Source organism: Lathamus discolor, chromosome 2 (assembly GCF_037157495.1).
Source record: "Lathamus discolor isolate bLatDis1 chromosome 2, bLatDis1.hap1, whole genome shotgun sequence".
NCBI lineage: Eukaryota > Metazoa > Chordata > Aves > Psittaciformes > Psittacidae > Lathamus > Lathamus discolor.
In genome coordinates this window covers 50,826,521-50,945,042 of record NC_088885.1, presented here as the reverse complement: position 1 = coordinate 50,945,042, position 118,522 = coordinate 50,826,521, and the positions used below count along the sequence as shown (strand labels likewise).

At 38.5% G+C, this 118,522-nt stretch overlaps 1 protein-coding gene across 1 annotated transcript; it reads left to right on the top strand.

The window, feature by feature from the left end:
* The first annotated feature begins 39,094 nt into the window (after nt 1–39,094).
* UBE3C (ubiquitin protein ligase E3C) lies at nt 39,095–116,296 on the top strand. Its single transcript, XM_065666802.1, has 23 exons — nt 39,095–39,326; nt 49,212–49,265; nt 52,046–52,120; nt 52,793–52,939; nt 53,683–53,798; nt 55,335–55,492; nt 57,527–57,680; nt 58,457–58,665; nt 59,236–59,390; nt 60,701–60,888; nt 69,090–69,176; nt 69,870–70,027; nt 70,643–70,875; nt 75,840–75,944; nt 77,056–77,143; nt 80,519–80,616; nt 83,549–83,681; nt 86,773–87,020; nt 99,707–99,919; nt 105,500–105,688; nt 105,778–105,844; nt 106,813–106,943; nt 111,892–116,296. The coding sequence occupies exons 1-23, from the start codon at nt 39,261–39,263 to the stop codon at nt 112,060–112,062; spliced, it is 3,243 nt and encodes a 1,080-aa protein (XP_065522874.1). The 5' UTR covers nt 39,095–39,260; the 3' UTR covers nt 112,063–116,296.
* The last annotated feature ends 2,226 nt before the right edge of the window (nt 116,297–118,522 follow it).

Below are 118,522 nucleotides of genomic sequence, written 5' to 3'. Positions count from 1 at the left end.
AAGGAGCCCGGGAGGAGCCCGGGCGTCACACAGGCGGCTGGGTGCCCATCCTGTCCTCGCTGTGTGCCCGGAGGCGACCGCCTCTGCACGTCCCTCCCAGGCAAAGGGCACTAATGTCACTCCCGGGGAGAGGGGAGCGCCAAAAACCTTTCCCTAACGCAAACCCCCGAATATGGGGGGGAAAAGCTGGCCCCGCATTAGGAGGCCGGGAGGCTTTATTGTTATTATTCTGTGTTCGGGTTTTCTGTTCGTTGTTTGGTGGGTTTTTTTTCCCCTCAAGCCGTCTTCCAAAGTTTTGCCTGGCTCCTGTTGGACTTTCTTTTCCCATAACATCGAGCCGAATAATCTAAATGCATTTCAACCACTGCTGCCATCCCCGCATCGGGCGCGGGTTGTTAACCGGAATAACGAAAGCTCGACGGTTTTTGCTTATCCGCAAGAAAACAACAAAAAGCCCACCCAGTGTGCGCTGCCCCTTTAAGCCCCGGCCGACAGCCTCTCAGTCCACCCCCCTTCAATTTAATTTCATTAAAACAGAGCATGAATATTTCTATTAAACCTAAAATGAAATATGAAGCCATTTAGACTCTGCCTGCACCAATCACCCAGATTTATGACTTTTATTCATCACATCAAGAGCTGGGAAAAATGAATTTTCTTCACCCAGGAAGGAAATAAAAACCCTGCCTTGGTCATTTCCAGAAAGCTGTTAATTTGCCCATGTGGTAATTACTTTCACAATTAACTAAAATACAAATCAACCTGACAAATTGGGTTAGTTTATATATTAATTAGCCAGTTTAAATTTATTCATTATGAAAAGACAATTTAAGAGGACCCCGGGTGTCTGTTTTATCGCAATAAATTATTGTTAGGAAATGGGGGCTAATAAAATATCAACCATATTTGAGGGCACCGCGCCGATGGGGAGCTGCCGCTCCGGGGCTTCCGCGGCCGCGGGCCGGAGCGCGGCTTTCCGCGGGGGTCGAGGAGGAAATAGCCTCCCGAAGGAGGAGGAGAAAGAGGAGAAGGGCTAGGGCTGGGGCCGGGGCCGCGCCCCCGCCTCCAGCTGCGCTGATTTAACACTCCGTCGATAGGATCATTCGATGCCTTTTAGCTTGTGATCTTTATAAATGTCCCGCTATTAAATTAGAAAATGATTCTCTCCTCGTTTAATTGTATTCTTTCGTTTCTTATTTCCAATTAATTAGTCCTATCGACGTTGCAATATTTTAAATGACTGGAGTCCGTTTACAGTTTAAAATATATGGGTCAGCGCATGCAATTTTAGACTAAGCAGAACTATATAATGTGGGTTTTAACTACTCTTCTCTCATACGTCTTAAACATCTGGCTAAATGCATCACTTGGAAACACCGCGGGTATTTTTACGCGCCCGGGACCGGCCGCACCTCTGCCGCTCCGCGGGAACGCGGTCGCGGTGCCTGCGCACAGCGCGCATTTCTGAAAATCGCTTGCGCCGCTGCTTGAGCCGCGCTGGAAAGAAACGGAGCTTCAGGGACAGAGGCGGCGGGTTCGGGGACAAGCTGCGGAATGTTTCTCCCAGCACAGCCGCGGGTGCTGAGAGGCCATTTCGGGGTCCCCCCACAACCCCTCCCCTGCTCACCACCTCCCCCCATCCCTTCCCCAGGCAGACGGCATTGCCGGAGAATGGGGCGAGGGGCTGTGCAGGGGACCCCCTGCTGCCTGTCCGGGGCAGGAGCCTCTGCTGGGGACTAAAGTGGGGATAATGGGGTATTAAATGTATATTAAATACATAAAATGGGGTATAAAATTGACCAGCCCCTCCTGACTGGGGTTGTCTGTGGGGCTCCCCCAAAGCACTGCTGGGGATGGAGGGGGACATGTGTATCCTTCCTGTACCAGAAGCAAATGGGGTCCCGATCTCCTTCGCGTTCTCTGAACCCCTCTCCCCCATAGGAAAGACCCTGAGAGCTGCACAGGGTGAGCAGCATGGGTCAGCTCACTTAACTCCTCTCCAGGGTCACCCTGATCCAGTGTAGCCCCCTTTCTTGGGGGACCCACAGACTTTGCAGTCCCTCCTTCTCCATGAGCTGGACTGGCTCTGTCTGTCTCAGTGCTGTGAGTCATGGGGGGACCTCCCCAGCCACGGAGGTGGGCACCTGAACAGGCAAAATCTGGGGGAGCAGACCCCCAGGAGCAGGTTGGCAGAAGCACCAGGGGGACAGGCAAGGCTGGCTGGGCTGTGACAGTGTGGGGCTGTGGGACACATGCTCTGCTCCCTGCTCCCCCTTCTCCTGGTGGTCCCCCTTAGATGGACACAAACACCACGATCTTCTGGTTCTTTACCTCTCAGCTGGTGCCTTCTCGCTGGTCCAGCCCATCTCATCCTACTCTCCAGTGTGCGAGGGCTCGGGGGCCCCTGCAGGGGCTATGTGCCTTGGATACTGTGTCTATAAACAGGGATCTGGGACATCTCTCACCGTGATGGGCTTTCTGGGGAGCTCGTTGCTGGCTTGTGCTGAACACCCGGGATGGAGAAGTCACCTCCCACCCATGCCTGGGGTTAATGCTGAATCTCTCCCTGATAGCTGTGAGCTTGGCCAGAGAAAGGCTGGGCGCAGACTCATCCCTGTAGCAGGCAGAGTTGTGCTTTGCTACCTAACAACTCACCTTGTGTCACTGGTCCCTCCAAACAGGAGTGCCCCAGGGACCTGGAGGCTTCCTTGAGCTTCAGAGGTTCAGGTGGCCCCAGCCTCAGGCTCCAGCCCTGCCTCCATGGGACCCCCTCTCCAACCAGGCAAGGCATCTTGCAATTGATTTTAGAGGAATTATCTGGAGAAAGAGCCGATCCATGTGGATGGAGAGTGGGACACCTGCCACCTTTCCAGGAGACATGTGAAGACTCCCCTCACCTTCATGCTGCTCAGCTCTGGGATTGTTTGGGCCTCCAGTGTGCACATCAGAGGAACAACATAAATGTCAGGAAGGATAAAAGATGAATCATAAGGGCAGATTAATAATGTGACAAATACTATTGTTTCCTGGCCTGGGCTCCAAAGGTCCCCCCATTCACGGCGGGCTCAGAAAAAGCACCTAATGTGGTAAAACCCAAACGTGAACTGCTCCCGCAATTAATTGTATCAAGTGTCATTGTAGTAACATTAATCACGGCAGGTTCCTCCTGCGATTTAGGAGATTGTAATATGTGATTCCATAAGACTCTCATTGTGATTTAGCATTGATTAATGTCCATTCATAAAATGATATAAAACTTACTTCTCTTCCATTGTAGAGCCCCAAACCGCATTCCAGCCAATATTTCAAAACCTTGTTAATGCAACTGCTAATTTCAGCGGGTGATGGTGATGGTTATGGTGTACATGGGCTCATGCGGAGGGGTCTGCAGCAGGGGCAGGAAGAGGTGAGAGAAATTATTTCTATAGCAGAAGATTGCTGTCCAGTTTAAATTATTTCAGGTGTCACGGGGTTATTCTGCTGCGACTTCAGATTCGCACCAGAGCACTGAATCGGGACTTTGAAATGCCCGACTCTAAATGCTTAAAGAAGCAACTCGTTTTGGTGATAAACCACACAGGATTCGTACCTGTGGCTTTTTCATTCCTGCGTGGCGTTTGGCCGCCTTTCACTCCCAGTGAACTGCAGGTATGCATAGGTACGGTTTGCTTTCACCGTATGTTCTGGAGGCAGGAGGCTGTGCTTGGCACAGGGCCTAGTACAAAAGAGCTCATGCTCCATGTTTCTTTTTTCTTCATTCTTCTCTTAAAAGCACATACCAGGGATTGCGATGCGCATGCATCGTGTCGTGTGACCCAGGAGCCACGCTCTGGCAAAAACCAGGGCGAATTGGTGAAGCGGGGAGGAGACTGTGCGGCAAGCAGAATGTTTAGAGAATTGCAAAACATAAAGGCTGCAAGTTGACATCTGAGTAAAAACCAGTGTATAATAGCAAGTTCAACATCTGGTGCTTTAGCATGGTGTAATTCAGCCAGAGATAATAGATAATAGAGAGTTCACAGGATCACCTGATGGGAAATATATTGATAATACAATTTTTCTTTGCAAAATGCATGCAATAATTGCAGTTTTGGTTTAATAATAAATTTAACTTTGAAGAATCGTTTGATTCAAACCTCTGCTTTTTCTATAATGGCATTCAGAATTATTAATATCTGTCTAGCCAGCTAAAGAGGTTTTTAAGAGAGTAGGCTGGGTGTTCTGCAATTAGAGTAGCCATCTGCCCTTTATCAAAACTCCATTAACCTTTACATTAAAATGCATTTAAAATGCAGACACACTGAAAATATCAAACACAAATAAAATAGATAAATCTTAAGTGCGTTCTTTGCTTTACTGGCTTACTTGTGCAGAATGTGGCAACTTGTTGTGGCACCTATAATTTTCTGGGGACAGATAACACTTTGTATCATCAATTTTCCCATGGTAAGGATAGGAAATAATTACAGGAAGGTGATGGAATTAATAACATCTCTGATGAAAATTTCCAGAACATGATCTTGATTATGGAAGGTTAGAAAATCGTTTGAAGTTCATATTATTACCTTCAGGATAAAATGCTCAGTTTTAAGAGCAGAACTAATCTGCTGTGCTCATGCAGCTCTGGTGTTGACAGTGGAGATACTTACATGGTAGAATGGTTTATGCAAATAAAATGATTGAAAATTTCCTGAAAATAGTCAGATATATCATCAGTATAAAACTCAACACACTTCCTGTAGATGCTGCTGCATTGTTCCCTTGAGCCCTGTACTGCGGTATCTCTCTAAGGAGTGAGACTGATACTGTAATTTCCCTGCCTGAGTTATTGCTACTACTGGCAGAGCTGTTGACTTTGTCTGTAAATAAATATGCCTCAAATACCCCTTCTCAGACCTGTTTTTACTTGCTTCTAATTTCACCACATTTGATCAATGGGGGCTGAAATGCCTAAGCTAAAATAATCTGCCTGCTTTTCATTTTTTTAAGTCAGCAAAAATGGCTCAGCCATTTCCATGACCCAGGTTAAGAAATAATGTCATTGTTCCACCGGGCTTCAAGTCTTTCCAGTGAGGGTGTTTGCATACCCGCTGAGCCGTGATTTATGGCCACAGCTGGTATGGATCAGGTCCCCCCTGGCACGGGGCACACCTCCTGTCATCGATCCCACACACCCAGCCTTTGGCCAAATCATAAAACTTTCAAAAGCAGCTCCTCCGTGAGCTATGCTGCCTGCTCATCTGCATTTCCCAGTGACTGCCTCTGCTCCGGAGAGAACCCTGGTCAGGATCTGAGCAGGATTTCCCTCCTTGTCACTGCTTTTTCTGTCTCCCATAGGCTGCAGCGGGAGGGACTGGAGGAGCGAGGTGTCAGACCCAAGCGCAGCACGGGAAATGGGCTGAGGAAGGAGCCGGTGGCAGCACGGACCTGGGTGAGTGATGCTCACCGAGCCCTGTGGGTACCGCACCTGCAGGAAGGGCTCGCAGGGGGAGTTCAGAGCTGGACATGATGGAGGCAGCTGATCCAGAGCCAGAGATGGAAGGCTGGGAGAAGAGAAAGGGTGGTGGGAGGCGAGGAGGGACGGGGAGGATGAGGCAAGGGGTCCTGGTCTGAGGTGCAGGGGAGGGGTAGTGGGAAGCGAGAGGCAGCTCTGAAGAGTGCCGTGCGAAGAAGACGTCAGCATCGAGAGGGAGAGGTCAGGGTGGTCAATACCTGCGTGATCGGCTGCTGCTGCACTCAGCAGTTGTGCACAGGGAGACTTCTGACAGCCCTGGGATTAAGTACTCTCATTTTCATTGCAGAATTGCCTTTGTAAAAATTTTACATGGCAAAGAATTTCAACCCAAACAGCAAGAAAACGCTTTCACTTGAGTTGACTTGGGTGTATTTGCAAAGCCATAGTGCCTCAGAAAGTTGTACAACATGTTGCAATTAATTTTTATCCAGAACAAACCCGAATGTGAAAATCGTGGCATCTCCCAGGAACCGCAAATCCTGCTTGCTTTGAGGCTCTGGTCTCAGTGATCCCTGTCTATCACACAGTACAATGTAAGTTCAGATCCTAGTAAAGCGCTGCTGATAAGGAAACAGTTTGGGCAATTAAATATTTCCATGGACCATCATGCTATTTTCTTAATGGCATTTTCAGTAGCGGAATCCACATCTCCCTAGATTGAAGGATCATCTTGGAAAAAAAGAGCTTAGGGTTTTTTTTTTTCACAGATTTGTAGTTTTCTTAGCTGGGTTTATATATGGTCCTTATATTGACCGCACTTTTTGATTAATATTGTGTATAACAATCTAACATTCCTTAATGCATCCATTGAATTAATTATGCAGAAACATTTGGCCACCTGGATGTACTATTGATGAAATTACATTTTATTGACAAAACGACAATTTAATACTGAGCTTTCCCAAAGCTCTCTGCTGAATAGGTTGCTTCAGCAATTAGAACAGAGGGTGTGGGCAACTCAGAATGTCCTTTTGTTTTCCCCCAGATTTCTCAGCTGGCTATGAGTATGTCAGGTTTGCTGCTGGCAGTTTATGCTGCTCTGCTTTGGGTGTTCTGTGAATGGCCAATATACAGAGGAGTGGTTTCCTCCGTAGCTTCTGCCAAGCTGAGAGCAATGAAGTTTGCTAAAATACACCTGTGGGTAATGGCCCAAACATCTCCTTTTGGCAGGAGTCCTGCTGCGGCTTTGGGCAGTTCAAATCATTTTGGTAAATGAGTGGAACTGTGGTCAAGTGGAACTGTGGTCAAGTGGATCTGTGGCCAGGCGATGTATATATGGCTGTTTAGGGGAAAAAAGAGTTACCTCCATTAGTACATCTTGCAAAGGGCCTGGATTTGCTGCCCTACCCATACGTTGGCTAGAAGAGTGTTCAAAACGTTCTTTTCTCATCACAGTGTGGACAGTATGATCTTGCTGTGTGGTCTTAAATATGCTTTTGTTTAGCTTTTGCTGTGTTTTTTAACTTCAGACTTTAAAAGTCGAGCAGACTTCAAGATGATAGATTTGGGGTGGGATTTTCAAAAGCTTACAAGTGAGTTTGGAACAGGCGTCCTATGAAACTGCTGGGGTCTTCAATCATTCGGGCACTTTTGAGAAGAATCTTACCCTTTATCAGGAGCTTAGTTCCTCTTTCTTAAAAATTGGAGTGTAGAGGCGGTCCTGATGATGGAGAATAATATTGACTTTCTGTAGCTGATAGCAGAGACGTTGAGTGGGCTGGGAGTTTTCCAACCAGATGTTTCTTCCTTGGAAAATGCTGATTTATTGAAACTGAAACTTTTCATGGGAACATATCAGTACTGATTAAATTTTGTTGAGAGAGATTGCTAAGGCCTGAGCCAGAATTTCTGTCTGTAACAAAAAAAATGAGACCCTTGAATAGGGAATGGCCAACAGGTCAGGGCAGCCATCTGGAGCCTGTCTGGGTCAGGTAGAGGAGCGGATGGGCTGCGGGTCTCCCACATAACTGACATAGCCCTTGGGCTATTGCTTACTGTAATGATCATCTACTGTTTTTTCACAAAACAAACTTAAAATCTCTCCAATTTATTCTTATATGGAATGGGAAGTTTATTTCTTGCCTAAGTTGTTGTGAGAATTAAACAATTGCTTGCAAAGATCTCTGAAAAACCGATCTACCAGATTACTGGTATCGCGGCTATTACTCATTTAGAGAGGAAGTCGCATTGCAGGGTATGATCAAGAGAAACCCTTTGAAGAGGATGTCTGGATGTCAAGTCCAAAGACTGAATCCTCTGGAAGCAAATTACTGGTAACTGCATTATGGTGAGTTATCATCAGTAAATGTTATTAGCTGGAGGATTTGTTCCCATGTCAGGATGATGTTAATACAATATTAGTGATGCAGGTCTTTGGTGTCAACATGAGAATATCAAATGCAAGTGGAGGAAAATTGTATTGGATTGTGGAGATGATGGCAAATCAATGACACAGAAAATCTATGGAGAGCAGTTCACACTGACACAAGAAAGCAGTGTCTGCATAAATCAGTGCAGACCAATGGACACGGAAAGGAAATTTCCATGCAAGATTAAGTGAACATTGTTATCATGTCAGGACTATGTGAAATAAGTGCTGCAAAATGAGGATGATACTGTGATACCGACATTTAGAGCAACTAATGTCAACAGAAATTACTCTCATTAAAAAAAACCCAATAGGCTTCTCCATTACAAGTCAGCAGCAGAAGCAGCTACGCAGCTCCACCAGGCCTGGGAGCTTCCACAGTGGATTAAGCCTTGCAGTGCTTGGGGCTGAGCAAACACACACCTACACAATCTCTCCTGATCCAGAAAGTGTCTGTAAAAAAGACACAGCAGCGCAAGAGGAGACAAAAGGAGGACACAGTCAGCATGGGGCAGCAGCCTCTGCTTTGCTGTATTTACCTGTATGCAAAAGAGAGAGGTGAAGAATGAGGCGAGTGATGCCCTGGGAACTGTATGAGGACATGGAGCAGAAGGGGAGGGTGGCTGGAGAACTGCAGCGGGAGTTGGCAAGATGATACTGATGGGAAGGAAAAGTTCATGGTGAAGTCGCCAACACCTTTTCTAACTAGCTCCTTGTTTAAGAAGATAACTAACATGTCCGAGGCAGATGAACTGGTATGTCCCGTGGTCCTGTCTCCTTGCAGTGTGAAGATTATGGAATGTTCTTGCCTGTGCCCTGACCTGCCAATCTGTCCAACAACGCACATGCAGTACAGCTGAGTAGCACTACCAGATGTCCATTTAGTCTAGCCTTAAGCCTAGAAGTGCATCACAATATGTATAACTGAATGGCAAAACCCACCTGACATGGTTTAGTGGTGGCCTTGGTAGTCCTGAGGTAACAGTTGGACTTGATGGTCTTGAAGGTCTTTTCCAACCTAGTTGATTTTATGATTCTACGATTCTACCTCATGTAGAGTATCTATGTATGTAACTATCTATGAGGCAGCTTGCACACGGCACGGGTACCGTGGGCACCTCACCTGAGAACAGGGGAGGCATAAATCCTGTTCCGAATGCTGCTGTTCCCAAAACACCTCCTGAACATCGCAGGCTCGCAGCCCAGCCCAGGCACGGTCCCTTCTCCCAGCATGCAGCCTGTATGCTCGTGTATCTTGTACTTGGCGAGTTCTCTGCTGTGCGTGCGAGGCGGTTCTGCGTTTTCTACATTTATCGTGCATTTATTCAGTTAAGGCACGGTGAGTTGGGTCTGAGAGAAGTCAGTGGAATTTTGCCACCAGTCTGATGGAGAATAGGACCAGGCCTTGTGTCTGCAGAGCAGTGTGAGTGTCCTAATGTCTTTAAAGTGTTCAGAAAATTACTCAAGTCAGACACATTTTTCAGTTCAGCCCATTAGCCTTTCACATGTGTTTGTGTGGAGCACAGCGCCCAGGCAGACTGGCGGCTTGTAAATGTTAAATCAGCATAAACATCACAGCCTCCATGAACACTGGTAGTGTGGCAACTTACAGCATGATTAACATAATGCGGGGAAAGAAAATATTGACATCTTATAAATCGGTATCTCCATAATGCTGCATGAAAAGTGACATCTGCAATACTAATGGACACCTAATTGATGTTATTACAATACTTACAGCTCACTGGGAAGCTAGCAAGAGAGCTTGTAAAAGAGATAAGATTAAAAGAGATAGCAGTTGTAGTAATTTCAGCCACATTTCTGGCAGCAAACTCCAGCACAGCACTTGCTTTAACTCCTGCTTACAGACACTGTTGGCATTTATTGCTTTGTACGTTCAGGGGTTGCTCCTGCGAGGATGCTGGGTGCTGGGCAGGAAAGAGGAGCAGCGGGAACCGAGCAGGAAAAGTCAGATTTTGGAATGAATCAGAGGGGTTTTGTCACCCGGTTTCACACAGTGCAACATCAGTGGCTGCTGCTCAAATGCGTCTTGACAAAATGGGGGGAGATGGAGAGGAGCTCAATGACAGCATGCACCTGCGGCAGTGACACAGGGAGGTGCTCAAGGGGAAAAAGGCAGAGCCCCTTCCTGGCGTGGGCTGTGACTGCTGTGAGGTCCACGTGTTGCTGTGGCGTGTTTTCTAGTTCTATTTCATACCTGGCTTTCCAGGCCTTGCCACTAAACTGGCAAATTTGCTTTAATTACAGTTATGACAAATAGTTACCAGCTTAGCCTCATGCTGATCAGGCATCTCCGAGATGTGTTTGTTTAACAGGCCCCTGCGATTTGTAGTGACACTGATTTCTCTCTGGGATATATAAACTTGCTTTTTTCCCCCTGCTATTGAAAGGACAAAATTATCTCCTGGAAGCACAGCAATTACATTGGCTCTATTCCAAAGAAAGTCCTGCTCCTCCAGCCTCTGGCAATCTGGGGCACTGGCTGAAATACTAACCTTGCTGGAAAGCTCTGGCCCCTTTTGACAAGGCTTCTTGCTTCATGCTTTTCTCTCTGTACATACCAACCCACGTGGCACTGTCAAACACGACTCTGTCAGGGTGTTGCATGTGAATACAAGTAATGCACAGTATTGCTGGAATTGTGTCATGTCATTAACGGCAAATCCTCAAGCAAAGCTGCCATGAGTGCACCAGGAATGGTTAAGATTTCACGACTGGTGCATAATTGCAAGATACCAATATGCCTATGGACACCCTGGTCCCTCATCGCTTGCTTGTCTCCAGCTCCAGTGGTGTTGATTTTGCTTCCACCACATTTGAGCAATTGGTTTTAGTGGCTAGAACATAATTTGTGTGTTGAATAACCTAAACTCTTTAATTTAAGACTGCTTGCCCCCAGAGAGATTTAGACAACTTTCCAAAATGATGACAAAGAGTGAGTGCGTTACCTTGAATCGCAGTCTAGTTCCAGAACAATCAACTCTCAGTTGTTTAAGAAGACTGTGTACATTAAAGTGGCTGTAAATCAGCATAATGAAAACAACAGCACATGCAGAAATTCATTATGCTGGGGTGTTATTTTTTTATTTGGTGCATTTATGCTTTATGAGTGTTTTGCAGCATAAAATTCAGCTGATGGATTAGAAATTACAAACCGCTGCCACTTCTTTCACAGCAAACAGAATGCATTTCAATAAATAAATAAATGAAATAAACACCTAAATGCTTTATTATAATAAAGTTACTTGAGGCCAAGAGTTCAATAAGGAGAATTTATAAACATATCATTTGAAATCTTGGAAGGATTTCAACATAATTTGCTTGTGGTATGCTAAGTGAGGTGAAAACCATCTACAAGTCTCTCTGGAGTAATAAATACATGGAAGTGTCTATTTATATTTGCTATGAATTTACTGTAGAACAAAAATGCTCTAGACTATCCAAATCAAATATGCATGACTTTTGGGCAAGAAGGGAATTTTTTATGCACTTTATTCTTAAAGAAGATCAAATTTATTTCTCTGCAAAACACAAGCCCTCTTCTCTCTAAACTCCCTTGGCTTAAATGCTACCATTCAGGTAAGGACTACGAGTACTGTTGAGGCTTTGAAGAATCAGGCTCAAGGGTCCCAGCTTACAGCAACATTTTTGAATATGATTTCATCTAAGTTGACAGTGTAAATAAATTATAATGATTGAGACTTCATTTTGTGTCCATTTGTAAATGAACATAGATTTTTCAATTTATCTAAGTAATTAACCTTTATCAGAACTGCTGGCTGTAATGCAATGACAATTTCATACACAAATAGACACTGCTGATTATCTGGGGTGTTTGGGGCTTGCTAACCAAGTCTGCTTGTGAGCAAATTCTCTGTTGTGCAGGTGGGTATGGATGGAGAGTCACCTACTACAAAATGCCCCATCCTGTTGTCAGCAGCTGCCTCGGTGGGGCAGTGAGATACGGGGTTGCTGAAGGGAACAACTCTGCTAGAGCAGGACAGTTTTTCACTTAGTGGCAATGCTGATATTTTCACCTTTGCTGCAGTTCACCACTGGAATTAAATCGACCTATTTAACCAACACAGGACTTTGAAACCCTGAACAAGGAGCAGAAAAAAAGGATGGCCAATGAAAGGTTCTGGTGAAGTTTCATGCAGGGCAGGTATTAGATGTTATAGACGACCGGTCCGACCCCAGTAGAAATCCTGCCTCTTTTCTAAATAGCTGGTTTAGGCTCTTTTTCTAGGGCTACACTGTTCACCACAAACAAATTTCCTCACTTAGTTGGGACTGAGAGCCCTTGTAGCCAATGTATCTCCAGTCTCTTGTATGTTATCTCTTTCTGTTGCACTCACAAGAAAAAAAGGATCAAGAAAGGGAGGAATTACTAAACCCATCCCTTTTCTTAATCCCACAGTCAGAGCTATTGTAGCTTTTTGTAGCTGATCTCCAGGAAGTGGATTTGTTTGCAGACATCCAGTATGGAAGCAAGGCAAGCCCCATTTTCCATTATAGTTTTGAAGGGACCTGAAGGCTTAGCCAGGAGCTAAGAAATCTTGCCTTTAAAACTTCATTAATTTGTTGCCTCTGCAGCCTTTCAGCTTGTACAAAACCATCTGTTCTGACAAAAAGAAAACAAAGAAAAAAAAAGCAGTTTAAAAATGTTTGAGTATCTCCAGTCTTTAGACCGCCAGAACCCTCCAGTACCAAAACAGAACCGTAGGGGGAACACAACTAGAGAGCATCAAATATATGTATTTTGGGAATTTTCACTTTCAGCAAAGGAAACCAAAGTTCTTAAGAATCAACTTCCTACTCCAGGTAGACAGTAAAGCCGGAATTTAAAGTAGTGGTGGACAGAATCAAAGTGTGGTCAATGGTTGGGTTATATCACAGAGGTCAGTCTTCCTGCATGAGCAGCCTACAGAGCATGAAAGGATAGACTCAGAAGCAGTAGGGGCTTGAAGTCTAATGCAGCAAAATCATTTATAGTAGATTAGGCTAGCAAAAGATCAATCAGAGATTACGTAGGTATTTCTGATCACACTCTGGGCCTGGATCAAGGGCTTCCCAAGGTCTCTGACAACCCTATTTTCTAAGATCTGACAGCAGGCTGAACTGCTGAAAACCTGCTATGTAATATAATTGATGTTAAAAAGTGCTATGAGTTATTCTGGCCAATCTAAGAGAGAGAAAATGTCCCTTCTGTCCTCCTGGCATACAAATCATAAGATGGATAATAAAATACAGATCGTGACAGAATTGCTTTCCCCTCTGTTTTGGAAATGAATGACTTTAAAACATTGGCAATCTCTTCTTGCCTGGGTGTTGAACTCCCAAACCCATGTTTTAGCATGCTAGGTTCTTTCCATTGTGAGAGGGAAGGCAAGCATTTGGGTTTGGGTTTTGGCAAGCAGGGCAAAAAATCATCAAACCCTGAAACTATTAAATTCTTGAGAAAGAAAGCAACAGAGTCAGCAAAAAGTTGCAGTGAAAAGGAGCCTCTCCTAATGACGAGAAGCCGTGGCAGAAGGCGCATCACTGAACTTACTCTGGGACCACATGGATCAAGATGGTGATTGCCAACCCCTTAGAAAGGCAGAAGCTGAAGAAGGTCTGATGTCCCAGCGGACCTTGACTTGGAAAAGAAAAAGAAGGAAATAGTTGGCAATGACTGAAAGTACATATGAAAGAAAATATTACAAGACCTCTGAAATCAAATCTCTGGAGAAGGATGTTTCCACACACTTACTTACCAAGTCTAGAGATGCAGTGGAAAAGATCCAATTCAGTCTGATTAACAATTGCTGCTGTGGGTGAGGAAGGGGAACTGGGGTCCATCTCTCTGGGCCCCTGACTTGAACAACCTAAGGAATACTTTTTTCCTTTTTTCTTTTTTTTTTTTTTAATTCTTTTCTGGAAGAAGGGTTTTTATTCTTTACACGTTTAGAAAATACTTCCCCAATACCGACATTTTTATAGCCACCTCCGTATCTTGTACCCTCCAACAAGGAAATGACATGCAAACAAACAAAAATCTGCTGGTTTTCTGAACGGAAAGTAGTTTTGGAGCATAGATGTAGGTTAAATCAATGCTGTGGAAGTCTGAAAAAACAGTCAGGGTTAGAAACAGCATCCTGGGATGGCTTAGGTTTGTTTGATCCTGTCCCAGGTCCAAATCAGAGCTCCTCAACAACCCTATGCCTGGCCATGGTTACAAATCCCTCCTGAATCTGCTCAGTGAAAAAGCTGTGGTTTCCTGGTGTACTTCAGGCAGCATGAGGTTATGCTACTGCTGAAGGAGTGGTCCCTCATGCTCAGCCAGGGGTTCCTGCTATGTGTCAGCTGTACCAATCACCCAATTGCAATCCATGTTGTTGATTTGTCTGCAGACTATTTTTGGGTTTAGAGTAAGTTTTTAATCTCATAGATGGATTAACCCAGCATACTGGCGCTTGCATGTTTATAGTCTACTACTCTGTCCTTCTTTACATCTTCTACTCATGTGGCTCCCATGCTGACTATCTGGAAGATACCTGTAGATAACTTAGCTCCTGTTGTGAGATGCTAAATGACCAAGTCTTGGGTATGAAGGATTCCTCATGCCCCCTACAAAGCTGCAGAGAAACCAGTGCTTGAAGATCTTATCTTTATATAAAGAGGACCTATCCAGGATGGCTGCCAGTGGTGGTGTAGAAGAGCCTGGTGTTCAGGTCTGTATAGGACATCTCACAGGAGCTCAGGCAGACTTCTGAGTCATACATGAAAACAGAGAAACTCCTTTCACGACTGTCCCCAGTTAAGAAACAAAACTAAAAGCCATCACAGGAGCCCTGAAGGCGCTTGGACACACCAGCAGATTGGAACCATCATGCAGATTTCCAGAAGCTGTTTTATTCGGGTTTGTCCTTGTCTCTTAATGTGCAGGGACAGGACAGTGTATGGTTTTGTGTCTGTGGAGCAAGTGTGTTTTCTGCCCTTGTTCTGAGCCACCACACGACAGCCAACTTTTGCCAGTGGGAGGCCTCCTCTTCTTTCTTTACCAAGAATAGCCTTTACTGTGAATCATCACATTTCCTGTGCTCAAAGTTTTTGCCCTGCCAATCAATCAGCCATGTGGCACGGGTCAGAGAGAGTAAATACTCTGTGAAAAGTAACATCATAATTTACCACTTCTGAATGATCTTGCGAAAGAACAAACAAAGAAATGTTAAATTTGTTCAGCAGGGAACTGCCTTCAAGTTCGTATTTCCCTTCCGCAGCAATACCCTCTGTAAGCACGGTGGATGTCACCTGTGACTGGGTCTGTAACTGGCAAATCTCACGACTGCTCCATGTCTCACTTTCCCCATCTGTGGATTGACAGTAGCTACTCCGATTAACGAAACATTCTTGTGTTTCGATGGGTTTGGATAGGATGGCATGAACTTAACATGCCTGATGGTCCTGATGTTACCTCAGGTAACGCTGTAATTGCTTTATTTTAAAAGGTAATTGCAGTTATTTATTAGCAGCAGTTACCTCTGATATAAGGCATCAGAGAGCCTAAGTGTGTGCTGGGGCAGGAGGAGTAGGAAAGAGTGGTGTCTGAGGCTGTGTGCAGTGATTGTTCCCCACATCCGCAGGTCTGGGTCCCTGGAATGCGTGTTCTTGTCTCAAGAGCCTTCCCAAAACAAGATGGGGGTGAATGTGCCAGGGATGGGCAATGTTTAATGCAGTGTCAGAAAGTCCTCACATGGGCGTGAATGGAAGGGAGCAGGCTGTACTCACATGAGTGGAAAGCCCTGAGTCTTCCCCACAGACTTTGTCAATATACCAAGTCTGGTAGCTGTCAGCACTTGCTTGTGTAAGAGACCTGTGCTCCCTTTCCCCTTGGTGTATGTGAGTCCTGAAATCAGTTTTGTTGGTCCTCTCTCTGGCCAGAAATTCCAACCAGGAGTGAAGAAGCATTTTCTTCTGAACCAATGTGTTTCTGCCGAACATTTTGTTAACTGAGAAGGACCGTATTGAAATGTTTCTGTTCAGCTTTGGTGCAACCTGACGCCAAACTCTCAGCACACACAATGGGATGTAAATAGCCCCAAACCAGAAGGTTGCAAACTGATGCAGTTCCAATCAGTATAATCAAGACTTCCATATGTTTCCCTTATATATCAGTTAAACTAGATACAGTTAAATCCAGTTAGCCAAGTATAGCTTAATTAGAGTCAGTAAGGGAAAGCAGTAACAAAACCTGTGCAAAAGGCAAGGGTTGTGCTTTTGTTCTGTGCACACTGCCTGGAGTAAAGCAGCCCTTTAGGTGTTAGAAATTAATATAAAGTGAAGACATATGGATTCATTCTCCTCCCAACTATTGTCAAGCAACCTGGGAGCAATTTCACTGTAATCAGTTGTTATGGTCTAAAGGTCAAAAGCCCAGGATTTTTGTAAAACTTGCGCTGACAAAGAAATCCATCTTTGTTTCTGGCTGCTTTGGGTTAGCTGGGTTGTCTCTGTGGCGCCTCCTCTGGTATCAGCGAATGGGTTTCTCACTAGATATTTTCTCCATAAATTTCAGAATATCCTTGCTGTTTTATGTTTCTAATGTGAGCTGAATGTTTGGTAGCTGGAACAGGGACAAGTGCATGTCTTTGCTACGGAAGAATGGCAAACGATTGCAATGGGAACATAAAATAGGATACCTTGTGATTAAGGAAGTACCCATGCTGAATGCTGGGAAATATCATATATGACTCTCACTGCGTTTTAATGGAAATCAGTCAGTCAAAACTGGTGACATGTGCATGTGATCAGTGACTTCCACATCCCTGATGCAGTTGAGTTCATTATCTTTCTCTGGTAAAGAAAACGGGGGCAACCATTGGACTTGGGAGCGTATCTGTGGATCCTAAAAGTTATGGAAGAGGAGAGAGGGATATTCCAAGCAGGTGGCAGGACAGTGTGTAATTGTGGCCACCTCTGCTTCTGAAGAGAAGTGATCCAAATCCTCCTGCATGAAGGACTTGATTTAAAGCCCACAGAGGTGGAGTAGGAATGTTTCTGTGCACTTCACCGGACTTGGCCCAGAGCTCAAAGCAGGCAGAATGGTCCCCTTCCTTGGACTCCGTTTCTGAACTGCCCATACATGGGAACTTCATGGCACAGAACTAAAATAGGCCTTTCTAAACGTCACCTGACCCTCTTGCTTACTCCCTGGAGACAGGCCGGGTGCTTATTATGGGCATTCCTACACAGTAGACTTCTGCTGGCTTAGGTGAGCAGGTGGGAGATACAGAGGAGTATCCTTAATGAACATACCCTATTGTGGGTACCAGCCCTTGCTTCCCATTGTGTCACCTGGAGATCCATTTACCTATTGTTATAGCTGTCTATGTACAAGGATATCGTCTCTGTGCTGCTTCTCCTGTCATGGTAAAGTGCTCATAGGGTCTCTGGAAAAGCTGCTTGGCCTTCAATAGCCAATATTGAGGTGAATGTTTGCACTGGTCAAACCTCATTCTTGTTTGTTCAAAACTGATCCCAGGGCTCCCTGTAGGGGAGAATCTAAGCTTGCTTAGTACCTAAGCCTTGGCTTGGCTGCTTGGCTAGGAGGAGTAAAAAATGCTACAGACTAATTGGCCAGCATATATCCCAAGCTTGATTCTTTCTGAATTCAATAAATATGGCTAAGGCCCAAGCCCAGGTGAACTGACAGCCAGCAAGGTGAGTAGAAATACCTTTTAATGCTCTCAGACCTGTTTTTTGCTCCAGAATACAGACATAGCTGTACTCCTGGGGACATGGTTCTGTGAAGTCTGGTTCAGTCCTGACACAAAATGAAACCAATGTGTTATTTTGCCCTCACCCAGTGTGATTTAGAGAAGTTAGGTGAACCTTGTTTCAACCTTGTTCTTGGGTTCTAAGTGGTCGTTTCATTTAGGACATTTGACTAAAAGCCCTTTTCATGGAACCAGCTTCTGCAGGAAAGATGCCAGCAATTAATGAAAGATGATAAAATAATAAAAGAAGTAATACATTAACTATACTATCCTTGCACATTTGGGCAGTCCTTTTCATTATATCCTCTTTATGGACATCCTCCAGCAGCAATTGAAGAGCTTCTTTATTGCTGTTCTGTGACTGTTTTGGTTTCCAGACATTAACAAGTTACTTAAATGCAAAAGCCCACTTTCACTCTTCAATTTCCTACTGGTAGATTTGATGCAAATAACAAAAAGATTTTTATATGTTGCATTTATACAGTATCTCTGTGTGTATAAATACTCATATCAAAAGGACTTTAGACCTTTGACTTTCTTCTTTTTCTTTCTCCTTCCTGAATCGTGCACAGATGCAAATATACCTTATGGTTACTAGCGTATACTCTTCTGGTTGAGTAGCACAGTACTACGTAGGCATAGTAGCCACATCATTTTGATCTGGATGATCTACACACTGAAGCCAGAGTGAGTCCACCAGCCCCCAGCAGAGCGATTTCTAAGCACCTTGGAAGCAATAACCTCTATTCCTCCTGGACTAGGTGTGGATCACACTGGAAGTTCGGGACAGATTACTCTCATGCAAATTTCAGGGCTGTGTAACTCCTTTGGTGCTAGCTCTTCTAGCACCAGCACAAAGACCAGTCTGAAGGCACCATGCAAAGCTTGACTCTGCTTTTGTGCAAATCAGAAATAGCTCTCCAGGCGATTCTGACTGCTGGCAACAAAACAGGGCGTTGGGTGGGAATGGCTATATTTGGAGCCTAGATTTGATATGCAGGTTGGATTATTTTGAGACAAGAAATGTAGGAATGGGCAAGCCCAATGAGAAAGCTAAAGGGGAATTGCCTGTTTTGTTGCTGGGCCACAAAGATGATCAGAGGACTAGAGCACCTTGCCTATGAAGACAGGCTGAAAGAATTGGGGTTGTTCATCCTGGAGAAGGCTCCAGGAAGACGTCATAGCAGCCTTCCAAAACCTAAAGGGGCCTAGAAGAAATCTGGAGAGGGACTTTTTACAAGGCTATGTAGGAACAGAACAAGGGGGAATGGCTTTAAACTGAAAGAGAGGAGATTTAGATTAGACATTAGGAAGAAGCTCTTCCTTGTGAGGGTGCTGAGGCGCTGGCACAGGTTATCCCAAGAAGCTGTGTCTACCCCATCTCTGGCAGTGTTCAAGGCCAGGTTGGATGGGGCTTGGAACAACCTGGTCTAGTGGAAGGTGTCTCTGCCCATGGCAAGGGGGTGGAACTATACAAGCTTTAAGGTCTCTTCCAATCTAAAACATTCTATGCTTCTGTGATTCATTCATTCCACTCTGCCAAACACCTTCAGACAACTCATTAAGAAAGGCAACAGCAGAACTAAGACTGAGAGGAGGTGATTCCTAGGCTGTCTGTGTACCGCAGCCCAGGATGCTTGCTTAAGAGTATTTTTATGTGTTGCACAGATAGCAAACGCTGTATCTTACTTTTGATTCTGAAATAATCCTGTGGGTACAGAGGTTGATGAAAACAACCAAAGTTCTCAATGTTATTTTTATTTTGCTTTTACTTTTCCAGCTGCTTTTCTTCTGAAATAGCTGTTGTTCTAGCTCCACACATATATATATACACAACTATATTTAAATCCTCAACTATTAAACAGTAGTTTGCCAGCCTGGAATAAGAACGTCAATTAATTGTCAATTCTTTATATTGAGTAATTGATTAATTGGTGCAATGTTAATCTGTAAATCAGCAGCAGTAAGTTCTATTATTTTAAATCTTGACCTAGAAGTACTAAAACACTTCTAATTGCCACTGTTGCTGCTGTAAAATGACTGATTAAACTGCATTCATATCGTAATCTTTGTTGCTCCTAAAATGTCTAATTGACAGTCACATCAGTGACTCTGTGCCAAGAAAGGAAAGGAGTTTTTCCTTTTCTTTGTCTCAGGAATGCCTTGAATGTGAAAACCTGATGTTTTTTTGCTAGCAGTACTGGATACTGGCCTATAATTTTAATTATTGTTGCAATGCTATTTAGTGTCTTTGTTGAGTCCCAGTGTGGGACTCCACAACAGATATCAGTTCCAAAGCATCAGCATTACTGACAAGTTTTTATCAGGCATCAAAGCAAATGGGAGTTGTAAGAAGAGGAGACATTTAATTTTATACTTTATGTAATCATTTTCTAGCAATTCAACATCACAAAGATCCTGGAAGTCAGCCTGACCCTTGTACGCATTCCTAGGGAAAGGGATATAGCCAAAATCCCACCATTATGTTAAACCATAAATACTGGGGGCCACGGGCACCTATGATTAATGAGGAACAGCTTAGTGGTCCCAGGACTGGGATGTCTGTGTCCAGGTTTCCTTTGTCCTCATGTCTTCTTTAGGCTGAACGTAGCTCAGCCTGACCCAGCAAACCCAACTCCCTTGTACTATCATCATGTACAAACAGCTTTGCAAAGCAGTACTTTAACCATGTGAAAAGCAGAGTTTGTGACAAAGAAGCAAAGCAGACCATCAGGATCCAACCCTGACTTCTTTGAAGTCAGGAGAATGGGGGATGTTTTCTGGCAGACAAAATACAGCTCACCCTTCCTGTGTGAGTTATCCAAACTGCTGAGAAACTTGAGTGGCAGCTTCGTGTCGTAAAAACCTAAAAAAAAAAAAAAGAAGTAAAAATAATAAAAGACCCAAATCCTGCTGGATTAAGCTGGGGCCAAACTTCTAAACTTTTGGGAACTAAGTCAGTATAAAAAATCAGCTAAAAAAGTCACAATGCTTTCCATCCCCGACCCTTGGATTCTGTTCTGGTTTATTCATTATCAGCCCAAGTTCTGTAGCTGCAACTTTATTATCATTCTCATTCCACAAGTAGTTTGCAGATGAAAAAATGCTGAAACTGTACCAGATGTGATCTAAAACTAAGAACGAAATAAATCCAGACCACCGTGACACTGTAACCATGATTTTAGATATTGTAAGACTTTTCCTGCATTATTGCATCTGACAGTGTTATAATGTAAGTGGCTCTATTGTCTTAAATTAAGAACCTGCAAAGCTGAAAACCTGTGTTATAGCACAAGATTGGTTAAGGGAATCCAAAACATTTAGAGAACCATCAGAAGGATCAGAAACCAGCACGAGCAACATCATTCCTTTTGTCTCCTTATATTTCATGATCCCAAGGATAACACTGGGAGAAATCGAGTTCTGTAGGATGTTGGAGAGAGGTACTGACAAGGCAGAAGGAAATAAAGAGTGGAAGGCCATGGCTCTTAGCACAGGTTTCTCTCAGTAAATACAGGGCAAATGCCTATGGGTGCAGATCAGCCATATGTGTTTTGAAATGTATGTGCTGTCACCTCGAGGAGTGAAAGTACAGGTGATGGGGACAGACATGTCCCTGGAAGGACAGGAGGCTTCTCATCCCACGGACATCTGAGGGGCTGTAAGGACAGAACACCTCCTCCCCATGCTTGGATGTGGGTACAGGTATGGACTGGAAAACAAGTGCATTGGTGCAGTGTCAATCTGCTCCTGTGGGTCAGCACCAATGTAGGAGAGGGCTATGGGTGAATACTGGTACCGTACCACCTGTTTTCCATGTTTTTGAATCAATGAGAAATACACGTAACACTTCAAAAAAGTAGTTTAGGCTTTGGGGTTGGTTTGTTGGTTGTGGTTGTTTTTTGAGGAAAGGGTTTTGTGGCATTTTTCATGTATCATTCCTCACTTTTGAGGGGAATTTCCTAGCTATAATATTAGCAAATGGTGGGCAGCAACTTGAATGAATGGAACAATGAGCTTAAGAGGAAATAGGGCTGTGAAGCCAGCCAATTTAATCTTCTCCATGTAAAATCTTGTGGGTAAGGAGGAGGAAACTCCAGCTGATGTCCATCTTTCATCAGCCATTTCTGTCATTTGAAGTTTCCTCTATGAGGATTAGAAAGTATAGAAGTATGGAATATTAATCATAACCGATTTGGTTATTAAACTGACCTCTATAATGTCTTTGGGCTTTTTTCTGCTTTCAGAACACCCAATTGCTCCATCTTGTGCTTTAAAAGCAACATGAAAATTAAGAATAGGTTGTGTCTTTCATTATAAATAGGCCTTTATAAAGAACGCTGAAGTTTGTTTTGCTTCTTAAATAAAAGAATTCTTCTTCTACTTTAGTATTGCCTTAAAATTAGTAGAGATTTTGTATCTTGGTCATTTCTGGTTTTCCCAGATGGTGGTGGGTAACTTTGAAGGTGTGTGCTATGATTTCCCTGATCACAGGTGTCAGGGTGGGAGTATTCTATCTCCAAAACAGCTGATGTCTTATATCAAACATTAGCGACTGAAATGAAACAACTGTTAAAACCAAAACCATCCAGAACTCCTGTAGAAGCCATCTGACTCCGCATCTCCACAGCTGTCAGTGGCTTGTCTCTCGTGGTGTCCTGACTCATCAGCTCCAAGGCACCACAGGTTTCTGGTCCAGCCAGGAGCTGGCTGAAGAAAAAGAAGCCTAAAGCAAGAAACAAACACATGTCCTAAACAAATTTCTCGTGAAGCCCAGGCTGCATACATGCAACAGATTCAGGCCTTCCTTGAATGTCATGAAGAAGCAAAATAGGATACAAGCCCAGTTAAGAAAAAAATAGTTTTTTCTTAAGAATTACTTTCTTAGATTACTTTCTTAACAAGATAAGTAATCTTTGTCTTATAAAGGGGTCATACCCAGGCTGTTTCATCCCATTTCCTGCTTTTTTTCCCTCTGTGTGTGCACGGTAATACATGTTAACTGTAATGACTACATCCACAGAATGGTTTGTACAATAGTCTGAGATCACACACATGTAAAATAGCTTAACTGAGAGAGGCCACAACGGGACTGTGTAAAACTTATGGCACCAGCCTCCCAGTACCATGCAGTAAGTGATGGTTCATGGGAATGTGTGGGATTGCTGTGGGGCTGCTGGTGGATTTTCTTGGGTTTAGGTAGATGTGGTACATTTCTTATGGTGCTCTGGCCTTCAAACCTGTGGCTGAGCATCTTCACTATGGCCCCAGAGCTCCTGTATCAGCCTGACCTATTGAATCAGCAATGATGAGTTCTCATCAGTGTGGGAGAAAGACATCAAACTGGGTCTTGCTGAAAGATCTCTTGCAAGACCTTGCATGGCTTAAAAATGATAAAACCCATAAATAGTTGAGTGCTACTGATTGCTAGCTTACTATGATCCTTGGTTGATTTGTACTGCAAGCTTTTCTCTAGAGCCACAGGAGCTCTAACTTTGAAAGTCAGGATGGCCACAGAGCCACTTGCCCCAGGAGCTAGCAAAATGGCAGGGAGGCAGAAAAAGGGCAAGTTTGGGGCTCAGACTGTAGTGATGGGGCTTTAGTGAGGGGCTTCATCAGCCAAGAGACTCTCACATTGCAGGAGATGAGTTTATAGCTCAGTGAAATGCTGAATCACTCAACTGGCAAAGCTGAAGTTACTCTTCTGATAAAATATGTTATCTCTGCTGTTCTCTGCGACTTGTCCTAGAGAAATACAGTGCACAGCTTATTCTTCATCAAAAGTAATTAATGTAAAATCAATTGTATGACGCAAAAAAACTTTATGACAAACTGATTTTGAAAGTAATTTACAACAGATACATTTTGGGAAGAGTATTTTATGGCAGGCTCTGGAATGTAAAACTGTGGTGACTCTATTAAAGCCAACATTTACACGTTAGTAAACCTTAAAATAGTCCATGTCCTAGTTTTTAGAATAATCTACAAATGGGCCATTTTTCAACTTAGAGACTTCAGAAACTATTTAGACAGTTCCAAAGGAGAATTTTATGTGCCAATAGAATTTTCTAAAGGAACTGCTTTAAAAATGGTTAGAACATAATGTAATGGTTTTATCTAACATTTTCAACTAATGGTTTGGTTTCCTATGACTAAGAGTTTGGGACAGAGACATCTTATTATTCATATATTAGAAAATAATTGCACTCCTATTTTAAATGCGTGTGTCTGTGCAAACCTAAATGCTTGGCTGCCTTTTGAGTATTTGTCATGAAATCCATAAATCCTCCAAATTTTAAGTCCATTTGTGATCAGATTCATTTGTCACATTAGACAATGTTTCTTCTAAAATTATCATTAGCAGAACATTAAATGACAACATCCACATGATGATCTGCAGACTGCAGAAGCAAGGCACAAAAAGATATTACTGAATCAACTTTCAATCTTTGCCCAAATTTATAAGATTTTTAAACTGCCAAAATTTAAAAATAGTATACTGCTATTGCCACGAACATAATTAAAAAGAAAAAGGACCACTAAATCCAAGGAATAACAGATGCTGCATTAGCAGGTTCATATGGCTGCAATGTATCTTCTACCTTTGTTTTGCTGCAGTCTAGTAGGCAGATTTCACAGCAGTAAATCTCTGTAATGTTCTATTTTTTTACCTTAACCCCACTTTTCATATGAAGGCCTCAGTAGAGGGTAAATACGACTAATCCCTCATATTACTATTACCAATAAAAAGAAAACCAATGAAACCCCAAAAGAATGATGTGGATTTTCTTGCACTGTATAAGTTCTTCAACAAATGCATTTGTAAATTTTCAGAAAACTTACCTAGAAAACTTACAAAAATACCTAGAATCCAGATATAAGGCAGGAATTCCTGCTAATAAGGCTAGATTCCTGCTATAAGGGCATATCTCAATGCAACCTTCAATGGAGAAACATTTTGGTGTTTTCATATTAAACACCTCCGAACTGCCTCCAAAACTGTATTTGTTATCTTCTCTTAGAAATTAATTGCACCAGAAGAATAACATGAAAAATCTTGGATTTTTTTTTTTCCAGCACATTATGACTACTAACTATAAAGGAATGGTGCAAAATTTGAATAGCTAAATGAGCTCATCTAGTTTGAATGCTCAAATATTACGCATGAACATTCCAGTCATTCTAGTTCTTATGGATGATGGAAAATTGCACCGTTTGCCAACTATAGTCTGGTACTTAGGGTGAGTCAATGTCCATAACTTCTATGAATTAGTTTAGTCTTAGTGGTGTCATCGCTACAGAGGTAGTGCAATTTATATTCCCTTAGGTTTCTTTTTTTGAGCTAGCTTCACTTAAATTGAATTACATTGTGAGCTGACTTTCAAATTGTGTCTGAATTGTTTATTCATTTGCCTGACAAAGCTGAGTTTATAATTCACGCCACTGCTAAAAACTGACCTGCTTGGCAACTTCATTGTGTGTGGACTTGACCATGACTAGAAATTACACTTCAGCGATGACAACAGCTAACTTTGCTGTAAGTACCATCCATATGTTTATTTTCTTTTAATACCAAAAGTACTTGTCATTGGTTGCCTGAACACCAATAATCAGAGCATTTTTAAAGGATCGTGGATTAACAATAAGAAGTAAAATGTTGACAAAGAGAATCGATGTGGGATTCGATAACTTTGGAATATTTGAACATGAACAACCACATAACCTCACCGCAAAACTACTGACAGCATTTTCTGCATTAAACTTCTACGCTACAGTAAACCTTTACAGCCCATTTACAGGAAAGGGACACAGAGAGACCCACACCAAATTCTGCTGTTCTCTGCTACTGCCCTCCTACCTGATCTTGGGCAAGCCATGCAGTCTCTGCCTTACCTCTTAAGGGTAATAAATACTTTTAGCTTTCCCTCACTCTTGTGTCTATTATACCCAAACTCAAAAGTAATGGCTACTTTTAACCTTTTTACTATTACTAAAAATTCCAGTTTCAGGAAGTTTCTAGGTGATCTACCATGATCAAATTAGCTCAAATTCTTTATATTTCCCCTCTTGTTTTTCTGTATTTATTGTTTTCATATTGCAGCATTTGATCACGTGCACCGTAGCAGGGCTGGTTGGTGACCATTTCCTGATCATCTTCTTCATTTGGCTACAGTGATCCTTTCATCATATTTCATTATCAAATGCAAGGTTAAGCACATTATATAGACATTTTAGGCATGAGACTTGGAAGGTTAATGCAAGTACAGCAATAACTGCTCTTTGAATATAATTATACTTTCTCAGCTATATATTTTTTTTCTAAATATCAGGGTTATGCTATGGAAAATGTTACTTTCCATGAGATCTTGTTATTGGATTTCTTGAGTTTAATGCTCTTAAAACCAAAATACAATCTACAAAAGATGTCACGTCTTGGGAAACTGTTACCAGAGATACTTTATTTAGTAAATTAGTGATCAGCGGTGACATATTGATAACATAATTGAGTGAAGCATAAGACTGCTCTGCAAAACTGTCCTAGCAACAACAGTCTGAAACTAAGTGAACAGTTTTTCTTGAGTTCAAAAGTTAAATGTATCTGTAAAATTTGATTCCCTTTGCAGTCTTGCATACTAGAGAGACAGTGAACAGTGCAGGGCCAACAAATATATATCAAAGACATATGCATATACTTTTTGCATCACACGGTGTTTTGTTTGCTCATGTGGCTCCTGAAGACAGGAGCTTTACCTGGGGAATATATCAGCTTGGTGCAGAGTCAGGAAGAAAGATCAAACTTCACCATTATCGTTTCTAAAAACAACTTCATTACAACCAACAACAAACTCATATTAAAGACCTTGTTGTTCTGTCTCTCCATCAGGTAAATATATATCTGAAGTTCATCTGTGGCATACTACCTGGTAACTCCAAATGATGTTAAACATGCCACATCATTGTCATTTAAAAATAATTAAAGTGAAGGCACAGGATTTAGTTAGCTGCAAAATAAATAACAATAAACTTCCTAAAATCCTTTAGTGTAGTCACCTGAAAATTATTAACATCAGTTGCAAGCAATAAGGAGGTCGGAGGAATAAGCCAGTCTCCTTTTGAAACAAATTAATGACCTTATAGCCACTTAAAGTTAGCTTTAAAATATACTACTTCCAGGAAGCCTTCCAAAGATAGAAACAAATCCTATTTAAAAAGCTTCATATGAACAAGTGAAAATAGCAAAAGCATTACAGTAATTGATGGTATTTAACCTGTATATTGAGACAAGGGGGACACAAAATTACAAAATGGAATATATAAACCTTTAGAATCAGTTTTAAGTTATGTTAAGTTTGATGGCTTTGTAAGAGTAGCAATGGAAAATTACAGAGGTGCAGGATACATAGAGAAAAAAATAGAGTACAACTAGAGAACACACTGAGAATTCTCTCACAAGGTAAATCGTTATAGTTGACATAGTTTTAAGAAAAACAGTGCAGAAAAACAGGACATAGGGATAAGGAGTATCTGGGAATGGCAGGTGTCCAGGATGGGCTACAGCTAAACTAACTGATAAGTAGGAGGATAGGAGTCTCTGGTGCTAACGAACCAATTAAACTGGTATAAACATCTACTGTGCGTGCTCCAAAGGCTGCCAGAAGTGATGAAGATTGTTGGAAGAAGTAAACGACCCTCAGAGACCACCACCACAATTCTGTACGCATGCGGGGAGCTTTCTGGAAAATGACGTAATCAATACGTAGCCTCATGAATATGTATGTATGCCCAGTGGCTATAAAAGGACAGCGTGTGTGGCAACTAGGGAGACACACGTTAGGAGGAGCTATCCCCCTGTGTCTCCCGGCGCCGCAATAAAGAATACCTGCTTATCAGCTTGAAAACTTTGTTGGCAAGTTTGTTCCTGGAGTTTTCTCCAAATCAATATCTTTTACTCTTCTCTCTTTTTCACTTTTCCTCATATTCGCAGCACTTTGGATGGTGAAGAAAAAAATCAATGTGAAGTTGTCTGGCATTATCTAGGTGCTTTGCAACGTTACATTTTCCCTAAAATGACTACAATCCCTGTTTAGTGAAGAAAAATTTCCATCAAGCAGAAACTGACTAAGCTGAAGGGTCACCAGAGATGTTCTCTAGCCACCTGTCCAGCCTTGGGCCTGTCCTGTACAATATTTCTGTCACTGACTGTGACACATACATGGGGAATCTGCCAATAGTAAAAAGCTGAGAGGCACTATCAATGCTGAAGTGAATCTGAACATCCATCAGAAAGAAAGTAGTGAATAACTGAAAGTACTGGAATCCAAACCAAACCCAATTTCATCACGCAAAAGTGTCCTGCCTTAGGGGAACTATCAGAGGAACTTCTGCTGTGTATTGAACTCAACTGAAAATGTCTGACGAAAAGGAAGATCAGGATGTACCAGTGAATACCAGGACTATTAGGAGACAACTAAGTTATGCACAGATGGGAAAAGTAAATGGAAATGATGCATTTGCAGAAGTACTTCAAAGAGTGAAAGTTTCACTATGACAGAGGAGACCTGCTCTGCAACACAGCACCCAGCTCTAGTCAGCTGTGTCGAGAGAAAGTGTGAGGAAGGGCTAATAGGAAGGTGAAGGGAGTAGGGAGTTGATCTGACAAGAAGACACAGTTGGTGCAGCTCCTGGAGGTGGCCTGAAGAAGCATAGCTTTGACCACCTGCTGAACTGATCTTGCTCACTAAACCAGCAGAAAATTGCTGGCTTATTTTTCTGCCAGTTTAATCAGCTAAATTGAAAGGTCACACACGAGCCAGAACCGGTTGCACAGGAAACATACTCAAGGCTAGGAGAGAGAGGAAGAGGAGGAGAAGAAAATCAGGGATCATCCCTTTCAGTGGCAAGAGGCCAATAGATTGACTCATCTTGTTACTGGCAACCTCACCTAACCCAGCAGAGCAAGGCTTGCTCCACCTAGCAAAACTCGATGGGGCAGAAAGAAGATTTTGGCTGTCAACACTCAATCAGATAAGCCAGAGGCCAATGCTGTTGCAAGAACAAATGGATAGAAACTGGCCATGAACAGAGTTGAGCTAGATATTAGAAGTGTTTTAGGTTCCGCATCAGCCAAACTCTGTAACAGCTTATAACGGGATTAGTCAGGAAAATGGGAAAGACATAAACACCAAGGGACAACCAGTAAACACTCAAGTAAAAAACTTTAAAAAGTGTTACTTTTTTACCCCAAAAGCATTTAGAGGCATGCAGCAACAGGATTCTGCTTTTGGAGCACGTTACAGAGCCCACCAAGAATAAGTGGACTCAAACAGGGATCGGCCAAATTCCTGAAGGGGAAAACCACCAGTTTCTACTTCAGCCGAGTGTTCCTAGGATGGAGTTCCAGAAATTTATGCAAAGTATTCTATGTATGGAGCCTGTGGTAGCAGGAGACTGAAGCACATGACACGGGATGCCTTTCAAGTCCTACATCCAAAGTATATGGATCACTGCAGAGGCAAATCAATCAAATTCCATGTCCTGTACTCCACAGGAGACCAAACCAGTGTTCTTATCTGGCCAAAATATTTATTTGCTTAAGACTAGGGTACCGACTAGCAAAAAGCAAGCAATTCTTATAGGCAAGTTTCCATTTCTCAGTTAAAAGTATTTTGTTTAGATTCTCCACCATCAATCACTGTTATTGATTTCAATTGCTATACGGATTAAGTGGTAAGCACAGAAAATGGAACTGATGAAAGTTAGTACATAACTCATACAAAACACAGTTTAGAAGTTATTTCCATTGACTCACATAATTTATTTTTTAAATTATAGGTTTGTGCTCTGGAGATGCATAATACAGAAAATTTAGCAAATGGTCATACCTGTGTTGGAGAGTTTCATAAAATATTTTATTGCCAATCCTAAATATTAAAAAAATGTGAATCAGACCCTACTAATCATTATACATCCTTAAAGAAAAATACACTTTTTTAAAGGATTCAAGAAAATTCTGACTGCATTAAAGTCAATGACAAGCCTTTTGTGAAGTCAATGATGAAATCCATATGGGATTTATTTTAATTGCCTTTTGTTTTTTATGAGCCTTCAGGACTCACCTACTTGCCATTTCCAGTCTCTGTAGCCAGAAAATTAATTTTCCTCTTTAACTGACTGCTGGATTTTTTCTATAGACTAATAACTCCAGAAGCTAAGGCAATAGGAGAAGGACAAGTTAACATAAGGTTTGTGCTGTAACTATGTCAGCTGCAGGACAAGTATTTCTTTTAAACACATCCTGCAGGAACGGCAAAGTATTTCACAGGGAGATGGGATGAATTTGGCCTCAGGATGAAGGGCTGGGAGTGTGGTCCCTGCAGCTCTGAGAAGGTGAAAGTACCAAGCTGGGAGGGAGAGCGGGATGCAGATCCCACTAAGCTGATCTTGCCACTGTACCTCAGGGTACAGATGGCTTGGGTCAATGCTGTCTACTTCTGGGACTGTGCACACCCTCCCTTGTTGCTGCTGCTTTTTATGCCCTATGTCCTCCTGCAGAGGCAGGAGCTGCCGTTCTCCACATGGCACAGGCAAGTGTGTCCTGAGAGCCGAGCTGCTGTCCTGCCCTTGACAGCTATTGACTTCCTCTGTGCTTGGTCTCAACCCAGCTTGCTGGGCTGCATGTGGAATGGAGGGAAGCAGAAGTCTACCCTTGGGAAATATTAAATTATCAGGACACTTGTGTTCAGATAAAGCTTGATACTTCAAACAATGCCAGTGGACTTGATGTTATTTTATAGACGATGAATTTATCTTCTGCTGATGTTAGCTGACTTTATCTTTTAAACTTGAATAACTGTTCATTGCTGGTTAAACCTCCTGGGAGCTGCTTCACACAGTGATAGCGGAACAGTGAAGATCTTTCTTAAGGCTGGAAAAAAAGAATGGAAATAGCTGGAAATATCTGCTTGGAAGATAAGAACTCAGCCTAAGGAGGGCTAAAAAAAAAAAAAAAGAATGGCAGGAGGGGGCCAAGAGGAACAGAAGTGTTTTAAACTAAAAATAAACCTCAGCTCTCCAACTTAAATATATAAAGCTGTCTATTAAAAAATAGTACCAGCTTACATCTCTACAGTGCCAAATAATTAATGACTTTTAATAACCCTAATAAATTTGGATTTCATCAAAACCTTGTTGCGTATCATTGACTGTTTCAAGCAAGGACTATAAGCTCTTAAGGGAGACTAGCACCTGTATTATGCTGACATCTTTCCCAGGTTCATCAATTATAATTAAAGAGTAATAAGAATGCCAGGATGGACTTCTCAGGCACTTTCATGCAGGAGCCCCAGCATTTAAAATTAAATCCATTAATTGTAACTACTGTACGTTTGTGATCTCTCAGATACCGTACAAACTAATTCATTGCTTTTTGCAGTCATGCCAGTCTTTGTTAATTAAGGTTTGTGATTTATTTAATTTGAACAGGGATGTATCAGAGTGCCCCAAACTGGACAGATAAAAGGTCACTAGTTCATACTGTTCAAGACAATTTGGAATCTGATAATGAAAAATGTGTCTAGGCGCCTGACAAAAACTGATAAGAAAAATGGGCTCTAATTGTTTAAAGGAAAGCTCCATATTTTGTTCAACCCAGCCATCTGAAAGTTCATATGTTAAGAAGCTCTTCTCACTCTGAAGTGGCTTTGAAATACGTTTGAAGATAAAAGGCTTTTTAAAAATTATTGTTGGCATTGCTTAGGAGAGGAGGGAGCCACACTGCTGCCATCATTTGGGAAACTTTGTTTCTTTTTTCTCTTTCCATATATAGCAGCCAGCATCACAGTCTCTGAGTGAGATTCAAATATTAATGAATACATTCCTCCAAAAATAGAGGTAGGAGTATCTCTGATTTACAAATGTGAAAGAGAGGCAAGGAGTATGGGATTGATATGACTAAGTCATCACGGCTTAGAAAGGACTTCTCTTTGTCATCAGAAAGATCTCAGCAACTGAGCAGTAACACTGCTCATGGACTGGTACGTGTCATTTTAAAGTCAATATTGATGAGTCACAACACTGACGTCAAAGGGAATCCAGAGCAACCAGGTCATATGTAAATCACCACATTATAGCCATTAGTTAGGTGAACTGAATTACAGAATCAGAGAAGAGTTGAGGTTGGAAGGAACCTGTGGACTTAGACAAAACCCTCTGCACAAAATCAGGCAATAGCTTGCTCCACACCGTGTGCAGTGTACATTTGAATGTCCCCAAGTATGGAGGTTTTACAAGGTTCCATCCAGTGTTTGACCATCATCACCATGAATATTTCCTTCCTAATATCTAGTTAAAAATAACATAAAAATCCCTCATTGCAACTTGTGTCCACTGCCTCTTGGTTGCATCTTGTGTCCATTGCCTCAAGTGGAGCGTGGTTCCACCTTCTCTCTACACTTTCATTAGAAAAACTGCAGTAAGGTCTTCCCTACAGCTTTTCATCTCAAGGCTGGACAAACCTAATTCTTTCAATTCCTCATGATATCATACAGTCCAGCCCCTCATTCATCATCTTGTTGGTCCTCTGATGGATGTGCTCCAGTATTTCAGCGTCTTTCCTGCCCTGAAGAGCCAAAAATTGCATGCAACTCTGCAGATGCAGTCTCATAAGTGCTAAACAAAGCTAAGTCACTTAATCAAGCTGCTGGCTACTCTCTAGTTAATAAAGCCTGCTACCTGGTTGGCTTACTTTGCTGCAAGGGTACACTGCTGACCCATGGTCAACTTTCGCCTAGGAGAACCCCATGTTCTTCTCTGCAAAAATGCAAAAATGCCTTTTAGCTAGCTTACTTGATCGTGATCACAAGGTTAGCGAAGTGGTAGGCATTTAAAATACATCTCCTGAATTCAAATTTACTGGCAAAGATCGAAAGATAATTTCTGTTTTTACCAAAGTAAAACGGGAATTATTCAACAGTCTCTGGCACTTGTCTGAACATCCTTCTGTGACATTAATAATAATCCCAAACAATTCTATTGCTGATTTGTCATTTAGGTCTTAATGTCCGTTTAGAAGTCTCTGAGCATCGTTGCTTCTTCTGTATGGATGAAGGTTAGATTTCTTCTTTTTATTGTGGGGTTTGTCTTCAGCCACATGGAGGGTGAACTCACCTTAGCTGATTTCAGCCATGCATATGGCAAGTGCCTAATCCCCTAATGAATTTTCAGACAATAAACACATCCAGTAAACACATTCAGTGAGCTGAACCCATTCATAAGAGAGGAGCTTAGAAGAGAAAGGACATGCGTATGTGTGTTGACAGGTCTAGATGAGAGGTTAGACTTCATGTCTAATATTCAGGCAGCTAAATTATTACGCCAATTTTGGTTATAAAGAAATGTAAGAGTAGGTAGTAGTAAAATTCAGGAACTTTATTCTAATGCAGTATAACTGCTTTCCCCCTACTGAATTCTGTGTAACCATGTTGATTTTTATCAAGGGTTAAGCTAAATTAATGGATCTGAGCCATTCAAAATTTAAGATTATACAAGAGCCTACACAGCTCATTTAGGACTAAACTAATATACCTATGCAGAAAATTAATCTGAATAACTTGAATGATGCACAGATGTAAATCAGAACAATCTTCTAGGATTCCATGGTGTACCTGCAGTAAATTCTCCAGAGTAATTTTAAATATCAGTATACTATTATTTCCTCTAAGCTATCTGAATTGATTTCTGTTGTGTGTAGGTCTTCTTTTTGACTCCTTGCTTTGTCTAAATTCTTTTCCACAAGATCATTATTTGTGCCACTTAAATAATTTCTATATTACCACTTCCACTTCCATATACTCATATGCCAACTCATATACATATAAGTGTGAATGTTCATGTGTGTGTTTTTTCTTGATCACAAGGAAGTTCAGGTGGCCTAAACCAAAGAAATAATCTGATCTGGGCTTCCTCAAATCACATAGAAGATTTTACTTCAATAAGGCTCTTGTTTACATGGGCACCGAGGGAAGGTGAAAATGCTCCAATTTAAATAGGAAATGAAGTGGAACATGTTTTAACATCAGCTGGATGTGTACTGGCTCATAGCACATAGGTTTCTGCCTGCATAAAATCAGCATGTCGGAATTTGCTTGGAATGGCAATTTTTACAATGCTTATATATAGTGATATTGAAGGTGAGCCAGAGATAACAAGGTAAATATGAAGTTATATTTGTGCTCACTTGAGAGCAATTATTCTTTGCAATTGGGCTTTCAAAGAGATCTAAGGATCCTGAATGCTCCATTCCTATTAAAATAAATTGATATTTAAGTCTTTAGGCAGACCTGGAAAAAAGTCTATTATTTTTTAGCTGAACATCTTTGTAGCACTAGTATTGGAATTAAATCTGTTTATAATTTTTAACCCCAGAAAACAAACTAGGATTTATGGTTCACTAACACTTGCCAAGTAACATAATAATGTTTCACAATTATAGCTATAAAATGAAAATAAGGCCTTACCCCACACTCCTCCAAAGACTGGATGACTAAAATAAATGATCTTGATCAATCAGAAGCTGTGAATGAAATGTAGGAATCTCCGGAGGTAAAGTTTGCTATGTAGATCTTACAAAGGAGCTGAGACCATAGAGTAATAACTTTTTTATCTTAGAAATGATAAATATAAGGTTCCTTAGCCTCTTCAGCGCAACATTTCTGTAGAGGAGTAAGTTGTTAATATTAAGAAAGGTACAACTTGTTCGCCTGTTTTACAGCCTTGAGAGCATGGACTGCACACAGCCTACAGATATTCACAGATTTCTAATTGAACCACCTAAAATCTGATTGAATCAAGCCAATGAAACATGGAACAATCACCCCAGACTGGAATCCAAATGCACCACTGTAGTTTGCTGATCTGATTAGCTCTGTAGTACAGGATGGAGCCTGTCCATTTTTCAAAGCTGGGCCAAAGCCTTGAACAGTTGTTTGTAGATCAGGCTTTAGGTCTCAATAGTTCCTACAATTACTGCTGAATCTGGCCTTGGCTCACGAATAAACTCGTTGTATTGAAAAGATTTACTACCCTAACTATATCTGTATCTCAATTTAATGAAAATGTTAAGGATAATTTGATGGTCTCTTGCCAGTGTAATTTTAAATAAAATGTCTTCATTCCTTGGCAGAGTCTGTTGGCACTCTGGTTTAACTAAAGGAAGTGCTTAAGCGAAGTGCTTTTTACATTACAGTCTTGCCAGTATCTTCTCTGACAGAACAGATTAAATTTTCAGTGTTTTACCCAGAGTAAATAAATTTAACAAAAAATAAATCACCTCCCACTGTAAGTCCATATGATAGCAAACCTTACTGAAGCATTACTAGAAATCACATATTGGCCTATCACAGCATTTGGACTAATCTCAAGCCTCATCTCCTGTAAATTAAAGTATTTCTAACTTATTTACTGTTCATTTATTATGCACTTCTGTAAAAATGTTTCTGCATCTTGGGAAGTAATGTAGCACATAATAAGATGTTGCCAGTGCATCTTAGATTTTCATCTGAGTTCAGCAAGTCAGCATAAAAGTTTAGGACACTTTATTATAATTGCATAGGGAATGGAAAGTAATGGTAAGATGGTGACAATTTGGCCATCATTCCTTACAGAACTGAGCAATTGCCAAATATACTCTTGACTGCTTACCCTGTCTAAATCAGGAATATAAGCACAGAATGGGGGCACAAGGACAATACGTCAGAAGTTAAATTGTTTGGGGATTAGTTTGAGAATAAAAAAGACTGTAGATACAAAATGGTGCTCATTCAAAGGGTAAACCAGCAAGTATAATATTTATTTTCTTTTGAAAATTTAAATGCCATTGATTTAGTACATAGGAAGAGCGTGTACAAAAACTGTAAGATCTCCTTGACAGAGGCGGACTGTGCTGCTACTTACATTATGGCACCAGTAGCTCCATAATTTTAAAAGTTCTTAGGTTACCTCAGTAATGTTATCCTTACCACCCAGCACAATATAAATGTGAGATCTTCATCACTGTTGGGAAAGAATTATTTTCTCTTATTATTGCTGCCCAATAAATCTTCATTCCTGGTTTTCTTCTGCTCAATACCAGGGTGCCGACAAGCTACATTTAGATGGATCTGCACCAAGTCACTTGTAGTGAAAAAGGAAAATTAGGAGTTTACTTAGTTATGTACCACAATTCTTTTCCTGTCCTTTGGTACTAAGATGCAGGCCCAGGAGACAATCTATTGACAAGTTTCTCTGTAATGTGGATTGACTCACACTTCACCCATGTTTCTGACAGATGTGACTGTGTTGCTGTTTTAATTTCAATGGTGTGCATTTACAAGAAAATGAAGGTATGTGCACACTCTTGAAAAACTCGATTGTGGATAGTGAAGGAAATGTTCAGTAGTGACATCTTTTTAAAAGACTGCATCTGATGAACAGCTAGACTTCTGCACTCCAGCTGTACCTAGAAGCGAAGTATACATATGCCTGTGGTGGGAAAAAGGAACAATCAAAAGGCAGAGAACTGTGATGAGGAGAATGCAAAAAATTTTGTGGAATGTGCAATAAGATGATGAGAAAAATGGGAAACTGTGCATGGAGCTAACCCATTTCAGCAGGTAAGGCTGGTGGGTGTTAACATGCATATAAGATCAATATTCATAGATCCTTGAGTATATGTTTGTCAGGGCCATGAATGCACTGACAGGACTTAATCACCTTGAACAGCTTCACCTGGGACCCCCACTTGAGCACTGCTCATTGGTTCACCTGAACTCAGGCATACCTGTCTCCAGCCTTACCTCCTGGATGGACTTGGGACCTCCATTATGGCAGTGTCATCTGCTCATGGCTGGACTCTCTGGACTCATTCCTTCACCCTGCCTGGGGCTGTTGGTGGACCCTCTAACTGCTGCTCTGCCCACTGTGTCTGGATCCTGTGGGATTACATCTTGACCCGGGAGGGTATGGACTACATGGGGGTTACACTCAGCACAGCATCCATTCCTCTTCCTTCCTGGATCAGCCCTGATCTTGCTGCTTCCTGAGACTATTAAACCAGTTCCCACTCTGTCCTTTTAACTGACACTGAGTTTCCCAAATTTTGTATTTTTTTTTTGCCACTGTGATGATTAATACATATGTTTTGTGCTAAAAATATAAAAATAAAACACATTTACAGTTCTTTTATGCTTACATAAATTCGCTGTACCCAAGATACAAACACACAGTTTATTCTGTTATGTAAGTTTTCATTTAATACTACTACACCTAGAGTGGCCTCTAGGGGCACATGGAAATCACGAAGACTTCTGAGGCGAAAGAGCCACCAGTTGGGCCCCTATCACTTCCCAACGACTTCATAAGGTAACAGCCAGATAAGACAGAATATCTACGTCCTTTTGACACTGGAGCTGGAACCAGTCAAACGTGTATCGGTCCAAAACCTGCTTCACAGAAACTCTGCTCTCTGCAAGTTTCATGTTTCTTTGGCTTCTTATGTGAGGAGGGATTGTACCCAATTGGCTTTGCTACTGATAAAAATTTGGCACAAACTCATGACCTGACAGGTTGCTTCTGTCCTAGTGAAAATCAATTCATTAACTGCTAGGGAGACTTAGACTAGTGCTTTCCTGTATGAGACAAAGTTTATCAAGGCTTAGGTCCATTTGAAAAAAACACTGTTGTGTTTGGGAGAAACCTTGTTGTCACTCCCATGTAAAACAGTGTGATATTACATCAGCAATGCAACGTGTTGAAACTACAAACAAACATTTGACATGCCATTTCACAATGCTCTAAACCTCAACTGCATTTGTAAACAGTATTTATAGGAGGCCAGGTTTGCTTATACAGAAACTATGCTATCTTGGGAAATGCAAGGCTTGCCAAGCACTTGTTCCCTTATGAAAAGTCTGCAACCTTAAAATTTAGACCCTTCTGAGAGTCTAAAAATCTCAGGAAATATTTAATTTGTCCCTCAGCTTGGCAATAGTTAAATGGCATTGTGCTCTCCGTATGAACAACTGTGAAGCATATACATCCTCTCCTGACATGGATCCTTGCCATTTGTTTGTTGTGATATGCCGATGTGAGAATTCACAAGTTAGGGCTCAATTAAATTTCTACTGAAGGAAATGAAAGCTGGATTCGTGCACCTATATATAGTTAGCACTTCTTATCTGAAGACTGAATAACTGCTTTTTGTTATTGCTGTTGTCCATATCGCCTCTGCATCTGGAAGGATGCAATCACAGCACTGAAAAAAGGTCAACAGGCTATGAATATAAAATAGTGGAGAGTCAGGTGTAGTTTCACCATTCAGGTCTGTTGCTTTGATGTTACAGCCTTCTCCCCTCTCCATTTTTCATTGACAGTTGAGGCCCTGATCCCGGGCAAGAGGCCACTTGCATCAGGAACTTTTTCAAGAGGATTTTTATACCTGCGTAGTAAGCCCAAGGGCCTGTACTTGGGTGTTCAGTGTTTGGTCTTCGCACTGGTCATGAAGTCTGCAATGGGGTAATGTCTATCATACACTTATCTGACAAGGGCGAATGTATATATTTTTAAATATATAATGTATATATGAATGAAATGTGTGTTATTGCAGCCCACTGCCACCGAGGCAGGCAGCCCTGTGCCAGGGCCAAACAGAACCCTCAGCTCAGACCCTTTCCTCCCTGCAGCCGGGCTGTGGCAGCAGCGGTACAAGGGTTCCGAATCCGCCTCCAAATGCTCCTGCATACAATCATCTAGGTTGGCAAAGACCTTTAAGATTGTCAAGTCCAACCATTACCCCAGGACTGCCAAGACCACCACTGAAGCGTACCTCCACAAAGCTCGTATTTAAAATGGCAACAAGCTTCGGACGACACCACCGCAGCTGGGACACACCGGGCGCTGCTCAGGGATGTGCTGGAGCTGGCTGCAGCGGGCCGGGGGACACAAGGCAGTCGTTAGGCCCGGGCAGTGTGGAGGGCCCGGCGGGGCTGGCAGGCCGCGACGCGCGGCCGTTGACCTCAGGCCGCCCCAGGACCGAGGCGCTTCCTCGCAGAGGCCGAGGAGCGGCGCGCGCGGGAGGCGCGGCCCCGGCAGTTGCGGGCGGTGCTCGCGCCGCCGCGCCCGGCCCTCGGGAGCGCGCCCGGTAGGCTGCGGGTGGCGGCCATCTTCTCTGCACAGCCGGCTGCTCCCCCAGTGCAAGTGAAGCAGCACCGCCAGCCCCCTCCTCCGCTCCCTCCCTCTGCCTCCTCCTCCCTCCCACTATACTCAGCCGTCGCCGCCGGTCAGAAAGGGGGTGACCGGGAAAGCGAAGGCCGCGGCGAGGGGGTAGAGAGGGGAAGCCGGGTCGCCGTGAGGCGAGCAGCCCCACGGGGGCGGGCGGTGGGGGCGGCGCGGGGCTCGCCTCGCCTCGCCTCGCCGGCGGGCGGGCCGCGGGGTGCCAGCCGGGGGGGGGGTTCGTGCCGCCCCGGGGCCGGCCGCTCTGCTGTCCCTGCCAGCGGGCCCGCGCCCCCTCGGCTGGGTCAGCTCGGGGGGCCGGACCCCGCTCTAGATGGGATAAGCTGTAAACATGTTTAGCTTTGAAGGGGATTTCAAAACAAGGCCCAAGGTGTCTCTCGGAGGAGCGAGTAGGAAGGTAAGAATCGGTGCCTGTCTCCGTGTTTGTGTCTGTGTCGGTTTCCCTCGTCCCAAGCCCGCCTTGCCGTCATGTATTTATCGTTATTTTTACCTTTGGGCCTTCAAAAATGGGAGCAGCTATGACTAAGGTTTAATAGAGGGGGGAAGATATCTTCTCCTCCTGATGATACGTTTATCGCTGATCGCCCTGGCTCTGTGTTGTTATTTTTTTCAATTTTTATATACATATATATATATATATGTATATATATTTAATCAGGCCACACACATCCCAATCTTACAGTGTAGTAAGAACTGTGGGAAGCGAGGAAATGTCTCCTTCGCTCGTCCTCCCTGCGAGCAATCTGGTTTGTTGTGGCTGGTGGCACCTCCTGAGCCCTTCGTCTCTAGGGCTCCCGGGGTGAAGGAGGGAAGGACTTGGACACCTCCAGTCATTTATCTCAAGAGGGGAAGTCCTGCGAGGATCCGCCTCGCTGGAGGGATGGCGGGGAACAGCCTTACACAACTCGGGATCAAAGCAAATTGTTGGGGGAGGCTTCATCCACGTGAGTGAGGGTGGCCGGCCGGGTCACAGGTTTAGCTTTTCTCTGTCAAGTTTACGTTCAGTCAATTGGTCGTGTGCAGAGTGAGCAGCAGTTAATTGTGTGCTGTACCCAGACTATTGAATCTCCTTGTATTTATCGATAGAAGAGAAACGGAATGGTCTATTTAGATCTTGCTGATTGGACGGGGTAGTCAGATGTTTAATCTATGCACTGAAGGGCGTAGAACTACTGAAGATCAAGGGTAAGGACAGTGTTTGTAGACGTGGCCTGATTTATAAGGGTCACTATTTCACTGCATAAAATACTGATTCCCCATGTTGTCACTGGATGTGATTGCATGGGAAACTAATAAGTATTTTCATTGGTATTTTAAAATCTTAATGGAGTAAAAATAACTCTGAAATTTCTGTTACTGTACACTGTAAGCAACTTGGGTTCTGTAAAACTTTTGCGGTTTGGCAGAACAGTTAGGAAACAAGCTAAAATACTGCACCTTGTGATACTAAAATCACAGCAAAGTTTGCATTTTAGTGTGTTATCTTACGTAATTTATTAAAGACAATGTGTAATAGAACTGCATTTAAATTGTGCAGCTTTTCATCTGAATAATTTTCTGTTTATCTCTAGGACATTTCTGTGCATTAGGCTACATACCAGGGGCATTACATGAGGCAAAAATACCATAAATATTCCCCAGCTGAAATTGGCAGGACAGGCCCTTGTCCTCAGCTGAACACTTCATGTACTTTGCAACTTTTTACACTGACTTGCAAATAGCGTTTTGTACAAAACTTGTTTCCTTCTACAGAAGTAAACAACTGTTGTCATCTTGTTTTACCCCTACTGATCTCTAAATGAATATTGAATAGAATTTTATCTTTTTTAATTATATTGGGCAAATTTATTAGTGTTATACAGGTATAAATAGTCAAGGGCAGAAATTACAAGCTAAAGGAAGTGAAAACTGAAATTGATGTATGACCTTCACTGTGCCCAATCCAGAGGTTGTGTTTCATGATTGGGTTGGTACTGACTAGCCCACAGATTTCATGATCTTACACTGGTACACTGAAGTGCTTGTGCTGCATCAGTGCACATTCAATTTGTTGCACCTTTGGTTATATGTTCATTATAGAATGCCATTGAAATAGCAGCTTGTTTCCAAAAACTATGTACAGTAGTAATGAAAGAATTTATATAAACAATACTAAGAATTACTTATAAAAATGCAGTTTACGTGAACTTTATGTAAACATACTACAGCAGAGATTGGTGTGCCAAGTGTTTCTATGGGGTCCGTGAGTTTCTCATTATTTCACGTCACAGGCTTCTTGTGATCACATATCTCATGCCTATAGGCTTCGGTTTTACAGAAGGCTGAATTTTAAAATGTTTCAGCTTTTTGTGCACACGAAAAAAAATACTTCTCTGATAAACCCCCTTGTCCTCCCAAATGTGTGTAATTTTAGAAAGATGCAGCATATAGTTGCATTTCTCTATCTCTGTGATGCTCTGTTAGTTAGCTGGATGCTTAGCACTGCCTATTTTAATTTTTTTGGGGGGACTAAAGCGCAACTGATAAATACTTGTAGAATCTATATGCAGGCTGCTTAATGCTAAGAATTACTCTACCCAGTCTGGGGAAGTTGTCCAAATGCTGTTGCACCTGTGTAGCCATATTAGTGAAACTTTTCCAGTACAAAAGCAGGGACTCCAGTGCTAAAGATGCCATCAGAGTCTTCTTGATGTGGATGCAACCACACCAAAGTAAATGATAGCAAATCTGACTATTAAAAGCATGTTTTTGCTAATATAACTGCAGCTGCAGCCAGTAACTGGTGTTGGTCATGAGTCACACATGTCGATACCCTGTCTGACATGGCCGTTTGTGTCTGTAGTATTTTCCTAGGCCTCAGGAGAGGCTGACCTCAGCAAGTGCTATGGGTATAGGCACAATGATAGAAATATAGCTGGGGACATATGGCGTTGTGGCAGTTAGAAAGGTACTGAATCTAGTGTGCTTTCTCAGCACTAGCTTTTATGACAACTTTGAATAATAAAAGCAGAGAGCTTCTGGTTTGTTTTAACACTGTTTGCGTCTTATGTTCACGTGTGTTACGGTGGTCTGAACTGCAGATACTGTAAAGAGGCACTTCAATCCATGACACCTTTTTGCGGAAAAAGTAGTCATTAAGTATCGCTTATTTTTGTTAAAATCCCAGATTGCAGAATTAAAGTTCTCAAAATGACCATCACAGTGACTGATCCTTTCAGAATTTATTGTACTATTTTAATATTGCATTGTACCTGAATGTTAAAATAGAGACAGTATTGTCAGTGTTTGGAATGTTTCCTCCATATGAACTTTCCAAAATCTGCTGATTCATTTGGACTGTTTGCATTAGTTGTCTGTGTGTTTGAGGTGTAGATACTGTGTTTTGTTTATTTATTTATAATTTTTTATTTTTTGTGGTTGCTTCTTGTCACCTTTAAAACATGAGTCCATGCTTTATAAGGCTATTCAAAAGACATTTTCATATTTAGTTTTAATTGCAACTGGCAAAACATTTTTTTTACTTCTGAAGTAAAATAGCCTTCAAAAATGAGTGCTGTTATTGGAGTTCAGTATCTGAACATCTTGAATTAGTCATGGATTTGTTGTATAGGACAGGAACTGTTGCCTAAAAGGCTGCAGCTGCAAAATTTCTGTGGTGTGTCAGGCAGGAGAGCAGAGTTATTTTGGGGGAACAGTTCACATGGAGCTAACCCAGCTTAACTCTGCAGTGAACAGAAGCAGATGGTCCTTCACCTGGGTGGTTCCCATTCCATCCGTTGTATCCCCTGTAGTGAGCATACTTCTTGAAGGTGGCATGTCACCATGCCTTCTGGTGGCAGCTGGCAGGTTTCACTAACTTTATCATGAAGTTGGATTCTTGGTGGGATAGTGCAGAATCTGTTTAACCATGTCAACTTCATTTGGTACAGTGAGGCCTAGCATTCCTTCATTATTTTTATTAGTGTTAAGAAAAATATGAGGTATCAGTCCTGTAGTACATCCATGCAGGGGATTCCCATGCCTGTGCTGAGATGTACAAGGGGCTCTGCAGGTCCACATGGTTTGTTTAGGTTATGAAATGTATTAATGATGTTTTGTAAGCCTTTAACCAGGAAAAATGGTTAAAAGAATATTATTAAGTCAAATGTACAATATCACTTGAGATATCTAAACTGTGCTTTTATAAATCCCAGGAGTATTTAAAATAGAGTATTCTTAGAGAATTTGTGATACAGATGAGTTAGTACTGTCATGACAGCGAAAGTGAAACTAACTTAACTGAATTTCTCCTTAGTTTTTGGTTGTTTTTTTTTTTTTTTTTTTGGTGGAAGATACGGAAAATTTCTAATGAAGAAATAGTTATGACTCCATCTCTATTTTAAAAAGTCTCTAATGTCTTTTAACGTGGACATTTTTAATAATCAAATATATTCAATTTACAAAGTTTGCATTTTATTTTAGTAGTTACTGATACACTTTCTTAATAATATAACATTAAGCATTAGATTCCTTATATTCTCCCCCTGCCCTGCTCTCAACTCTAGAAGTGTCTCGTTTGGTCTTTGTTGCCTGTGTTCTATGTGTTAAGTAACTTCACAAGGAATAAAAAATAATGATATAAAAGCAATAGGCTCTAAGATTGCTAGTGCATAAAGAGATCTGCACAGGCTGGGATTGTTTATAGTGATAGATGTCTGTAGGATTTAAGCAGTGATGGGCCAGATTCAAAAAATAGTTGTTTCTCTCTTACTGATTGAGGAAAGTTGTTACTAACTTCAGGAAGAAAGAATTACTCTTTTATTCTATCTTACTTGAACCTATAGCCGGTCACCATTGGAAAGGAAATATTGCTAGGGATTTATAGCACAGGTTTTCTAGATTATAGTTACAAATCTACAATTTATTTTTGAATGGTGGGAAAGAATTGCACTGCTTTGCTCTGTAAGACCTTTGCCGTATAAGGCAAATGGTGTAGATCCTTAGCAAGTACATACCTCGTTCTGAGTCAGAACGGTGTCCAGACACTGAAATGTCAAAGCTTAAGTCTTGAAATATTCTTTGAACTTCGTATCTGTGGTGTAGAGACCATGAGGTTGTAAAATAACGATGGTATGTCAGTAGGAAACTAAGTTAATGCGTGCTAGAGTCTTTTGGACTTTTTCCACTCTCAGTGACATTTAAAATTCTCCCCATTTCAAAGGAAGCTATGAATGATGGAGTTACAGTTAGCTGGCAGCAGTGATTACACTATTATTTTGTGATGTGTGATTTTCTCAAATTCAGAACAAAAAATTTTGCTTTTATAGGTATGGCTTTTCCCTGCTTGATTTTGAGAAAATGAGAAGTCAGTGAACTACAATGGTGCATACAATATACATATTAAAAATCATAGTAGAGACAAACAGAGTGAAACTAAACCAACTTGTTTGCATTTCATCTGGCCTCTAGAGCCTTCAGTCAAGTCCTGGTTCCACTGTGCATGGCTTTGTAGCTCCTGTGATTAAAGTGGTTTCAGATACTCCCTATATCCTACAGTAAAATTTGAGCTAACATGCTGAGATGTTTTCTAGCAGGCACTGTGACATTGATTTTAGTGAGGCCAAGGCTTTCCCTGGCCAAGTGCGTCTTCCTGGGCATGTTTTAAGTACTTTAAAATACCTTCTGGAAGAAGAATATAAACTCAATTGTGATGTAAATTATCAGTGATATGAAGACTTGCAAACTGTTTTAAAGCAGAGCTTTTCAAGCTGCTGCACATGTTTTACTCAGGCTGGCTGAGCTGTGTATCCACTGGAATTTAAATTGTTGAGGTCCAGTTCAAGACATTGTTCTTAAAATGCTGATTTCTTTTAATATTCAGAAAAGAAAAAAGTGGTGTTTATCATGCCTAAAAGAATGCTGGGAACTAGGGAGCACTGTTGAGAACCACTTTGGAGAGGGTGTCTCCCATTGTCCACCTTTATTCTTTAGAAGTAAATGCTACAAAATCTTCCTTTTACTTGTTGAACTTACATTAAAAGGAATATAATTATTTTAATTGCTTAGGTCACTTCATTTGCTTTGGTAGTTGTTTCTGATTTTTATGTGGTTCAAACTAAATTCAGATGAAAAGTCATGTTCCTCATTTTAAAGTAAAGAAGAAAGATGCAAGTTCTTGGGTTTTATAGATGAAAACCATACAAGATTTTATGCTTGTCCCCCAAAATTAAAAGATTAAGTGCTTATTTGTTTTTCTGTGAAAATTTCCCGAAAGTCATGCCTTGTACTTTGCATGTTCTATTGTAATGATAAATAGAATAGCATTCCCAACTGCAGAAAAAAATAAACCTTTGTGTTTTTTTGAAAGAGTCAAAAAATATTAGAAGTATTTGAAAAAAGATAATTATTTATACTTTTTTTTTCTTGAACCTGACTTTTAGTCCAGGAGGGCTGAAAATGTTTTCTCGATCTTGATGCAAAAGGTTAAAATGTGAGAAGACTCACCATTTGTGTATGTATATATAATATATATAATTTGTTATTCAGTCTTTGCCTAGGATATATAAAGGCTAGGAGTTGTGTTGCTCTTGCAACAGAAGAGTGGATTTCAGCAAAATGAGAGCAAGAAAGCAGCTTTAATTGATTTATCTTTTTCTTATGTATTGGAGTTTTTTGAGCTTTGACATTGTTACACTGTGAGATGCAGCTGTTCTCATCAACTGGTCTGTTACAGCAGCGATGTGACTTCGAACTTTGCTGTAGTGAATCATGTGGTACATAGCAGTTTTAGCCTGATGCATGAATTAACATTTCAGATATTACTTAATGTTTCTTTGATGGTAGTCACAAGCTTTCCTTTCTATATACTGTCCTCCATCTGCTTCCTTGTTTTCACCTCTTTCGCCCTTCTGTCTTATTATTTGAGTCACCATCCGTAATGTCTCATTGTGTTTTGTTGTCACATACTGTTTCTTTGCTGTCTTGTTTCTTTGTGTCATGGCTCACATATTTGGTGAAGAAAACTTCTCAAATTGGGCTTTTCATGGTTGTGTGGCTTGCGTGCTAGACCTTGAGGTTGGTTATCTTTGCCAATATCTTCTGTTGGAGGAAGGAGCCGACAGGAAAAGGCCTGCTAGTATTATACTAAACATAGCACGAAACACGCAGATAGCGCATTCCCTGTTCTGCATTTAGGAGGTCGAGCTTCTGAAGAAAGAAGACTGTATTATAGATAGAAGTGTCAGGAATTTGGCTCAGTAAATGGTTTTTCACTCCTTTGAGTTAGGATTGAAGGAATCAAGTTGGTGCTTCATTCCACTTAAAATGTCTGCCTGGCTACCTTGATAAGTAGGCTTGATACCTGACGTCTGCGTGTTTCGCAGGTGAAGAGAGAAGACAGCATGACTGTTGCGCAAGCGAGGCAAGGCTGATGTGAGTAGGAATGAGATAGATGTGATCTTCAGGACTTACTCTCAGATGCTCTCATACTGTGAGTAGCTCTGTCTGTAGGTAGGCAGGAAGGGGTGGTTGGAATAGCAGCTGTAGCTGTCAGCAGTCATGTGACCATACAGATAGGAGTTGTCAAATGTACATGTATAATGCTGTTGACATTCACAACCAGCCAAAGAGCAACAGCTACTGAGTTGAGCTTTTTGTCATTGTGCTGTTTATTAAGAGGCAAGGCTGGGAGGATTTCAGAGATGACACTGCAGTTAGCTGTCTTTAAGAAATAATTTTGTTAGGGTGCTTTGTAGGGGAAGGAAGGTTATTTCATAGCTCTTTTTATCTCTTTCCCACAGCAGGTTTGTTTTATGTTGCATATCTGCTGTTACTTTCTAATTTCTGAAGAGACTGTGTATTTTCACTGGGTTGAGTAACTCTGAAGGAGATACATTTTTCTTGCATCTAATTTATATATATTTGTTAGCCATAGTCTTTATTCCATTCCTTTGTGTTTCTGGTCTGTCTGTGTCTTGTGAACAAGAATAGTAGTATTTGACTGATCATGTTTTTTTAAGGGTGGGATATACTTACCTGAATATTTTATTCTTTGTCTTAAGACAGTTCCTCTATCGTATGTAATTTATACTTTAAATAGTTGGTTTTTCTTTACAGATACTCAAAGCAAGTATGTGACATAGACTAAAAAAAATTAAATGTTAAGTTTTTAAAAGTTTAAAAATTTTAAGTTTTAAAAGTTTAAGATTGGTTTAAAGTGTGCTTGCTTCGAAGAGGCCCAATTTCTGATCAATGGAAAGCCGGTGATACACTGACTGAGGATATGCTGCCCTCTTGTAATATCCCTTCCTCTCCAAATACTTAAAATTACTTGTTTCTGGTAAGCCTTCTGGCTGCTTATTTTCCTTTATCTACTAAGCCCTTGCATTTAATGTTTACATTTTTTGCACCATTCTCCATGCATATGTAGTAATTTGTCTTCCCTTTTACATACATTATTTTGCTTTTTCTTTCAATGTACTCTGAAGTGTAATGACAAATTCAGCAGCTTTGCTTCTAAGCAGAAAAGCTGTCTGCATGGTGCTAGCTGCACAATGAAAATCTCCAAGCACATTGAAGAGGTGTCATTCTGATCACTTCTAAATAGGAACCTCTTGTTAGCTTCTTTAATGCATTGGGTATCAGTTGTTGAAAGAGAAGTGACGTACTGAAATTTCAAGCTGTCTGTTGGTTATTTCTTAATGTAGTGCATTATTTTGACTTTTTGTGTGTGAGGTCAGAACCTCTTGCCCCATGTTACCAAGCAGACCTGGAGCTGTTCCTGGGGTGGAGATACACAGTCTTATGTATGGATTTCATAATGTTTTGTTTATGCTGTGGGAACCCTCCTCTCTTTAGAGGGCAGTAGCTGTAGTTAGTGGTGTCTTTGGCCATAAATACTGTCTTTAGAGGGAAAGATGGTTAACCTTCTTGTGGGATTTTTCTTTATGCTTGCTGCAGTAAATGACCTAAATTGCAAACCAAACTTTAAATTCCTTTCTTGCATCTATGTTTTTGTGGGTGTTTTTTTTTTTTTATTCTCCATTGGTGGTCTGCATTAAATTATTTTCTATCCTAAAGAAACCAGCAGAATCATTGCCTTGCTTTTTCTATCATAAAAAAACCCCTCAAAAGCAGAAGAGTTCTGGCTCATGTTTTTGTATTGTCATATAGACTTCGAAAATATTCCAGCACAGTTGTTTTAGATGTGGTTAAATATTTTATAAACATTTGTTTGCTAGCTTCAAATCTATTTTTATGTATTCAGATAAATTTTCAGCTTGAGTGTGATTTGTTTTTTCTTCTTGAGAATAAAAAAGGCGTATGGAGAAAAAGGAAGTAGTCATTTGTATCAGAGACAAAAAAAGAATAGTTTCCTTAAGCCTATTGTCTATTTTAGACTCGATTTGGAAAGGTGCCAGGGTACTTTCAGCTCTTATTGTCTGGAATAGGAGCTGAATACTGTGCATGAGAAAGGAATAATTTTCTATATTTCCTTGGAAAACCATCCAGTAAGAGGTTCCTGCAAATAAAACTTTGTTTATATTTTGTAATCTATGTGTACTGATCTAAGATTGTGTTTTTAAAACTGATGCACAGGTTTTCTATTGTAATGGTGGTCTTTAGAGGTCTCTTGAATATTTTAGTATTCCATCCTTTTTCTCTGTTGGAAAGGTCACTGTCCTGAGAGTTGGTTTGTAGCCTTAGTTTGGGTGAAGAGTTCAAAATTTTAAAAGAAAGAGTTCCTACCATTTGTGTTATACAAGTCTGTTTTGACATCTTTTCCAGAAAAGCTTTGAGGAAAAAGGTAAGTAAATGCAAGAACGCATTAAGCTGTTAGACAGAAACATGGGATTTTTGGACCAGTGTGTGGTACCTTTGAATGTGTCGCAACTTGCTGTATGCACCTGGGCCAATGACTTAGATACACTCCAAGCACGCAAAACACTCAGTAAACATTTGGTACTACCTGGTAGGATTTGGATTTTATTATATTTGAGCTCCCCTATTTGTGCATGGATGATGTTTGCCTACAGTATTGGGATGCTGCGAACACAAACCTGGAAAGGGATCAGTACAGTTTGCTGCACTTTGTCTTTTTCCTTTTTACATAGCTTCCCTCTGTCACTGCTTTTGAGAGGGCTGTGTTACATGTACTTGTAAGTGTGGAAAGCAGTTAACACTTTTCTCCAGTGTTGTATGTATTGAGAACAATCCTCAAAGTAAAGTCTAGATTAAATATAATGAACACATCTGAATTATGTTGGAATGTAAATGCAATAGTACCTTTATTTGTGTCTTACAGGAAGAAAAGGCTTCTCTCCTGCATCGTACTCAGGAAGAAAGGAGAAAACGAGAGGTAAAGTAGGCTGTAAGCGCTTGTGTGCACACTAGATTTTTCTTTGATGTAGTAACATTTGCAGTCCAAAGTACTTCTGCTGCAGTCGTATTTGGTTCTGGAATGTTTTGCTTCAGTTTGCAAGCCCAAAATAGTCTTCCAATATACTAGAATTGACAAACTGACTGCTTTTAAGGTGCTTTCCAGAAGGTAGTTTTATCTCAAAAGAAGGTAGTTAAGCATACGCTGGATGCAAAGGGAATTCTCCCTTTTATTTTGGTGCTCATTTGATCTAGTCTTTGTTGGGGAAAAGGTACTTCGCTAGTAAATTACATTTTTGCCTTGTCCATGTTCTGGATGGTCTCGGCAAACTGTCTTCTGCTCCTGGTTCTGCTGTGGTTTCTTGGATGACCTTCAGTAATACACTTCCTCAGTGTGTGCCTCAGTTCGGTGAAGGTAAAATCGCAACAGTGATGTTTGAATGCATCCAAAAGTACTTTGAAATCACCTGATAATTGAGGAGCAAAGAGAAGTTGATGCGTGAGGAAGGATACCTGAATACTGGTTTGTGATGGAACTTACTGCTGTGGGTAATTCAGTCTGGAATAATGCAAAGAAGGAATAGGCACTGGGAGGAAAACTCCCCAGTTTCAAAACTTGAATATATATGCAATATGAAACCAAAATTGAGTAGTATAGAATTTAAGTAAATATGTTTATTTTGTAGGGTTTTTTTCCCCTCTGAAAAAAAATACTGGTCTTCAAAATTATTTAAAAAGTGTAACCATGTAGGCTTCATGCTAATCAGAAAAACAGCTGCGTGGCCCTTAAAGGTGTGCTTGACCAATGCATGGTTAAATACAGGTTCTGCAGTGGCTTCTCTGTTTCTTAGGACAGTTCCTGCTTTTTGTTCTTTCCAGCCTGGCTCTATTATGGACCAAGTTTAAGAATGAAGCATTTAACCAGTTCAGAACGATGTTATGAATCAGATCTATGATCGTTGTGTACTTACCGACATACCAACAGACTTTTTTGCACTTCATAAACTTTTTTGCCACATATCACCATGCATTGCCATTCAGTTGCTCAATTCTGTCTGCTGCAAAGCTGGTGCAGAGTCATATACTTGAATCTGTGTGTGTACAGACACACAACAGTTTTGTATGGCATACGTTAGTTTCTCACAAAATGAATGACTCTTGAGAATAAAAACAGCTATGGCATTTTAGAACAATGCCTGTAGCAGAATCTTAGCAGTGACCTCAGACTTAAAACCTTTGCAATTACGGGTCACTAATTGACAGTTGTGTATTTTAAGAGAAAACCTGTACCTAGAGAAAAGGAAAACATACCTACTTTTTATTCAAGCATTATGATTATGAAGAGACAGTGCCTCTCTGTAATTGAAGCTCTCTCCTGCTTGCCCCCATACTTTACACTTTTATTGCTAGATACTTTGAAGAGAAAAACATTCTTTGGTCTATCAACATTTTTATGTTGGTCCATGCTTTAGTGGTAATTAGAATCTTTCAAGTGTATGCTTATACAGATAAATTGCTTTAGGAACCAGGGTTTCCAAGAAAAATAAAATAGGTATTGGATAGCAATTTCATCTGGTGTTTCTCTGGTCAGTTCAGGTTAAGTTCTTAAGTTGAATGTGTCTTTCTGGGCCAATAAATTAGAAATCAAGGTTTTGCCAGTTTGAAAGTCCATACGAAATGTATTTTAACAAATGCATTTCCCAAATGTATTTTAACAAAACTTATAAAAATATTTTGATGTTTTATTTTACTTGGTGGCCCTCAGAATTACGAGCCTATTATAGTTTGAGGATTGATTAGGTTAAAATTTCTCTTACCAAAGCAGGCCTCTCTGTTTTTGACTCTCGATCTTTGTAGTTTCTTTGTAGCTCTAGGTTCACAAGCAACTATTTAATTTACTTTCTTCTTTCATCCCATAACAAACTATATGGACTTTTATTAGAAATGTAATTACAGCAGCTGCTTCCCTTAGATATTAATTGTGATGGATATGCTGGAGTGTTGTCAGGGGACTTACTGAAATGCTCTTTCCATAGTACCTTAAACAAGCTGGCTTTCAGTTCCTCAGAAAGGGATGATTTTAACTCCTCTTTCTAGCTGCTGAGGACAACATCATAAAATGACTCGCTTTATATTTCTGGTTTGAAGAAGAGACCAAGAATTTTTATTCATTTCCGTATTGTGGAATTTTGTGTATCCTGGGCTTAAAGCATTAAACCTAATTTTCCTTTTCACAGTACTATTATCAGCAGATAAGTGATTTTTTTTTTTTTTTTGGGTGTTGCTGGTTTGTTTCGTGTCGCCTCCCCCCCCATATTTAAACTGCACCAGCTTCATAATACTGATATTTATATGTGTATATTTATATATATGCTTACTATACAAGTAAGCAGGTCTTCAATATTAGCTGATGCATGCATGAAAGAAGAATGTTGACCCTTAGTTTTGTGAATTCTTCAACATTTTAGTATTAAGACTTTGTCTAATAAAATACAAACATGTTTATTTTGTAGTATTATGTACTAAAAATTCTTTTTCAATATCTTAATGGTAAATTTACATTTATAACCAAAAGTTTTCTCCCTGATTTATGTGTGTTGGATGCAAACCTTAAAAGTCATTACCTTACTAATGATTAGTGCTTAATTTTCATTAAAGAATCCTTTTGAATACAAATGTATTTGATAAAATTGTAGAAATTGAAATCAGCTCAACAATGTTGAACAATGTTGATTTCAGTTTTCTTGCTTTGCTTCACAGGAAGAAAGGCGAAGGCTGAAAAATGCAATAATTATTCAGTCATTTGTAAGAGGGTACAGAGACAGAAAACATCAGGTAAGTACTTATTTAGAAACATAGTATAATTTTGCTGAAAGTGGCACTTCCTAGTAATAACTCCATTCAAGAGTCTTCACCTTTTTGATTACTGTGTGTGCCAACAAACCGGAAATTCTTTTTTCCCTCTTGACATTATTTGAGCTTTAGTGTTTTAGTAGTTGGGCATTGATTCCACAAAGCATGGATGTCACAGTGGACTTCAGTGGGGTTATGCAATATTTTTTTGAGCTGACAAAGCAAATGAAAGCAGTTGGGTATTAGCAGCTTTCACACACCAGTGGAGCTTTTGCCCAAAAATGTGGCTAAGGTGGTAGTTTTGAGTGAAAAATACATCTTTCTAAGTTGCTGTTGGGTGGATTGTTCTAATAGAGTTGTATCTGCTTAAATTTGCTAGTATTTGTTGAGTAAACTAGGTGAAAATGATTGATGTGATATTCTTTACTTGAAAGACAACAAATTTGTTGCAATGTATGTTTTCTGAACTACAGGAAGCAGTTACGGCTTTATGATACTGTGTGTATGTTTTGATCTCTTAACAAGTATGTGTTGTATCTGTTTTACTATTTTGCAACCTGTTTGGATGGGAACCTGAAATGAAGTTTCTAAATTTGCATCTGTATTTTAAATAATAACCATTACTGATATATCGATGCATGCCTTATTTTTAAGTACTCTATCCAAAGAAGTGAATTTGATCGCTGTGCTAATTTGGCCCAATCCGGAGGAACCTTTTCCACAGCAAACGGAGCTAATTTGACTCTCTTAGTTCGTCAGTTACTCTTTTTCTATAGACAGAATGAGGATTCTAAGCGTTTGGTGAGTACTGTTACATACTTTGATCTGTAGTACTTTTATTTCATGCACTTTTAAAGTAGTCTTTCAGTTAAAAGATTTTGAATGGATGCAAAAATGGCTTTGACCACTTCAGTAAATTAATTTAAGAATTCTGGGTTTTGCTGGCCTGCACTCTGCTGCTTTTCATTTAGACAGAATAACTTAAAATTAGATTTTCTATGTGCTTGTGCACAAACACAAAATCTGTGAAATGAAGCCTTGAAAAATCCTGTATTATTCACAGTAGTTTATTAAAAAGAATATAATTCTATTAGAATTTAATTTGTAAGTAATATTTTCCACTTAGACCTCTGGTCGTTCTTAAGGTGTTTGTGTTATGTTTATTTCCGTACTGGTCGGTAATGCTGGCATATGAATTGCAAAGTAACTGCAAATTTCACAAATTATGATTCATAGTGTATGTTAATAATGGGCATTGAAGAATTATGGCTATTTAAAACCAAAAAATGAACAGATAAATTTGTTCAGGGGTAAAGTAATTTTGGAAGTGTAATTCAGTTTTAACTTTGAAAGTTTAGTACAAGCAGTTGAGTACTTTATGTTGTGTAACAATTGTGTTTTCTCAGCTGAAAAAGGATGTCTTAGTTTGTGTTTTGTAAATCCTCCAAAGGCATCCAAAATGGGATTGAAATACTATGTCTGTGTTGAAATAAATATTATAACTTGTTGTTATAAACAGTAAACTTATGCATATCTTCTTCCAGGTATGGATGTGTCAGAATTTAATTAAGCAAAGTTCTCAGTTTGTTAAGCAATTGGATGGTCCAGACAGACTTACTTGCTTATTCCAAATAAAAAGACTGTTGGGGCTATGTTGCAGGTAATTTTTTCTCTATGTGCTACTGTCAGAAAAGTGTTCAGAAATTATGTCGGGCACTTGCTTCTTTCTTTCTGCAGCAGGTAATTAAATGTGAATTTATTTTATGGAGAGGACTGTTTACGTTAAATTCATGTATAGGCCGTGGTATAGAATACTTTCCTAGGTAAGAGCAGTGGAATGTTCTTAAGCTCCATTGACTTTCCAAGGATATGCTTTGGATATATTTTGTTTTAAAATCAGTGTTAATTAAGATGCCTTTCCTCATGCTTCATTTTAAAACATGTTAAGCAGTTACATTTTTGGTTTGGCAGTACATTCATTGTTTGTAGTGGGAGGATCATGGGAAGGTAGTCTATCAAGGTGACTTGAATATCTGGCAGCTAAAGCCTAGTTTTATAAAACAATATATTTGCTCATATCAGTCACACATCACCACAGCTGTGGGGGCACTGGATTGAATTGTACATTTTTACTGCATTTGAAATTGTGGTTTTATAAATGTAGCTCTCTCCTTTTCTGACTGGGTGATGTGGGAAAACAAAAGGCGTGGAAGAGGTGTCCCTGCCTATACACATAAGGCAATGGAAGAAGCAGCTCTTCTTAACTTTATGTTGCCAGCATGATGATGGGTATCTGTAATTGTTTTCTGAGCTACTTTAATCTTAAGTAAAAGCCCAGAAAGTGAGCAGTGGGACACATAGCCAAAGAAATGTTTCCCTGAGATAAGTTCATGATTCATGAGAAGCTGTAGCTTTTGATACTGTGGGGAAAAAAGATGACTGTGTAATATTGTAGCAAAAGATGGTAGTTTGATAGCAGCTACATCTGCAAAGTAAAGGTTTTGTCAGAGTATCTTTGTTTCGTGAAATGTTTAGCTATGGTGTCAAAATTTTTGCTGACAGGTCCCATCTTTCTGAATGGCTAAGAAGAAAGCATTTTGTTAGGGCAACTGTGCCTGTAAAGATCTCATACTAACAAATACTTTTAATTCTAAACAACCTCTTAATTTTCACCATTTTTGTGGTTACTGGTAGTTGTTTCATAAGCAGCTTTCTAAAAGGATGGGAATGGTTGGGTTTCTAATATTTCAGTCTGTAATCAAAGACATACTGTTTTAGTTATGCATACAGTGTTCCCCAGTGTTTGTTCCCAGCCCATATTGCTCTGGGGCTTTCACGGCTTCATTTTTAAAATGGGTAGTAATACATATTGGAAAAACATGTTATTCTTTGCTTCTCTTCCAGTTTGTGCAATAGACCTCCAAACTTTCAAGTCACTGACAGTAAGAATTTAGTAGGATATAAAGATAAGACTGCCATATTCATAGAAATGCTAAAATCAGGAATTACCATTACAAAAGGTGCCAACAAAAAGCTGTAGCTAAACTACTTGGGAACACTTGAAAACCTAATAGAATTAAGTTACTTTAAGGAGAATGTGAAAGGTTTTATTTATATTTTTTTTTAATCACTGTACATATGCCTGTGGTGAAATAAGGCAAATATCTTGTTAAATAATTTTTTATTTCATTTATAGGCTATTGCAAAATTGCAATGATGACAGTCTGAATGTTGCACTTCCTATGAGAATGCTTGAGGTATTTTCATCTGAGAATACATATTTGCCTGTTTTACAAGATGTCAGCTACGTGACGTCATTAATTGAACAAATTTTGCACTACATGATTCAAAAAGGTGAGTAGTTGGGGGATACTTAAAAATTAAACAAAATACGTAGTATCTGAAAACCATGTTGTTTAATAATGTTTTTGACTTTACTACAGACACACCGAGTTCAGTCCTGCATATGCTAACAGACCTGTGTGTCAGATGGATGTTTTGCTTGTAATCAGAAGACTGCTTGAAGAATTGCTGTTTGATTTCTTAGGGGATTCTGTTTATAAATTGAATATTTTACTAAGTTACTTATACAGACTTGTACCACAGATTTTGATACTAGGTGGATATCACCTAAGAAAAGTTTTATCACAGGAGCTGTTTACACACACTCTTGCCCACAGCAGATCTAGGCTTTAGTTGTGTAACAGTTGGACATTATGTTGCAGTATTGTTATCTGTATCTACTAACATTCGTTATTATGGTAAATTGGCATTACCTTTTCACCCTCCTAACACTAGAGACACCTTAGCAAAGAGATGGTGACTTAGCTTTTATTTCCCTCGTACCATCATCAGTAAAACTGTTTGCTAGACTGCAATTACTTACACCTGTGCAAACATACTGGGGGTTAATGAATTGTGTAGTTATCACCAAAATTATGTATTGTGTTGAAGAAACTCTATTACTCTGAGAACGTGTGAAAAAAATAATTTGGCTTTCTGATACCGCAGATTGAGTTTGCAAAACCTGGGGACAAAACATTATGAAATAAATGATCCAGCTTCATTGGTATAAAACACAAAAAGAACACCTTCCAATTTGTTAGATAATTGATTGAATAATTCTATGTAAGTTTTGAAGTACATTTAGTAGATTAGGCTATCTTTACCCTGTTACTAAGGATTAGGTTTTAACTACTACATGTTGAAGTCACTATGAGGGAAAAGAATTGTTATAGTGCATTTATTTTCCTTGCCTATGCCTAGTGAAAACTACTGAAGTATTTGTGTTTCTTATTGCTTATTACTATATTATATCTTCCATAATGCTTATATTTCTTCTTTGAGTATAATATTTAGTCCTCACAGCCGATATATGAAAGTATCAGTCTGTTAGGTCATTAATTTTAGTGAGAAAATACAGCTTTCTGATCACTTAGAATGTAAACAAAAATAAACGGTTGTATGCAGCTACAGATATTTTGTCTCCCAATTTATGATGGTTAATTTGTAAAGAATCTGTAGTCAGCTTTTATTAGTATATGGTTTTGCCTATGATTTGTCTTCCGTGTGTGTATCTTGTCAGTATTGCTAAGTTGTTCCTTTGTGGTGACTTCCACTTGTTGCATTGTATGTGAAGTTAGGTAATCCCTGACAAAGGGTCTTAGACTGGACCTCTCGGTGATGTGATGCTACTCACATATTTACGGTAGTTCATGTAGTTGTGGAACTTGTGTTTTAAGAGTTCATTTAGCAAGAGGAAGTTGATTTAAGAATAAAATCACATGACTCCATTTGTACTTTAGTGAAACAAAAATAGATTGCCTTCTACACACATCTTTATGGCTTGGGTGGTAATGCGTTTTATTATTGTCTGAAAGATCCTTGATTTGGAAACAGTAATTATGCTCCTCAGCTTGCTAAAGCAAGTTCTTTATAGAATTGGAGTGTTCTGCCAGCTGGGCTCTTACCTGTATGATACAGTCATGTTTTGGAGAAGAGGGAAACCCCATCATTTCTGAAAGGGTGGAAGGACAGGTGTGAAAAACATGACTAGAATCACTTGGAGGAGAACATCTTTTTCATAGTTCACTGTTTAAAAATATCAAATTACTCCATCAGCAGGAGTGCTTGGGCTGTGGAAACAAAATTGAGTCTGAATGGAGTTACCTTTCTATGGTTTTATAAAGTGATGCTTCCAAAGAGGTTGCTGGTATATCCTGTTACTTATGTGAGTGTGACCTAGGCTATTGTAAAAAGTCTTTCTAAGTAAAACTTCATGCAGTGAATTATAAAATTCATTCAGTTAATGTTGAGTATATAAGTTGCTTTATACAAAAAGGGAGAAGAATAATACTGCATCTAAAAAGTTATGTTTCTTGTTTGCAGGCTACTACAAGTCGCTTTATTTGTTAATTAACAATAAGCTTCCCTCGAGTATTGAGTATTCTGATGTTTCTCGAGTCCCTATTGCAAAAATACTTCTGGAGAATGTTCTGAAGCCATTGCACTTTACATATAACTCCTGTCCAGAAGGTGCAAGGTAAATAAAGATACTAGTAGGTACTTGTATACTCATTTATAGTTGCTCTTCTGGAGTGTCTAGCTGTTCTTTTGGTACAGTTTGTTGATTTATTTGCAATAGTAATGACTTTTTGGCAATGCTGTACATCAGTGGAACAATGTAGCTTCAGGTGCGTTTAAGATAAAGGCAATAAAATGATGAAGACTACAATAAACAGCATAGAGAACAGCAGGTATTGCAATATGCAGGGACATAAGAGTGCAAAAACTTAGATGAGAGCAGAGGTGCAGCTATGGGCAGATGAATTTTAGAGTTAAAAAGAACTTTGTGACAGAGGAGCTGAGGTTTATGGAGAAGTAGAGAAGTCATAGTTTACAAGCAGAAAGAACCAGGTATGTGGACAGATGGAACAAAAATCAACCTGACAGTATCACATGTAATAGCGTTTTGTGTTAAAGTAGTATTTTTTGGGAAAAAAAGGATAATTGTGTTTTTTTTAGTATAGTTTTTATTTCAAGATTATAAACAACAAACTTCAGAATAATTATCTGTGAGTTCATAAGAAGTTTAAAGGTTAAAATTACTTACAGGATCATCAGGAAAATGATGTAGTAGAAGTTAATTTTTGAGAAATCTGAGAAAGTTAGTTTATCGGCACAGGATTAATGGAGCACATCTTTATAGTCATCTTGATGGATGTGTTCAAACTTGCAAATTGATCTCCGGTTCTGTGGATATAATTGTGGGAAATTGTGTCTCTGTTTTCTATAAAGACAACTTTTCTTCCATTTCAGGCAGCAGATTTTTGCAGCCTTCACAGAGGAGTTTCTGGCAGCACCTTTTACAGATCAGATATTCCATTTCATCATTCCAGCGCTTGCTGATGTGCAGACTATTTTCCCTTATGAACTCTTTCTGAATGCACTATTATTAGCAGAAAGGAGAAGTGATGAAGCCCCGTGGCTTTTTTACTTTGTATTAACAGTTGGAGAAACATACTTGGGTAAGAAAGTTGAATAGCAAATTCATTGTTTCTTCATATTTCATAAAATCACAGAATGGTTTGGGTTGGAAAGGACCTTAAAGATTATCCAGTTCCAGCTTCCAGCCTCCCTGCTATGGGCAGGGACACCTTCCACTAGACCAGGTTGCTCCAAGCCTTGTCCAACCTGGCCTTGAGCACTGCCAGGGGTGGGGCAGCCACAGTGTCTCTGGGCAACCTGTGCCTGTGTCTTATCACCCTCATAGTAGAGAATTTCTTCATAATACCTAATCTAAATCTCCTCTCTGTCAGTACAAAAACATTCCCTCCATTCCTAGTACTGCATGCCCTTTAAATACATGTTATGTATTTCCACAGTTGAGTTTATTGCCCAACCAAAAGGACAGTTTGGGGATAAAAGCGTTGGAGAGATCTGTTTTATTAGCTAGTCTTACACTTTTTGGTAAAAAATACACATAAATTTGGTAAGATTTGGCATAATGTGTTTTGATCAGGTATTTCTGGTAAAATGTGCTTTATAGTGCAGTGTGATCTGGCTAACAATCTTCTGTTTCAATGTATGTGCTACAGGATCCCTTTCAGAAGAAGGACTTCTTGTGTATTTGAGGGTACTCCAAACTTACCTCTCTCAGCTGCCTGTGTCTGCTGCTGGTACAAATTGTCAAGATGCAAACAGTGACTCTGAAGATGAGGATGAAGAGATCAATAAAATGACAGCTGCACCAGTAAGCAATATGTAATTTCTTTGAATGAATTTGTATTACAGAAGTAGCAAATATAAGCAAAACATGATCACCATAAGGCCAGTATTTTTCTAACTATGTGTAGAAGGGAACATACTTCTAAAAAGATAGATGGCCACTCAGTGTAAGCAAATGGAACTAGTTGCTTACATTAAAAACAAAACCTTTACTGTAATAAGAAATCTTAAAGTACTGATACTTTGTCTGAAGAAGCACAGAGCTTTTATTTAACAAAAAGAGTTTAAACTTCTCTTTAAATTTGTATTTTACAGAAAACATATTTACAAAAGTACATATTTTACAAAATGTGTTCTTTAAGTCTGCGATAATGCTAAGATGTTGTGAAGTATACATGTGTTTTCATTTTTTTTCTCATGGAAATATTACAAGTTCAGCTTGTCTTCACCCAATAGAATTAGCTCTCTATTTAAATATATCTAACTACCTTGAAGGCTCTCAAATGGGGAACACCTACTTTCTATAGTAATGTGTAGAGAGTGTATTATAAACAGAATCTTTCACTGTAAGCTTCCACCAGTTAATCTGTAATAACTTTAACCTCCTAACACCTGGATCAAGGCTTGAACAGTCGGAGAGTCTCAGAGATTATTTTGCCTTCCCACACTGAGCTATGAAATCTGGATTTTTATGTCTTTCAGGCATTCTAAGATTTCTGGTATTTTCTTGGTGAAGTGTTGAAAGCAAAAGGCTATCAGCTTTTCTGAGAGATGCTGTTCTTATAATGCCTACTTACATTTAATTTTAAATGCTGCCTTTTACCTGTACACTTTTAGGTGCAGTGTGTTACTGTTACCACAAAATCTTTACAAAGATAGTGTGAATAAAATACTTTATATGCCAGATACGCACATACCATATGTGATGTAAATGTAGGCAGATTCTGCTTGTGGCTTAGAGATATTGGTGGTGTTTAAGACGTGACTAGATACACTTCCCATGCTACCCCAACATGTATAAGCCACTCTGAAGTTTTTTGTTGTTTGTTAACTGATGGTTATGAATGCGAAAATACTGTTTGTAAAGTAACTTACAGTAGACATCTGTTCCTGGATTTCATGTCCCCTGATGTCATGGGGGAAGAGATGACTTAAGGTGGCTCTTGGGTCTGATAATTTTAAGAATGGTACTGGGATATACATGTGTTTATGTTTTAATTATTGTGCAAGAAAACTATTTTCTAGCAAAATTCTGAAGTATTTTAATTTTTTTAAAAGGGGGATACTTGCTCATTAAAAAGACTTAAAGCAAATTTTGCTTTAATATGTTTGCAGGGTGATGGGAGAATATCAGTTCAGTACATAACTGAGGAGTGTCTAAAGAAATTGGATACAAAGCAGCAGACAAATACTCTACTGAATATGGTTTGGAGAGATTCAGCTAGTGAAGAGGTCTTTACCCTGATGGCATCAATCTGCCACACGCTAATGGTACAACACCGAATGATGGTGCCAAAAGTCAGGCAAGTATAAATAATGATGTTGAACTGTAGTACATCTAAAATTGGTTTTATTAGATAGATTTGTTTGAAATACCCTGTGATGTTATTCTGGTTTTTTGTTTTATCATCAGCGGAAATAAATAATTTCAAATGTAAATAATAATTCCAGGCAAGCAAAAAAGTGGATTCTTTCTGTTTCTTATTTTATTTCTTGTTCCTAGTGCCCTCTCTGGAGTAATCACTAAATCCAGAAATGTAAGCTCTTGGTTTGTTTAGTGAGCTGCAAATAGGTTAGTTGAGGACTATGGAACAGGTAGTGATCAGTGTGGTCAGAAAATCACGCACAAACCGGGATTGCAAAGATTGTTGAAAGGAGTTTATCCATCCTTGTGCTCAGAGGCAGCATTAAGTGTCGTAGCAGAAGTTTGTGTAGCTTGTGTTTAAAACTTTCAGTGATATGGATTCCACAGTCTCTCTAGCTAGCTGAGCACCGAAACCAGTGTGTTTTCTACCCTCTGTAATATATGGAAAAAGTCTCTCTTGCTACAAAAGAAAATGATTCCTAACTGTTGAAAATCACTGTTACTGTTTGGAAAGGGCTTTGACACCTGAGATGGAGATGAGACTTGTTAATTTGTACAGCATTCTTTTACAAAGACTGCAAACCACAAATGTTACTAACAATGGAAGAGGATTTTTGACCTTTTTATTATCAGACTAAGACCCATAAGTATTAACACTGTTCTGGTGCAAGTAGTTTTGAGTGAGTATGTAGTTGCTGGTAATAAAGTAAGTATTTAGGGAATGCTGTAAACATAATTCAAACTGCATTGTAAACAGTGATACAGAAAACTAATTAGGTGCTATCTTAGCCCAATGGTGTTTATAGCTGCTAAAGGAAGTAGGATGTCAGTGAAACTGTGATTGTTCGATTAGGGTAATTAGTTCTTTGTAGACTAATTGCATTAGAGCAGGATGTGAGACCTGAAGATCATAGCAGCAGTTGAATTAGAATGCCTGCTTTATCGTGGCAAGTAGTACATTGCCTTGGATAGTAATTACTGAGTTTAAACGCATCACTGCTTTGACTTAAGGTTTGCTGGTGAACTGTGTAGAAAAGGGTGCTTAATAAATAAAGAAGTCACACAGAACTTTAATTGTAAGAGCATGACATCTGTTTCCTCTAAGAAGCTATGTTGGGTCTTTGCAGTTATTTGTGGTAACAGGGTAGTTACACATTGGATAAATTCAGGAGTTATGAAAGCTCTACTTAACATCTTAGAACAGATAGTAATTTACTAATTTCAAATTTTGAATACTCTCAAAATAGTTAAATGTATAAATTTTAGAAATAAGCAGTAGAGATACTAACATTTGTGTCAGTAATACCAATGAAATTACTTTTGTGGTCAAAATGAAGTTAATTCATGTATTTGGTAAGTTAAAGTAGATATTTAATTATTAGTTCTGGCTTCCAAGTCAATTGTAAGTGCCGGGTTTGCCAGGCATCATCATGTCAGGAGGTGTGAATCTTGTCTTGACTTTTCTCAAGTCTCTTAGGCCATTTGAGACTTGGCCTTAGTTACCAAGCAGCTATTCTAAACATAATTTTTGAGTGTTTTTCAAGGGACATTTGATGTGTGTTTTACAGGTACTAGATATTGTGCCATTTCAAAAGGCAAAAGATTTTTTCATCATTAATTTCCACTTTTTTAATTGCTTGATGATTTTTTTTATTGCCCAAATACTTTGTCAAATTTAATGATAGTCTTTTGAAAGATGATTTACTTATTTTTGCAACTAACTTTTAAATTACTTTCTATTCAGAATAAAGTGTACCTATTAAATTAAACTGTGTAGAAATAGTTAAACAGAAATAATGTATCTAATGTATTTTAAGAGCTCAGAAATGCTCTTATATTTTCTGTGTGGAAACATACCGGGTCATATGGTTTAAAAGTTAGAAAAGCTTGTTAGCTGTTTGTTAGACTTTGCTTATTTCACAGAATCACAGGGTAGTTTGGATTAGAAAGGACTTTTAAAGTTCACCTAGTTCCAGCCCCCCCTACCAAGGGCACCTTCCACTAGACCAGGTTGCTCAAAGCCCCGTCCAGCCTGGCCTTGAGTAGTTCTAGGGATGGGGCAGCCACAGTTTCCCCATCCCTGCAGTATTTAACTTGAAGTATCCCATAAATATTTAACAGCATTTAAAACTAATAGAAAAAAATTATAATTAAAAACATAAAAGTTGCAAATCTGCAAAGTGAAATGCTGAATAAAGAAAGTAGTAACTGAAGATAACTTTTCAGTAACTGCAAAGAAAATGAAGGTAAAGTTAACACAGGCTTCGGAAGGAAGGAAACAACAAATATCTCTGTATTAGTTTTAGTTCTGAGGCTTTTTTGCTTCTTGGGGAAAAAAAGATGAGAAACTCATAGTACAGACATGTCAGTCTGCTAAAGCTGAATGTTTTTTCTTCTTGTGGTTTCTCAGTACATCTTTGATTGGACAATGGTGATACCGCATGGTGTTAGGAACGTTGGTGTTGCTTCGTTAGCTCAGTTTCTTGGATTTTGCAACAGAGACTTAAGAAAGGACAGAACAGGATACCCAGAAGTACTCTGTAGTTTTGAACATAGTTCCTTTCTGAATTCTCTGCAGAGGGTGGTGGGTTCCAGAGGTAGATTACTGTTTTGGAAAGATGCAGTCAAGCCCAATTAGGGAAAAAAGCCGGAAGACTTGAAAAACTGTTCTAGCATTTAGTAAGCCAGATGAGAGGTGTAGAATAAAATCCTAGTTGTAATGAAGTCACTGGGAATTGTGCTTGTTTTCAGAGGGGCAGGGCTTTCATTTTTTCTCTGTAAAGTTGATACATATTATTGAGTACAGTTATTAAAAAAAGGAGAAAAAAATAAGTCTTGAAGCATAGTTATCATAAGGAGATTTGAAAGACTTTAGTAAGAATCATTGAATAGTTAGGGTTGGAAAGGACCTTAAGATCATCAAGTTCTAACCCCCCTGCCATGGAGCAGGGACACCTCACACTAAACCATGTCGCCCAAGGCTCTGTCCAACCTGGCCTTGAACACCACCAGGGATGGAGCATTCACAGCTTCCTTGGGCAACCCATTCCAGTGCCTCACCACCCCCACAGTAAAGAACTTCTTCCTCATATCCAGTCTAAACTTCCCCTGTTTAAGTTTTAACCCATTACCCCTTCTCCTGTCACTACGGTGCCTAATGAAGAGTCCCTCCCCAGCATCCTTGTAGGCCCCCTTCAGATACTGGAAGGCTTCTATGAGGTCTCCACGCAGCCTTTTCCAGGCTGAACAGCCCCAACTTTCTCAGCCTATCTTCATACAGGAGGTGCTCCAGTCCCCTGATCATCCTCGTGGCCCTCCTCTGGACTTGTTCCAGCAGTTCCATGTCCTTTTTATGTTGAGGACACCAGAACTGCACCCAGTCTCCAAGTGAGGTCTCATGAGAGCAGGGTAGAGGGGCTTCTTCGACCTGCTGGTCATGCTCCTCTTAATGCAGCTCAGGATACGGTTGGCTTTCTGGGCTGTGAGCACACACTGAAGCTGGCTCATGTTCAGTTTTCTCATCGACCAGCACCCCCAAGTCCTTCTCCGCAGGGCTGCTCTGAATCTCTTCTCTGCCCAACCTGTAGCTGTGCCTAGAATTGCTCTGACCCAGGTGTACAGTTCATCAAAACTGTACTTTAAATAAGTAAATTTAGTTCTGCAAAATATTTAGGTACGTAATTTAATACCACAGAGTCCAGGTCATCACTGTGGCTTACTCTTAGTGGTGGGAACTGTGTTTGTACTACATCTTCAGTAGCTGTCAGCTGTCTGATCAGTGCCACAGAGTAGTCTCTAATCTGGGTTTAACCATTTCATAACGACCAAGCATTACTGCTGTTGAATTAACATAACATCTCTAATCTTAACCTGTGGTTGAGAATTACTTGGAAATTGACATTCTGGTGTAATAGGAGCAGCCTGTCTTCATACGTGTGCTGAAGATACTCAGGCTTTACGTGAGGCTGTCCAAGTAATTCTTTAGGGAATGTTCTTAAACTGCTGTGCTTATCTCAAAACCAGAATCATTGAATATGAAGTTTTTACTCTTTTTCTTTCTGTTCTCTGCCCAATACAAAGTGAGGCAAAAAGCATAAAGTAGCCTAGAGAGTGGTATAGTTCATTTAGTGATGGCTTTGCCTGCTGTCTCATACCTGTGACACCTTGCAATTCTGAAGTGTCAGAATGCACTGCCCCGACAGCAGTGACCTTTCACAGACTGTATGAGCTCCTCACATTCTAGTGTATTCTCTTCATTAACTTAAATGGTCTCAGTGGGAAACAGGGCCCAATTTATGACCTAGACTGAAAAATCTTGCCTTTAACTAATTAACTTGTAGTGGTGCCTCAGCTAAATTAAGCTTAATGGGTCATTTAATCTGTCCCATTGCGCAGGAGGAATTTGACACTTTTTTAAAACCAGAGGTGCCCAAAATACTGTTCTGGCAAGTAGACATAAATCATGTGGCCTTTGTGGACAATTAGATACCTACAGAGAGAATCAAGGTTATAAATAAATGATTGTTACGTGCTTACTTTGGGGAGCAGATAATTTAATTTGGTATGATTAAAATAAATGCGTAACAGAAGTCATTGGAGTAAATTTAACTCTCTCATAGCCTGTTGCTGAGACAGTGTGCCTATTTACACTTGAAAAGAGCGTATCCTTTTTGGTAGCAGAAAAAAGGTTCCTCTGCCAAACTACAGTGTTAGATCTGAAGATTGAACTTTACAGAAAATCTATTAATGAATCCATTATATAAAACCGTTTATAATGATCTCAAAAGAGTTGGTGGTATGCTGTGAGATTTTCAGGAAAATTCAGAACCACTACATGGGAGGCGTAAAACCCCAGGACTTAAATTTTAGCAGCTGGTTTTGTTTTTATAGTAGTGCAGATACAGAAAATGAAACTCTCAAGTTAGATTATAATAGTTTGCATGAAAAGAGATAATGTCTAATCTTTTTGATTTCTGGTATTCGAGTGTGTGTATTTTCTGTCTTCTTTAAAGGAAGAAGTGATCAAGATTATGTGGATATTCAAGCTTTACATTGACTAATCTCAACACTTCCTGAATTGATAATGCTTTGTCTTCAGGGTGTATAAGCTATCGCTGTAATGCATAATCTGTGATGTGTAGTGGGATAGTTTATATCAGTATCCTGGTAATGTAGTTTATCTGCCAAAGAAAAGGACCAATTGAGGTAGATTTTGACCTATTTTAATTCTCAAAGGTTTTATTCTTTTTTAATTCAACTTTTTGATTTTAGTTTTTCAGTGTGAAGCCAGAAATTTTGAAACTTTTTAGTACAGGCAATTTCTTGAACTTTTGCAGGGATGCGACTTTTCAAGGCCATCCTTGCACTGTGGTGGTGTTTGTTGTGGTTTTTTTTTCTTGGGGGGGTGTGTGTGTTCTTTTTTGGTTACAGTTAATGTCTTCTACTTTGAAAGCCACTGTCTGCACTTGAGTAGGAGGGTAGCAGGTTGTTTCTGTTGTCACTCCTTTTGCAATGAATTGTATTTCATGTACATCTAGTGATGTAAACTTTTGAAATACATGGCCTAATTCTCCTTTCTGTGTGTAGTTTGTAGTTTCATGTTTATTTTCTGGTAACAGTATGGAAAGTCTTAGAATTCATGTATTCATCTGCTTCATATTTCATAGGTATTTCATAGGTATTTCATATTGACAAAATAGGTTGTATGATAACATCCTCTACCAAATTTGCATTTTTGTATTTAACCAGATTTTTAAGGAAGGGAAATGTGAGAGTTGAATACATTCAGCATTTCTGGAATCAGGCCATGAAATATAGCAGTTGCTACAGTTGAATGCCTGAATCACGGATATGGAATAAAAATGGCTAAAACTTAGACAAAGGTTATTATTATAAGCTTTTAAAGTTCGTCTTTTTTTCCCCTTCATTATTGCTGAATATTGCTAGAAAGAAAAAATGAATTACATTATGATAGGTTCAGTGTCCATAATGTTTGTTCATTGCCACTAAAACTATTACATAATTTCCAGGGATGATTGTAAAATTAACAAGTTTTTACTTGGAAGTCCTATGAGACCTAACGGCACTGTGCCAAATTACTTTTAATTTCAAATATGAGGCTGAAAAGTGAAGGTCACTGAGGAAATTTCTCATTTCAGAAACCGAGACATCAGAGCTATCATTCAGATAGTTAAGCATTAAAATAGAAATTCTTCTTCTAAATTAGCTAGATACAGTAAGCCCTTCCTACAGGATAATGCGTCATTTCCACCCAAATGACAAAATAATATGACTTCAGAAGGAAGTAAAATTCTCATGAATTGAATTCAGGTTGGATGTTTTCAGAAATTCCACATATTCAAGGGAGAACTTAATTTTACAGTAAAACTTACCTTAAAACTCACATTAGCTGCAGTTGCATCAAATTTGACTTGAACTTAGTGATGATCACCAATATACAACTGCTCTGGAGTATGAAGCTTCCAACTCTTTTTAAAAGTACCTATCTATGTATTTAAAATCTATGTATTGAAATAAGAGAGGTGATATTTCAACAAAGACCAAGAGATTGCTTGTATTTCATTTCACCTTTTTCTGTATGCCCCCACTCTATTTCCAAAACTCCCCATACCTGTGAAACTCTGTCCTCCCTGTGCAGTGAAGAGTTCTGCCCTTCTTCATTGTACCTTATCCTCGAACAGTTCCTTGTCTGTGTGACTGGCTTTTGATGAATGCATGAGGTTTTAGAGCCTGAAGAAGAAATAGCTGTATGGGTGCTGGAGAGAGGCTGTGCTTCAGTGAAGGCAGTAGAAAGAGCCTGCAAGGCTTCAGCGAGGAAGGGAGGGCGTAGAGGCATATGGCACTATGCAGTATTTGTCAGTGGGCCTGTAGGTTTTCTTGTGTTTTCTGTGTGTTAGTGTCTTTAAATGAATTGCTGCTTAAACCATTCTCAAATGTTTCTACCTGTTTACTCATATTTTACTTTTTTCCTTAATGAAATGTGCACTTTCTTTCCTTTTGCCATCTGACACATTTTAATTCATCAATGTGGTCTGTAATTAATACTGTTTTTTCAGGCAGCAGTTAGTCTGCTCTCCACGTTCCATTTCCCAGCTTCCTCCTGCTTGTACACATGGTCACCGGGGAAGTTTGATACTATGAGGCTATTGATCTCTGAGAGGAGAAGTGGGACCTGAGTATCTGTTTTACCTTATTCATTCTAATAGTAGTTATGAGACCTAGGAAAGTAGCATTTAGGATAACTAACTGAATACAGCTCTTCAGAACCTGAAAAATGACACTTGAGTCAGTCAAATCCTGTTTGTTTTCCTAGAAGACGTTAATTGTTTCAAATTACGTTTGTCATATCTGTTGCTTTGTGCAGTGGGCAAAATAAGCTAGGGGAGAACTTTTAATTCCAGGATGCTCTTTATTTCTCATTTCTATAAAAAGTTTATCATGTCTGAAATAATACAGTTAAAGTTAGTCCTGTATATAACTGACTTGTGAGCATACACATTTATTTTTACAGCTAATAACTAATTTTCTGTGTACAGATGGATTAGTTTATGTGTAGTACTAGTAGTGTGGTAACTGTCCTGACAGGCACTGTTCCACTGATGATATTATATTTGTGTCTGCCAGGCAGAATATACCAGTAAAATTGCCACATAGTTTTAAATCAATATTTGCTTCTAGCATAAATGAACTTAGAGGTATTTTATCTGCTTTTCACAAAAATTACTGTATTTGTTAATGTCAGAAGAACCACAGAAATGACCTATTAACTAATTGGTGGGATTTTATAGATTAGAATTTAAAAAAGAATCCCAGATAAAAAACTTTGAATATTATTTTTATTAATGAGTATTTAATTCTCTGGAGTATTGTGAACATGGGTTTATATCATGTTTGTTGCTGAGTTAAGGAAAGCTCTGTATTTTAGGTATAAGGATTTATATGCTTGGTTTATTTAAGCTTTTGGGGTTTTCACCAGATTTGAGTAGGGTAAGAGCCTCCATCTTGAAAAAATAAATTATTTGTATTTGAGAAATATTTGACAGATAAGTTCTTACAGAAACATTGCGTTTTGTGAATAGTCTTTTGGAAGACACGATTTATTTGAATTTCTGTTTGCAGGCTTCTTTATAGTTTAGCCTTTAATGCCAGATTCCTGAGGCATCTTTGGTATTTGATATCTTCAATGACTACACGAATGATTACAGGGTATGTATTATACCATTTCTGAAACTGAGTCTTTGTTAAAGCAGAGTATATCTAGTGAGAAGAGAATGAGACAATTAGTGGTATTACAGTGCTTGTGGAAGGTGATTAAAACCAAAACTGTAATGGTTACTTAGCTCCTGTAGTTGCATGAAACAGCAAAATCTTGGAATTTAGATATCTGCAAGTAATTATAGGTAAATAAATAGAATCTTAATTTAAAATAAGGTAGATGTTTTGCAGGTTTTGGAATGCTTAGTAGGATCAGTCTAACACAGAAGCTATAAGTACTTCATCCTAAATGTGTGAGATTTATCTCATGTACTTTGACTAATGCAGAAATTAATGTCTGGATTCCCAGGAACTTAGGCACTGGACCTCCAGATTTGTTTTGTGCTGACATGCAGATTAGTTACTCTTTTTGCTTTGTGTTTCTGTTCTAAACCAGAAAGTCTGTGCATTCAGTAATACTTAATGCCAAAGTTTATGTATCATCAAGACACTGAGATGCTATAGTGACAAGAACTTAAAAAGAGTGACCTTATTTTGCAAGAATGGGAGATAGTTATTTAACTGAGAGCCCTGTCCTTATTTTTCTGTAGTAACTACTACTGAATATTTGTAAGAGAATGCTGAATACTATAAAAAGAGTATATAATTTACCATCTCTTTAATTTTGCATTTTTATATTTTAAGGTCTATGGTGCCACTTCTTCAAGTGATTTCAAGAGGCTCTCCAATGTCTTTAGAAGACTCTAGTCGAATTATCCCTCTCTTCTACCTTTTTAGTTCTTTGTTTAGTCATTCACTTATTTCTGTTCATGATAATGAATTCTTTGGTGATCCAATAGAAGGTGAGTTTCAAGCATACTAAATAGAAGTACTTTGCAAAATGTTTTTGTGTAAGGCCACAAAGTTCCCTGGGCAACAGTTTGCTGACATCTGTGGGGAAGCTCTTCTGGGCTCACTTGCTGATGGTCCCCTGAGCACTCAGCTGTCAGCGGGCTCTTTCATAGTGATTGCATTTAGAAAAAAAATGGTCTGCACCTTGGGAACCCTCGCTTTACATGGTCTGATATGGACGTTCTTAATCATGGTAATTTTTAATGAGTTAGTGAAGAGATTGAGCTACTTCTGGGCTGAACCTGTAGTCTAATGTGAGAATTTAATATAGCAGGAATCACAAAAGTGAATAAGAGAATATTATGATTAAAATAATTGTGACTGCAAAAAATTACAGGATCTGATTGGCTTTATGAATATATATACTCTCTTTTTGGGTGGTGTTTTGTTGGTCTACCTTTAGATTTTATGTGTGAATAATTAAAGTTCCAATGAAATAAGCAGGGTTTTGATGTTTTGGTGTTTTGTGGGGTGTTTTTGGTGGTGGGTTTTGTTTTTGTTCTTTTTAATACCAAAATGATTAAGAAAAAGTTCTTTAAGGAAACTTAAGCTTGCACTTTATGCAGTTGCAGGTCAAAGACAATCATCAATGATGCCTTTTACACTAGAAGAGCTTGTAATATTATCACGCTGCCTTCGAGATGCGTGTTTAGGAATCATAAAGTTGGCTTACCCAGAAACAAAACCAGAGGTTCGTGAGGAATATATTGCAGCATTTAGAAGTGTTGGAGTAACAAAAAATACAGAAATGCAGCAATGTATACAGACGGAACAAAAAAGGTGGATTCAGTTATTCAAGGTAAATGGTGTCAATTTTCAGAACATATTTCAAAAAAATTTTCGGGCATCTGCTGAAGATAGAAGATTAGGTTAATTTTTTTCCCCCTTTAATTATACTTTTAAGACAGTTGTTACAAGGAATATGGATTTGGGAAAGTGTGTTTTTGGTGTGTATGCCAAACTGAGTAAGTTCTGATAATTGAAACTTTTTTTTTTTTTCTTCTGAGAACTCTTAATTTCCTTTTCTTGCTTATCCTGTTCGAAAAAAAAGTTACCGCATAGGATATAGGTTTTAACTTGGACTCCCATTCAGCAAGGTCCATAAGCATTTCATGGTAACTGTATGTAGGTGTGAAACTCTTAACTGAACCATAAAATTATTCGAGTACTTTTGTATTCAGCGGTTTGACTAAACTGGTACCACGCTGTAGTGGTTTTTTGGTGTTTTGGGCTTACTGGAATACTAGTGGGATGGTGAATCTGGCTTAGCAAATGTAAACTTAATGTATGTTCTTTCTGGATATCTACCAATGTATTTTCTGCCAGTTTTATCCATGGCCTCCTACTGAAGACGAGTTAAGAGGAGCTGCAAATGTTGGCAGGAAAAGACGTAATATAACTGTTGCCGAAAAAAAGGAGTGCTTGACTTGTCATGAAAATTCTGCAGCAAACACATCTAGTCAGCTAAAATTGCTCATTAAAGAAGTGGGAGCAGAAGAAATGCATTTTCCAAATTGAATGCTAGATTTACAGTCTGTTTAATACTGGCGACCTCTCGCACACTAATGTTCAGTTCGAGTCATCAGCTGTCCCTTCAGGTCTTTTATCACCGCTTTTGTCAAGCTATCTATTTAATTGAAAGAAGTTAATTGAATGAAAATGATCAACTAAGCTTGTATTAATATTGCTAATGGAACTTTCTTCTTGGCCATGTTTGGAGAAAGATGTCATGCTAGACTTTAGGAAAGGCCCATTAAGGCTTGCACTTAACCTGATGGGCTAATTAAGGAATGCTTATTCATTCTACAAGTCTAAGATAGCCTCTATCCAGCCTATTCTGTCTGATTTTACAACACATTTCACTTATGAGCATAAGCATTAATAGCAGTGAGAGTAACTGATAATGTTTTGATTGCATTGAATACAGTCCTAATGCACCACTGAATTCGTAATTTGCACGGATTGATCTAATATATGTTTGCAGAATTTAATTTAATTACTTGTCTTTAAGTTGCCAAATAAACTTTTGATTTAAAGGTTACATGTGAAAACTCCAGTATGTCTATTTTTCTAAGAAGGACAGCATGCTAGGGGTGTTATTATTTATGCAGTTTATATCACGCCACGTTCTGTTTCTTCTCTTTGGTTTGTCATATTTAATCAATCATTTTATAAGCTGATTATGTTTTAGATGAATTTGATTTATTTTGGTGTCATTCAGAAAGCTGTAAAATCCTGAGTTTCTTTGTCCCACTTTATCAGCCAGAAATTAAACTTGTAGTGGATCTGTCTAAATTTGTTACTATTTCCTGGAGCCAGGGTTGTCTTCCATTAGGTGAGTTACAAATGTAAATCTTAAGGATATCTTCTTGAAGGCTCTGATTCTATTAAAAAAAAAAAAACTAGTTAATAACAAAGCTTCCCTCATTTACTACTCATTTACTCCTTCAGAAGTGTATTGTTACAGATAAAAATTCAGCACAGCTAGTTCATCTTACAAGAAGGCTGCTGTACATAGCACTTGAGTCTTTTCTGAGGGCAGCTTCAAAATAGCTTCTTGTCAGTAGCAGGCAACAGTATCTTCTTCCAAATCATTAAAACAAAGCTGAAGTGGTTCATCATCTGTCAAATAGGAGAGAGAAACCTAAAGAAAAACCTAGGCAAGCAGCCTGCAGAGAAAAATGCCTGTTCCTTCCCTATCCCCTGTGCCTTTAATTTCATGGTTTTCCTTTATTTTCTTTCCATTTCTCACACTTGCTTTGCATCTTTTCCATGCGACTTGTATCTGATGAAATGCATTCCTCTGTGTGTGTATATGTATATATATATATATGCAAATAGAGGCATTATTTCTGCAAGATAATGGTAAATCTGAAAACAGTGAGACTGCTGTCAGTGATGTCAGTATTTGCTAAGAGATTGGAGGTCTTTGGTAAGATACACATCTTTATTTAGCAGAATCCCTCTTTTTTGGTACATTATTGAATAGTGTAGTCACTATTACAGATTCAATAGAAGGATTTAAGTTATGGGTAAATGAATATGGATGTTGTCAAATAAAGTAATTATTTCACTATCCTGAATTAATCCTATGAAATTAAGTTGCTAATTTTGCTGAATTTTAGTTATGAATGTATCTTGCACTTGGCACTTTATTGGAAAGAAATCTCCATTTTAATACTATTTATTGAGTGGGTCTTTTGTTTCAGTAAAATATATACCAAAAATTTTAGTCATGAGTTCAGATTGCTGATGTTCTTGGGGTCCATGCATTATGTAGAAGGAACTCCATTCCCACCTAATTTGATTCAGCTTCATTAAAGGGTTCTTCAACTGCTTGTAAAATATTTTATTAGCATGGTCCTCATGTGGATAACTTTTTCAGACTTTTTTTTTTCCTCCTTTTTACATCTTGCTCTTGCATATAGTGGTAATGGGACCAGAGAGCTTCAGTGACCCATCTGACCTGCACTGAATTTTATAAGGGCAAGGTGATGAAAATTCCTGTGTAATCAGACAGTTCCCTTATTAGCATTCTTTGTTCTGTCTTTATTCAAGAGGTTACTATACAAACGGTATCTTGAAAGGTCTTTTGTGTAGTATCTAGATACAGAATCCTTTAGAAGGCCCATTAAGCTCTCTGTTACTCTTGACACCTGCCCATTAAGATTGTCTTTTAGCAAGATTACTTCAGAAAAGCTTGGTGTATGTTTTTTTCTATTCATTTTTCAAGGGCTGTAGTTCTAAGTTGCGAAACAGATGGCTGCTCATTGTAGCAGTGATAATGTCTTTTTAGCCTGGTAATTTAATATTCTATTGATTCCACTTAATTATGTTTTATGTAGTGTTGCTTGAGATGGAGTAGTTAGCTCTATAGCTTTTTTTTCCTCTCTTCCCCCCCCCTTATTTTTCTGAATTGAAGGAAACTGCCAAGAAAAATATTAAAGTTGCAAAGACACCCTTGTGACTGTGCTGGCCATTATCCTCAGCCTCCCAGTTTTGTTATGAAGATGTGCATAAACTAATTACCTATACAGTTTTTTCATTTTCTGACAGTATGGTTATGATAATGACAGAATTCCCTTTCATCATTTGAATTCCGTGTGCAAAGAAAAGAATTCGGCATAGTGGTTTGTGCTGATGTGCTTGTGGTTGGGCGAAGTATGGGTGTACACATCATCACCCATGATGGTTCAGCTGATAAACAGCAATTTGTTAAACCAGTTTCTAGGTGGTTTTCGGGTAGATGCTTATACCTTCTGCTGGGAAAGAGCTTACTAACTTTAAACACTAAAGGGCTTTTATCTAACACATTTTAGTTGCAAATAACATTACAAATAAAGTAGTATATATGTGCATATTAAATGAAAATCACTACTAGTGCCGCCCCCTCCCCATATTTTTAGGACTGTAGATGCTTTTTGTCCTTGTGGTGATAACTACAAGAATATTTGGCAGGCAACCTTTTTCTGGAAATGGTCATTTTGTGATCTGCTTTCAGGCATGTTTGGGCTAGGCTCTTCTCAGGAGTGGTTTTATATGCTGGATGCTTTAGCAATCTTACGATGGGGTTTACTGTGTGTTGTAAACATCTGAGCTAGTCACAGTGGGATCTGTTTTAATAGAGACAAGAACTTTGAAGGTGTAGTTAATTTGGTAAATTGTTAGCTACTTCTGGATTTCATGATTTTTTTTCTCTATCTACTTTTGAAAAAGCTAACAAGATATTAATTGAAAAGGAGCCTGTAGTGTCCTTTCAAATGTAGTCCTTTACCCTTAAAAATACTAGCATGTGTTATAATCACCTCTGTGTCTTTTTGATACAGATGTTTCTTCTAAGTCACCTTTAGCTGAAAGTGGTTTAGTTTGTTAATGCAGGAACCAGAATAAGTCAATCTTTCATGTACTTTAGGTATATAGCTTCTGCTTTTATGTTTTGCTGTCAATTTAATGCTTCTGCCCTCTTCTGTGCTTTGTGAAGTTGATTTTGGCTTTTGTACATTTTGGCCATTGTGTACATCACACTGTCTTTTGCTGGGTAGTTAATTTTATTGTCTATAGGCAGACATACCCATTGTTTTTCAGTTGATCCCTAAATTTGCCTAGTGTGGTGTGATATACATGACCTTTGTCTTGAGATGGCAGGCAAAAGTGCCGTTCTTCTGTGGAGCATTTTCCTTGAAAAATCATGTACAGAGATGTAAGAATTTTCTTCCTTGTGGAAAGAGAAAACCTACAAGTCAGCCAGATTGTTCCGAATCTCAGTTTTGAAATGAGAGGTAGTAAGGAATAGCTATGTAGCTCTCTCTTCTAAAAGCATACATCTATTCATATGCTTAATTTCTGAAAAACTGTATAAAAACCCCCAAACCAAACAAAATCTTGTGTAAAAGACCATTGTATGAACTGTGTGATTAGGTGTTAATTTCTTTAAGTAAGTAATTTGATGCTGGTAGTGATTTGTTGAGGCTTCCCTGAACTGGCATTCAGCTTTTTAGTTGTGCAGTGTAGCCCTAAGGTTACTTATTCTTTGGTAGGTCTTAGGTTTTGGACTTTGATAAGCTGGGGTTTTTTATGACTTGAAAGTGAACCACAATTACTTACTCACATTCTAAGGTATTTAAGAGCAAGTTTTTATAGGCTAAAAATAAGTAATGATTTCATACATTAAAGTATGAAATCTTTTTAGTTTTTGCTTGTGGATTATACAGTTTCATTCTCAGTGCTGAATGTATATTGAATGTATGTGTTTCTGACACCTAGGTCATCACAAACCTAGTGAAAATGTTGAAATCTAGAGATACAAGGAGAAATTTCTGCCCACCAAATCACTGGCTCTCGGAACAAGAAAACATTAAAGCAGATAAGGTGAGAGTAATGTTCTTTTTCCACATAGCTTTACAGGTGCGATTGTTCCAGTGGTAAAGTATTTGATTCTTGACAGTATCAGTGATGTTTTATAGATTTAGTGTGGTTTAAGATCTGGAGTAATGCTGCTTATCTCTAATGTAAAACACTTGCATCTGTTAAGAAACTTTTCTCTTAAACTGTGTTTCCAATCCATGAAGTAGAATGCACTCTGCAATGCAGCAGTGTAAGTCATCTGCATTTGTAACAGCAGAGAATTGAAAATCTGGTAGCATTTTGTTGCATTTTATTTCCTAGTTATCTAAAGTACTTCTTATAACAAAAATGCTGAATAATAGAATTGCTCTATAAGGGGGGAAAATACCCTCAAAAATCTCTTCCAACCCAAAAGAAAATTCAGTAGCATTTTCTGTACTTATCTCACATAGAAATTATTTTTTTTTTCCCTAAGAGCTTTTGAAAAAAATTACGTTGTGCTTAAAATGTCTGTGTATGTCTGTGTGTGCAAAAGAAAATAATAGGAATGTGGAAGTACATCTGTTGTCATTGACAACTTGGGTCTTAAGAAACTAGTTACACTTCAACTAGGCTACTTTGTACTGTTGGATTTCTTAACTAGGTTTTGCATGGAATAATTAACACTTAACTCTTGTGTTTATTTTTGGTGATCGCATATTTGCTTGCTTTTTGTTCAGGATTTCCATCTCTGCATGACAGGTCTTCATGAGTCTTATGAAATAGTGCCTAGGCAGCTTAGTGAAAGTAGTAGTGGTCTTAAACTGTGATGCTAACCAGTACAAAGTAAACAAAATTTGACACCTCAAAAATCAAACTCCTCTCTTTAGTATCTTAAATACCAGAATTTAATGTAACATTATATGGTATTTTTAAATGATAACTGGACTTTATATTACATTGTTGTTAATTCTGCAGCTCAGCTTTAAGCCTCAAATATAAGAAAGAGTGACTAGAAATGAAGATGTGTAGGCATACAGACACATTCCTGGATGAGACAACTTTGTGTATTTATAGAATTTATTATAAAACGTTTATAGTAAAGTGTAATATGTAATTAGATAATGCTTAATTATAAAATACTGTTGTCTGGTAGGTTACGCAGCTGTATGTGCCATCTGCCAGACATGTCTGGAGAGTCAGAAGAATGGGAAGAATAGGACCGTTGCAGTCTACTTTGGATGGTAAGATATGGTCTATGCAATTTTTGCTTTGCTAAGTCAAAATAACATACTGCCTTTTATAAAGCTTGGTTAAGTATTTTGTATAAAAGTCTTAATGATAGCCAAAAGCAAGGCAGTCTTTCATAGTTCTGTTTCAGATATTAAAAAAAAAAGTATATTTATATACACATGTATATGATTGTCTTTTAGAATATTCAGGTATTGGGTATAAGTTTTCCCCAAGCTTCTGCTTGCATTGATGAGGGGAAATAATGAGATGAACAAATTGTACGATAAAAACATACATTTTAACATGTATAAAAGGCAGTTGCATAAGATGCAAAATTAATAAAGTTGGAGAAGATGTAAAGCATTGAGGTTTTGCTTATACTGTATACTACGAAGAGATTTATTATATATTAACCTATAACAAACAAGCTGTAGGTACCATGATAAGTATTAATTACTGTTTATGAATACTGTCTCTAATTAGATAAGTCAGAAACTTAACCCCTTGAACTACTCAAAGTATCAGGACTTTATGGAACTTCCAAAGAAAAAATGAGAGAATGGGACCAACTTAGCAATCAGGGTAAATTTCTATTAGTTCAGTCATTTCATTGTGCTTTCTCATGTAGCCAGTATGTTTCTTTCAGCTTTTCATACCTTTGTAGCTTCACTAGTCTAGCATTTTACCTTGCTATGCTCAGGTAAAATAATCATTAAATCACTAATACTTGTGAGATTTAATAATGAATTAGAAATGGGGCCTTTAAGCAGCAAAATGATTCATCTGAGAGAGTCCCTACTCTCTTTCAAGATGATGTAATCTGTTTGAGTATTGTAGCCAGGTACAGTAGATCATTGAGAGACCAGAGTCTTTGGATGCTGCTAGAGAATTGTACAGAATTAAGGGCTTTCTCCAAGGTTGAAATCAAAGGACTTCTTATAATGATTTAGGAAAAAAAAAAGGTATGGTGGTCTAAATTTACCTTTATCACCTTATCAATCTAGTTGCCAGATACAACTAATTGTTCCAGTGTAAGTACTTCTCAGACTTTTGAATCAAATATTTTTTCAGTTTGGTTCCTCTCTTTAGAACTCACCTATTCTAAGTGATTGGTAATACAAAATCTTAAAAGCAAGTGTTTATCCAAAATTGCCAGGCTTCAACAGGCCTGTATCCTGTCTTACAGGCTCTACATCAGTGATCCCTGTAATTTCCAGATTCTCCCCCATGCTACTCGTTCTTCCCCTCGTATGTACAGTAACTTGAGCTCTCTCCCTTGTCTTCCTTCCCATAAGAGCACCAGTTCCCTCCATTTCATGATTTGTCTTGACTGGAGCAGTTGGTGGGTAAGGAATTAAAGTGCTGTTGTTGGTGGAGAGCAGCTACATGCCCTCATTTTGCTGGCTGGCTGTCAGACAAGCTGACACACTGAACAGAGCAGATAGCTGAGTTCTCCTTGCTGCTTCTGTAATCAGGTCACTATAAAGGAATTTCTCTGTCTAGCTGAAAATGTTAACAAAATTTAGGTTTTTTGATCCTCTTATTCTCTGTCAAAGTTAAAATTCAGCTGGTTAGCTCAAAAGGTGTGTTGGTGAGGAGGGGTGACACTTTGTTCATGTAAGCCTCATTTTCGTACGAAATCAGGCTAAAAAAAGTACAGTTGACATGAACGTGTGAAAACAAGCAGGCAACAATATGCACATGACTCATTTAATCCCTCTTGACTCCATATGGGTTAAAGCCAATTAGCATGAAAGTACTGCTGAATCACATATGGTCATGTTTATTTGTGCTTTTTCATTTACTTAAATGGCAGACTTGTGAGTTCTAAATGCCCTCTGTATTGATGACTCCATCCCATATTTCTCTTTAAAGAAAGAAGCTGTGATGGAGAAATGCAGATAAAATTGACTAATTGACTGGAATAATTGAACTGTCGAAGTCATGTAGTAGTTTACCTTTTCTGTACATGCACTTTTTATTTAAAATGCTTTTAACTGTTAGCTTAATAGGCTGCATACATCGGCTTTAATTAAAAATGTTTACTAAGCAAACTAAGGGTAATCACAGATAAGCATTCTATCAGAAATTCCAAAGGCTTGCAGTGTTGAAACCTGACCTGCATGAATATACATCAAGTATACTGATGTTTTGGGTCACGTCATCTTAAATTGGTGCTTAAAATATCCCTCCTTAAAGTGCTTTGACGAGTAAAGGGAAAAAAGAACATTGAAGTGTTGTCCAGTTGCAGCAGTGTAGCAAGATGCTGGGCACCGTAGGTAGGAAGGAACCAAAAGAAAAAACTGTTTTCATAAATTTCCAGGCTGGGTAATAATATGAAGCATTTACTTCGGTTTTGTAACATGGGCTATGACTACTCTAGCCTCTGGAGTCTTTTTTTTTTTTTTCATAAGGTGACTATTAAACATGAAACAACTAAGGAGTTCTGGGTTTTGTTTCCTCTGTAGACTGAATCTGGGTGGATCTTCATTGACAGTGTCTAGTCAGTGGACAATTCCATTTTCTTTTTGCTGCAGTTAATTTACAGTGAGATATGTGCTCAGTAACTGAGTTTCTTCCCATGAAGTTAGACCAGGATTGTGGTAACTGTGCATCCCCCAAAGATGAATTGTTTCCTAAAAACATCTTCTGTGGTTAGAAGAAGGTTCAAAGGAACTGCATGTTAGCTTGGGATGCGCATGTGATTGAGTCTCTCTGTTGCTGGTGCTGCTTCAGGTCTTCTGTAATCTTTTTTTTTTTTTTTTTTTCCTAAGCACATTACACAGTTTCTTGATGTTCTTCTTACTATTTCTGCAGGGGCTGGGATTTATTGTGAGCCACTGTGACCTTGCTGTTGAAAGAGAAAACTCATTGAAATGTTATCTTTGCGTTGGTTTCATTAGATTTGGTTTAATCCTTTAGGCTTTATGCCTAAAATGATCTGATTGAAAGTAGATGTTGTATTTGAAAGCACAATACCTTTAAACTGTTTTGGGCATTGGGATGGGGATATTGTGTATTCCTGCAACGAAAATTCTAACTGCTTACAACTTCTTAATTGTCTTCTATCATGTATTTTTTTTAATTTAAAGATTGAACTGTCAGTAACAAGAAAATAACATTTTCTCTGAATAAAATAAAAAATACAGGAGTACTTGTTTTTATATACATTTTGTTTTCCATGTGTTTTCACTACTTATGGTTCAATTTGCTTATACAAACTAGTGTTTAAAGAAAGGTAAGGCTGTGTGTGACTGTCCAGTAAACAAACAATTTTAACATACATATATTTTTATGCAAAGTAAATTGAGCCACTTGATACAAAATAAACTGTTTTAAACAAATGTTCTTTCCAAAACTTTTAAAATTATTGTTTCTATTTTAAGTGGGGTTGGAACCAGCACCTCTTTCTGTATCTGAAGAACGACAACTTGCAATTCTGACAGAGCTGCCTTTTGTAGTTCCGTTTGAAGAAAGAGTAAAGGTACCTAATTTCTAATTTAATATGCACTTGTTTTTTTAGTTTTATGCTTTCAATAAGTGTAAAAAAAAAAAAAAAAAAAGGCACTCAGCTAAGTAGAAACTCACCCTAGTTAAGTTTACACTTAGCTAGGTGCTTTTCCCTACAGAAGGACATGATAGGCCATGCTGTTTTTCTTCAGTACTCATATGGCAGTTGAACATTTGAAGTTAGTTACTTTTCTTTTACTAGTCATATTACCCTTTATAATAACTGCATTAAAATTAAAAACACATATTCCGAGATACATGAGAGCAGTCGTATGTTCGTAATAAACTGCAGTCCTGATTCAGTGATTGATCTACATGATTGCACCCTCTTGTGGTAAGCAGAGCACTAACTAGTTCTGTATCTGTAATAAACAGATTACAAGGTCAAGACTGGACACCTTTTTTGCGGTGGGTTGATTTACTTAGGATGAGATGATGGATGTCCATTTTGGGAAAATAACACCTAGAAATTAAATTTCTACATTAATAGCTGACTAGCTGAACTTGAGTATGTGATTTAAAACTTGCAGGATTCTTGTTGGATTTGCTTTTCGATGTTGTCTAGATTTCAAAGATGTAATTGTTCTATTACCTATTTTGGTTTGCTTTTTTAAAGCTCTTAATTTGTTACGCACTTTTTTTTTTTTTTCCTGAAGTGCTTTTCTGAACTGTTCAACAGTATCAATTACTGTAAAACTGCTTGCTGACTGTCTTGGAAACGCTAAGGTGCAAGGCACCCTCAAGGAAATAAAGAATAGTTAGTTCCATAGGGAAAGTAAATCAGTATTTGCCAAAAAAGAGTGACAGATTTGATAGAAAAGGAGTTCTTTTCCAGGCTTATGAAACAGTTTTTCCCACAAAACATCTTAATACCGCGTGGGCAACTTTGCAGCAGGATAATAGCCAAATAGCTGAAAGTGACCTCAAGCAGGGATCTCTTACGTCATGATTTAGCTGCCGTTTACAACCTCTGGGCTTCCTAAAGCTATGTTGAGATTTATATATGTTAAGTTTCTGGAATTCGTAAAACCTTGTTTGATTTACAAACCTTGGGCAGGAATGCCTCACTCCAGACTGTGTTGTCCAAGACTGTCCAGCCTGGCCTTGGACACTGCCAGGGATAGAGCCACTTCTTTGGGCAGCCTGTTCCAGGTTCTTACCACCCTTACAGTAAAGAGCTTCTTCCTTATATCTGTCCTGAACATCCCCTGTTTAAGTTTGAACCCCTTACCCATTGTCCTATAACTACAGTCCCTGATGAAGAGTTCCTCTCTGGCATCCTTACAGTACTCTTCAGATACTGGAAGGCTGCTATGAGGTCTCCATGCAGCCTTCTCTTCACCAGGCTGAACAGCCCCAACTTTCTCAGGCTGTCTTTTTATGGAAGGTGCTCCAGCCCCCATATCATCCTCATGGTCCTTCTCTGGACTTGCTCCAAGAGTTCCATGTCCCTCTTATGTTGAGGACACCAGAACTGCACACAGTATTCCAAGTGAAGTCTCACAAGAGCAGAATAGAGGGGCAGGATCACCTCCTTTTACGTGCTGGTCAGGCTTCTTTTGATGTAACCCAGAATATGGTTGGTTTTGTGGGCTGCAAATGCACACTGGAGCCAGCTCATGTTAAGTTTCTCATCAGCCAACACCCCCAAGTCCTTCTCTGCAGGGCTGCTCTGAATCTCTTCTCTGCCCAACCTGTAGGTCTGCCTGGGATTGCCCCAACCTTGCCCTTGGCTTGGTTGAAGTTCATAAGGTTGGCATTGTCCCACCTCTCGAGCATGTCAGGGTCCCTCTGGATGGCATTCCTTCCCTCCAGTGTATCAGTTGAACCACACAGCTTGGTGTCACTGGCAAACTTGCTGAGGGTGCATTCAATCATACTGTCCATGTTGCTGACAAAGATGTTGAATGGGATCAGTCCCAACACTGACTCCTGAGGGTCACCACTCATTACCAGTGTCCAATTGGACATTCAGTCGTTGACCGACTGCAACTATGAGCAGCCATCCAGCCAGTTCTTTATCCACCGGGTGTCGTTGTCTGCTGTTGTCAGATTTTCCTCTTCCATGGTACATTTGTTGGTTTTAAACATCACTGGACACTCTTTCTCAGTCTTCTTAGTTAAGAAAGCAGCTTGTGATATTGTTGAGAGATTACATCCCTTGGAAAATGTACTCAATTATTTATTGAATATGGGAAAGCAGCAAGAGAGGACAGACTTTGCATTGAGGGTATATTGAACATTATTAGGCATTGAGCAGCCCCATCCCGTGCTAAATATTGGCATAGAAATGCAGTTGGCCACAGTTATTCTTCAGGTGAACTGTAGCAGGTTCCTGTTGTGAGGACTTGCAAAGGGAAAATGTGAAGTTCAGTTTATACTTCAGCTGGCATTTGTTGAATTGGTTCTTTGTTTAATATGGCAGTGCTGTCCACTGTTTTGCTTGGAATTATTTGCTGACTCCTCCTCAGAGAACTGATACCTAGCTTCTTGTAACTAAACCGTACAAAAAATTGCTTACCAGTTTTGAGGATTGCCTCTGTGTGTGCAGAATATTCATGTGAGTTTTTCGCTTTGTTTTTGAATACTTTGCATTTCAGAACTCTGAAAGCTAGGGAGAGGAAATTGTAATCGCTGTCACAGTGTTTGTAGATAGGCCTTTTTATGTAGAAAGAACTGAAGATGGTATCTTAGGCAAAAAAGTTCTTTGCATGTCTGTCCTCTCCCCTTCCTTGTGACATGGCTCTGTATTGTATTTCTGCAGCTCAGTGAGAGAGAAGACAAATCACTTGAAAGTGAGTGCCCAGAAGCAACTCAAAGGACAGTAATAGTAGCAAATAACCATCTCTTATTGAATATTTAGATCTGCGCGATGACATAATTTCTCTTTTCACTTATTTTAACAGATTTTTCAAAGACTGATCTATGCTGATAAGCAAGAAGTTCAAGGAGATGGGCCATTTTTGGATGGAATTAATGTTACTATAAGGAGAAACTATATTTATGAAGATGCTTATGATAAACTTTCTCCTGAAAATGGTAGGTTTGCAGTTAAGTTGTTGGTGTGTTTCTAACATTTAACCATTCTTACCATGTAGTTACTACGTGATTACTTGAGTAGGATATTAAAAGTGTATCAGCTCTAAGATGCGAAAGTTCTTACAGAGTTAAACTTCCCCAGTTTTTACAATATTCTCATCCACATTCTTTTTGATTATTGCAGTTTCATTCTCTTGTGCACACCTTTCCTTAGTTCAAACCTACCTTTATGGGGCTTTTCTTCTCACTTACTTGCCAATAAAACTGCACTTTGTGTATTTATCTGTATAGTTTATTAGATACTATCTGCTTTGGTAATCTGTGTCAACAAATATATCTAGACTGCACAGGATTTGCTAGGTACAGTGTGGCTGATAAGGTTAATGCAGCACACTTTGATAGTACAGTGAAGTATTATTTTACCCCATTGATTTAAATCATACCTTAGTGTGATTTTGTGTGAGAGTGGCTACTCTAGAAACCAAAATTCCAGTATAGATAAAACCTGTCAAAATAAAGTCCTTAATAGCTGTGTAGTATTTTTGAATATAAAAAGAATATTTGCTGAATACTTGAGGTTTGCCATATGAATTTCACCTGCTGTGCCACGTAATTTCTCTCCTGGAGAACCACTTAGTTTAGAGAGAAAGAAGTAGTGTTGATACTCTTGGTTTGTATAAAATTACTGGAGAACATACTTAATTTCCTTTACTCTGGAACTGGAAAATAGAAAAAGTTGAGTCTGTTGCGTTGCCCTTTCCTCCCTCCCTAAATACATGAAAATACAGTTCAGAAACTGCAGTTGAATAATGCAATGTGTTTTAACAGACAGGCCGACCTATTTGTTTAATAGGATATCTTTAACTGAGAAGCACATTTTTTATGAAGACTACATTTCAACCTCTTGTAGCTTTATTAAATTAGTAAAGAGTTTTAAAATGCATGTTTCCTAAGCTTAACATACAGTCTGACAAGCTGGGTACTGGGGTGTATTCCACCATTAGTGAGGCAACAAGCAATATGAAATTGAGGGGAATAGTCAGTATACTGAAAGATCAGGTTGCCACTCAGGTGGCCCTCAACAGTCTGAATTAAAAGGCTTCCAGAAACCTCATGAAGCTTAGGAAATACCAAATCCTGTAACTGTAGCAGTACAGACTGAGCACTGACTGGCTAAAAAGTGTTTCTTTCAATAAAGGAATGTGGGGTTCATAGTGGACAACAAATTGAACAAATAAAGAGTTCCCCTTGGTGAGATGAAAGCTAACTGCATACTGGGCCGTATTAGTAAGAACGTAACTCACCGTTTCAGCACTTATAAACTATGTATGACTTTGGGCTTCCCAGTATGATTTCAAGACTATAGAATGAATCAACTAAAATCAGTCTGGGAGATTGAACAGAGGATAGATGAGGTTCTGGAATTGATGAGGAGAGGGTGAAGCACACTGATATGTAAGAGGCATCCAGTTTGTTTACTGGGCCTGAGAAGAGAGCTGTTCAAAGTTAATGTTTCTGTAGTACCTTAACTGAGATAATTAACTTTATTAAGAAAACAAGCTTAGAGTAGCAGAAATGTATTAGGCTGGTTCTCGTGGGTTTATATTTTTACATGCTTGTCATATGCTTAATAATGTGCAAGCATTTATGGTTTTCATTCCTGTGACTATACTTTCCGAATATTCCACAATAGCCTCCAGTGGACTCCAGTAACTGTTCAGTTACATTCTAGTTATGAGTTACAAAACTGAGCTCACGTTTTCAGAACTTACACTAACTTGGGAGTCCACCTCTACCTGATCACCTGTTTTGACATGTGAATTGGTTTTAGGACCATTCTTCCCTCCTTGCTATAAATCTGGTTGTCAGTACATAGAGGAAGAGGCAAATAATTTTCTTCATAGGAGCCCAAAAAGCACTGAACCAACATTTTCCATATATAAAAGTTTTAACATCAGTGCTCTATATCTCAGGAGTCTTGAGACAAAGAGTGCCTGTGTGCTTTAGAGTCTCTTTTGCCAGTGGTCTATTTTTTTGTTTTGAATGGTGATGAGTGAGTGGACGTATCGCAGTGCCTATGGCTAAAAATGGCCATCTGCTATTTCCAGCAAGCAGAATTTTTGTGCAGGAGAGCATTTAACTTGAATGAAATACTAATAGGTAACTTAAAAATAGCGAAGTGTGAAATTGGAAATTACTAGCAGATGTAGAAGCATTTGCTAATGGAGAAAGACACTTGGTGGTTCAGGAGAAATTCTGTTGCTTCAATGTGCTGAAGATTCCTCCCGTAAACATCAGCTCGCCACCCATAATGTGTGCATTTGTAGCACATAGAAGCAGGAGAAAGTTTTACTGCTGCTGATTTATTACTGATTGCTTTGGTGGGATGCAAGTGTAGTTAATGCAAGAGTTTGCATAAAAGTTGTGTGTTTGGTTAGATCTTGGGAAACCTTCATGAATTGAGAAAAAAGGACCTTCTTCCTTGTTATGTATACTCAGTTCAACAATTAAATACTGCTTCTTTCTCAAGGAGCAGCATTCTATGAAACAAGTGGAACACCTGCCTTCAGAACATGTCCAGCTTTACCCCACCTTGCTCACTGGAATTACATAACATAGCAATGGGTCCAAAGTATCAAAAATATTATGTTTAATTTCAAATACTGTAATGGTGTAGCGTAACAATCAACCCCTCTAAGGGAATGCAAGGTTTATTGATGGTCCCTTCAGACAGGAGAAAGTTGAGCCTTGAATTCACAGTATTTTATATTTTAATATTTTATATGTTTTCAAATTATTCTTTGTTCTCTTTAAAATATTCTGTGGGGGTTTTATTTCCTTCCCCTACCAAGTGTCTTTCCATTCCATCTTCTGATGGCTCTTAGAGCAAGATCCTTTGTACAAAGTGAGTTTCACATACTGAATTTGCCAAAATTCAAGCCAGTAATAGGTTTTTGCTACTATTTACTCGTTTAATTTTTATATAAAGTTGGTGTAGATATGTTTGTATGTGTAGCTACATGTGTTTTTTATCCAAACAAAATTCAAGCAGATAGTTGTATTTGAGCCTGCGTCTCTCCTTTCTCTGCAGAACCTGACCTAAAAAAACGCATTCGTGTTCACTTACTTAATGCACATGGTCTTGATGAAGCTGGTATTGATGGTGGTGGCATTTTCAGAGAATTCCTGAACGAACTACTTAAATCAGGATTTAACCCCAACCAGGGATTTTTTAAGACCACCAATGAGGGACTTCTTTACCCCAACCCTGCTGCGCAGATGCTCGTTGGAGACTCTTACGCCCGACATTACTACTTTCTTGGAAGAATGCTTGGAAAGGTAAAAGTAGTATTGCATAATATAAAGCTATAGCAGTGCTGGACTTAGTAATATTATCTTTTCTTTTTAGATAAGAGTAGATGGGAAAAAATGATGTGTTTTTCTACTTGAAAAATAACTTACATATGTTGGATCTGGACATTATTTCTGCATATCACCCAAATTTCTGGTTCATTTTAGTAAGCTACATACTTGAGTAGTACAGAGAATTAGAGATACTGTGACTGCCAGCTGAGCAAAGTGGGCATATATGTCTGCTCCTGTGTTTAGCTTCTTGCTTAAAGCTAAGTTGATTAAAACTAGTAGAACTGCTCTGTTTATGGGGATTTTTAACTTGGAGCTTCCTGGAATTTGATTGCAGTTACATTTTCATCATTTGGAATACAGGAAATTAATATTTTCAGAAACAGTTTCTAGTTGTATGAGGTGTACAATTCTTGCTAGTATTTAAAATTTTCCATGAGCATTTGCCATACTTTAATGCCATATGCAAATTAGCTTTCACTTACTCTTTTTGGGTTTTTTTGTGTGTTTTGCATATTGATATTTTGGTGGTGTGAATGTTCGAAGACTGATACACACTTGTTGAGCTAGATGATAAATGAAGTGGCAGGGAGAAAAAAAGCCCAACATTATAAACATCCATTACATTCAGTTTTCTTTTATGGTCAGGTTTAGTACTGAGGCGCTTTCCTTCTAAGTCCTTGAAATAATTTTTGTAAAGCTAATAAGTGTGGGACAAAGTTTGGAATACAAATTCAGGAAAAAAATGTATTGATTGCTACTTAGCTATGTAAAACTGAAGGTATTTAAGATGTAGAAGTCCCATTTAACTGCCTCAAGTGTTTTGGAGGCTAAAATCCTACTGGCTTGCAGTGAGATTTAACATACAGTTGGATGTACTTTTAGTGTAGCTGGAAGTCATTTAAGAGGATGTTGTTGGCAGCCTTGAGTTGCTGAAACAGAGTGCTGTTCTTTGAAGTTGCCAGTCAACTGATTGAGATTAAACTGCCACTTTGTAGGCAAATTCTCTGCTAATGCATCCTAACTATTTCAATATACAAACTTGTTAAATAATGAAAATTTCAAATCTGCCGTTTCAGTAAGATAATATAATCTCTGAAGGATGTTCCTGCTCTTAAGGAGGGTTGGATTCATTACTAATGCAATGGTTTGTAGTAATGACTTATGTTACATATCCAAGGCTTCATTTTTTTTTCTGCATCTATAGATTTTTGGATCAGGGAAGCAAATACTGCTGTGGTATTGTGAGGAAGTTCCTTCACTCCAGAAATGCTTAGTGTTTATCTAAGGAATAAGGCAGGGCTCAATTGTTAAGGGGAAGTTTGAAATATTATAAAAAAAAATAATTGTAATTCTGAATCATTAATTTCCTCTGTTGAAACAACACTTTGCCTTCTGTAATTGGATTTCAAATATTAGCATAAAGACAGAAGTTGCAAAATGTGGTTTATCTCCCACAGAGTGCTACAATTATAGTTTTGGTTTTGTCTTTTTAAAATCAGAAGATCTATTATTTAACATTTTGAAAGCATAAATTGTTTTTGTATTTGCAGTATGTTTACATAAGGTAAGAATTGACAGTGTTACTTAATAATTACCCCTACCCAGGTGCACAGACACCTTTTTAGTAGTGTATTTAGAGACTTGATGAATTAAACAGAAAGATAAGGCACGACCATGATATTCATAACCTGCCGGTATTGTGATCTTAGTTAAGTTACTGAATGCTCACTCATCCGTTTTCAAAAATGTGTCCATTTGATGCTTTGCACAGGGTTATTTGAGAGCAATAGTGGATTATTAAAAGCCCCTTTGTAAACAAAATAGATCTAATGCAAAGGAAGTGATCAGGCATCCACAGCAATTTCTTATTTGTGGAAACCAGTGTGTAAAGAGCGCTGCCACCAAAAACTCTCACATAAGAAGTTTCAGTGTTATCAGAAAGCAAATACATTAAAATATAATAATTTATAGAAACTCTTTGTCTCTTGGAAACCATTTCATACTAATACCCAAATGCATTTAACTTTCAGTACCATAGATTTATACCGAATTCAGTTTTCCTTCCCATCAGGAATTTTCTGACAGCTTGACATCTTCTGTGTTAATAGATCAGATCAGAAGCAGAAATACCTGAAAATTTAAAACTTGCCTTTAAAAATGGTCTATCTGAAAAATTATTTTAACCCTAGATAAATTACTGACAATGTGGGGTGTGTTTTTGTAGTTACTGAAGAAGTTGTAATCTATATAGTGTATAAACTGCATGGCTGTCCATGCAACTTTTACGATCACTGAATGAGCAGAAGGTCTTGTAGAAATAATACCATGTGAGCATGTAATTGCTTATGTTGTCTGAAATAATTCATAAAAAAAATGGGGAGGGGACAGAAATGAGTTTGCTTAAACAACAGCTACTCAAACACTTCCAAAGTTTACATTTCTCAACTTTCAGTGACTTAACTCTGTAACGTAAATATTATTTTAACAACTGTGCCTTTTAAGCTTTTTCCTTTCTCTTCCTTAAATGCGAAAGCTCAGCTTACCATGCACGCCTCTGGTAGCAGTCTCCAACCACTGCGGGGTCTGCAACTTGAACTTTCCAGTTTCACCCACTGGAAGCGTAGCAGTGACTTTCTGAGTTCCAGGCTTCGCCTGAGAGGTGAGGGTGTCCTGGGTTGTCAGGGATGTTCACACAGAGGTGTTCCAGCCCCAAATTATCTTTTGTTATCTTCTCTGGAAAGCAAAGTCTTGTCATTCTCTGTGGTGTCATAGAAGTATGGGTGGGATGTCATAATTCTTTTGCTCTCTCAGTAGGTGGGATTGGGCTGTGGGGAGGCACATGATTTGCTTTAACTTCCTTTCCACGTGCAGTAGTTGTTCTGGCAGCACTAAAAGTCTTCCCATGTGAAGGCTTGCTTGCTGCAGCCTTCCAGGGTAGTAGACTTGGTTCAGGAGAACACAAAAGTTGCTATTTTGGCAGGCTGCCAAAACTTCAAGCAGCATAGGCAGAAAAGGGGAGTTTGGAAGCAACACCTGAGAATCTTAAAAGGATTTCCTCCATGCTGATTCTTGAATGGCCTGCTGCAAATCTGGAAGGGGTGAAATGCCTGTTAACCATTTCAGCAGAAACAGTGATTGGCAGAACAGTGACAGATATAGAATTAAAATCTGAATTTCACTGTTCAAACCTAAACTTGGTCTTGGATGCGATTATTATCTTTCTCCATTTCCAGTTCACATTTGCATTTATTCAATGTGTTAATGTGGCAGATGCTGCGGAAAAGGATGTTCTTCGCATTTTGAATTACTTGACATCAAGTAGCTAATTCTTATGACAGTTTACTTAAATTTCATGAAGTATCAGCATTAGTTTAAGAATATGGCAGGAAGTCTAAAGAAAGCTCAGAATGATAATTTTTATGGTTTCCTCTTCCTTTTTGACATAAACCTGCTAGTTTTTGCATATGATATGTTTTATAATAATTGTCTTTGCACCTTTGACAGAGTGACTATGACACTAGTGACTTCTGCCTAATACATCCAGGATCTTTGGTTATACTGAATGCTACCATCTCAATTTCTCTTCTCTTATTCCAGCATATTGAAGAACATTAGTGAGTCATGCATAGACGTTGCTGAAGAACATACGCAGTATCTTTGAAACGTAATTTGAAGTCTCTTTTACTAAGCAATAGAATCTGCACTCCTTGGAAGGCACTGGAGTTTTCTGAAGAGATTTCTTTTCCTAAGACTTAGCTTTTGTCTTAAATGGTTGGGAAGGCAGTATAAAGAGCAAAATGTGTTTTGAAATGAGTTCTTCCTTTGTGGATCCAGATAAAGAACTTTGATAGAAGAAGCAGCAAGGTCCGAGTAAACCCTGTTTGAAATTTTATCATTGCTTTGATGATGGGTAGAAGAGGCAGTCTAGGTTTAGTCTTTGATCATTAATGTTATATAGGAGGTCATTAATTTGTGTGGCCTGGTGGATATTATATTGATGAAGGTTTAACTTGTTAACTTGCATATGACATTTTATAGTTTACTGATTTAAGATACAATGGACTGTTCTCTGTAGATAGCTAAATGTTGTTAAACACATGACTGAAAAAAGTTACATGTCTTTTGGTAAAATTAAGCATTTGAAGGGTAATAGTAGATCAAATACAAATTTTATTACCCTATAGTAAATCTGGGGCCATTAATTATTGATAAGATTATTTTTCTATATCTTAAGTGTCCTCTGGTTACTGTTTGTAACTTTGAATAGAGCTGTGATAGATCATTTGTTGTGCAATATATGATTCCTCTCTGGAAGACGTAATCCTAAGATTAGCAGTGTCCACGGTATCCATTTTGCGGAGAAACTACAATAGTACTCGATCATCCTTGGGCCTTATCTAAAACAGGTTTAATCAATGGGAGTCTTTTTACAGCAAGATCTGGATCAGATCCTAAACTCTTGAATCATTAATAAGCTGCACATATAGAGTCAAAACCTTCAAGTAAATATTTCTGGTAACATATTTGTGTGCCCTTTTTGTGCCAAAAACTTGTAGGGAGAAAATAAAGCAGGAAAACTTTGCAATGAGAAGAATTGGGTTTTGTATACTTGAATATTTCATAGCATGCTGTGTCAGGCATTGCACTGCTATGTGTCCGTTGTTTCTCTGATTGTTGAAGGGTGGCTTTTTTCCTTCTTCTGGTGCTTAGGCTACCCTTTCCTTTTGCTTACTGACCAAGTAATTAAGATCCACTTTGGTTTGGCTTAAATCAGTACACTCTTAATTGATTAGTACTGCAGCCACAACTCATACTGCTAGTATCTGGAAAGGTAGGTATGGAATTAGTGATACTGACACAAAGAGGAGGTAATTTGTATAAACTTTTTATTTTATTAATTTCAGTAACCCTGCACATGATTTTGTAGACTCAGCATTTTGCTTAAAAGCAAGTTATATTATGATCATTTGTCTCAGAAAATCCTGAATCATCTGAAAATGGAATCAAACCAGAAATTTAGCATGTAAAGTGGCATGCTCTTATAATTATATGTTTACAATGGAGAAACACAATTATAAGAGCAAAATTGATACCTTATGGAAGTTTTTTAATGATTTATGAATGTAGATATAAACTAATCTGAATCTATTTTCTGACATGGTTATTCAGCTTGACAATTCCTTTGTGTACTGGTTCATTTGACATAACCAATTATCTTTTGATTACAAATAGCTATGTTAGTAGCAACCTTGTAAATATATGTCTAGTACTAAAAGACTACTGAAATGTGGTATTTTAACTCTAAATCTTTAGGAAAGAAAAGTGTGTATTGATGGATTGTGATATTTATTGGGTCATAATGTATTTAAATTTTCTTTAATGCATATGTTAGTGATTGTTTACCGTGATAAAGTGCATAGAGGTCTCTGCAAGGAGTTCTGCATGGAAAGAATTACCTCATGTCAGTGGTCACTCCTCAATTAAAAGTTCCATTAGCAGATGATTCCTGCTTCTGGTTTGTGTACTGATTGCATTTTATTGCCTCTAAATCAGGTTCCTAGACAGGGAATAAATAAACAGAGTGTGTGGTAATGGTATCCTGATCCTTTTTCACAGTTGGGAACACCTACATCCATTTCAATCAATTAGGTTTGGAATATTTACTGAAATTCTTTATTCTACTTGAATGGTCTTTAAAAATGACTAATTTCACTGCTGTTAAAATACAGATTTATCTTAGAAGCAGGTCCATCTTTTATCTTCAGCTCTTACAAAATTATGTTTAAATTTGAGATAAGAAAATCTATTAAGCCTTTACTGGAACTTCAGTAGGGAATGGTAACTTTCAGTTATCCAGGGCATCCACAGGTAGCTCTTGTCCTTCTCTCTCCCATCCCTCAAAACCCCCACAAATGATGTTGACAGCAACTTATATCTTAACACATGGTGAAAGTTAGAACTGTTCCTATTAAAACAGAAAGTAAGTACCAAGCTGATGAAATGGTGGTTTTCTGCAAGGACTAACATTTCTGAAGCACTGTATTTTGGTAATAAAAATTCATGTAATAAAATTACGTATGTCCTAAATTCTTAGAGTAGAAGTGCGAGCATGACTTTACATTTTTAAATTAAAAATTAAATCAAGGTCATTATACTTGATATATTTCAACGGAGTCTTTGGAAATGAATTCTGACATTGTTATGGTAGTGTGTTCATGAGTCAGTTGTGAGTTTGCTTTATGCTTATTATGCACCTGCAATCCATTTCGGGTATTTACACTGACCGCAGCAAATTTGTCAGGCGGGCCTTTTGTATCCGAGTCTTGCTACCCCACGTCTCTGGAACTTCAGTAGACTTGTACTTACCGACCTTCCAGTTCGCAGTAGGTGGGAAGTCGGAAGTAAAGCCAACTTACAAAAGGCTTTATTTTTTGGGAGGCGGGGAAGTGAATACATTTGAGGATACTAGCACTGCTACAAGGGATGTTAATAGGGCTCCCTCAGAAGCCTTAATTACAAGCATCTAGCTGTGGAATTTTGGACTCCTGCTTTTTTAAAAGACAGAAAAGGTATCCATTATTTGAACAAAAAGTTCAGGATAAATTTTTACAGTTCAGTAGGGAAGATAATGTATCAGATTTTCCATTACTATGGTGATACAAATGCATCTAGATATCTCTGCTGTTATATTGCTCTGAGAACTGAGAAACAGTAACTTAAAGCTAGCAGGCAGCAGATGTACACTGCATTGTGACACACACTTGATAGAATTAGGTTTATTTTACATACTGGCATTAGAAACAGTATCAATTTGTTTTTCCTCACTTTAAAGCACATTAAGTGTATCTGTAAGAAATCATTTTATACTAAATACTAGTTTTAAAAATGCCTCAAATATAAGTACATGTTAATTTTAATGTAATATATTTTTAGCTTTATCTTTTTCATTATGGTAGAAAAGGCTTTGCTGGCCCCAAAAGCTTTGTGAGTGTGATGAGCTATTTCTAGGGTATAAATAATAAGGTAGAAGGAAGTTCTAATGGTTTTGCTATTTTTCTATCATTTTTATTAATGGTTCTGTACAGCTTTGAAGATCTATTGCACTGTGTAAGTGCTAAGTATTATTTAATAGTATCTGTTTAAAATGACTGAAATTGAAAGGGTTATGGTCTTGGGAGCTGATTAGGGAAATAACTGAATTTAAGCGCAGTTGTTTACTGCCTCAGTGCAGGCAGTACTGTGTGTCTTTCCTGGGGCATGACTTTATTATTTTTTGTTTTAAAATACAGTTCTGGGTTGTAAAGGATTAATGGAAAGTAGGAGCAATGACTGATTAATTCTTTTTCTTGAGAGATTTTAGTTAAAATAATAAATGAGAGAATTAATTGTAGACCTGAAGACGTAAGTATAGGCACAAAAGCCTCCTCCCAGTCAGGGAGGTTTAGTTGGTTCATCTGTGAATTTGTTTACACAGTTTGAACTTTATTCAACATGTTGTAATGCTCATGTAACCTCTCCTATATATAGCTAATTTGTCTGCAGTGACTAGACTGGCTTTAATTTTGTCATTTTAAAATGTGGCACAAAGTCTTCTCTTTCTGAAGAGCTGTTTCCTAAATGTGGGGGTCATACCTGAACAATACCTTGTGTGACCATGTAGTGCTTAAATAATTTTGTGATAGTTACCATGTATAGTCCCAGTAAGATACTACTTGCATTATTTCGAAAACAAGAAAAAAAGCCCTCCTTCTCCAGAGAACTGTAAGTTTTCTTCCTTTCTTACTATGTACTGTGTACAGTTGTCCTTCCAGCTGAGATGTTTTTTCCATAATGTATTAAAGCTGCTAATTGCCAGTCTATATTCTGAAACTTGTCTGCCTTAAAGAACCATTCCTTGTGCCCCACATCACAGGTGTTTAATGAATGCATTCAGTATATCTAAGTAGATGAGCATATTTTTCTCTTTAGATGACCCAGCTGTGGTCTGTGTCATGGAGTAGAGGCTTTTGTAGCTAGCCCATGTTGCCATCAATTACAGTTGAACTGTACTGTAATCACAAGTAGCTAATATTATTTAAAAGAGAAACAATAGACTCCAGACTGTGTGCTTTGTGTGTGAAGTCAAAAACTATTAACCGCAGTAGGTCTTCTGTTATTTTGCTTGGTTTTAATATACTGGTGTGTTCTCCAGGCATTCAGACACAGAGGGGGAGGGAGGTGCATGAAGTTCTTTTAACTGAATATTACTTCTTCAATAATGAAATAATTTCTCTTGGCCTTCTAACCAGGAAAAACTTCTTTCAACCATTTATTAAAAAAAATCCAAACCCAAAAACCCTAAAAAAAGGAAAAGACTAGCAAATATCTTGAGCTAATTGGAAAACACTGGGGTGAAGAGTAGCCAAAGTAATTTGTTTGCAAAAGCTAGATTTGTTTGTTTGCCTTTTTTTTTTTTTTTTTTTTGTTGTTTCAGAAGCTATTAAGTTGCTTTAATGGTTATCTAGAGATGTCGTAATTTTGCCTAAAGAGCATCTTGTATGCATTTGAAATGGTGCTGGGAAATTCAGGTTGGCCCTTTCAGCAGGCTTAACCTTTTAGCTATTGGGAATGCATCACCTTATGAGTATTATAGTTCTCGTGGCTTGTGTGAATGCCCTTGATGTAGACATCCCTGTCTCTGCTTCAGACTAGTCTCTTGCTCCAAGCTTGCATCTCCAGATTGTGTTTCCATGGAAGTGAAATCCTAATAGTCCCAGCTTTTTGGGGAGGCAGAGGTATAATAGGCTCTATTAAGGTGTTTGGTGTGTTCTGTGTCATCCTGTGCCCTCCCCTTCCCACCCAGTGTTAGAAATTAGAAATTGAACGTCGTGTTTGACCACCAATTGCTCCTTTCATGACTTCCTATCTGCATTTTTTGCCTTTTTGCAGTTTATGGGACTGCAGAATAGGAGACAGTGAAGTCAAGGGGCTCGTTAGATAGGAAAAGCTGGAAACCTGAACTCTTAAGAATTCATCACATAGAATGGTATTGGGCCCATTGGTGATGACCACAGGAGTTAAAGTCTCACTAAAGGGTAACAGTACTTGAAATTTGAGGTTAGTTTTAAAATATGTCTTGGTTAAACTTGCTGACTTTGATCTCTTGAAGCAGTGTATGAACAAGAACTTCAGACTTAGTCAAACAGAAAGAAGTCACCTCCCTCCAAGAACAAGCCAGTTTCTTCTCTCACTGCTGTTACTCATTGGCTGCTGGAGGAAAAGAGAGGACTGTTTCTGTGGGGAGAGCATGACCTTGTATTATGTTAAAGTACATACATAAGTATATTCTAATGGTGCAGCTTCATATGGCAGCTAATTAATCTGATGGTTACCTCTGTAAGAGGTGGTCACCATTCCCTTGCCTGTCACCAGTGCTGGGCTCCTGCCTCCTTTATGTTGATGTTGCAGAAGGCTGGTTCAGAGAGGTCAGTGGACAGAAAACTAAGTTTGAAATCAGGTAGTTTAACAGCTCCCCAAAACAAATCATAAGAGAAGAGAAAGAAGGAGTCTTCCTTTTGGTCATTAGATCAGCAGAGTAAGAATAATACTCATTATGGTTCACTTCCTTGGGGAGCTGGCTGCTCTGAGGTTTGTGAAACAAATGGCATTGCTGTTCCTACCCAGTTACAGCTGTAGCTGTGAGCTGAATCAGATTCTGACTTGAAAGGAACCTCGGCTTCAAACATGCTGTCCCCACCAACATTCACCACACCCTGCCCAAACCCAAAACTCAACACCCCAGACAAAGCATGACCCAAATAATCTGAAAATTCGGAACCTTATTCAGCATGTTGTAACCAATGTGCGTAACCGATATGACTACTCCACTTGCAAACAAACCCAGTTGAATCAGCAACCTAATTCATTTCATTACTCTGTCAGGAATGGGTGGAATCGCATCTTCTAGCAGCAACAAGTAGCTTAATTAGTTTATGCTGCGATACAGGGAAGTTGGAAACAGAAAAATAAAGTTTTGGTTTGTTTAGTCATGTTCAATTGTACACGGTATTTCTCTGCATCTCTCTGCAGGGCTGGAGCTGTAATGGTATCTTTCACTTCTTTGAAACAAACCTGAAGTTTATCATGATTTTATTTACAAGAGTTTTAGTGCATTTTTTCATCAAACTTTATTAGGATAGATTGACTTGGAAACTGATTAAAGGATTACTGTTCGTCTTGTTTCCAAAAATTACTTTTGTAATATTGCAATCACTTAGCCAAGTGAAGGAGTAATTAAAGTTATTCTCAAGTTGCACAATTTAGTTTATTTAAAAATGCTTTATATAGTTTTTAGATGAAGTTATAAATGTTCACTTTGAAACTACCTGAAGATTAATAGTGATGCATTGGAAATGCATTATTTTTTTATTGATTCTTAATGTAGTAAATTACTGAAGTTATTTGGCAGCAAACAGAAGTAGCCAGTGGTGTTGTTCACATTTATTTTCCTGATAGCATCACAATTTGCATTAATTGCATTGCAGCTGCACTCACTTATATTAAAAAGCTTCTACTATAATTAATCCTTTTTATTTCAAATCATTTTGGCACAATTTCTAGCAATAAACACTCATAAAAGACAGACACTTGAAAAATAACATACAAGTTTCTTCAATATACCTATTGCTGTTTTTTCCTGACAAGGAATTATTGATAGGCTTCTAGGATCAAGTGTTGCAAGTGGCTAAGACTTAAGATCAGCTTGAAAAATGCTAAGTGGATTATTTTACATAAAAAATAGACAGGTTTTGAATTTGTGTAATTAACCTGTGTTTAGAAAATACCTTGATTTATGTCTACTTTTGTATTTCAGTTGCATACATTATGGAAATTTAATTTATAATCCATTTAGCTGATGTGATCATAGTTTTTAGTGCTATCATTTATTAGTCCTTGTATATTAAATGCTCTAAAGGCTTAAACCTGCCTTGTGTAAAAAATTACACCTCTACATTTACATTTTATGAGTCATAGATGGAATTCCATTTTAAATTCGGGTAGCTTTGATATATTTAAGGAATTACAATGGCTTTATTGTTACTAATGCAGGAACAGCAAACACTGACCTTATACATTGCAAATTAATGATTTATCCCTTTAGTTTGCTTTTAAAGTCAAGTATACAAATGAGGATTTCGACTTCTACACCTTGAATAAATCATACAGCTCTAAATATAATGCACCCTTTGGCTTTGAACTCGTTATTCTGAGTTCTTTCTGCAAGGTCTAACTCACCTCACAGAAATGCTCTTTCAAAAGTTTAAGGAATTGTGTATATTTTTCTTAACGTCTTTGTTGGAATATCGTTGAATGATTACAGCTACATTTTTTCATCTTTTTTCGCTTTTTTGCCTCATTGTGCTTCCTTTTCTAAGTATGCAGCAGATTATGAGGGAATTAACTAATTCCAAAGCACTGCTCTTGAAGAGTAAAAAGAGAACAAACAATAATGCTGTGTTGATTATGTCTTTTCTGATCAGCCTGGCAGTGGTATTAATAATAGTATAAAGATTTGGTTGTCATTGTTAAGAGATGCTGATGTGGCAGATTGGACGATGGGAAAGGCTATGCAAAGGCAGCATGTTTCAGGAATGTTTTTTTTTAAGGCAACAGTCTTCTGGTTTTCCTTTATTCATGTATGTTTTGTCTAAATTATGTTATGCTTTCTCTTTTGAGCTCTGAAGTTTCCATCTCTGCTTTTGAGAGCTGCCATAACTACTGATTAGAAAGAAACAGCAAGAAGTTCTTGTATGAAAAAATATGCAAAGTTGCTTTGCGTTGTATGGAAATGTGGTCAAATACTAGATAACTGAGAGTAGTATTGCTGGAGTTTCATGCATTTTTGAAAATTTGTGGGGAAACTCTCAGTTTACAGTAAAAATAAATTTTTCATGAGTGCTGCATATTTGGGCAAGGCTCATTTTTGGTTCAGTAATCCTTTCAAGGGCAAAACAGTGCCAGGTGTAGGAAGGATTGGACATATGGTACAGTCATAACTGGTAAACTCTTGGCTTATAAAATTAGGGTGGTTTGATGCCATTAAGCAGTAGAATTCACCAAAAATATGCAGTGATGGATCTGTACAACATGCAAGAGAAATAATGTATTTGAATTAGTTTAGAATGTAGTGTTTTTTATGTAGTTAATTTTACTGGGCAGACAATTTTACATGTATTATGAATGGAAAAATATTGCTTGTGACAATGCTAATGCAGGTATAAATGCTGAATATTTTTGGAAGACATTTTGATGCATTTGCATTGTCCTTTAGTAAACTTGGCTTTTCTTGCCAGTCTGTGCAATTGATAACACTTCCCGTTTGCTCTCATACTTAGGACAAGAAGATTAATGACAGAAAAGTGGTGACCTTACCTATTAAATCACCACATAATTAATTTGTAAAACGTGGGACTTAGTATTTCACAAGAATATCCAAATTTCAAACTTCAGATGAATGTTTTAAAATTTTTGCAATACATGGGCTAGTGCCATACCAGAAGATTGTGTTCAGCCGCTGAATTAAGGAGTTACCATAAGGTTGAGAAATAGACAACAGCCTTCAGAATTCCTACATCTACAACAGTAAAATCTAATGTGCTTTTAATTGCTTTGTTTTTCAGGCTCTTTACGAAAATATGCTGGTGGAGCTGCCATTTGCTAGTTTTTTCCTCTCAAAATTGCTGGGGACAAGTGCTGATGTTGACATTCATCATTTAGCTTCATTAGATCCAGAAATGTACAAAAATTTGCTTTTCCTCAAGAGCTATGAAGGGGATGTGGAAGAACTTGGACTGAACTTCACTGTGGTAAATAATGACCTTGGGGAAGCACAGGTAAGAATGGCTTTAGGTCTTTTTTTTTTTTTTTTTTTTTTTTTAATTTTTTTCCTGTTATGTGTGACTGATGGTCTACTACCCCCACTAAGTCATTCTTTAAAAGTGATAGGAAACAACTGCTAAAAGTGCTGTGTATTGTGTGGCATCACAGGGATTCTGGCTCAGTATTTCAAGTATTGAAAGTAGAATTAAGTAGACAATAACTAATCGTGTACTTGAAAAAACAACTTTTGATGATGCCTTAAAAGTCTGGTCTTTAAATAGTTAACTATAGTGATTATTTTCTAACAGTCATACATGAACATTTCTTTTGCTTGAGATAATTTCTTAAAATCTTTTATGTTGTTTGTCTGATTGCACTTCAAATAATTGGAAAAGGTAGGTGATATATAAACAATAGAAGTACTGCCCTGCTTTGGAATCAGAAATCATAATGGATTAAAATAATGACCCAATGGCTGATTATTGTGCACTTACAGTAATAGTTTTGTTGATCGCAGCTAATACAAATCCAGTTTAGTCTCTTAACTAAAAATAAAAAAGACCTAATATTTTCTGGGGAAGTTTTAGTTTCCATTCTTCATACACCTACACTGTATGTCCTGAAAAATTAGCCACACAAGTTAGAAGCTATCTCAACAAGTAGGGTAGAAGGATACAGAAAAGAGAAATCACTCAGAAATAATGTAGAGATACAGGTTGGAGATGCTGCCAGCTCTACTTACTGGAACAAAAACATTGTAAAAAGGTGCATTCTTGCCAAGAAGCCTAATTTGTTTGTTAAAATTCTCTGAGGGCTACGGCTGGTGTTATCAAGACTTTTGGATTTTAATTGTTCGGCATAAGTTTAGAAGGAAGATTAAATACAATTATCGGTAAGGAAATGAAATGGAAGTTAAATATTCTGATGCTGTTTTGCTGTGCTTATACTTGGAGAGAGAGCACAATACCCGTGAAATATTAACCATCTTTTAATCAGACTGCATGGTAGTGTAGTTCAACAGAACTAATTGGTTGTCATTGTCTTCTGTGTTTCGATGCAACAGGTTACTTTTTATACTTCATTTCATTACCTTAATAAACCTCATATGGATAATACATTTTGTCTGGTATTTGACTCATGTAACCGTTGCATACTAACTAATTGTGTCAAGGTAAGGCTAATTCACTTTGGGAAAAGAGCTTAATTTACACTCCTTAAGTTGAATGTACATTATCTCTAGTTTTCAGCTAAACAACCACTTTAGTGTCTAATAAATTGTGCCCAATAAATGCATCATAAATCTATCATTGTAAATAGCTATCCTCATGACAGTGTCCATCCAGCAGTTGTGGCACAGAAGCATTATCTGCTATGAAAGACACATTCAAAAGGAGCTCTATTGCCTCTGTCAATAGTAGAAGGTAGAAATTCTATTATCAGCGTATTGATTCCTATCCTGTAATGTGCTTTTAGATCCCATTAAACTACTGTCAAAGTGCATTCACCAGAAGTTGAAAAAGGTACTTAATAATTTGCACATTAGACCTGCTAATTAGGGGAGCTCTGCCATCAACCTTCTCTTCCAGCACCAAATAGCTTTAGTTTTTGATAAAGAACTATCTAATGCAGTGATAGCCTAGATTTCAACAGTTGGTTCTGCTGCAGAAAATGGTGGCCAGTAAAACAGCCTCCAAAGAATGTCAGTCCATAGTTACAGGTGCCTTCAAGTAGCTGTTTGTATATTGATTTTAGTTTTCCGTTTATCTTGTAGATTAGATGGTGACAAAATTATTCTAAAATGCTTCTGAGTGTAAAGTTACTGAACTGGAGACAATACCTCCTTTTTTCAGACCTTACCAGTGAGAAAGGTGTTTTGTGGCTGTCCAGGGGGAGAGAGGAAGATTCAAATGTTTATTCTTCTTCCTTCAAAAGTGGCAGATTCTGTACTACAGTGAGTTGCCTCAAATACTGATTTTTGAGATTACATGGATCAGAGCAGTTGAAATGATCAGAATACTCCGTAAATAAAGTTTAAAAGCACAAATCCACAGGAAAGCACTATAACATCCATGACAGCAGTTTCTATGAAATCCATACAGTAGGAAAAGTTGGTGTTGGGATGCCGCCTTTGGCTTTTTAAACAGATGTGTATGCCATTGTTGTTAGTTAAAATATGTTGACACACTAAAAGAGAGTACTTTGCCTTTAAATTTCCCTGAGAGAAAATTTTGAAGCCTTAAAAGTAATTCTGAAAGTTTCTGTCTTGGCAACATCCTTACTAGGATACGGTAGATCAGATGAATGATTTCTGAGATCTCTCAGATGAAAAATACTGAAGTTGAAGCTGATCCTTCTCAGGCGGATTTATTACACTTAAGGCAAATGCGTTCTTAGGTGTTCAGGTGCAATTTCCTACCTAGAACTCCTGCCTGAGTTTGCCTCTGCCTCTGCATCTGGAAGACAGATGAGAGGGAAAGAAAGAAAAATCAACTTATTTTCAGCATGTGGAAAAACTGTAGGGCTGATGTGAAAAAAAAGTGATTGCAGTCCAAGAGAAAAGACAAAATATTTTCATCTCTTCTAAAAACAAGTTTGTAAGAGTTCTTGACTATTTTAAGAGTGCTTTTTGAAATTGCACTGGGAAGTCTGTGATTCTATGAAGAGATATTTCTTATATCTTCACACACACAAAAAAGAATGCCTAGATGACAGGTACCTTATTCTTTCCTAAAATGTTTCCCACTTCACCCTCTAAGTATTCCTTTTCTACATTAGTTTGGGAAGCAGCTGCCACTGCCAGATCTGCGTGAGCAGGAACTGGTGTTAAGTTTGTCTGTCAAGAGAGACTTGCCATTTTCTGCCTGTAATCACATTACAAATCGATTTTGTGTGACAGATTATTACCAGTAAGCCAGAAGATAGCGCCCCTGAGTTCTGCTTGACAAATATGTTATCGACTGTCTTCCTGATTTTTGTTGTGTTTATTTCATTAGTATGCTAATGTTCAAAAGAGTAAATACAGTAACTCAAAATTATAGTCTGAACTCTTCATTTGAACTGCAGCCATTCATAAAATAGATAGTTACTCTTTTTTTTTTTTTTTTTTTTTTACAAACTGTGATCGTTTTCTTAAGGATGTAAATGTAAGTTGATTTTATTTATTTATTATTTATTTACCTGCAGAAACATAAAATAGGATTTGTAGCTAAGAAAACCCTAAGTGGATGCAACTATGGTCCCAAGTGTATCTAACCTTCAGTCAGAGGCCTAATTCAGTACTTCTGTCTGCAGTACTAACAACTGCAAAGCACCTTTTCTTGCAGATTTTTAAAAATAGGACTTTTCTATTCCAGTTTTATATTTCCCCTTGCCTGAATAATCGGAGTACTTATCTAAATAATATGCATGATTTCACTGCTTTTAAAATATGTGATTTCGATAATGAACCAAGTATAAACAAACAAACAAAAATCATTTTAACTTGGATCTACAAAATAGAAAATAAGGTGATAACACAAGTCTGCATGTCTTGGGTAGTTTTCTAGTGTTGCCAGTTCTGTGTTATCTTGCACCATCTAGTGGTGAAATGGGATGAATAAAAATCAAAATCCAAGTTGATAAATCTTTGAAGATGGAATAAATTATTGTTTGTCTTTTTTTGAAAAGGATCTCTTACAGTCATTCCTGACGTTTAAAATCAAGTGGGAATTCTACAATAGTTCGTTTAAAACGCCATGGAAGCACTGAATGAGTAAAAAGTGAATGGCGTCAACATTTACTGCTACCAAGTGTTACTATTTTCTGCTTTCTCTTTTACATCCTTCTTAGCCTTTGTGGCATAATATATTTATTATTCCTTCTGCATTACTCCTTTTGTTTCAGACTGCATTGATACTTTGACATAATGGTGGTAGAATTAGTCTCACACTGACAAAATCTGAAAGGGACAGTTAAATTACTGGAAAACCCCAGGAAGAGGGTTTAAGTGTAGTCAGTACTGCCTGCATATATACATAGTGGAGTATTGAGGAATTTTTTTACTGTAGGTGGAACAAAAGCAAGAATCTTGCAGCTGAAGGATTAGAGTGGAAAGTAAGATACATTTTAACACTTATACACCTATTGTAATTCAGGTTGTTCTAGCTTATCGAGGAAACTGGTAAATACTCTGTCATATGGAGTCTTTACACCAGGATTGCCTGTCTCTAAAATATGTGCTCTAGTTCATCTATGGATTTATCGAGTTAGTAATCTCTAGAGAGAATCCTCTGGCCTGTGTTATCTGGGAGTTCAGATTCACAGATTGTAATATTCTTCTTTGGTCTTAAAAAGCTATGAATCAGGTAAAAATCTGAATTCTCAAAAGCACTGTGATTTTTTTCTGTTTTATCTTGCCATTTTGCATAGTACTAGAACAGCTCACATAGTTAGATAACATGTTATAAGAGCAGCTATTCACATTTTATTCTCTGTGCTCTAAAGGTGTGATCGTTACCACAGATGGAAGTGCACAGTTGTTTTTTACAAAAAAATAAAAACTGATGATTCCAGAGTATAAAAAACCAAATTGTTTTTGGAAGGGTTCAGAAGATGACAGTATCGCAGCTTTTCAGGTTTTTAATCCTCCTCTTAGTACTCTAATAATCCCTTCCATTTGGGCTGCTACTCAACAGAAGTAAAGTAGGAAAGAGTAGAATATCTAACGGTCTCTAGTGTTTTAACAGCAACCACCTTTGAGCCTGGTTTATATCTTAATGCAATTACAGTGTCTTTAGTTGGTTTTTTTCTTTTCGTTAAGAATTCTTCCATGCTGAGGTGTCTTGGTATACTTGCAGAACAAGTTAAGCTCAGTAGAGAAACAAGGTTCAGGTTTGATTTTTTTTTTTGTTCGTTTGCTTTTTTTACTTCTGCTGAAGGTGTTGAGCACGTGCAACCTGGATTTTCAACAGCAAGAATTGTGAATGCTTATAATTCTGTAAATTAGGCTTGTATTAGAATCTTAATTTTGACTTAGTGGACATTGCTTTTACTGTAATGTGATCTGCAGAATTCATGATCATCAAACAGTCAAGCCTAGTCTGTCAAGCATAGCTTTCTGAATCCATCTGGAAAGACAGCGCTCTCTGTGAGTGCGCTCTGTGCTTGTACAGACTATTCTCTCTTCCAGGGCACTGGCTACCATCAGTGAAGCTAGGGGTGAGGTTGCCAAGGGGGAGATTTCCACATCAGCTTCTGTTTGACTTGCAGTGGGAAATTTAGTATTACACACTGTCTCCTCTAAAAGAGCTCTGACTTTGCTGAATCCAGTTCATGGTAATAAACCACAAGGCCATGTGGTCAACTACACTTGCAGCTGGAGGCTTACGTCTAGAAACTGGCTGCTGTAGAATGTGGTCTTAGGAGTAAACAGAAAACCCTGTACCTTTATAACTTGTCATAATGTTGCACTTATTTTGAGGTGAATATTCTTGAATATATTCTAGTGAACTTCAGATACATAAATCACTTATTGGAATGTTTTGCAGTTCAACTTCATGGTTACAGCACACAGAATTAAAGTTTTACCAAGATGATGAAAATCATTATGTTTATAGGTGATTGAGCTGAAGCCAGGTGGAAAAGATATTCCTGTTACCAGCGCCAACCGAATCGCGTACATCCATCTGGTGGCAGACTACAGGCTAAACAAACAAATTCGACAGCATTGCCTTGCTTTCCGTCAGGGACTGGCCAATGTTGTGAATCTTGAATGGCTTCGAATGTTTGATCAACAGGAAATACAGGTACTTCGCTTAAAATGGCAGAAAACAATAGATTTAAACAGAAATAAATGCTAACTTTTTGCCTGTAATGTAACTTCCTTCATTATTAGGTTCTGACTTCTGGTGCCCAGGTTCCTATTAGTTTGGATGACCTTAAATCTTTCACAAACTATTCAGGTAAGCATATATTTTACTTAAATAAAAATAAAAAGTATTATAGTAACTCAGGAATAAATAAGCTTGCTTTTTATCCTAGCTTTCAAAAAAAATTGCAGGGGCATTCTTGTTAACTTTGGCCAAACTCTCTAGACAGGTCTGAATCTCAGAAGATTGAGTGAAATAATAATTACAACCTAATTTTGTAAAAATGTTGAAAACTATAGGCATGCAGTGTATTTATTCAGACACTTAAACACAAGTCTATAGCCGTATAATTAGAGGATATGTAATTCCTTTTCTAAATAGATGTTAGTCAATGGTTGTGTCTGGTTCCTATGAAAATAAGTCTGCAAATGACTTTGAGATAGTTGCTTCTACAACTGCATTCAGATAATTATAATTTCTTACTCAACCTGAAGGGAGAGCTCATATTTTTCCCTTGTGAGAAATGCAAGGTACCTTAGTTCATTTTCCCCTGCATTTATCATGAACGCAATCAAAAAGTTGCTACTATATAATCAGTTCATATCCGGGCTTATCTCAAGGTAAACTGATTCATTAAACAACCTCCTGAGTTTTGCATATTTTGCAGACTCTTGGTAAAAGTAAAAGGCAGTAACCCAAGGTTACTAGGTAAATGCTAAACTAAATGAAGTTAATTTAAAACAAACAAATAGTATTCAGTGAAGAAGACTGCAGTTAAGAAGCTGAGGGAGATAGTAGCTGTAGGTAACCAATGAATGAGAAACTCAAAATGCAGTGATTAAAGAGATCTGTAGATACTCATAGTCAGCAGTATAAGCCTGCTGGTTATAGTATTTTCATAGAATCATAGAATAGTTAGGGTTGGAAAGGACCTTAAGATCATCTAGTTCCAGCCCCCCTGCCATTTTCCCCAAGCTTTTGAAGATTTATGCTAGTTTTCTGGAGGATTTATTTCTTACATATCACTGTTCTACCTGTAAATAATTTAAATGTCATTATAGGTGGCTACACAGCAGACCATCCTGTAATTAAAATATTCTGGAGAGTTGTAGAAAGTTTCACTGATGAGGAGAAACGCAAACTACTCAAGTTTGTAACAAGCTGCTCTCGACCGCCTCTTCTAGGGTTTAAGGTATATGTCTTCCTGACTTCCTGGCAGGTTTCTGTAAATATGATTATGATACAAGCTTTTCATTTGAGAAGTCTGTTCCTCTGTGACTACAGAAACAGCTTCAGTGTTTGCATTTGTGTATAACGAGTCTATTTTTAAAATAGTTAATGAAATGTTGTTCTGTTGGTTTCTGTTTTAACTGCAAAATTTGGTAAGCCTACAAACACATTGGTTAGGGCAATTACTCCTTGTCATGGATGATCCTTGCTGCCATTTCACGTCACTGTGCAGAAGCAGATTGCTGCCGGTTTCAAGGAACAGGTTGAGTTAAAAACAATGTCTTTTAAGTCAGGCAAAAGAGATTTAGGATATAAAAGCAGCTATTAAATTTGAACCTCTTAAATTAATCATTTGAAGCAGGAAGTATGGTTCCTTCTAATTGCCATTTACCCTTTGTATCTAAATATTTGGCTGCTATTTTTAGATTGCTGTTTACAGTGAAGCTTAAGTATGAAGAGAACTTTTGTCTCCTGCTTCTAAAACTAAAGAGAGGCTGAGGCAAGTTGAAGACCTTTTTGCAACTAAATTCTGGGGGTACTCTACCCATGAGTTTCAGCTGGGCTGGAAAAATGCTAAGAACCAGCTACTGATTTTATTTCCTCTAAAATGTGAGAACATTGAATGCTTTTTTGTAAGAAAATAAAAGAATAAATTATTTCATAGCAACACTTGCACCTTCAGCACAGTGATCAGCAGCATGCTTACTATTGTATTATTTAGTAAAAATAATACAAAGTCGCCTTATGTGGAACAAATACAGGCATTGCATCATCCAGTTCCTTGCAAGAGTAAGATTTGCTGCTAATCAAGATTTGAGTACATGTACTTAATAAATGATCCACATTATAAGGTACTGTGGTACAATAATTAGAGGTGAATAGTAACTGATTTCCTATGTTTATTATGTAAAACACGTAGATGAACCTGTAAAAATGAATGCAGGTATTGTGTAAATCCTGTGTATTATGATCATTTAAACCTCCATTTGGTACAGTTGTTCTGTAACCCTCTGTGTAGTCTCACTCTCTACATAATCCTTGCAGCTGCTGTAGTAAGTGTTGTGTGGTGCTGTTAGCATGTGGATAGGCAGCATATCCATCTTCAGTATCTATGATCTGTAGCTTGTCTGCACTCCTTTTATAGGCCTGGAGGAGAGGAATTGACACTTTCAGTCAGTAATTTGTCTGACTGTTCCATGTGTCTACTTCAGGGTGAAATGAATCATGCCTTAGACTCCACAAAACATACAAACTAGATCCCGTTTAACAGTAAAGAGTGTCCAGGGTGACTATATTTGGATATAGTGACAACACAGATGGCTATTTAATCACATGAATCCTATCTAGGGTATTCATTAATTAATTTCTGTGATTGATTATATAAAAGCCTGCAAGCATTTTTCTTAAACTCTCCAAGTCCATGTGAATATTCCTGTGCAGTACTCTAGCAACAAACAGGATTTTATAGGACAGTGGGAAGAACAATAAGGAAACTGTGGGATGAGAACAAGATAGAATAGTGTGCATCAGTCACATAATGAAGGGAGAACCGGGAACTATTGTATGGAAACAAAGCAAACAGAAATCTCCATTTGTTGTCATCCTTTTTAATTACAAGGAGAGAGGAAGAAATGCAGATGTAGCTACCCAGCTTTGAGATAGCCAGCATGACATTTGAAGAGATGGAGGAAGTGAATCAAAAGTCTAAAAATACTGAGGCTGACGGTGACACATTAGAAAGAAGCCAAATGTGGAAAGCTGAAGTTTGTGTATATACTTGGGAGATAGGCCACAACCTGACTTTAACATACTTGGCTAGGAAAAAATGGAAGTAAAATAGTCATCAAATGATAGCAATAAGTTAAAAGATTAATTCACTATACAGAGGACTTACGAGCTCAGTTGCATGCAAGAGTCTTGGCAACAGAAAGCGGTGATAAGGCATTACTGCTGCCTTGCTGGGCAGCACTGAGTGGGAGTTACGTCAGTACTAGCATGTTGCTTGCAGTAGTGTCTTGTTAACGTGGGTTTACCAGCAAACAAGGGATTTTCTGGGAAATGCTTGTCAGAACAGGAAGTGGGTAACTGGTATTGTCATCAGCAGTAATGTCTCGGTAGCCTGTGACAGTGTGTTGTTTAGAGCTTTGAAGGTGAAGAGTGCAAAGCTGCAGGAATGCTGAATATTACTAGCCAAGTAACTGCCTGAATATATTTAAGTTGGTAGATATTAACACAAGCTATCTTCAAAATTTGTTCACAGTCTTAATAGGTGTACTATAATTTTCTGAGAGGAACACTGTTTCTGGTTCTCCTCTGAAATCTTCTGTATGCTTTATAGTGTGGAACTGTCTTGTTTTCTTAAAGTTGGTGCATGTTAATTTAAGATAAGGAAATGTCTTGACATTGATAGCTTATAGATAGCATGTTCTAGCTTTGCATCTTCAAAAAATTTCAATTTTCACTGCCAGCTTCAGACTCAGAGTAACTTTTACTAAAGCTAATTAAAGTTTAATAAGTTTAATAAATGTGATTGTTACGGACAAAAAAAATCATTAAAGCATGATTGAAAATTGTTAAGTTCCAATCAGGTCACATAATAAATTGATGATACTTTTCACTTCCAAACTATTGCAGTTTCCAGCTGTACAGTATTTAATTATGCAACAAATGGTGCCCTTGGCATGACATTTCAATTTAGAACTTAATTTTTCCATTTTTAAAGCTAAAGTAGGGGAATTCAATTAGCATTTTGAAAGGAACACTAAAAATACAGCATTGAACCATGAAATACTTTTAAGAACCATGAAATACTTTTAAGGCCTCCATTTGAACAATAATTTAGCTTAGAGTCACATTGACCTTTTGCCTTTGGAGCTAGGATTTTTTTTTTCCAGTTTCTAAAATCAGAACTGTTTTATGTCAGGCAAGCATTTGATAAAATTAATACTTTCTTGCCAGCACAAAAACTGCTTTAGAGGTAACGTAAAATACATTTTTCCTTATACTCTTTCTCAGAAGAAAAAAAATCAGATATTATTATTAAAACAACTAAATTTTGCATACAAAATGTCTTCAGAGTCTGTTCCTCAGATCAATAATTTTCACATTAGAAGAATAATTGAGGCTTGACAAGTTTGTATCATTACAGACTCACTATGCACATCGATATCATCCCAGTAACAGCTGAGTGACTTTCTAATCTCTCTGCAAAGAAACAATGAGTATAATTACTTTAAATAAAGTTAGATTTTTATTTGGAGAATACAAAGTACCTATCAGTTCAGAGTTCTAGACCATGGTAGTGTAAATACTTGTGTAATCTTACACGCAGAATCATAGAATGAATTGGATTGGAAAGGATCTTAAGGTCAAAGCCAGCCGTATCCTGGGCTGCAGCAAGAGGAGTGTGACCAGCAGGTCGAAGGGGGTGATCCTGCCCCTCTACTCTGCTCTTGTGAGACCTCACCTGCAGTATTGTGTGCAGTTTTGGTGTCCTCAACATAAAAAGGACATGGAACTGCTGGAACAAGTCCAGAGGAGGGCCACGAGGATGATCAGGGGACTGGAGCACCTCCCATATGAAGACAGGCTGAGAAAGTTGGGGCTATTCAGCCTGGAGAAGAGAAGGCTGCGTGGAGACCTCATAGCAGCATTCCAGTATCTGAAGGGGGCCTACAAGGATGCTGGGGAGGGACTCTTCATTAGGGACTGTAGTGACAGGACAAGGGGTAACAGGTTAAAACTTAAACAGGGAAAGTTTAGATTGGATATAAGGAGGAAATTCTTTCCTGTGAGGATGGTGAGGCACTGGAATGGGTTGCCCAGGGAAGTTGTGAGTGCTCCATCCCTGGCAGTGTTCAAGGCCAGGTTGGATGAAGCCTTGTGTGGGATGGTTTAGTGTGAGGTGTCCCTGCCCATGGCAGGGGGGTTGGAACTAGATGATCTTGAGGTCCTTTCCAACCATAACTACTCTATGATTCTATGATTCTATATAGTTCCAGCCCTCCTGCCATGGGCAGGTATGCCTCGCACTAGACCATGTCATACTGTTCATCTTGAAATTCATAAGTTGTAGCCATGCTGGAAGATAAGTTTAGTCAAATCCCCTTTAGTCAAATCCCATTTAGTCAAATGCCTTTAGCATTGCATCAGATGATTGATTTTAACAAAGAAAATACCATTTTATATTGTGGGGAGTAGAAGGAAATGATGGCTTGATACTCATCCACTTGAAGAATGTATCTTACACATTTTTTTGTACAGTCAGGATGAAAAGTACAGTTCTCGGAAGAAGCTGTGTCATTATACAGTGACAAACATTATACGTCATTCAAACATGACAGAACATCGTTTCCTATTTACCTCCGTTACTGCTAGTGGCCCGTTCCCTGTGTTCAGCATGTATTTCACTGTCAGAAAACCTCAGGGTAGCAGGAACCCATCACTTTCCTGCTCCTGAAGAATCAACAGTATCCGTGGGCATTTGGGAGGCTTTGTAAGGCGAGCCTGAATTTGTGAATCCCAGTTGTTTCTCCCCAAAACAACAAAAAATTCCTTGAGTGTTGCTGTATTACTTTTCCATTTTGTGTTTCACTGGTTTTGTAGCATCATAAATTTGCAGGATAGTGTATGAACAAGAACAATTTTTTTTTTTTTTTCCTGGGAACCAAATAAATTGCTTTGTCTTCTGCAAATTAATGGATCTTGGTGGGGACAAGGTGGGAGGGGGCACTGCACAATTCAAGAGTGCATTTGGAGCCACCAGGAATGAGGGAAAATGCCATTTGAGTATGTCATTTTGACAGGTTTTAATGTAATGATTTATTTCCTAGCAATCTGTGCCAGCTGTTAGGGGTAGGCTTTAGCTTGTATGTGGGTTTTGATACCTTTTATCCTGTTGCATTTTTCAGGAGTTATACCCTGCATTTTGCATTCACAATGGAGGATCTGATTTAGACAGGCTGCCTACTGCCAGTACCTGCATGAACTTGCTGAAGCTTCCTGAGTTTTATGATGAAAATCTGATGCGAAGCAAACTCCTTTATGCCATTGAATGTGCTGCTGGATTTGAATTAAGCTGAGTCGAACTGATGCTCATTTGGATGATCTGCAGAGGAACTAACCAGTGCCTACTCTATAAGCAGCACCCATACCCCAGCAGTTTTAAGGGAATTCTGTCTAGATTTCTGCAGCTCTTGTGTCTTATCAAATGCCCTCAAATAAGTTTCATTTTTAAACACAATTTCTTAGTTAGCTTTCTTTAATTAATATTACATTGACACTGCTTTATGATTCAAAACAGTGAATGCTGTGTGGCTGTTTTCTGTGTTATGTGACGAAAGAGCACATTTAAAGAACCGTGACATCTCGGTGAAATTAACCAAAGATGAAGCTTTGGCTTTGTGCTGTTCAAACAGATAATTTCACAAACTGGCAATAAAGTTGTGTACCATGCAGCACATTGGGATGAGACATCCTGTAATTAATCTTTTAGATGGAAGTGAAGCAGATGTTTGCAGATATCCCAGAACTGAGAGGATGGAAGTGCTCATTACCGGTAACCTAACATCTTACATTGTAGAATTGTTTACAAATCATAGTTGTTGCAGAACTGATATACTACCTGTTGTGGTTTAAGTCCAGCTGGTAACTCGGCATCACGCAGCTGTTTGCTCACACCCCCTGCCTCCTTTTTCCCACCTCTGGGTGGGGTGGGGAGGAGAATTGAAAATGTAAACCCCACAGGTTGAACAGTCCAATAACTAAACTATAATATAAAACTATTACTGCTACTACTAATAATAATGATAAGGTGAATAATAAGGGGAGAGAATATAAAACTAAAAGGGGAAAGGAAAATAACAAACCCAAGTGGTGCACAGTACAATTGCTCACCACCTGCTGACCAATATCCAGCCTGACCCAAGCAGTGATCTGGGCCTTTAGGTGACTCCCTCCCCGTTTACATACTGGGCATGACATGGTGTGGTGTGGAATAGTTTGCGTCAGGTGTCCTGTCTCTGCTTCCTCCCAGTTCCTCACTGGCAGAGCGTGAGACTGAAAAGTCCTTGATCAGGGTAAGTGCTACTGAGCAACAACTAAAACACTGGTGTGTTGTCAGCATTGTTCTTAGACTAAAGTCAAAACACAGCACTGCACCAGCTACTAGGAAGGAGAAAAATAACTGTTACAGCTGAACCCAGGACACGACCTTCCCTCAAGATGGTAGGCACTGAGATAAAATGGTTGTAATACTTCATTTGTGCTTTCTGAAATACTTGGAGAAATATGATTTGCGTTAAGTTCAGCCTTTGGCTGCATCAGTATCACTTGAACACTGTTGTGAGTGGATGTGACTATCCATATTTTCTTTGTCCTGTTTCTGTCTTTTGTGCCTGTACAGTTTTTTATTTTCTTTTCAAACGTATAGACTCCTGTTGCATACACAGTACATACAGAAGTCATCACTTTGGAAAAGTACACATGTAACAACTATTAAAATTATTTGAACCAAAGTTATCAGGCTTTATCTTTTATATTTGAAGCCTGTGGTATTCACATTCCTTTTCCCTGTCATTTCTTTCCGTCTTGAAATGACGTATCTGTGCTGTGGACACTATTCAAACTCATTATTTTTTTGGTGATGAAACAGCTTTTCTGTCCATCTGCCTGCGGTTTTTCTGCTAAGTAGGTGGGAATATGCTGCTTAATATAATTTGATATCTGGGAAAAAAATGCTTTCACATGGAAGGAATTGATTCTCTGGTGGTAGTAGGCACATTGTTAGGTGTTCGTATGCAAACTGCAGTCCATTTAAATAAAGGAATTATAGTTCAGCCTGTAAGATCCATAAGTGCATCCCTGTGAACTTTAGTTTTTGAAATCATCAAAAATTACAATCAAATTTGTATTCATCTCTTATGCAAAAAAATATTTTGCTGTTACAGGAAACTCTGTTGGATTTCATATTTAATAATCAGTAACCAGCAATATCCTTTTAAATGTGGGAAAACTGAGTGATTTTAAGATGTTTACTAGTAACCATATAAAAATGTATAATTTCTTAATTTGGGTAATGATGTGTTAAAATACTATTTGTAGTCTTGATGTACAGAAATAAAACAATTGGTTTTCTTTTCGGTTTTGCTTTAGGCTTTTTATTTATGTTAAATATTACATACCCAAGTTATACTTTATCCCAAAATTTTTTTCTTGTATATTTTTCTACAAAAACTATGGAACTTGTAAAGAAGTTGAAAAAGAGATCAGTAATAGTGGAACTGCCTCCTTGTAATTGTAAAACCTGAACACTTCTTTAGATAGCATTATTTATTTTAGAACCTAATGCGTTAAATATTTTGAATTATTTTTCAATTCCATTATTTTGCTACATTGGGTAGTGGTGTATCTGTATTTTGTAAAATTGAAATGAAATTTTATATTAAATAGTTGTATTTTGAAGATTGTGTTGGAGTCATGCCAAGTGATCATGACTTGTAATGTATGCTTCCTGCTTCTTTGAAAGGAGACAGTGTGCACTATTCCTGTCTGGTACCACGAGTGCAAGCTCAACAGAGAGGGTAGGCTGGGAGGAAGGGTGAGTTGCAGGGAGATGCAGTCATGTATTTGCAAGAACTTGCAATTACTACTGAAAAAAGTAGAGATTTTGAGTTTCCTGGAAATACTCTTCCTGACTTTTTGTTTCTTCAGTATGTACTACTCAGTGATACTGGTTTGCATATTCTGTACATTAATTGTAGCCTAGATTTCATTCTGCAGGTAGGCAGCTGAAAATGAAAGCTACAAAAACTTACACCACTGTGAGTACCCAGGCTGCAATAAGAAGAGGGTAGGGCTCTCCGCTGGCAACAAGTGCTTTCAATTGTGTCAGCTCTTTTCCTGTAGTCAGGTTGAAGCATGAGTCCCTGCTTTTCAGTGACCTATTGCTGGATATTTTAAGGCGTGAGAGGTAAAGGTGTAAGAAATAATATAGCTATAATTATGGCCTGAGGAGCTAGGTAGTCTAAATGATCTCTTGCAGCAAGAATTATTTATATAGGAAAATAGATTTTCTCTTTCTTAAAAGAGCAAACTCTCCCCCAGTTGTGATGCTCCCAGGGTTCAGGTAGGCAGAAGCAGGAAGCACTTTGCATGCAAGTAACCTGAAATACTATTATAGATTTTGGTCATCAAAATTATAGGAGTAATAATAATGGGTTGTTTTCAGCACAAGATAACCCTTTCTGAAAGTCAGTCTCTGTATTTCAGTGTTTTGTCCTAGTTCAGTACTTACCTTTTGAAAAATGACAGCATTTTCTGGTTTTGTTTTCAAATAATTCTTGGTTTATAATTCTGTATCCTGTTCTAAAAACATTTTTTGTCAACAGTTATTGTTATAATGGAAGAGGTCACAAATTCTTCATCTCTCTAAAGTGAAAAGGCACAAAAGCAGAATAAAAACAAAATTAGCACTTGGTCTGTTTATCTTGGTGGGAATTTTTCTAGATGTGGGTTCAGTCCTACTAGCTGGGTTACAAAACCCAAACAAACAGCACAAAACCACAACAAACGAAACCAGAAATGTTTGGCCTTGTTCCTTATTCTCAGTTGTCTTCCATCATGGTGCTGAAAGCCAGACTTTTATAAACTTCACAAAACTCACTCGTCGTCTCTGGGCAGAATTCATCTCTACAGCAGAGGAAAGATTTGGCTCCAGTTTCATGCATAAACACTGAGCTGGCAGAAGCTGGATTTGAACAACAAGGATATCTCTTCAGTTACTTTTGTGTGGAGTGCTCCGTAACTAAAAAATGAGCTTCCTGATGCTATCAGTAACAGTGTGGACTGTCTTTTTGGCATCGCTTGAGAAATCTAGCACAAACATCCTAATCCAATCTACCAAGGGGTTTGGAATTCAAAGAGAATGCTTCAAGGAGTGAGCTCGTGCTAAATTTGAGTTTAACCCAAAACCTATTTGTTAAATGCCAGTAAGACAGCACATACACTTTTCACCACTGAAAACAATACAGCACAGAAACAAGGAAAAAACGAGAGAGTTGTTTTTCTTGGAATGTTTTGTTGGACCTGTAATTTTTTTGTATTTATATGCAAAATCTTTAAAACATTTGCTCATATACACGAATCTGTGTTAATAACGGTTTGTGATGTAAATGCTTGTTACTATTTTTTTTCATGATGCTTTGTCTGTCAGTGAAGGAGAGAAAAAATGAACATGGTCTGTAAAACTGATCAGGATGTCTATATTTTTATTGAATTCTGCTTTTGTGAATAAAATAATTTTGAGTTTTCTTGAAACTTTGCAGAAACACTTTTATTTCTTTGCAGTAAATGTGGTGTTCTCATGCTAAAGACTGATATTACTGAATAGGTTCTAAAACGGAAGCTAGTACTAACTGTTCATTGGTCTTGAAGTTACTACTGCTGGAACAGGCTGCCCAGGGAAGTGATCAAGTCACTGTCCCTGGAAGCATTTAAAAAACACGCACATGTGGCACTTAGGGACATAGTTTAGTGGTGGTCTTGGCACTGCTTGGTTAATGGTTGGACTCGATCTTACAGGTCTTTACCAACCTGAATGATTCTGTGGTTCTATGATTTTACTGCTCCGGGATGATCTTCAGCTTCAGGTTTTGAGATGTGAAGTTCCCGTTTCGTCAAACTGCAACCAAAAGGTTTAGCTTTGTTTCAGTGTGTCTTTCAAACATATAACTAATATCACTGATACGCGTTGAGAAAACTGTACTTTTGCAAAGAGCAAAACTTACTCCTTGTATAAAAATACAAGAAACTTAATTCATAATGAAGAATGCTACTTTGTTAGCAAATGCATGAAAAAAACCCATCTCTTTCAGCTTCTGGAATTTTAGCTCAATTTTAGCCCCTCTGAAGGTGTAATTTAATTTTTGTCTCCTTTGATGATTACAGTCATCTGCATCTCTCTGCACTTCTATTATTTTCATTGCTAAATACACAGTTCCACGATAGCATTTATGAAGTTAGTAATGCGCATGCTTATTTTGGAATACTTAAAAATAGCACCACATACCCTTCAGCTTGCCTGCCACTAAAATTGTGGCAAACTGAAAATTACAGAAAACTTCTCATGTAGGGCACTTCGTAATTCATAGGATGCGTAGGATACAAATGCTCAGACATCTTGCCTGGTTTCCAGTATGTATCTGGTAGGCTGGAAACCTCATAAAATTTCTGATGTGTATAAAGAGACAACAGAAGGCAGGAAGTGATTATGAAGTTGTGCTAGCTGAATCCAGTTCAAAGAACACAGGAGTGTCTGGAGATCACCTAGTCCAACCCTTCTGCTCAAAGCAGGGTCACGTACAGCAGGTTGCTCGGGACTTTGCCCCATGGAGTTTTGAATGTCTCTGTGGATGGAAACTCCACAACTTCTCTGGACAACTTGTTCTACTTTTCAATTACCTTTACATTTTACCTAGAACATTTTTAATCAGGTTTAAACACAACTTCTTGTATTCCAGTTTGCGCCCATTGCCTCTCATCCTGCCACAGGGCAGCGCTAAAGGGAATCTGAGCCTTCTTCAGGCTGAACAAGCCCAGCTGTCTCAGCCTCTCCTCATGTGACACATCCAAAAGCTGAATCGTCTTTCCTTTTGATTTGCTTGTTAGTGAACACAGCGGCATCTTCAAAATACCTTCTGTGGACTTTGATGTGACTGGGCACTGAGTAGACTACACTAACTCTCCTCCTGCTTGTAGATGTTTGTAGATGTTTGTAGTTGTTAATAAATGGCACGTAACCGGGTATGGGTGGATTTAAGACCTTGTGACTTTGCTTCTTCACCTTCCGGTGTTGCTTTGTCTTTTCAAAGATTTTGCAAATCTGTTATCAGCTGCAAAATAACAGGCAGCAAAAAATGAATTTGCAGTTATTTTCACAACTTGTTATAGATATGCTAAACATTGGTGCAAAAATCATAGGGCTAATGCTAAATGTTAAATCACCTACATGCATATTCAATTTTTTCCACCACCAGCCATATCAAATACCTAGAAGTGCAATTTCTTGGACAAACTCCTATAATCTGTCTGTCTTCTACAAAAATTAACTAGCTCAGTGCTAGGTGCAATCCAGCAAAGCACCTTCAGACAGGCAAATAGGAGAAACATGGGAATTCTGACTGGCACCAATGGGACTGCTTGTACATAAAGGTACGGAGAGGTGTCCTGCAGGCCTGATTTCATGCCTGTGTCATGTCAAGGGATGAATTTTTCTTGTGTGACAGTTAAATCATTGCTACATTGCATTGCCAGAATAGTTGCTTCCCAGTCTGGGACTAAGTTCACCTGTTCGCAGCTCTGTAGAAAACATACATTCCATTAATATATTGGTAAGAACAGCTTGCTTATATGTCCTACTATATTTAAGATCATTGTTTTCTGCATTCCCAGAGCAGATGTTAGCTCATTCTGTGTAACATTTGACTGAAAAGTAGTTTTGCATAATTTCTATTTTGCTCTCTGTTTATAGTTACACATAGCTCT

Coding starts and splice junctions, on each gene's coding strand:
- UBE3C (XM_065666802.1), top strand. CDS start 39,261: ATGTTTAGCTTTGAAGGGGATTTCAAAACAAGGCCCAAGGTGTCTCTC. Junction 39,327..49,211: donor TCGGAGGAGCGAGTAGGAAG/GTAAGAATCGGT, acceptor TGTGTCTTACAG/GAAGAAAAGGCTTCTCTCCT. Junction 70,028..70,642: donor CTTTGGTGATCCAATAGAAG/GTGAGTTTCAAG, acceptor CACTTTATGCAG/TTGCAGGTCAAAGACAATCA.